This window comes from Desmodus rotundus, chromosome 2, assembly GCF_022682495.2.
Source record: "Desmodus rotundus isolate HL8 chromosome 2, HLdesRot8A.1, whole genome shotgun sequence".
NCBI lineage: Eukaryota > Metazoa > Chordata > Mammalia > Chiroptera > Phyllostomidae > Desmodus > Desmodus rotundus.
In genome coordinates, this window is record NC_071388.1 from 21,490,456 (window position 1) to 21,612,351 (window position 121,896).

Below are 121,896 nucleotides of genomic sequence, written 5' to 3' on the forward strand. Positions count from 1 at the left end.
AGACTGTGGGTCACATTATAATCCTCTGGAGAAATCAATATGATTTAAACTGTAAGTTTTGTCTCGTTTCTGTGAGCAGTAATTCAAATCTCAGTTCAGTTTTCTAAGCCTTTGCAAATATCTTTTAGGTCTGGCTCATCAATTTATAGTTCATGGGTTGGTATGAGAAATTTTTAAGTACTCCATTTCAGTTCAATTCTTTTTGTATCTTTATTGAGTCTTTCCTGCATAAGCATTATTCCCCGGATGGAGGGACATTATTCCTGGGTTAAAGTTGAGACTTGTGTGTATGGTTCAAAACTCAGTTCCATTTTGAAGACCTTGCCAAACATTGGTGAAGGTCAGAACTGTGCTGCGTAGATCAGGAGTCGGGCTGAGACCGGTGCAAGGTCACGTAGAGAATTACAAATCCTCTTCTCTGGTTTTCTCCTTTCCAGGATCACCCCTTAACACAGTCTTCAGCTGGTGAAGGCCCCTTTTCCTGATTTCTGCAGGCCCTTCTCTTAGAGCAGATCCACAATGGAAAAATAAATTCATAAATAAATGGAAAACTTACCCCATGTGAATATTTCACTCAGTTTTTGCTCTCCTACCTATGGTCAAATCTATTTGTTTTTGTTACCTTCCAGAGTCCTTGAGTTCCGAACATTTTTGATGTTGGTAAGCTGTTTGGAGTTTTTTCATTGTAATCAGAAGGGATGGGCTGTAGTGGGATTATTTCCTGCGATTTTTGCATTTGCTTAAAGATGCCCTCTCATGGTGAATTTAGGGGGCATTATGCTAAGTGAAATAAGTCAGCCAGAGAAAGATAAATAGCGTATAATTTCACTTGTGTGAGGAATCTAAAAACAATAGAAACAAACAAAACAGAAACAGACTCATAGATAGAGAGAACAGACTGACGGCTGCCAAAGGGCAGGAGGGTTGAGGGCCTGGGTGCAAAAGGTGAAGAGATTGAGAAGTACAGATTCTTAGTTACAAAATCGTCATGGGGATGAAAGCACAGCACAGAGAATAGAATCAATGATATTTTAACAAGTATGCACGGTGCCGGGCGGGTGCTGAAAATATCGGGGCACACTTTGTAAAGCATATGTCTGTCTAACCACTAAGCTGCACACCTGAAACCAATGCAAAATAATAGTGAATGTAAACTGTAATTGAAAAAAAAACTTTTTAATTTAAAAGGACAATTAAAAATAATTAAATGGACAACCCAAATACAAAATGGTCAAAAACCTGGACACCTCACCAAAGAAGACATGCAAATGACAAGTTATGAAAAGATGATTAGCATTGTATGTCCATATGAAATTGCAAATTAAAACAACGAGGTACCACTGCACACCTATTGGAACGGCCAAAATCCAAAACACCGATAACTGTGAGGATATGGAGCCACAGGAATTTGCACTCATTGCTGGGGGGGTGCCAAGTAGTACAGCCACTTGGAAAACAGTTAGGCAGTGTCTTAGAAACCTGCACGTACGTACCCTATCAGACAATCCAGCGATCAGGCTTTTTGGTAACTATCGAAAGGAACTGAAACACATCTACACAAAAACCTGCACATGGATGTTTATAGCAGCTTTATTTATAATTCCTAATACAAGGAAAACCCAGATTTTTTTCAATAGGTGAATGAATAAATGAACTCTGGCACATCCAGACAATGTAATATTTTAAGCAATAAAGAGAAATGGCCTATCAAGCCATGAAAACCCATAAACCTATATTATTATGTGAAGGATGCCAATCTGAGAAGGCCACATAGTGTATGATTCCAATGATATGACATTCTGTAAGAGGTAAAAAAAAAAAAAAGGGAGACATTAGAAATATCAAAGGTTAGAGGGGAACGAGGAATGAATAGGTGGAGTGTATGGGGATCTTTAAGGCAATAAATTGTTAGTTACAGTTTAAAAAATTTTTTTAAGGTTTTATTTATTTATTTTTAGAGAGAGAGGAAGGAAGGGAGAAAGATAGGGAGAGAAACATCAGTGAGTGGTTGTCTCTCACACACCCCCTACTGGGGACCTGGCCCACAACCCAGGCATGTGTTTTGACAAGGAATCAAACCAGCAACCATTTGGTTTGCAGGCTGGTGCTCAATCCACTGAGCCACACCAGCCAGGGCTATAGTTTAAAATTAAAAAAATAAGGATACCCTCTTACATGACAGCAAAGCTTGTATAAAATGTTTCATTACCTCTCCCCTCAGAGCTCAGTAGAGAGTGACTCCTTATAAAGTCAGAGGAAGTTCGAAGTTTGTAAGACATAGCCTTTTTTACACCTACATCCTTGCAGAAATTTTGTCCTTGAAATTCAGTACATTCTTCAGAATATCCCCAATAATGAGCACCCTGCATCATTGTTTTCCTAGAACATGATGGGCCTTTTAATCTGCAGTTTCAGTTATTACTCCTTATAAAAATATTCGTCCTTCTATTTTTGAATACTTTTTTCCATTCCAGTGTTTCATTTGTCTTATTCGTAGATACTGAAGATCTCTGTGTAGAATTGTTTTTTGTTCTCTGTATCCACTACATGCCCTCTAAACGCTTTAATCTGTTTGTCTCTTTCATATCAAACCGCTGTGATCGTCCCAAACCTTTCCTCCACTTCAGAAACTCTGTGTGTAACAAGTCTGTTCTATCCCCACTAATTCTAGTGTATTTATTAGTTCTGTATTAAACACATTCAGTTTTTGTTCTTAGACCTCAAGTCTCCCATTTTACCTCTTTCTGCTACTTTGTTTTATTTTTTATCTTTGTTAAATCTCTTCTTAATTTTTCTATGGTCAAATATTTCATGGTGTGTGTAACGGGTTGAAGAGTGTCCCTTAAAAATCTAGGTCCACCTGCAACATCAGAATATAACCTTATTTGGAGATACGGTTTTGGCTGATGTAATTGAGCTAAGAATTGAGATACATTCATGCTGGATTCGAGTATGCCTTAATTCCCATGAGAGCGCCCTCATAAGAGACAGACAAGGACAAACGGAGAGACACAGAGAGGGACTGGAAAGGTGGATGCAGAGGTTGGAGTAATGTGTCTGTCGGCCAAGGAATGCCAAGGAATTCTGGCAACGCTAGCTAGGAGAGAGGCATGGGCGAGTTTCTCCTTCACCCTCCAGAAAGCATCGACCTTGCTGATACTTGAGTTTGCATTCCTGGCTTCCCGATCTGTGAGAGAATAAATTTATTTTTTCAAAACTACTTAGTTTGTGGTATTTTGTTATGGCAGCACCAGGAAACTAATACAGATTTTGTACTGGAAAGAGGGGTGCCACTGTAACAAATATCCAAACATGTAGAAGTGGCTTTGGAATTGAGAAATGAATAGATGCTGGAAGAATTTGGGGGCACTTTATAGAAAAAATCTAGATTGCCTTGAAGAGATGGCTGGTAGAAGTATGAGTGTTACAGGTGTTCGGGGCGGGGGGCGGGCTCAGAGGGGAGCGAGGAGCACGGTAGAGAAGCTGTCTGTCATCGAGAATACATACATCACCGCGAACAGAACGTTGGTAGAAATACGGAGACGAAAGGTGCTTCCAGTGAGGTGTGGGAAGTTTATTTATTTGTTTGATTGTTTGTTTTTATTTGCCTTTGGAAGAGAAAAGAACAGAGTGGTCAATTCTGCTCTATTTATATGTCTACCTGAGCACAAATATTGGTTATATGTGTGTCTTTTCTTGTGCTGGTTTTTAAAAGAAATGAGAAGAAAAAGAAAAAAATTCCTCCTCCCTTTTTCTGGCTCTTGCCACGCTTCTTCCATCCTTTGACAACCCCTCCCCCTACCATTTTTGTTCTATTTTTTGTTTGTTTTGCTAAAAGTCCACATTCCTGTTTATAATCATTGGTTTGCCCTTTTTCTTTTTCAGTAAAGTCTCATTACACACACACATACAAGCAGCACTTATTTGTAAGTGGTGGACTTGGGTATTTAGCTCAGGATACTTCCAAGCAAAGTAGTGAAGGTTCACTCTGGTTTCTCCTTGCTAACTACAGCAAAGTGTGAATGGGGAAAAAAATAATAAATTGAGGAAGGAAGTATTAAACAAAAAGGAAACAGAACCTGATGATTTGCAAAATTTTCAGCCTTCTTTAGAGACAAAACCAAGGATTCTGGACCATTGATCAAATCAACCATCATGAGGGAAGCCAAGGATAGAGATGGAGTTATCAAGGAATGATCTGTGGTGGACTTGCTTGTCTGATGGCATCACGTGCTAGGAATTGCATGGGAGACCAACAATGCTTTTGAGAATGTTGTGCCTTATTGCCAGTCTGGACTGAAAGAGCCAGAGATAGGACGAAATGAAGAAAGGCTGTCAGACTTCAGGGGTTCCAAAAGCAAAAAAAAAAAAAAAAAAAGGCTAACAAATTTGCTTGGCTATAAATATGTGCTAACCTTTAAGAAAAAAGAAGAGTCACCCCAAGGCAGAGCCACAGATGCAAAGACAGAAGCCAGAGGCCAGGCCCCTGTCGCAGGTCCAGAGGGCAAAGCACCAACCCTCAAAGGATTGCTCCCAGGCCCGGAGCCCAGTGGAACGTGTCCTGGAGGGGTTTGGACTTGCTTGGACTCCTTTATTTCTTCTTATTTTTTCCCTACGGGAATGAGAACGTCTATGCTATGTCTGCCTTACCATTTTATTTTAGAAGCAGGTAACTCGTGCTTGTATTTCACATGTCCACATAGAGGAAAGATCGCCAAAGATTTCCAGAAATCACCAAAAGCTTTCCTCCAGAACTGTGAGAGAATACATTTCTGTTGTTGTAAGTCACCCAATTTGTGGGAATTTGTCAAGGCAGCCCCAGGACACTAATACAGTGTGGAATTTACTTTTGTTCTTTTATATAATAGATTTCATCTGTTGGAGTTTTTTTAGTACTATGCTCCTTTCTTCAGTGATTTTATTGTAGTGCTTTTTAAAGTAGCTTTTATGCCATTTCTTTTTGTCTTAACTATTATTCATTTGAATTGTTCTATCAAAACCTTTTTTTGGATCCTAAGTAATTGTGGTACCTTCTTCTTGTCTTCCTTCCATGTTTCCTAGTTTTTTATTCCTCAGAGTTTTGGTGTGAATACCTTCCTTTCCCTAATTATGCATGAATGAGAAGGACTAACTCCAGCTAGGGACACCACAGATGGAAGACCTTCCCTATGTGCTTTTTCATATCATTTTGTCAGAAATCCTCTATATAAGAAAGTAGGCTAAAGATTTCAATGAATCCCTCCCAAAAGAAGATATCCAAATGGTCCATAAACATATGGCTAAAATAAAAAAAGACTGAATTGACAAGGATCCGAAATAATTAAAAATCTCATAGATTGCTAATAGACCTTAGTTCAACCATCTTGCAAAATTGCTTGGCAACATCTGTCACCTAAACCTAATCACCTGTATACTCCATGACCCAGCAATTCAACTTCTAAATATATACCCAATAGAAATGTATCCATGTATTCACAAAAGACATATAGAACATGGTCCTGGCTGGTGTGGCTCAGTGGACTGAGCACCAGCCTGCAAACCAAAAGGTTGCCAGTTTAAGTCCGGGTCAGGGCACATGCCTGGGTTGCGGGCCAAGTTCCCACTTGGGGGCGTGCGAGAGGCAACCAATCGATGTTTCTTTTCACACATTGATATTTCTCTCCTCTTTCTCTCTCTTCCCCCCCACCTCTAAAAATAAATAAATAAAATGTTTTTTTAAAAGGTATATAAAATATGTTCATAGCATTTCCAAACTGGAAACTGCTCCAATACCTCAACAATAAAATGGGGAAAATATATGTGATATGCTCACACAATGGAATACTATACAGTAGTAGTTTGGTTTGTTTGGAATTAACAAACCAAAAATACACACAATAATAAGGATGATTCTCCTAAACATAAGGTTAGCTGAAAAGAGGATCTGTTCTAGACTGAGTGTTTATGTCCACCCAAAGTTCACATGTTGTAACTATTGTGACTACATCTGAAGATAATTAAGGTTACATGAGGTCATAAGAGTGGGACCACAATCCAGTACGATAAGTGTCTTTATAAGAAAAAAAACCAGAGAGGTAATTCATATTCTCTCTCTCTCCCCCCCACCATCTCTCGTAAAGGCGCATGAAAAAAAAAAAAGATGGTCATCTGCAAACCAGGATAATAGCTCTTACCAGATATGAAATTAGCTGGAAACTTGATCTTGGATTTCTAGCCCCCAATACTGCAAGAAACTGAAGTTCTGTTATTAAAGCCACCTCTTCTTTGGGATTGTTTTTTATGACAGCCCAAGCAGCCCAATACAAATCTATTGCAAATTCCTCCATTGATATATAGTTCAAAACAGACAAAAAACTAATCTATGGAATTAGAAGTTATAACTGAAGTGGATAATGACTAAAAGGGAGTCCAAGAAGACAGAGAGGCACTAGAAAATGTTCTGGTTTTTGATGTAATTGCACGGATGTCTTAACTTTGTGAAAATCTGTGATTTATTCACTTTTTCTAAATGTACGTTATACAAAAAATATTGTCTTTTTTAAGGTTCCATCTCTTAGTGCACCCCTCCTAGTCAAGCCGTAATTGGGGGGAGGGGTACTTCTGTTCTTATTTTCTAACATGAGGCTACTCTTAGGATGCAGCTCATTCTCCGTGATTCAGTGATTTCAAACAGAGAATCCCGCATCTTCAGTTCCATTACTATCTTCCACCAGCTGCCATCTACAACCTCTTCCCACTCAGATTTTTTGTTTGTTTGTTTTTAACTATAAAACATTGGTAGATAGAAAAAAATGATTGAATTTCACCTGCAGTTCTCCAAGTGCCTCTTCCCTCCGATGATTTTATCTTATTTTCTCATTTGACATCCTTTATACTAGGTCCCTCTGCACAAAAGACATTTAACTGCTGCAGTTTTTCTTCTGGAAGGCAGCTGCTCCGTCCTATTTACTGTGCACTGCCCGGCCCCTATCACCAGCACCCTGGAAATGTCCGGTTCTAAATAAATGTTTGTGAATGAATACATAAATTAATGAATGGGAATGTAACCATCGCAAGTAAACATAGTATGCTAATGTTAGAAACAGGGAGAGAAGAATCATCTCTTAGCCCTTTCTTTCCTCTTTTAAGGCACTTTGCCAGCATTGGACCAAAGCACAAACAAAGCATTTAACTTACTAAGTTAGAAAAATTAAAACCCAAAAAGAGAAAGAGAAATTTTTTAAATGACACCAGAATTGAATGAAAAGTGAAGAATAAGTTGATAAACAAAACTGTAACCTGACTCTGAAAATGCCACACCATGAACACATATCTTTTAAGACTCATCAGAAAAAGAGATCGAAAACAATTTCATATTGCTGCATTTGAAAAATCTAAATATTTACAAATAGTACATGTATTTTCTAGTAAAACACCTACTTCCAAAACTGCTCCAAGATGAGGAAGAAAATGTGAACACGCCAATGCACTGGCCCCGCCCCCACCAAAGAATACACGTTCCAGAGGATTTTACAACTCGGTTATTTCAGATCCTCCAGGAATAAATCATTCTTTGCTTTCTAAGTGTTTTAAGATAATAGAAAAAGAAACATCACTTCCAAGTATACGTTATAAGGTCGGTATATTGATACCAACACCTGGCCAGAATGACATTAAAATAGCTAATACTTCCAAAGAACTTTTTGTATAACAAGTGCTATTTTAAGTGTGCTAAGAATACAAATCCATTTAATTCTTACAAAATGCCTATGAGATAGATATTACTGCTATCACCCTTTACAGATAAGTAAACTTAGACACCAAGAGGTTAAGTAGCCTCTCTAAGATCCCACAATTAGTAAACAGTGGAACTGAGACAGAATCCAGGTAACCTGGTTCTAGAAAACAAGCAATTAACTATTGGACTGCCTGCTTCACATAAAAAACAGAAACTACAGGCCTAACTCGTTTATGTAATTTTTAATTTTTTTTATCCTCACCCAGAGAAATTTTTTTTATTGCCTTTAGAGAGAGAGGAAGGGAGGGAGAGAGAAACAGAAAGAGAGAGAGAGAAAGAGACATTGATGTAAGAGAGAAACATCAATCAGTTGCCTTCCTGTATGCGCCCAATTGGGGATCGAATATGCAACCTTGATATGTGCCCAGACCAGGAATCAAACCCATGACCTTTCAGTGTACAGGACAATGCTCCAACTGAGGGCCTAACTCGTTATGAGTGAAGATGCCAGCATCTGAGATAAATTACCAACAAGTTTAACTCAAAAGTGTATTAAACAATACGAGAAAAAAATAAATGTACATCTGACCAAAATAGGGTTTATTCAAGAAAATCAAAGATAAATAGTATAAGAGCTATTTATATAATTTTTAAATTCTTAGTAAGTTAAAATTTGCATGTGATTTCAATTAGAAAAAAGAACAAAATAGATCATATATATGTACATATATATATGAAAGAGGCAAAAATTATCACGCATAGTATACTAAGTACAAAAAATAAATTTTAATAATATGAGAATTCAGTAAAGAAATTGTTGAATAGATCTGGGCAACTAGACTCAGAGTGTCAAAGCAAAAGTTGTTAATCAGTTGATCAGTTAATCACTCCCCTGTGTAGTAAAGATGAGGATAGAAGGTGGCCACAAATATATGCCACCTAATATAACTTTGGCCACTAGGTCATAGTGTTACCTGACAGAGGCCTGGCCCTGCATGGGTCTGCCCAGGGCCAGCTGTAGTGTGTAGGTTCTTGACTTCGTGTAGAAAAGATTTCACAATGTTAGTCCAGGTGACTATGAGGATACATTTATTAAAGCTGGGATAGTAAAACAAGGAAGGTCTTAGCATAGAAGAAGCAACAGGAGAGCCTAGGCTGGGCTGCCTTAGCTCACTGAGAAGTGAGAGAAAAGGGGGCTTTGGGGACAAGTTCTGGTAATTAGCCTGGGACAAGCTGGCCACTGCCCATTTCCTGCAGGGGTGTCCAAACTTTTGGTGTTTCCGGGACACGCTGGAAGAAGAAAAGTTGTCTTGGGTCACACATTAAATACACAAACACTAATGAAAACAAAAAAAATCTCATATTATTTTAAGTGAATTTATGATTTTGTGTTGGGCCACATTCATAGTCATTCGGGGCCGCATGAGGCCTGCAGGCTACAGGTTGGACACCCCTGCTTAGAGTTTAGGAGAAGCGTGTTTATAGGGAAAGAAGTGGAAGAAGAAGAGGGAAAGGGAATGGCAAGGGCTGTTCTCCAGAAGCAGAGAGTGTGTGCTGGGGCCTTTGTCTTGAGGCTTTTATGTTTTTCTTGCAGGTGGGAATTTATGGGAGGAATGAGGGGAAGGTTTCAGTAGAATATTCATCAGTTCTCCGGGTGTGTCCTTTCAGGGTCCTGGTCTCCACTGATTGCTCAGCGACAGGGCAGGGGGTCATTAGTCATTGCAGTTAACTCTGGCCTCACCCACCTGGTTTTGCTGCTTTTCTGTGCCTGGAGCTGAAATGCAACTGAGGCCTAGATTTTCTCTTTGGAGAGGTGAACTTCTGTATCTGGCTGTAAATTGCTCGGCCAGTGTGTTCAGCTATTTGTCTCAGTTTCCTTATTCCACTTGCCAAGGAATTTTCCTAGCTTCTTACTATCCTGTCTCAATAGGTTACAGACGCCAAAAATAGACCATCACACCTGCCCTTTGGAGATAAGAATGATGTTCTGAGAGGTTGCAGCAAAATTATATAATTTCTTATATGTAAGACTGTCTCTTTAATCTGCAAATGTCTCTTTGGGCTGGCTGAGAGCTAAAACCTCATTGTTAAAGATACTGCTCTTTAGCTGGAAGCTTCCTTATGTGTTAAGTAAAATATTTATGGTTATATCATTTACTAACTTTCAACAGGCATCTCTACTTTAGTGCAGGTAAATTAGGGCAAGTATGTTGTCCTCTCAGGTCCTTTGTTTACTTATTTGTAAAATCGGGGGTTTGAACAAGATAATCTAAGATTTTCCCCCAGCTCTAACATTCCATGGTTCTAGGATCCTCAGATCCTGACCAGAGAGCAGCAGGTACAATAGCTATAGTGGAGGGACAGTCCCGACGTCCCGATGACATTAAGAAGGAGCAAAACGGGGGTGGGATGGGAGGGGACTTGATGCAATGGGGACAGGGGGCTAAAAGCAAACTCCAAATCTTTCAGGACTGGGTCTAGGATATGCCTTATAAACAATATTTTTGCATGTAAATATGTAAAACAGATGTCCGAAGTTAAAAACAGCTGTACAAATAAAAAGTATCAGGCATTCTTCATTCAGCTTTGTTTGGGGATATGAAGTCATGAAGGAAAGTCAATTACTATGACAACCATTTACTGCTAAGATTCTGACAGCAATTCTGATGTGTGGGGTTTTCCCCCCACACCAATCAATTCTATACTTCAACTCAATTCTCACACTACCTACCTGGAGGTTGCATCAGATTCCACAAGTTAAGAGCTCAGGCCCATAAGTCTGCCCCCACTGCAGATGCCAACAGCAAGTCCAGGTGTGCTTATAACTAACTGACTATAAATCTGAGGATTGGGATAAAGAAAAGATGATATTGTGTTTTTGTAAAAGATATGCATTAAAACGTTAGTATAATAATCCAGGAAAAATAGGAAAATAGGGTTCATTCTGGCTAATATTGGCTTTGGGAATGTAGGGGGAAGATTCTAGAGATCCTATGGCAATAAAACCTTTAGGACTTGGAAACTTCCTGCTGTATGGGAAGTAAGAAAGAAATCATTAAAGACCACTTTGAAGCCTGGCCAGGTAACTCAGTTTGTTAGAGTGTCATCCCCAATATACCAAGGTTGTGGGTTCAACCCCCAGCCAGGGCACATACAAGAATCAACCAATGAATGCAGCAATGAAAGCAACAGCAGATCCATTTCTCTCTATTCATCTCTCTCTCTCTCTCTTTTTCTTTTCCTCTCTCTAAAATCAATAAATACAAATTTAAAAATAAATAAATAAACAAATAAAGACGACTTGGATGTGTCCATCCTAGATGAACTAGCACATGCTGATTTCATAAAGTTTATGGGTTCTCAGAGGCACAAGCATGTGAAGTGTTCTGCAAATGGGAGGAAAAGTAGGTCTATTATTCAGGAAATCCATTGGACTTGTTGATAGAGGTTTGGTAGCTGTCAGCCATGAGATCATAGCTGAAATAATGAGACTGGATAAAAACAATCAAGGAAGCAATGGTAGAGAGATGAAAGAAGAGGAAAAGATGCTTTATTTATGTTGACATAAGAAGGCCCAAACCTGTAGAGAATTTTTATAAAAATTTATTTGAATCAAACAGAGGGTATGTCTGAAAGCAAGACCTCAACAAACTGAGAAAAATGCTTTGGAGAATAACAATTTGCAGTTTCTTTTATGTATTTGATATTGAAGAGGGAAGGTAAGGAGGATTACATGAAAGTGGGAGAAAGCAGGGCAGGAATGGGATTACAGGATAGTTAAGATTATGTGCTCCCGGGAGGGTGGTCACACTTGAGAAGGAAGGGTCTGAGAGCGGCATTTCTCAGCTATGTTAACCCAGATGCACAGAAACAACGGACAAGGCTTGCTTCAGGCAAAGATAAGCCTTTTGTTTAAAACAAAACAAAACAAAACAAAACTATAAACCTGGGGCATGACTAGGCACCATGAGCTGCCCAGTAAGGTATTTTTATCAGATCACCCTGTGAGGTTACTTTTCATGGAACCCCTTTTTTGTCTACATTTAGTAGGCACATGATGGAAACAGGACAGCAGAGGCCAGTGTTAGCACAGTGATAACAGTGTTCTGCAGCTGAGAACTGAAAATTCAAGAAATATATATTTAAAACTTTTAAAAGATCACAGGGCTAGAAATGAAACTGGAGAAGTTGGCATTCGTGCTGTCTGTAACTACCAGAACCAATAAGTAGAGACAAGGATTGAATCTTTGTGGGAGTTTCATTCAGATGCTGGCAATATAAGAAGACAGCAGGTTATGTATCCCCAAAAACTGTCTTAACATTTCATCTCAAGCCAGCCTTTTTATGAGGACAAGGAAGAATAGTCAACGGGTGTGGAGAAAAGTTTAATCTGGTAAGAGTTCCAGTCTGGGGGTGATTTTTCTAGTACTTCTTTATCTGTTGATCAACAACTCAGATACCATCTCCACTGCTTGCAGACCCCCTGGGGCACAAAGGTTGAATTGCTTGTCAACCTCCTGGAGTCCTGTAGGTCAGGCATTCCAGTTCTTGAAATAACAGCTTCCCACCTGCATTAATCACTTAAACCTATCAAATAGGGCTCAAATCTTTAATTCTACAGTTTCCCTATCAGAAATAATAGAAAAAGTTAAAAGAGGTTTTGAAAAAGAGGGGTGAGAGGATTAGACAGAGTGGGCAACTCCCAGATAAGAGAAGTTTCTCTGGGTGCAAGATAATCTGAGCCCCAAAGTTGCTGATATGGAGGGAAGATGGGCATCCTTATCATTGAAGAGTACTAATCAGACCCTTTTTTCCTTTGAGACACCTTCGAATGATATTAATCATTCTGTGCCTTACTGACTTATTGAGGATATTAGAGAAGGAGAAAGATTATACTTTGTGGAAAAATCTTTTTTATACCTGCTTCAAAGAGTTACTGAAGAAATTAATCTGACCCTAAATTTCTTAGCAGAAAGAAACTCAGTGAGTTTTATATGAGAAAAATCTCAGGGTGCCAAACAAGATGAGCTCAAAGAGGCCTACATCAAAACACATAATAATTAAAATGACAAAATTTAAAGACAAAGAAGGAATCTTAAAAGCAGCAAAAGAATGACAGTTATCTAAAAAGGAGTCCCCATAAGACTTCCACACATTTTTCAAAAGAAAGTTTTCAGGTAAGAAGGGGTTGGCATGAAATATTCAAAGTGATGAAAAGCAAGGGCTTACTACCAAGACTACTGTACCCAGCAAGGCTATTATTTAAAATTGAAGAAGAAATGAAGAGTTTCACAGACAAGAGAAAGCTAAAGGAGTTTGTTACAAAAAAAACACTATTATAAGAAATGTTATAGGGATTTCTAAAAAGGAAGAGAGAAATAAAAACAAGAGGAACATAGTTACAAAGAAAAATGGCAAGAACTGATACATAAATTAAGTAAAGTAGTAAAATTCAAAATTAATATTCAGAAATTGATTGTATTTTTATATACAAATAAAAACTATCAGAAAGAGAAACTAAGAAAAGAATTCCATGTACAATTGCATTAAAAAATACCAGGGAATAAATCTAACCAAAGAGGTAAAAGACCTGTACTCAAAAAATAATAAAACTTTGGAGAAAGAAATGCAGAAAGAAACAAACAAATGGAAGCATACATCATGCTCATGGACTGGAAGAATTAACATTATTAAAATGTTCATACTATGCAAAACAATCAACAGATTCAATTCAATTCCCATAAAATATCAATGGAATTTCTCACAGAACTAGAACAAATAATCCTAAAATTTGTATGAGATCACAAAAGACCCTGAATTTCTACAGCAACCTCAAAAAAACAAAGTTAAAGATATCATGCTAACTGATATCAAACAATACTACAAGGCTAGTTATTAAAACAGCATGACACTGGCATAAATACAGACACACAGATGAATGGAACAGATTAGAGAGACCGGAAATAAGCCCATGCTTATGTGGTTAATTAATGTATGACAAAAGTGTCAAAATAGCTCTGGCTGGTGTGGCTCAGTGGATTGAGTGCCGGCCTGCGAGCCAAGGGGTCGCTGGTTCAATTCCCAATGCAGGGCACATGCCCAGGTTGTGGGCTGGGTCCCCAGTGGGGGGCATGTGAGAGGCAACCACACATTAATATCTCTCTCCTTCTCTTTCTCTCTTCCTTCCCCTCTCTAAAAATAAATAAATAAAATGTTTTTTAAAAAAGTGTCAAGAATATACAATGGGGTATAGACAATATATTGAATAAATAGTGTTGGAAAATTGGGTAGATACATGTAAAAAATAAAACTAGACCATCTTCTTTCACCATATATAATATATACTATATTTAAGTCAAAATGTATCAAAGAACTAAAGATAAGACTTTACTGTAAAACTCCTAGAAAAAAAACATAGGCAGTAAACTCTCTGACATTCCCCTTAGCAATATTTTTTCTTGGTATATCTCCTTGGGCAAGGGAAACAAAAGAAAAAATAAACATATGGGACTATATCAAATTTAAATGATTTTGCACAGCAAAGAAAATCATCAACAAAACAAAATGAAAACTTATTGAATGGAAAAATATTTTCACCAACAATACCTCTGATAAGGGGTTAATATCCAGAACTTATGAGGAACTCATACAAGCCAACACCACCCCCACCCCAAAAAAAATCCAATACAAAATAGGCAGAGAACCTGAATAGACATTTCTCCAAAGAGGACATACAGATGGCCAAAAGACACATGAAAAAATGTACAACATCATTAATCATCAGAGAAAAGCAAATTAAAACTACAATGAGATATCACCTCACACCTGTCAGAATGGCTATCATCAATAAATCAACAAAGAAGTGTTGGTGAGGAAGTGGAGAAAGGGGAACCCATGTACACTGTCCGTGGGAATGCAGACTGGTGCTGCCACCATGGAAAACTGCGGAAGTTCCTCAAAAAATTAAAAATGGAATGACCCTATAACCCAGCAATTCCACTTCTGAGTATATATTCAAAGAAACTCAAGACACTAATTCAAAAAAATATATGCATCCCTATGTTTACTGTAGCATTATTTACTATAGCCAAGATTTGGAAGCAACCCAAGCACCCATCAATAAACAAGTGGATAAAAAAGTGGTGGTACAAATATACAAGGAAATATTACTTGGCTATACAAAAGAGAAAAAATCTTACCACTTGCAACATAATGGATAGACCTAGAGGGAATTATGCTAAGAGAATAAGTTATACAAAGAACGACGAATATCATATGATTTCACTTATATGTGGAATATAAAGAACAAAAGAAATGAACAAACAGAACAGAAACGGACTTCAATATACAAAGAAAAAACTGATGGATGCCAGAGGGGAGGGAGGTTGGAAAACTGAGTGAAAAGGGGGAAGGCTTTAATAAGTACTAATTGGTAGTTATAAAATAGGGGATTGTAAAGTAAAACATAGGAAATATAGCTAACAATATTGCAATAGTTATGTATGTTGCCAGGTAGGATTTGAAATATCAGGGGGACACTATGTAAAGTACATGCTTGTCTAACAGCTATGCTGTACACCTGAAACTAATACAAAATAATGTTGAATGTATACTGTAACTGAAAAATAAAACTAAAAGAAGAATGATAGGTGAATGATAAGTTTTATCACTGTAAGGTAATTATTATGGTACAAAACAAACAAACAAAATTCTCAAGTTAAGATACTTCTATTTACTCGGCACTTTTCTTGGACGTACTACAGATCCAAGAGGAGCTGGGAATCGATTACACTTAGAGTATGGTTATATCAAGGTAAGATGCAAACTTTCTTATTCACAGGTTCCTTAGAAGCCACATTTCTTTATTTTGCTTATCCTAGTTTTGATTATTTGTAAGAAGCACCCCTCTTAAGGTCAGAGTCAGGAAAAAAAAATAACAGATTTAAAGGCAACTTGTGCCAAGGCTGAGCAGCCGTCCCTGGTCTGGGTTCTCCCTGTGGCTGCTGTTACGTAGAGCTCAAAGCCCTGCTCTTACCCCAGAGTCAGGGTCACAGATGTACACAGGAAATGCATCAGGCAGACCTGATGGAAGTGAATCAGAGGCACATGTTCCTTGCTATGCAGTGATGGGCATCCTCAAAGTAACCTGCCGCTGGCAGCTCTCCCTCCAGGCCAGAATTGGTTCCAGGCTTGTGAATGCTACATGTCCTAAAGTCTTGCTGTAAAACCACGTCTCCTTCCCCTTTTTCTATATATTGCCAATGAAGGAATTTGAGTGCTGCTGGGATGAAACACGCAATCTTCTTGGGGGTGGGAGGGGATGAGCACAACTCTGTAACTGCCACTCGTCTTCGTGGGGGCCGGGGGGAGGAATGCAGCCCGTCTCCTAGGGACTTTCCTGCCCTGCAACACCAGAGCACATGGAACAGTTTAGGCAGAGAATAGGCTCAATTCCATGTGCTGAAATTTAATTTTCAGTTAGTCCATCAGTGATAATCAATTAAAAAATTCCTTGGTGAGTGAAACTTGAACTCAAAATGTTTCTGAGTCTCATTTGTCCCATCATCACAGTTAATTATTGCATTTGGCACATAACAAATATTTAGATGTTTTACCAGATTGTCAGAGGCAACAAGCCTCTCATTGTTGTGTTTTGTTATAGACAGAAATGTTACAATTTCAGTAAGATGTCCAACATCCTATCCACAACTTACCACCCCCACCCCCACCCCCACCCCCACATTATTTCCTACCTCAGCAAAGAGACACACGCCTTGTTGCCCTGAACTGTAGAAGTCATTCTCAAGTTCTTCCTTTCCTTTAGCTTCAAAATTTTTAAAAAATCACTAAGTCCTGACCTCAAATAATTCTACTTTAATGGCCTTAGAGGATTTATTTATTTTTAGAATATCTTTTTGTAATAGGTTTTTTAAAATTATTTTATTGTTGTTCAATTACAGTTGTCTGCATTTTCTTCTTTTTGTAATAGTTTGAACAATTTTTTTAATTACCAAAAAATAAAAAGCCAAAACAAAAACATTGGGTTGGCCAAAGTTTCATTTGGTTTTGAAGTAAAAATAAAAGACACGCTTTTCATAGTTTGCTCATGTGCTAAACACATGGTGAGCAAATGGTCCTTTTTAGATCAGCTACTTAATTTGTTATAAAATTAAACTATTTAATCTGAATATAAATTATTGCTGACAACTGTTAAAGGGGAAAGAGAAATTCAGTGGGTAATTTATTTTCAAATCGTGCTGATCATTAGAAAGTTCTTCCTCTTGGCCAAAAAAAGTAATCACAATAGAGAAGAGTGCTGGGTACCACGTCCCAGCTGAAAACAGCCATTTCATATTTTTAAGATCATCCACTTTTCAATATTGGACTGGTTGGCAGAGTTCATCACTGGCCCCAGCCCTTGTTGACGGTCGCCATCAAGAGCACTGTGATGAAAGGATTCTGACGTCAACAAACAATAGTTTTTTTAAGAGATCGCTCCATCTACATTTTTGCCTTCTCTGTATATGCTTCCCATTGCCGTCAGCGCAGCGCAGGAATCCTCAGGTAAGCCTCTGACCTTCTTGCTCCCTTGCACAAATTCCAGCATGACTTTCTGTTGCACGCAGCAAAGTGTAAACAGTTTGCAGGACGTGCAGATTGCTTTATCACCTGGCCCCTATCTTTGCAGTCTCAAGAAACAACTCCTCATTGCTTCTCAGTCCCCAAGCTATTTACACTTCAGCAATTCCAAACTAATTGAAGTCATCAAAATATTGCAGTGTATCTCACACAGTATTTAATGTTCACTATGTTTTGCCTTCTTGAATGCTTTTAACCTCTCTTTTATTTTGCAAATTCTTGAAATCAAATAAAAATGAATTAGAAATGAACTTTCCAGATGTGCCCAATTATAAAGTTTTGCCCTGTCATGCAGATCATATGGTACTATAAGAAGAACCCTAAAGAGTTCATTTCTCGTTATGGTTTTAATTTGCTTTTCTCTGATGATTTGTGATCATCATACATTTTTTCATATGTCTCTTGGCCACCTGTAAGTACTCTTTGGAGAAATGCCTATTCAGGTTCTCTGCTTATTTTTTTAACTGGATTTTGTTTATTTTTGCTGTTTAGGTGCATGAGTTCTTTATACATTTTGGATAGTAACCACTTATTGGATGCATCATTGGTGGATATCCCCTCTCAGTCTAGAGGTTTTCTTTGTTTTGTTGATGGTTTCCTCTTGTGTGCAAAAACATTTTAGTTTGATGTGGTCCTATTTGTTAATTTTTCTTTTGTTTCTCTTGCCCAAGAAGATATGTCAAAAAATATTACTGAGAGTAATGTCAGAGAGTTTACTGCCTATGTTTTTTTTTTTTTCTAGTTTTATGGCTTAAAGTCTTACATTTAGGTTTTTAATGGATCTTGAGTTTATTCTTGTATATAGTGTAAGAAGGTGGTCTGGTTTTATTTTTTGGGTATATCTGTCCTGTTTTCCCAACACCATTTATTGAAGAAACTGTATACATTCTTGCTTTCTTTGTCATAGATTAATTGACCATATAGGTGTGGGTTTACTTCTGGTCTCTCTATTCTGTTTCACTGACCTCTGTGTCTGTTGTTAAGCCAGTACCATGCTGTTCTGATTACTATAGGGTTGTAACATAGTTTGATATCAGGTAGCATGATACCTCTGAATTTGTTCTCTCTGAAGATTGCTGTGGCTGTTCGGAGTCTTGTGTGGTTCTATATCTATATTTTAGGATTATTTGTTCTTCTGTGAGAAATGCCATTGGTAATTTGATTGGGGAGGACTGCCTTGAATCTATAGATTGCTTTGGGTAGTATGGACATTTAACACATATTAATTCTTCCTGTCCGTGAGTACAATATATGCTTCCATTTGTTTGTGTCTTCTTCAATTTCTTTCTTCAGTGTCTTGTAATTTTCCAAATACGGGTCTTTTACCTCCTTGGTTATACTTATTTCTAGGAATTTTTTTATACAATTGTAAACAGGATTGTTTTCTTAGTTTCTCTTTCTGTTAGTTCATTATTGCTATATAAAAATGCTATTAATGCACACTTGCCAGAATGGCTATCATCAGTAGATCAACAAACAAGTGTTGGTGAGAATATGGAGAAAAGGGATCACTCACGCATTGTTGGTGGGAATGCAGACTGGTGCAGCCACTGTGGAAAACAGTGTGGAGGTTCCTCAAAAAATTAAAAATGAAAACACCTTATGACCCAGCTAACCATATATGGAGGGAACTCAAGGGCCCATCTATAGATGAATGGGTAAAAAAGTGGTGGTATATATATATAAAATGGAATATTACTCAGCCACAAAAAAAGAATGAAACCTTACTATTTGTGACAACATGGAGGGACCTAGAGGTTATTATGCGACACGAAGTAAGTTGGACAGAGAAAGATAATTATCATATGATTTCACTTATTGTGTGCAATCTAAAGAACAAGATAAACAAATAGAAATTCATTCACAGATACAGAAAACAAACTGATGGTTGCCAGTTGGAAGGGTGATGGTGTCTGAATGAAAAAGGTGAAAGAAGTACAATTAGTAGTTACAAAATAGTCATGAGGATGTAAAGTACAACAGAGGGGAATATAGTCAATAATTGTGATAACTATATACAGTGCCAGGTGGGTACTAGACTTACGGGGGGGAGGGGATCACTTTGTAAATTACATAAATGTCTAAGCACTGTGTCATATACCTGAAACTAATATAAAATACTATTAAATGACCCTGGCCAGTGTGGCTCAGTTGGTTGGGTGTCATCTCATAAACCAAAAGGTCATGGGTTTGAATCCTGGTCAGGGCACATGACTGACCAAGTTGAGAGCTCAGTCCCCAGGTGGGGCACAAATGAGAAGCAACTGATGGATGCTTCTCCCTGTCATTGGTATTTTTCTCCCTCTCTTCCTCCCTCCCTTACCCTCTCTCTAAAGTCAGTAAGTATGTCCTCAGGTGTGGATAAAAATAATAATAATTTTAAAAATGCCCTGGTGGGTGTGGCTCAGTGGACTGAGTACCAGCCTGTGAACCAAAGGGCCACTGGTTCTATTTCTAACCAGGGCACATGCCTGGGTTGCTGGCCAGGTCCCCAGTGTGGGGAGCATGAGAGGCAACCACACATTGATGTTTCTCTCACTCTCTTTCCCCCTCCCTTCCCCTCTGTCTAAAAATAAATAAATAAAACCTTTTAAAAAATAGAATAATATTAAATGTCAACTGTAATTGAAAAAGGAGTTTCCCTGTCACTTATTTTAAATGAACTTTGGATACAACTCAATTATGAAAATTACCACGTTCTATTGAAAATGCTTGTTTGCCTTTCGATTACCCACTAAATTAAGCCTTCCCTGAATCCATAATCATTTTATCTTTTGTTTTCTTTGTATCTATTCAGTTCTGCACAGGATTTGCTTGCTTTTTCATTCAACGTTATTTTTGAATGATCCATACTGATTTGTTAAGCTTCAGTTCGTTATTATACATTATGTGTAGTATTCTAGTATTCCATTTTATAAATGTATTACAATATTTTAGCCATTGTTTTATCAATGAACTTTTTGTGTTATTTACAGCTTTTTAATTATTATTAGAGAGAATGCTGCTATGAAGTCTTGCACATATTTCCTTGGACACACACGTAGGCTTTTTTCTAGAGTACTTATCTGAAGTACTCTTGGTTGAATTGCTGGATTGGATTTTACATGCTTCAATTTTTCTAGATAATGCAAATGTTTTCTAAAACCTTTGGCTCAAGGGTAGTAGGCCTGTCAAAACTTGTATTGGCCTAGAACAATAAAATATAATGTATGGGGTTATCTTTTCAATGGTATTACTACCAGCAAAATTTCTACCTTTTCAGAGTTTAAAACAGTGTGGGCAATAGAAAGTCAGCCCAAGATGAACACCCTAGCAAACTACTGCCGGATGGTCAAATCCAAGAGTGGTCTGAAGTCTGTTTTTTGTAGAGCCCTCAAGCTAAGGTTTTCTCTTTTTTTTTTACTTTTTTTTTGGGGGGGGGGTAAAAAAGAAAAAAAATTCAACAGAAACGTGTGGACAAAGCCTAAAACATTAAATACCTGGCCCTTTACAGATCAAGTTTTTCTACCTTTGTGCTAGCAAACGCCCAAAATTTCATTGAACGGATAGCCAATAATCTCTTTTGCCTCGTGTAAGGGCATTGTTTCCTTCTGGCAGACCGGACAATTCGATACTCTTACCAATGATGTGTAAGAAGTCGGGTGACTGAAACTTGATTATATCTTGGAGTTTTAATTGGCACTTACCTATTTATTAATGAGATGGTGTATCTTCTCATATGCTATGGTCATTCCTATTCAGTCTTCATTGTAATGTCTGTCTATGTGTTTTTCATTTGGGGGAATTATTTGGCTTTTATTTGAAGGTTTTTATATATTCAAATAATTTTCCACTTTTATGTGTTGGCAATATCTTTCCCTAGTGCGTTGATTGTCTTCTCTTCTTTTGTTTTTTTGACAAATAGAAATACAATTGAATTTGTAATTAAATTTATCAATCTCTTTATGTTTGAACTTTGGGGGTTTTCAAATCATTCCTTATCACAAAGTCATAAAGATATCCACTTCCCTATACTTCTAACATTTTTGACACTATAAAAAAGTTCTGCCTATTACATTTAAATCCTTAATTCATGTAGAACTAAATTTCTTGGTATTGAGTCGTTATGCATGTTTTTCATCTAAAGTTCTCATCACTATTTTAAAAATTGTTAATTCCTTCCCTATCTACCCGTATTGTCAATTCTGCATATATCAAGTTTTCTTTTATGTATGAGTCCGCTTTTGGTATCCTTATTATATTCCATGGATCTATTTTCTTTGAGTCAATAAAAAAATTACTAATTAGTAAATTACCATTAAAATTGCTTCATGTCTTCTTATCTAGTAGGTTAAATCCATACTACATTTTTTAAAAGAAAAGAATTTTCTGCTTATAATTTTCCCTTTGCTCTTCCATCAACATTTTATAATCAACTTATCATATTTCTAAAAAATAATCTGTTGGCATTGGATTGACATTGCACTTAATCTATAGATTAAAAAGAACTGCTATTTTTATTATGTTGAATATTCAGCCCCGGGTACCTGATTTAATCCTCAGTTTACCTGGTCTTTTCAGTAACCTTCAGTTAAGACTTACAACTTCCACATTTCTTACAGGATTTCTTTCTAAGCAATATCTTTCTATATCTATATTTGTGTTTATACAATTATCAATACATATATATTTGTAACTATATACAGGTCTTATTAAGATTATGTCTTCTAACTTTTGGTTTGTGCTCTATAAATATGCAATTAACTTTTTAAAATTACCTTATATCCAATGAATAGTACTCTCTTATAAATACTAGTAAGTTCTTAATAGATTACTTGGGTTTTCCAGTATCGGTGGTCACACTATTTTTAAACAATGATAGTTTTTCCATTATTTGCTTAATTCTTTCCTTCATTTTTCTTTTCTTTCCCCTGACTGTCTCCCTGTTGTCCCTCCTCCCTTTCTCTATTTCTTTCTTTCTTTGTTTCTTTTCTAAATGTATCATCTAGGCCCTCCAAATATAATATTTAATGCTTAACCAAACTTGTATTCCTAGTTTTTTGAGCAATTTTTTATACATTGCCTGCATTCAGTTAGCAAACATATTTTTTTAGCATTTTTGCTTCAAAATTCATGAGTGAGTTTGATCTTAATTTTCCCTTCAGATACCATTCGGTTATTAGTGTGGTTATACTAACCTCATAAAATGAATTGGGAAATATTCCCCCTTATTCTATAGAAAGTTATATGAGAATAAAATTGTCCATTCCCTTGATTTAAGGTAGAATATGCCTTTGAAAAAATGTGTGGCCCTGTTTCTTTGTTCTCCCTTTATGAGAAGATTTGTACTGTTAGCTAGATTTACTTAATGATTAGAAGATTATTTAGGGTCTCTGTTTCTTCTTGAGCCAGCTTTTGTGATTTGTATTTTTCTAGGAATCCATTTCATCTCAGTTTTAAAATATATTGGATCTAGCAGCCTACAACATTCTCATCATCTAATTTCTGTTTTATCTGCGGTTTCTTCTTTTACAAATGTAAGTAGTAAATTTTAAAGATCTTATCTGAGGTTTTGCTTTTCATGGTTTCAGTTGCCCACAGTCAACTGTGGTCTGACAAAATTAAATGGAAAACTCCATAAATAAATAAATATTTTTAAATTTAAATCATCCTGCTGAATGGATTATTCTCTTCATAGGTAAAATTTAAGTCAATTTTTTTCCAAATCCAATATTTTTGCACCAGCTCTCTATTGGTTAATATTTATTTGATGTATCTTTTTCTATCATTTTGCTTTTAACTAGTTTATAGTCTTATGTTTTAGATATGTCTCTTAAACAGAAGATAATAGCTGAATTTTGCTTATGTATTGTAATACAAATCTTTATTTCCTAACTGGAGAATTAGGTTTAATTATATTTATTGTAATTAATATATTTGGATTTATTTCTACCACCTTATTTTGTACTTTATATCCTTTTCCAATATTTCACTTTTTCTCTTTCTCTTTCTTTGTCCTTCATTAGATTGACTTTTATTTAATTCTAGTTTTTTTTCTGTCTGCAATGTTTGACCTTATGCACTCTACTTCTCTTAGTGAGCACACTAGTAGTTTTTGCATGTGTAAGTAATAAAGTCTAAAATGGATCAGTTTCAATAACCTCCTTTCCAATGTAGAGGACGAAGAAACTTGCCTCTACCCTTCTATGTTCTTCCAACTGGTTTAATAATCATATCAACATGAGACATATTAACAAAAAATAAACCAAATTTACTTATATACATATGTATGGGAACCCCACATCTATGACTGAGTGAGAAACCCCACATACACGAGAAGTTCAGAGACAGAAAGGGAAAGTGAGGTATTGATAAGGAAACATTCATAAGAACTGCCTCTCCGAGCTGCAGACACTAAAGAATTATAAGAAACAGGGCAGGGCGGTTACTGGTTCTGAAGGGTGACCTGTCCCAGCCAGATAAGAAAAAAATGCCTTACATGCTTGCCTGGGACAGAACATCTGCCTGTTCTAAGAACTGGCATGTCAGGAGCTATAGGTGAGGGGTTGATCAGATAAACTGAAGGGGATTTATGGGAAGCAATCTCCAGGGTCTGGCTCCAATTTAGCTCGAGGGTCTGGCAGCAGTTACGTCACAGAATAGTCTCTCCTCCACAGGTATACGTGACATTCCGAGTTAAGGATGAAGCAAGACACCTTGGGGCTTCAGAGAGAAGGAAGGTCATTGGTAGGACAAAAGGAAGAGCAGATGTTCAGTAATTAGATGTTTGCCCTGCCCTGTAAATAGGGCATAAAAAGTTATCTCTGGTAATAACTCTTATTATGAACAAGGCTCCAAAGTTAAACTCTTTAAGGGAGAGGTGAAATTTTCCCATGAGCCTGAAGGGTTTCAATTGCCTTCAGCTCAAACTAATTCACACGCCAAAGTGGCTCATCTTGGGGAAGCCTGTTCAGAATCCCTTTACCAACAACAGAAGTAGGCATGTCAGAGTGTCTTAACTCTAATTAATACTATCTTAAGTTACACGCTACCTTTATCCAGTACTTTTTATCTTCATACATTTTTTAGTCAATGTTTATTTAGATTTACGCATGTTGTTAGCATATTCTTGGCTTATCATTTCTTCTTTTACATCAGGTGTTCTATCTACTCTCATTTTGTTTTATAAATTCATTCTCAAGAAGTTCCTTTACTGAGAATTAGGTGGTAATAACTCTCTCAGTTTTTGGCATAGTCTAGCTAGGACCACTTAACCATAAATCTTTTCATTGGGGATTTTCAGGCCACACAATTGGTATAAATTCTAACGTTACACCCTACCACAAATGATCTGATTTCTGGCTTGACCATGAATTTGTACCTTTTTGATGTAAACTGCCTAAATCAGTAGAAAAGCAAATATGTTTATAGTTGGGGCAATAGGGAGGAGTGGGAATGGGGTTTCAGTTTTATTCTTTTTTCTAGTTCACCTCTTCACTGCAGATGTTTCTTCTCAGTCGTCTCAGCTTTAGGTAGAAATCTCTGGTCTGACTTTTCTTCTGTCTGTGCTAGGCTTTGAGCGCCGTCCCTGGCCTTTACAGAGCCTGTGAGAGCTGAAGTTCTAGGTTGGGTGAGGCATCCTCAGACAGATAAATGCCCAACAGCAACACCTTACTCAGCATTCAACACCTTTTTTGGGCTCCTGGCTCCCCATATTTTTGGCTTCTGAAGTTTTCCTTCACTTTCTTGTTGGCTCAATGGTGCACTTAAAGAACCTTTAAAAAATACTTTATCAAGTGTTTGTGTTGTAGACAAAGACAGCTTTTAAGAACCTACTCTACATCTCGCCAGAACCAATGCATTCCATGCTTAATAACTTATGCACGACAGCCAAGAGGGCTATTTTCTCCTCTGTTCTTGTAACTCAAAAAACTGCATGGCCTTAGACAACTCTGTAAATCTCAGTTTTTTGAGTTTCCTTACTGGAGACTCTACTTGATACCTTTTAAAAATATTTTTTCAAACTTCCATTAGCATTTTTGATAAAACCCTGAAATTTCTGGTGAACTTTATTGAGATTAAGACTTCAGCTGAAAGTCAGAGCCTGAAAATAACTTTATGCATTTTTCTTTGCTATATACTCTATTTTTTTTCTCCCTAAAATACCGCTACCAAGAGTGAATCTTTAAATTGACTTCCTGCAGGGGTTTCCCCCTCCCCTTGCAACAAGTTAAAACTGTAAACTAAAATTAATTTTAGGCTTCAGTAAGGAAGGAAAGCATTTATTTGAACAAAAGAAAAAAGAAAAAAAAAAAAGCTGCAGACTGGGAGACACAGATTCAGGTAGTAACCTAAATTGTACTCCCAAGAGACATAGACAAAGTAACCTTTTAGAGGGAATTTTCCTGCTCACAGTTCCCATTTTAGTGAGTTTCAGGTAAATGAGGTTTCCAATTGTACCATTCTGATTAGTCTCAATTGTGCAGGTCTGATTGTTCAATTGATTGGTCTAGATGCAAATGAGACTATAATGTGTGTAATTCTGATTGGACAGAGCAGGTATCAGTCCATTGGTCAAAAGACAAACCAGGGCTTCCTTGCAGTGGTTGACTTGGGGTAACCAGGCAGGACGTCGTAGTGGGGGAAAGTTCGGTCTCAGGTTCTTCTTGTTATACAGAGTATGTGAGGAGCCCCTGTCAGCAAATAGCCACTAGGCTCTTATTTTTCATAAAATGTGGGCCCTCAGTTGAGCATGAGGAGTCTATCTCAACAGATAAATTTTTTTCAGGGTTTACATCAAGTGAATTTTTCTTCTCTGGGATCCACAGTACTCATTACTAAATAATCCACAAAGTTTTCATTAGCAAGTCTTTAGTTTAAAAAAAAATGAATTATCTTTGTTTTCAACTTTCAGGCCTAAGTTTAGAGGTACTATAAACAAAGCAAACCATCTCATTTTCCACTGGTGATAAGGTATTCCTGAACTGCAAGGATATATTATTATGTTCCAAAGGAACGTTTCTTGCTTAAAACTTTTGTGAAAATTACAAAACAGAAACTAGAGTGAGAAGTTCAAATTGAAATGTTAAGACTAGGCATATGAGTTTATGGAATTTCCTGTTCAAATGCAAATTTAGGGATTCCCAAGACATTTCTCTCCCCACCAACATTCATTATTGTGTTAATTGGAAGAAATACATTTAATTTTTAATGCACATGGCTCCTTATGAAGGAACTGAGGAACTTAATACATGGAAAAAAATGAAAGACTTCTGTAACTCATTCTAATTCCTTGTTGATTATGTAAGGCTGAAATAACATTTTGGTAATTTAGCTGAAGCGTAATGAAAAGGAAGCACTGGAGTGTTAGAAGATCTAGCTTTCTCACAGAATGTATCTTAGCGAATCGCCTGTCTATGCTTCTACGCTATCTATCTACCCATGCCCCAAGGTCTCTGTAAAGTGTGGACACCACTAACTCAACATTTGAGTCAAAATGAATTGGGTTCAAATTCCTGTTCAGACACTTCCCAATGGTGTTAACTTAGCCGAGCTCCTTAGAATCATTTGTGGGGTAATTACACCCCTATTTTCAGATTGCTGGGAGGATTACGTATTGTCCGGAACTGTGCACCAAGAAAGAGTAAAACACAGAAAATACTTTTGACATCTATGCATCAGATCTCTCTATATTAATCTAATTTAATGATTGTTGTGACTTCTTTTAACGACTGTCCGCTGTATTCCATTTGCTGTTTCAATGGGGAGTGTCACTTTTTCTTCCTGCTGTTCAGCTTTCTCTACTACGAAAAGTACGTAAAACTTATCAGTGCAGAAGGTCTGTCAGGCAGTGAGTTATTTTGATATTAAAAACAGATATGGCTGCTTTTTGGGGTGAAATGCTCTGAACATATCAATTAAAAAAAACAGATATTGCCGAGTTTAGGAAAATCCACCTGTATTTCAGTACAAATTTCCCAAGCGGTGTGTGGGTGAGTGTGAGTGTTTGCAATTATATGTGATTCAAACGAGGAAAAGGATCAATGTTAAAGCTGCTCATATACATGAATAATTGAATAATTGAACTAAAAATTAAGGAAGCAAAAAATTTTTTTAAAATAGAGGATGTTCACTTTTTCTGAGCTCCTTGATATTTATAGCTGACAGAGGCAGCTTTTATAAAGAAACAGCTCTCTTGGAAAAAGTATTTTGTTGGTTTATTTTTTACCCCCTAGAGAAGGAACCACAGGTCTTAAATGACGTGCTGTTTGGCTGCATTTAACTGACAAGGGCCCCAGACACATTACATGTAATTTTAGAACATAGTACAGACACACTGTAGCTTATTTTTCTCCGACTCTCTCACTCTTCGTCTCCCAGCCCTCAGGTACACTCATTACAAGATTCCCGAGTCAGGAAGCAGGAGTGGAGTTGCAGTACAGAGTGTGGCTCTTGACATCATGTTGGTCTGAGCAAGAAAAAGAAAGAGGGGGAAGAAAAGCAAAGGAGAAAAGAAAGGAAGGAGAGAAGGAAAAGGGGAGACTGAGGCAAAGAAAAGAAAGAAACAAGAAGGAAGGAGGGAGAGAAATAAAGGAAAATGAGAAAGGAAGTAAACCTGGGTGAAGGGAGGAAAGGGATCAAATGAGAACGTGAGAAAACGAGAAGAGCTCCAGTAGGGAGGAAGATAGGATCTTCATCAGCACTTCACAGATCTCGAAGAGGCAACGTATTGTTTTCTAGAAAGCCCCAGGCTAAGCAATTCCAAGAATGTTTGACATAGCCCTTTTGGGGAGGGTGAGGTGGGGCACGGGGTGGGGGTGGGGGGTTCTTACACACACTCACACGCACAGGCAGGCACACCCGGCCCCCACGCGTGATGTGACAGGATTGGGGAGACCTAGCGGAAACCTTCAGGTCACCCAGGGAACTGCTCCTCTCGCTGGTCCTGCAGCGGCGAGGAGGGGGGTGGTGAGAGCGCCGAGACGCGCGGGGCGCAGAGATGAGCAAGTGGCGAAGCCGGACCGAGCGCAGGCGGGAGCAGCCGCCCAACTCCCGGCGCGGGATCTGCTGAGAGGCCACGGTGAGTCCTTCCGGGTGCGGGCCCGAGGGATGCCCGGGGCCCCGGCCGCGGCGGGCCGGTAACCTCCCCGGCGCCCGGCCTCCGCTCGGCGCGGCCGGGGGCCCCGCGCCGCTCCAGTCGCTCCCGGGCTGACTTGCGGTCGGACCGGCGCTCGGCGGGGCGCCTGGCCCCGCGCGCTCATTGGTCGGGATGTGTCTGCTCAGCAGCCTTCAACTTCTCCCGAATCCCACTGGCGAGTCCCGGGAGAGCGAGCGGGCACCTGGGAGCGCCAGGAGAGGGGTCCGAAGGGCGCGAGAGCCCGGCCGGTGGGAGCCGCTGGCATGCGCGCGGGGAGGTCGGGGCCGGCTGGAGGGAGCGGCTGCCCTCGAAGCGCGCGGAGCGGGGCCACGGCTCGGGTCCGGCGCGATCTCGGCGCCCGGGACCCCGCGGCCACCGACAAGGGAGGCGTGTCCGGAGAAGGAGCCGCACTGGGACCTGAAGAGCAAGGGCAGGGGGCCGAGGTGACCTGGAGGAGGGCTCTCGAGTGAGTCCGGTAGCCTCTCCGGGTTCATTGCCATAGCTCCCTGCGGCCGCTGACACCGGGAGTTGAGTGCGGTTACCGAGATCACGCTGCCTCTTTGCGGCGGGGCTGGTTTGGGGGCTGGGAATTTGCCGTTCCGCTCTACAGACACTGGTTTTATTATTATTTTTTAAGCAAGGTTTGTTTTCATTTTGATTTCTGTCCGATTTTCTCCTTATTTGCAACTCACTTTTCTATTCTTACTTTTCCTAACCTGAACATCTTTTCATTATCTCTCCTCTTCATTTTGCTTAGAACCTTAGTTTCCTATTATGTAATTTGTGCAGTATAGCGTACTTAAATCACACAGAGGTTGGTTGGCAGGGGTGGGAGGCACTTCTTTCGTAGATGAAAGTTTCCTTACTTAGTCGATCTCAGTCTATATGTAATTTGAAAATAAGGATTTTGCAACCTAACATTCATCTTTAGCCACTCGGTCAAGCCTATTCCTCTCCCATATATGATGCAAATGGTAATTTAAACTGAAAAGTGGTACCTGGTTTACAGCGTCAGCGTTTGGGAGCTCCTCATGGGCAAATCAGTTATGAAGGCGTGTAACTTCTCTCTGCTGCATTATTGCTGGGTTCCAGCACTCCACAATTGTCCGACAGTTTCTTGGACTCAGTGCAGTGACTTTCGTTGAGTAGCGTATGGGAGTAATGTGGATGGCACTTTGTGTCCAGAACTCCATCTTCCTGGCCCGGCAAACACCTACAAATTAACGCCCAGGGAAAACAAGATGATTTCTCTTGCGTACCTGCCTCCTCCGCTTCTGAAGCTACAGTTAACTCTGGAACTTGTTTCTCCAGCTTCCTGTGCCTCAGTTTCCAGAATACAAACTTTAATTGCATAGTGTACCTTCAGGCACTTGCTGAAATATTAATGTAGTAATGTGCTGTGAAGACGAAAATTGCTTAAGTTTATAGACTTCCTTTTAACAAACCAATTATGCTGTGAGTTCTTTGATTTGACTACGTGACTATCCACAACTGGTATAAGCATTTCTGCTATATACTGCTTTGAAATTCAGCTTTCACTTAAGCAAAATAATCATTTATTTGGATGATGTTCTCAAGTTGGTAGGCTTCTTTTGGGTTAGATCTCTTAATTCTCTATTCTCTCCCGTGAAAGCGTCTACTTTTCTGTTTACGCTTTCTAGCATATTTCTGGTAAAGGTGAAATATGTTTTGGTATATCTTGTTTTATTTGGAGACTGCAAGTATCAACTTTTATGTATGTGTTTTTCTTTTGTGTAATTGCTGTCCTTTCCAAACCCTCTCTCAAATGGTGTTGGGTGTGGTAGAGTTGAGTACTCAAGTATCTGGGACTTGATAATATGTTTCATCCTGAGGTCCAAGATTCTGACCTCTATTTCTTTAAAAGAAGGTACTGAATCCACCAGAATTACCTGAAAATGAGTAACAAAGTTAATTAGGAGGTTAAACTTGGGTCATTTCTGCTGTTGCTCGGTGCTATTATTGACCAGTACTACTTAGGAACAAAAAGACTGAAATTTGCAGAGGATTTACAAAAAGGGCAGATGGAGAGCTTGCAGGTGATTCAAAGCTGGTGTTCTTTGACTTAGGTAAAAGGACTAAACAGCTTCAGTCCCTGCCTTCAGTTCCTTATAATGATTTCTGCTGCCTTGGGTGCAGAACCACTAAGAGCCCAGAAGTTTTCCTGCAGAAGCCTGGTGGCGCTGGAGAGCACCTTTCATTTAACCCCTAGCTGCACTGATTCTTAAGTTTTTCTGGGGAAACTGTTGTTTCAGAGAAAGAACTAAAAAGAGAAGTGGGTCATATTATGTTTCTTTAGATTGTCTTTTGAGATATTATTAGAGCAGGGAGAGAAATACTCAAGAAAGGGAAATACTTCTGCAAATGTGACTCACATTCATATGTTCTTTAGGTCAGTGTTGGTTTATTCTGAGGCAACTGGCAAAGTTTTGATTGTTTATCTCCCTGTATGGTGTAAGTGTTAAATTTGTTTTCATCTTTTCTTTCCCCAACCACCCCTATTAAAACTACAAGGACTACGATCAATGTAATTCCATATCATAACCCCAGGGGCTGAGACCAAGACAACATGAGTTACATAACCATTAAGAAAGACATTTTAACATTCAGGTACATTACATTCCACTTTTATTGAGCAGACACGGTTTTCATGGTCTAATAAAATATTTTTATTTGAAAGTCTGTCCTTGGTTATAGCCTCATGTAATCAAGGGGAGAGGATGCTTAAGACTCTGCGTCCAGAACTTTCAAGTTTAGTTATCGTGGTTTACTTACTAATAATTCACCAGGGAGATTAAATTTCTAGTTATCTGCTGGGTCTGCCAGACCACACTTCAAATGTAGACTCTGTTTCTACTTTATTCTGGGCCTCAGTTTCCACAAAACACACCCTCAGGGAACTGTGTATGTTCGAGAAAGATCTTTACCTAAAAGAGCAATTCTGAGCAGTTGCTTCATCTAGGAACTAAATTATATGCTTAATTTTCATCAAGCTATAAAAAGTTAATCTGTTAGTTCACAATGCTCTTTTCTACATTACAGCCCTGCAGGAAAATTGAAGTTATCTGGGCTTTCGTAGATGGCCCATAGAGAATCAATAGGCCTCTAAAAGAAACATAATGAAATCAGATGTTTAGGCTTAATATCCCTTAAATTTCTGCCCGAAACTTAGGCAGTATGATCTACAGTAGCTTTTATTATACGATGACACAATTTTATGTCAAACAGTGACCAAATGTGTTCTTTATGAAAAACATGTACTAATGTGTAGCCTTGGGCAAATTACCTGACATTTCTGTGCCTCCGTTTCCTGATGTACAGGGTTGTCAATATCCCTGATGTACAGAATGTCAATATCCGCCTTACAAAGATTACAGGCATTAGTACATGTAAAGCATGAACAGCTACGCCTGACACATGAAAGTTCTCAATAAATGTCTGCTATTGTTAGAAGTATTAATATTAAAATAGATATGAGTTAAATAAACATCTTGACCACTGTTACCCTTACCTACAAGGTAGGATTTTTAAAATCATATTTTTTTCTTCTTCACTCGCACAAAGAAATTATGGTTAACACCTTTCATCCCTGGAGGTGAACCACTGACTTTTGGTCCAGCGAGTGACCATTTTCAAATGTTGTCTTACCAGTTAATAGCTGCCCTTATCAGCAGTAGTCATAATTTTGAGCTGTAAATTCAAAAGTTGTTTTTATGACTCAGAAGAAACTATCATATGTTTGTTTTTAATCTGCACTTCTATTTCAAATTATTGCTTAGTCAAAATCGCAAAGTGTTAGTTATTGATTTCCAAGCTTATAAAGGAAACCCCTGGAACACAACATAAAATTCACCTTTGACATCGTCCAAAGTTCAGAACGCTGGTTTAAAACTTTCCTTAATGATAGTGCAGCAATTATTTGCTTAGGAACTGCTGAAGGAATCCTATGTGCATATTTAACTGAATCTCTCATCTAGTTTTGCTTGGATCTTCTGTGAACATATTCAAAATAAAAACCAAAAACACAAGGTTGCGACAGTGACCTGTCACATTCATTGGGCTCTGTATTCTTCTGTTGGAATCAAAATCTTTACTTTTTTATTTTAATTTATTTATTTTTAGAGAGAGGGAGAGAGGGAAACATCAATGTGTGGTTGCCTCCCACGCACCCCCCCAAACTAAGGACCCAGCCACAACCCAGGCCTGTGCCCTGACTGGGAATCCAACCCGTGGCCCCCTGGTTTGCAGCAGGCACTCAATCCACGGAGCCACATCAGCTAGGTCAAAAAAATTTTCACTTTCAACCAAAAAACTTTTATTTCTTACTTAAAATAAGTTAACCTTAACTTTATTCATCTACATTAAGCATTTGGAATATTGTATATATATACCTCCTCTTCTTTTTGATCTGTTTACTAATGTATTAGAAACATTTACAAAAAATTTTTAAACTCTTTGCAGACTTTAGGTGATGGGCAGATCAGAAAGTCAGATGGATATAACTGATAACAACACTCCAAAGCCAAAGAAGAAACAGCGATGGACCCCACTGGAGATCAGTCTCTCTGTCCTGGTCCTGCTCCTCGCCATCATCGCAGTGACGATGATAGCGCTCTACGCAAACTACGACGGTGAGTTCCTCCCACGCTGCCGCACTTGTAAATGCCGAGGAGAGCGAAATCTCCATCTGATGCGTTCCCCATCTGCTAATGTGTTAAGGAGAAAGACAATTAAATTAAAGGTAGTGCTATAAAGGTGCATTTATAAAATGTAACATCAATATGTCAAGACAATTAACTTTGACTAAAGTACAATGTCTTTAATGTTTGAGCTAAATTATTCCTTGCCAAGTATATTTAATGCACTCATGCTGATTTTATGAGGATTCTAATGTATAGTTTTATTTGATTAAAGTATACACAGTTTTGTGGCCAACTTCAATTAGTCAATTTTGTTGTGTCATTGAAATTCTAAAGGGCTGCACAGGAATGTGAGAGGTCTAAATTGAGTCTTAGAAGTGTTTCACAATAAGGATTAGAAAAGATTGGTTCCTTAATGACCAAAATAACAAACAAACCATGATTACCAGACTAAAACAACTGATTATTTCAATTTAAAAGACCTAGAGCTTAGTGGGTAGAAATGATGTAACAAATACATTTTTCTTTATAATGAAAATTTTTAATTTAGGATTTTCCCACTTTATTCCTCCATATTTTTAAACTACTAACAATGATATGTAATATTAAGGTTTAGTTCTTGCTTTACAGAATTGGTTATATAATTGGCAGTTTTTAGAAGAACAAAAGATAGGGAGAAATTAGAAGATGTGGATTGCAAATATTTATGTGTATACCCTTCTTTTTCTAGATGGTATTTGCAAGTCAGCAGAATGCATAAAATCAGGTAAGAAGATGGCTTTTAAATGTAGTAGTGTTGTAATTAATGTATAACATTTAAAAATCAAATGCTAATAGATATATCTCTAAATTTGCTTTGTTTATGATTTTATTCATTATGGATCACTTATAGTCAAGAAAAATAAAAATGTATTTAAATAGTAGATTAATTGACATGTTTATTCTAAAAAAAAGAACTTCGGAAGGGAGTGACACGTAGTCACTTAAGTTACTTGGAGCAGTTGAGATTTGGGAGGGGCCCTGAAGCAGGGCTAGGATTGGAAGAGGCGATACAGTAGAGGGAATTCCCGACAAGGAGAAAGAATGGCAGGAATAAATCACATTGCTGAGAAGCAGTGAAAATGTAGACACGATAGATAAGGGCGCATTATTGAGAGCTTTGAAAATCTATGTTTAGCCTTGATGTTGTAATAACAGAGAAATGGATATTTTCCTGAACAGGTCACTTGATAAGGCAAAAATTGAAAGATGATTCTGGGAATGCTAGTCTATGCGGATTAAGTGAGAAGTGATAAACCAGGAAGAGTGGGTAGATGGGATTGTTGCTGTAATTCTGGTGTGAGTTGGAGAGGTTGACCTGTGGTGGGATGAGACAGCTATGGGGCAAAGTAAAGGGAGAATTGGATGGCTTGATAGATCTGACTGGCTAAATGAAGGATTTGAATAATTTGGAAATGATGCCAAGTTTGAAAACCTAAGGGACTCAGGAGAATGGTACGAGTGCACACAGAAATAGAAAAGTTAGGAGGTAAGTCTGTTTGGGGGAGGGGTGTGATTAATACGGATGTGTACGTGTTGAGTCTAAGCCAGAGGTGACATCCCAGTGGGGACAGACAGCAGGTAGGCAGAGATGGAGAATCCTTTGTGGGGCAGATGCAGGATCTGTCAGCCCAGGGGTGATAGCTGAGCCATGGGAGTGTTGAAGTTCCCAAAAGGAGAAGAGAAGAGATGTAACGGCAGAACTTGAGAGGACATCAAAATCTAGAGTAGAAGGAAAAGTCAGAGAGGTGTAAGGAACTGCAGAAGTCACATCCATCAGACTGTGGTGAAAAAGACATTTTGACAAGGAGAAGAAAGGTGTAGCTGGGCACAGCACCCTGGATATAAACATAACATGAATGCCCTTTAACAAGAGATTCTAAACTTCCTTCCAAGAAATAACCTGCCCCAAAAGATCTGTAACCGTTTGCTGTTGTATATTCTTATCTGGGTTTTTGTTTCACTGACCTTCGCAAAATAATGATGGGAAGATATCTTAGGATGAAAGATTGTAGTCTAATATTTTGAATGTGTGCTCCTTTGCATTTCTTTATTGCTTTTTGATTTATTGTTGTTGCTGTTGTTGTTGTTATTTCTTTTGCTCTGGATCTTAACTGCATTAGCTGTACACTTAGCTGAGACAAGATGGGGGTAGCTTGAGGAAGACTTGATTGGGGCCACATCCATTTGCTCCTCAACATAACAGGCAATTTCCCGTCCAGTCATTCTGGTTTCCCAGATATCAGATAAGTTCCTTTTATCCCCAGAGAAATGGCTGTACAGGTGCCTTGACTGGGAGATATATCCAGGGTCCCTGTGCCAGAGTTAATAATGTGCCCAAGTTGTCAAAGTTACCATTTGCTCTCTCCCCACTCCTCCCCCTCCCTTCCCTCTGCCAGCTGCCCTAGTATATGTTCGTGCCGTGCTGCTTTGAGAAACTTCCACTTATGTATTGCCCTCTAATTATCTCTAAATTTCTCAGTCCTTAGAACACCTCACGTGTCTCTTAAGTCTCTTTCACACAGTCTCTTCTCTTCTCCCTCACACTTTTTTTCCCTCTTTCTTTTTTCTTACATTTTGTTTTTGAAGAAACTGGATCCTTTGACTAGTAGGTAGGCAAGGAGACCTTGGCAGTTTTTTCTATTGGTACCCACACCAAGAAAAATGTGATATTTGAAATTTGGAATCTTAGATGTGACTTAGTGTTTGGAGGTATGGATTTGGCTTTTTAAATAGTATTTGACAAGTCTCAACTCATTAAAATGTATTTAACCTATGTCCTTTTATTGTAGCTTAGAAGTCATACCAAATGTAAAACACCTTGTAGAACCGTATCTTGGCAGAGAAATGTATACAATGGAAATAGCTTCAGTGGTAAACAAGGTTGCTGAACAGCATTGTGTTTTTCTTCATTCTGCTCTGTTAGTTCACAATCTGTTAGAACACTTTCATATCCATGGTTATTATTCTTCCTGGGTGGAAAAAAATGAAATTCAAATTAACCCTTATGGATACAATTTCACACCCATGCACATACACAGTCCTCTGCTAGTTAAGAAATCTGTTCTGCCATAGAGAATATAACTATTGCTTTAGAAGTTGCTGCAAATTAAGAAAACTCTAAAGGAAACCTTGAACAGGAAAAAAAAAAGTAATGAAGAAAGGGAGAGAATGAGAAGAGTGGAGTGGATGGAAAGGAAAATGAAGACGAAAAAAAAATGTTGAAAAACATATAAAGTCTCCTACTAGCAATTCTATACCTTACTTTTTAAAAAGCTAGGAAAATCCAAACCAGAGTACAGAAATTCTTGAGAAATGAAAATTAAGTATCAATACCCACGGTGCTTAGTTTGAGCGGAAGTTGATTCTAACTTAAATCTTTCTGCCAGTGGCTGGGAAGCGCACCTCCCTCCTTGATCCTGAGAGGTGAAGGGGCCATCTCAAGGCAAAAGAAAAATATTGCAGAAGGCTGTGGGTCGCCTTGAAATCTGTTTATTGTTAGGTACTTAAATCTGAGCATCTATGAATTTAAATATTCATAATATACATAAAATGATGTTTATGGTAAACACTTTAAATTAACTTGTCTATATATGGAATGCAGCAGTGTGAAAGATTACACCAGACCTAAAATAAAACAAACTACTTAACAAATAACCAGGTAAGGCAGTGCTTAAAACCCTGCTATTAAAGTATGAGTAATATTTTTCATCTCTTATTTGCCACATAAGATTGTCAAAGACATGGAGTTATAGAGCTTGTATGTGATTTCTCAAACTTCTCCATATAAATCTAAATCCTGTAACTGGTTCCCACTACATTGCAACCTTACTAACTTGCAAGATTTCACAGAATCATGCGCTTTCAATCAGGGGTTCTTAGCTTTGTCACTGATGGCATTTGGGGCTGGATAATTCTTCGTTGGGGGAGGAGGCTGTCCTGTACATTATAGGCTGTTTCAGTGTCCCTGAATTCTGTGGGTAGTGTCCCTGGATTCTCCCCATGAGGTGCCTCGTAACGCCCTACCCCCCAGTTGTGACAACCAAATACATCTCCTGTCACTGCCGATTGTCACTGGAGGCAGCATAGTCACCTCTGGTTGGATACCACTGGCTTACGTGATCTCAAGAGATCATCCAGTGCTTTCCCCTTGGTGGTAGGCAGAATGATGCCTCTCTAAAGGTGCCTGCATCCTACCCCTGGATCCTGTGAATGTGTTACTTTATATGGCAAGAGACTTTGCAGATATGATTGAGTTAAGGATCTTGAAATGGGGAGGTTATCCAGAATTAACTGGATAGTGTTATGTAGTCACGGGGTTCTTACAAGCGATGAGGGAGCAGGAGGGTCAGAATCAGAGAAGGAGATATGGCACCAGAAGCAGAGGCTGCAGTGATGTGGCCACAAGCCAAGAAATGTATGCAGCCTCTAGAAGCTGGAAAGGGGAAGGAATGTCTCTTCCCCAGACCATTCCAAAAGAATGCGGCCCTGCCAACCCTTTTTGGAATTCTGACCTTCAGAGCCGTAAAATAATAAACTTGTGCTGTCTTAAGCCACTCAGTTTATGCTGATTTTTATAGCAGCAATAGAGAACTAATACCACACCTTCCATAGTTCCTTTAGTTTAAAACTATCTTTGAAGAATTAAAATGCACATGTGTGTGTGTGTGTTTTACCAAACTGCTGTTTTATTTCTACGTTGAGTAATGTAATACAGGTATAAGGAAGGCATGTTAAATGGGTTAATAGAGGAGTAGAATAATAGCATGCAGGAGAATAATAACAGAAAATAGAGTCAAACAAAATAAAAATGGAAGATAATGAAACAGAATAAGAAGAGCTCACGCTTACTGAAGGTTTGTGTGTCTGGCACTATTGTAAGCAGTTCACATGTCTTAACACATTGGATCCTCCTAATGACCCTGTGAGGCAGCTGCCATTCTCTTTTCTTTTTGCAGATGGCAAAGCTTGCATTAGGGTTCTAACCCAGGACGTGGCCTGGCTCCAGAGCCTGTATTTATGGCCACTTCTCCATGGTACTTCAAAGGAGACCAGGAGTCTGTCAAACTTCTAACAGCCTAGGCCTGTGCATACAGTGTATGAGAGGTGCTTCCCCTCCTGCTGAAAGACATAAGGTGACACTCAGAGCCTCAAAATAGGTAAATCCAGACTTAGAAGGAGAGTATCTCTTAGACCCAGAGGCCAAATATTTCCCCCAAAACAGTGAGCAGCTTCATCAGTGGTTGTAGCACATCAAATACAGTGTGGAGTAGAGGGGTCTAAAGAAGCGAATATTGGCAGTGTAGTCCTGAAACCTGCAGGGGGTAGAGAAGCCACAGTGCATGTGCAGTACCCTCGCGAGGGAGGCCATAGGCTGCACGGCCGCGGCAGCTGACAGACAGGCTCCTGGAGCATCAAGACACGGATGCAGCCGCTCAGAACCATCCATTCCCTTCCATTCTCTACTAACCAAGCAAACTTTTCATGAGCGCTCAATTATTCATACAAGAAAAGGAGGCACCGTGTTCTCCTGAAAGATGCATGATGACTACACTCACGTTCTGATTTATTACCACTTTTGTGTGGCTTGAGCTATCATCTTTAAAGTAAATGAAAATTCCAAACTCTGGTCCTTCTGCAAGGGCTGGATCCTGGTTAATCCCCGAGGCAAAGTATCCTGGCACCAGCTGGCCTTTTCCTCATAGCAACAGGGAATCTCTGCTTCTCTGTGGACCATGGTCTCTCCTTTCTTGCCCATTAACACCCAAAAAACCTTCGTAAAGAAAAATGGCACTAGATAAGTATGGCAGCCTGACTCCTGAGGCCTGCCAGCTGGGTTACAACCTTTCACAGTAGGAGATGAGGTCATTTTATGACGCAATTCACAATTAAGCTTGAAAAAAAATCCCCCCAGGCAATAGGAACTCAGCAGGTATCTTAGTGGGAAGACTGCTGAAGCACACCTTCGTTAATTTAAATGTGGCGTGTGGCAATTTGCTTTGGGTGGCTTCCCTGACACCATTCTCCTGACAAGTGTGTAGCAGTATTTGCTTTTAAAATTCTCCGGTCAAAATTTACATTTGTCAATCAAATTCTTTCCAGGAAAAAAAAAACCCAACTATAGGATAAGTGCACACATACATAACATATAGTTTTTCTTACCTTCTGAGTAGTTTTCAAGCAGTAGTACCCCATCATTTTTTAAAAATTCATGGTCAAGATATGAAAAACAGAGATAAGTTGAATTAAGCGGTTAAAGGGAAAGAAAATTAACAATGCCTTGTCAGCTTATTTTGAATCCAAAGGCTTGTTTTACAACTGCAGAAATTACCTATATTTGAAAAGGAGTGGGTGTAAAATGGAGGGTAGGCCAGGATGAGGACCCTGGCTTTACTCAATACGTCAGTGTAAGGGAAATGGGAAGGCCCCTCTGTAGTGGAAGGGTCTTGCTTTGTCCTGGTTACCACCAACTCCAAGGTGCTTTTTGCTAAGCCTTTGATATAACATGAAACTCAAATTGATAGCATTTTTCAGATTATTTGGGGGAAATTGAAAATCAGGGAATTAAAAAGATAATAGAGGGAAAGTTTAATAGCCTTAAAATCCTAAAAAATTATATTTTCTGAGGCTATTCAGAGGGAGAGGTACAGGGAGCATGGAATGAATGGGGTAAGAGGAATTTTGATCCTATTTCTAACTGACTAAAAATTGGAATAAGTTCTTTCTATTTAAAATCTCCTAAACCCGTATTAACTAAAAGAGCTACCCCCCAAAAGATAGACTACACTAAGTGTTGAGGATGTGGAAAAACTGAAGCCACTGTGTATTGTTAGTGGACTGTAACATACTTCACTGTATCCCAGCCGAAAGTGTAAAAACCACTTTGGAAAAGTTTGACAATTTTTATGGAAATTAAACATATGCCTTTCATACAGCCCAGCAATTCCACTCCTAAGTACGTACCTAAGAGAAATGAAAACACACGTTCTTACAAGGACACTTATGCCGTTGTCCATCACAGCATTATTCAGAATAGACAAAACACAGAAACAGCTCTGATGCCCGCCAACCACAGGTGAGTAGCAAAGTGTGGTGCAGCCGTAAAGAGGAGCACTACCCAACGATAAAAAACCATTGTTACGATCCAGGCAGCGACGTGGATGAACCCCAGAAACACCACACTAAGTAAAATAAGCGGAACACAAAACACTGCATATTATTTAATTCTATTCGTGTGAAATTTCCGGAAAAGGCAAACTTGGAGAGGCAGAAAGCACAATAGCTGCTGCTTAGGGCTGGGAGTGGGGAAGGGTTGCTGTAGCTGGGCACCAGGGAGCTTTCTGGGGTAATGGGAGTGTTCTAAAATTGGATTACGGTGCTGGTGGCACAACTGTATATGTTTATTTAAAATAATTGGTTTAATTTATGATATGCAAATTATAACTCAGTAAGATTGTTAAAAAACCTCTCTCATCCTTTTTTCCATCTCTAATATCCATTTATAAGTAATTATCTTATATTTTGATCTTACGCTTGCTGTTAAATGTTGAGTGCATTGATTTCTATTTTTACAAATCAAAATGAGTATGTGTAGTTTTTCATATGTACCAAATCTTTGCTAAATAACTCAAGCTTGGCAATTTGAGTACTTATTCATTGATTAGGGTTATATTGATGAAAACTCTATGGAAAAGAGGAAATCAACTAGCAAGTTCAATTATTTTTGAGTTAGACATTGGGAGCATTGTTGGCGTGCCCTGGGGTTTCCCTTTCAGAAGAAGTCGGAGTTGTGTGTGGGACGGAAGGGCCTGGTGGACCAGCCATCTGCTGGGTCTGCCAGAGAGCCATTCCCAGGGATAATCCTGCTCCTGGAAAAATGCATTCGCTTTTCACAGGGGTTCTGTGACGGGTTTCCCTTTTCACCTTGACTGCTAGTGAGCAAAGGGTCAAATTCGTTTGTAACTTGTAGTTACAGGGCCTCTGCATACATTTGATTCACTGGCATTACTCCCTTTTTCTTTCTCGTCCAACGCATATGAATTAATTTATTTTACGTATTCCTGTAAGGCCACTTTGAATTCTTTCCCAAGCAGTGTAAGTTAATGATTAGATGACTAGAATATAAATAAATTCCAGCGATAGATATGTGCGGGAGAAAGGCTGTTAAATTGTAAACTTTGCTTCAAAGAGTTGCAAGTGTTATGAATAATTACAGCACGGTCTTTTGAAAGATGACTGTTTCTTTTTCCACTAAGCCCACTTAGCCTGGGAAAGCTAAGATACCAGTTCTGGCCATGTCCTCTGTTTGTTAGTATGTGATCTTAATTAGGTCAGTTTAGTTTTTGGCATTTCATTTTCCTAATCTGCAAAATTGGAATTAAAAGTGTCTCATTTTACAGAGGAACAGCAAAGACTAATGACAGCCCATTTCACGTTACAGTTCCTTCAGAGAGATGCACCATAAGTACAGATACATTCCATTTAAGGGGTTCTTTCATGAATGTTACAAATGCTCTATTTAAAACTATTTATTGAGAATCAAAAAACAATTAGGATATTTTCAAAGAGAATGACGTAGCTAAAAGAGAGAGGGAGAGGAGGAGAGAGGGAGAATAGTACATTTTAGATACTCTCAGGTAACGTTTTCTTTGACCATTGTGCTCCAGCTTAGCACAGGGGGTGACAGGTTAGCCTGTGGTTCAGTGGAGAGGAGCGTAATCAGAACTGGACACTTGGATCCATGTTTCCTGCAAAGCAAAACCTACTAGCAGACACACCTGGATTTGAACATGCAGCTACTCTGTGTGCCCTTGCAGACCCTCTCTGTTAGCCCTTTCCTCACCACGGATTAACTCCTAAAAAAAAAAAAAAAGCCAGAGGCCTGCAGCAAGAGGAGAATAACTGGATCTTTGCTATTCAAAGTGTGGTCCATGACCCGCAGCATCAGCGTCAGCAAATACAAATTGCCAGGCCTCACCTAAGCCGTACTGAGTCGGCAGCTGTCCTTTCTAAAGTCCCCAGGAGACCAGTGTGCATGATAAAGTTCGGGAAGTGCTGAAGAATAGTGATTCTCATCTATGTCTGCTTTTTAGAGTAATTTGGGAGGCTTTTAAAATGTCCCCATGCCAGACCTTCTCTCCTCCCTGAGATACGAAGTTCCTGTTCATTCGGTGAGGTGGGCTTTGTTAGGTGTCAGGAGAAAAAGCAATTTAGGTAAATAAATTCGCATTAAGGTATGTAGGAATTACCTGGACATCTGCATTTTCAGAAGGAGGTATATGTTAACCAACTACTTTCTTGAACAGAAGCAATTTCAGACTGTGCTACTCAGGGGAAACTAACTCTGAGTGAGGTACGAGGCCTGCTTTTCTGCTAACAATGAAGAAGCTGAACCTGGGATGTCCTCCTGAGATGTTTCCCAGGGTCATGTGGGCGTGAATGCTTTCATAGGGACTTCAGAACAATGTCTCGCCTCATCCATTCATGAATTTATTTATTCTCCTATTTATTTATTCTTCTTTTTTTTTTTTTTTACTAATAACATTGATTGGACACCTTATAAATGTTGAAGACTTTTCTAGAAACTGAAAATAAGATACTCTTTCCCCTCAGGAAGATGATAGTCTGGTCAGCATAACGGACCAATAAACAAGTTACCTTATGATTTTTTAAAGTGCTGTGACGGATCCGCAGAGTGTGCTACCGGCACTCTGAGAAAGGAACACCCGAACTAGATCAGTCACGGGAGTGGGCAAGTAGCGATGGCAAGGGGACCGGGGGGCTTGGGGGGGATTCTCAAGAGGAAACATCACCCACTGAGTTCTGAGGGACAGTCAGAGATGCCAGACCAGTGGGGCAGAGGACAGCCTGTGCACACAGGCTGGCTGCTAGATGCAGGCAAAGGCGTGGTGAGTTCAGGGCCTGCAGGTGGTTCCTGATGGCTGGAATGTACTGTGGAGCGTCCCAGGCTAGCAAGACAGGACACCGGAAAAGTAAACGGAGGCTAGGTCATATGCTACCCAAGTTGTAATTCCTCCTAAAGTCTATAGAAAATGAGTAAGTATGTTACAGGGATCATCAAGGATTGTAAGCAGAGGTGTAGCATTCTCAGGCTCTCCTGCCCATCTAGCTCAGACCTGGCGAAGTGCAGGCAAAGATTTACTCATACAAATACAACACTTCTGCGTCCTAGGTGCTAGGAGAGCTTGGCAAGACCGAAGAACTGAAAGAATAGTGATAGGGCTAAGTCGTAGAGGGTGTGTATGAGGGTGTGAGTGCAGGAGTGAGAAGGGGAAGTGTGGAGCATGTGCACACGTATGAGCAAGAGCCGGATCTTGTAGTCCACGTTAGAGAGCATGGACCTTCTACTAACAGAACTGGAAGTTACAGAAGGAAGGGTTTTATTTTTTTTTAATTTTTTAGATTATTTATTTATTTTTAGAGAGAAGAGAAAGGAGGGAGAAAGAGAGAAACATTGATTGGTTGTCCCCTCGAACACGCCACAGCCAGGGAGAGAACTGGCAACCAAGGCCTGTGCTGTGACCGGGAATCAAACCAGTGAACTTTCGCCTTGCAGGATGACACCCAACCAGTTGAGCCACAGCAGTCAGGGCCAGAAGGAAGGGTTTTAAACGAAGCATGACTTGGTCAGAATTACTGAGAAGGACCAGTGACTATAACTGAAAGAATGGCTGCAGGAAGGAAATTAGACTGCTATCCATGGCAGCTCGAGGTTGCTTCTGTTTGAATGGTAACAGAACAAAGACAAAGATGGATTTCAGAATATTTAGCAGGTATAATTCATAAGACATGACATTCATATAAATATGTGAGGTAGTGAGAAGGGAGTAAAGTATAAATCCAAGTTTCTGGCTTGGGACACTGGGTGATGTGTGCCCTTTCACTGAGCCAGGGAACACAGAGGAAGAGCTGTGTGGTTGATAGGCTGGGGCCGGTGCACGAAAAGTTCCCTTTGAGACAGTGTAGATCTGAGATGCTGGCAGGTCTTCCACGTGTTGAAGTTCAGGAAAGTCAGGGAGAAGTCAGTCCTTGGAGATAAGGACTTGGGAGTCATCAGCAAATGGATCATGTGGTTGGAATGTCCCAGGAAGAAAATGGAGATTTCCAAAAGAGACTGAGAGAAGGGGTCAGGGAGGTAGGAGGAAAATCAGTAAAGTGCAGTAAAATGCAGCTGAGAGGTTAGGAAGAGAAAGCAGAGAGAGAGAGAGAGAGAGAGAGAGAGAGAGAGAAGTGGAAGAGCAGACAATGTGTAGATCTTGTTCCTGGGGATGTGGGAAAGGACGTATCCGGAGAAAAGATAATGGGACTGGGGAAAGAGGCAGTGGTGGTTTGGTGGCTGGGAAGGATAGGAAGCCATGTGACTCATCGTTCAGTTGCTTCAGTTTTTTCTGGAAGGTAAGAGGCAAAATCTGCCCCTGGGAAAGAGCAGACAGAGAAACTAGGAGAGTATTGGAAGCTGAAGAGGGGCAGTATGAGGAGCAGAAGGGGAGGGCCATGTAGAAAGGCTGTGCCCAGAACTGATGACCCTGTTGAAGTTGGAGGCCATAATCAGACATGGCATTAAACCACACAGTTAGGGGATTTTCCTGGCATTGTGAATAATATCTTCAACAGATATTTATTCAGCTCCGCTCTAGTTCCTGCAAATACAGAAATGAAAAACACAGTGTCTCTACTCACATGGAGCTTACAGTTAAAAATGAGAAAGACAATAAACAAGTTAATCACAAAATATTTAAAATACATGATTAAATATCTTAGCCTAGAATTGGGAAGGAAAAGGAAGGCAGCTGGATCGGTTTGGGACAGGGTCATTCACAGGGGGCAAAGGAATGAAATACTTAAGAGAGATGATGACTTAAACGATGGCATCACAGGACATAGGTTAGAAAGTACAAGAAAGGCAAAGGAAAGGTAGAGTGGGCACAGGGAGAGAATTTTCAGTGCAGTTGAAGCGCAGGTGTGGAGAGACTAAAGAAAAAACTTATAAGGATTGTGTGTGGCCGGAGCATAGGTCACTCAAGTTGAGGATTTCAAGGGTAAAACTGCTCTGGGTGTTAACAGCAGGAATTACCATGAAAATGCACGTAAGGATGTGAAATGGAGGCGAAGGTCATGAGAGTTTAGAAAGTAAGAAGTTCTTAAGCTAGAGGGTAACAGAGGTGATTTGTGTGTGTGTCCACATAGCCCCTGCTGTTAGCTGGGAAGATGGTAGAACTTTCAGGAAGGGAAGACCATGAGCGAGGTAGCAGTCTTTAACAAACAAAGGTGAATGTCTAGGAAGTTAGCAGATGACAGAGATAAAAGAGTTGAGGCTGAGATGGTCAGCTGGTGGAAGTCTAAAATCAGCATCGTGGGGAATAATGATTTGGATGCTGCAGAGGGATAATAGGCGGCCAGTTTTGCCTTTCAGTGTTGCAGAGTGCTAGAGGTAGAGAGAGCTTCAGGGGAAGGAGATTCAGTTAAACCAGAGAGCCGGAAGGAGCCTTCTCTGATAGACTTAGGGCTAATTGCAGTCCTCTCTTCTTGCCCAAGGGAGTTCCAGAAATGCTCTTCTAATTCTATTTCCTCTCACAACCCAAACCCTTTTCTTTCCTTCTCTAGGGAGATGTTTTCAGGACATACTCTTCTGAGTGGAGATAAATGTTTGCTGACAAAAGTAAGATTCTAGAATCATCCAATGTGCCACCTGATCTAGAAATTAGCTCAGGCAGGTTAGGGTTTTTGGCTCGTGTGTTGTCCTGTGTGATCATATCACTCAAGTGGGTAAAAGCAATCAGCAAGAGGAGATGTTGGCCTCGTAAGTTACATAAGTGTCTAACCACTATGCTGTACACCTGAAGCTAATATAATACATCAACTAACATTAAACTTTTTTTAAATTTTTCTTTAGAAAAAAGGAGGTGTTAGAAGGCCACCTGTCTGGCATAGTACTGTAGACTTCCATTTGGTAGAATTGGAATTACTCATGAACTCATTTTTTTATCTTTTCACTAGCCTAGATAAAAACTCAAAAGTGGATCAGTGAGTTCTTTCCTTGAAACAAAATGTTTGTTAAACATTTCTTAGAGGTAACATCTTCCTTAAAAATTAAAAAATAAAAACCAGAATTGTTACATTTCAGATATCAAAATGTCTTTGCAAAGAACTCTTCAATCCAGAGGAATCTGACAGGAGCAGTGGAGGTAATAAAAAGAGAGGGCTGGTTCACAGCCCGCACTAGATGACTGGGGAGTCAAACTGAAGTCCACTAGGAGGTAGCCAATAGCAAGCACTGGCTCTGGATGGCTTAAAGCAAAAACAAGCAAGCCAACTACGACATGGTGGATATGGCCCAGCCATAACTTTTATGTAGTTTCTTTTGTTAATCAAGGTTTTCTGAACTGCAGAGAAATTCTTATTTAAAGAACTCCCACATCATTAAAGATTTGTGCCAAATCATTAGACCATATCATTATCTAAGACAAATCATAAAGACAAATCTTTAAAGCATATTTAAAATATGCTTCAGGATCCTGTACCGACTTATAAACACTTCAAGAAAGACAGCTTTTGTTTAATCCATTGGCTTAATTTTCTGGTATAATTAAATTAGCTGAATAAAATTAGGATGTTTTTGACACCTCTGCCAGGCTCAAACCAAAATGAATTCATTGTCCTGTATATGGCAAGTAATGACGTCACTGTCTTAGAAGCCAAGAAGCAAAATATTAATAATTGTATTTATTCAGAGAAATAAATTAATTATATTTGAGTGAGTTAAATAAAGGAAACTTTATAAAAAGGCCATTAACTGAACAGAAAATGTCTCAAAGCACTGTATATAATGTTCTGTAGCAAGGATATGACAATATGTTGGGAAGCAATGGCACAAGCGAGACTGTAAGTCCTCTCAAACACGTATCCATGCAAATATGAATCTTTTAAGAGACCATAATACAGTAGCAATAAGTGTTACAAAACTTTACATATTATATTTCAACTACAGTAGTAAAATTAAAACAAAGAAAAGAAGTGGGATGATTTGAGAAGCTGACAAACTGGTTGAGTTCCATGCAAGGCCCCTTCTGCAGGATCAGCCCATCGCAGGCCCTGGCACTCACTAAGGCCAAGGTCAGTGGCTCTGGCTCCACATGTAGTCAGTTTCTTGCCTCTGACCTTAGCTCTAGTAAATGGTTCCTACCTTGTATCTTGGAATCTCATGTCTTACTCATTCCCCAGTTCTTGAAACTGAGCTTCTGCTTTTCTTCCATATTCTGGGATGAAATGGAACCTAGCTCTTAACCTCATCACGTTTTGCCAGGGCCTTGACCCTGAACTTTCTTGGATCACCACACATCGTCTGCTGGTTTCAGCTTCTTCATTACAGCTGTCTGCTGGTCTTCATCCTGTGTAGCTTCTTTCCATGGCTCTTAGATGGAACTTTCCTCTCTTTCTGATCCCTTGTAGTCTACCAAAATAAGACTTACTCTCATCGGACTAGCTCAGACTACTATCTGAGCCCAGTTTATGCAAATGACAAATGTTTTGTATGGAAAAAAATGTGTCTTTATTTATGAAGGAAGGAAAAGTTCACTAAATTTGTATGCCAACAAAGAAAGCCAAGGATCCTGCTTTTTCCTCAGCCATCAGCCACCACACATACTAATTTTAAAAACTTAGGAGGCAGGAATCTATTATCCTGTTTTATTTAATACAATAAAATTTAATTATGTGAGAAAATTCCAAACTTTTCAGATATGTCCTATCTAACTGCAAGTCATTTTAAAATTCAAGTGTAGCAACAGGAAAAAGAAACCAGTATCAAAATATTTTAAGATTCTGATATAGAACATGTGTGGTTTTTAAAGCTTTTAAGTAACAGATGGTGATCATTTACTATAAGAATACTTTTCTTAACTGAGAATAAAGGATTCTTTTGGAACGTCTGTTATGGACTCGTCATTGTGCAAAATGCTGGAATTAGAATCCTTGCTTTCAGTGATGGGGTACAATTATCATTGCTTTTATTGTCTGTGGGTTACCTGGAAATGTACTTTGAGTGACTTCTCAGACATCGCACGCCTCATACTGATCATTCATTGCATTTTGATGGTCTGAGGCTCCATCCCCCACCAAGCCATATGTTCATACAAATGATGCCGTGATGTATGAACCTCCCAGAAGAGGTCGGCAGCAGCTTAACATGTGCAGTCCGTAAGAACTGTCTCGGTTCACGGGAAGAACTAGTCCAAGCTAGGGCTCATGAAAACTGCAGTTGACTTGACAGGTCGTGTGTTAAAGAGGTGATTTACAACTTCGTGACCAGCCATAAAGATGGATTGGCAGTAAAAGAGACCTATTTTCATTAAAGGGCCATGATAAGGACTTCTAGGACATGCTAGCTGTTTCCTTCACCCTCAGCAAGAGTAAGTCCTCTTTCCAATGATCAGACCCCTCCACTTCAATGGTTGGGGTGGCAAAGGCCAAACCCCTGCTTATTAGTTCCCACGTACCTGCTGTCACCAATCAAAGACAGGCGGTGCTTCTCCTCGGGTGCTGAAGCCTGGAGAACGTAGCTCTTCATCCTTTATCTGCCCTGCATCCTTCTTTTAGAGGATGGCCTACTTCTCCACACCCAGCCACTCCACACTCTCGTCTTCTTTCGGTTGCCTCTCTTGTCAAGGCCATCACCCACCTTCTCAGCCTAGAACACAACTTGGTATCGGACTCAAACATTTGTTGAATGAGTGATGGATGAATGAATGAGTGAATGAATGAAAGAATGAAATGCTCCCTGTCTTCTCCACCTTTGCCTAGCTAATTTCTCCTTCGCTTCCAGCACAGCGTGACCACTGCACACAGAACTCACAACTCAGTTGTAGTTTCCAGTGTCTAGGTTTGCCCACCATAATGTAAGTGTTGACTGTATCTTAGTCACCATCCTGTTTCCAACAATTAGCAAGGTGCATGGCACAAAGCAAGTTGTCGGTGAATATTGGTTGAATGAATGAATATTTTATTCATTTTTTTGATATTTATTCTCAGGTTCTTTATCTTGAGGTCACGAAACCATTGTTATCAAAATGAAGTGATTTGTTGGGGCACCTGGCACACAAATACAGCAGCAAAGAAGTGTTTTCAGTCTGGTTTTGTTCCATTTATGTAAGTCAGGTTTCTCAGTTCTGTATTTTTTGTCAGGCTCCTAAGTTTAGCCCTTTTCTGTCTGATCTATCGCCTTTGCTAGAAGTCAATTGTTCCCTTCTCAGTTTAATTAGCTTGCGAATTCTACCTTCTTAAGCTAGAAGTAGGTCAGCAAGGTAACGGTTTCTAAATGTGTTTTTCTTTCCCACTATTTTCCTGTTTCCAGGGATTATTTTCAACTGATCTCCTACTTAGGTGAGCATTCCCAGCTCTCCAGCGCTAATATATCCACCAGTCTGGCCTTTCTTTTCCACCCAGTTCTTTCAGAGCTTCTCCCTTCTCAGTGACTCATTTCTGCTCCCCTTCAATGAAGCCCCCATGCTCTGCTTCCCTTGGATGCGAGGAGGAGAGGCAACACTATTTAGCGAAGTGTTACCGCTTTTCAACTATCAATGTCTAAGACTCCTCCATCCCTGGTTGCTTCATGCATAGCATGCGCATTCAAATTCCTGGTCAGCTCACACGTACCAGCATAAGCTAGTTCATAGAAGCCTGCTGCAAATGGTTCCTTACCTCCAGGTGATACATAAAGTAGGAGTTTTACATGTCAGCTGAATACTGGGTATGTTTAGGAGGTGAAATGTGAACTGAGTATTGACAACCCCTCACATCTAGATACAGTTGCATTAGAGGAGCTCATGTGCATTATGAATGAAACAGCCTTCTTTCCAAGGAAAACCTGCAAGCTCTGTGAGGGCAAGTATTACATCTGTTTGTTCGCCATGCTACACTCAGTTCTGAATAATATTGCACACACAGAGGTACTCAAAAATATTGGTCACAATGATATGAAAAGTTGCAGTCTTTTCATGTTCCAAAAGGAAAAACTCTTTTGGGGAGGAGGCAAATAATTTCACATAATCCTTTGGGCTTTCTATAATAGAAAAGAGCTATTTATTCATTGAAAAACATAAACATGTGGAGCCAGACATTTGTGTGAACTAAATGCTTAGTGTGTCAATAAGTGCTAAATTTAAAAATGCTCACTGGGAAAGAGCCCCTTTTACAATGTGGACTTCATTTTAGGCAGCCTTCAAAAAGCACCAGAGGCCTGGCTCGGGCTCCCGCTGTGCTCTTTTTGCCCCACTCCCCAACCACACCAGAGGCAAAGGCAGAACGAAGTTTTGGGTTACTCTCAATAATTACATATAATTGACGTTGACACGATTAGTCTTGTTCAATAGCATCATCCAAAGTAACAAAATGTTCTAATGGGAGAAACGTGGACGTGTAATCTCATTGCACCCTCTGCAGATGCAGCCACCAGTGTCCAGGGAGCTGGGTGGGGATCTACCTGCGAGAGTTGCTAAAGACGCAGTGTAGCCTTTTCCTAACCTTCCATAAATGTCCTTTAAAAACCCAGATTATTCATTAACATTATAATCAACACATGGCCCTGATAACTAATTTTAAGTGATACATTGCATTTAAATTGCAGTTTAACTTCTAATAGCTTTTTGCTAGCAAAGAATCTTTTAGAATTCAAAATGCAAATTGGACCTGAAAAAGAGAAATTATTTTTAGACTTATGGCACCTCAACTTAACTGCAACACAGTTTCAGGGCTTTCATTCACTAGCAGTATTCTGTTTTGGGTTGTGAAAGTTGGAGGAACCCCTACTGGAAAAATGTTGACTGTCCTCTCTTGGCTGTGAGTCATTCATTTCAATAGACTATGAGATAATGCTGAAAAATTTCACTAGTTTGGAGAAAACCAACTAAGGATCATTACTGTGGGTCCATTAGACTTGGTATTTCTGTGATTATCTCAAGAAATTCTAAAATCCAGGGCCAAATGAGGTGGAAAAAATTCAGGTAGCTATATTCATGTTATGGAGCAATTAAAATTTTAATTGGGCATCAAAAAATACATTGGTTTTTGCATAATTTAATTTGGATTCTTGCCCTCTTGTTGTTATTTAGAGTTATGGTAGAATGACATTGTAGAAAAGACATCAGCTAAAATTAGACCTGGGCACAGTCTAAATTCATATTGGTGACCTTGGGCATGTAAGTACTCTGTAACTACATACATTTCCTTTAAGTAGAGGTAATATGTTTTACTTTGCAGAGCAGTTATAAGGAGGAAAAAGAATGAAAACCAACATCACAGTTAAGAGCTCAGATTCTGGCCACCAGGCTGCTTACAGTCAAACTTCAGCTTTGTTACTTAATAACTATGTGACCGTGGGTACAGATTCCTTACCTTCAGTTCCTACATCTCTAAAACGGCCACAAAAATAGAGTTACCAGACAGAGTTAAATGTTAAAGAACTTAGAAAAGTGCCTCTCATTACTGACACATGTCAAGCATTGACTTCACCATTATTACCATTATTACATAAGTTTCTTTGGCTGAACCCAAATGAAAAATGATTTAGTTAACATTCTATATGTAAATCTGATTGTTCATCTGTAAATCTGATAGTGAATGGATTCTTAATGAACTATGTACAGGCTTGTGCCTGTGTGTGTGTGTCTATGCATTTAAGAGAAATTGGTCCCATGCATATAAGAAATTTAATTATAAACTAATTATTTCTCAGACTAGAGCACACAAAAAATAGCTTTCCTTTGTTGAGATTTGAAGCTCTGCAGAATAAATTCACTGTGTGCTTTAAAACTTCCCTCAAACTTACTTGTGTAAATCCACAGACAGTTTTGAACACTTGCACAGTGATGGCATTTCCTGATGCTGACAAATGAGAGAGAAGAGAGAGATCTAAGACTTGACCTTGCCTTAGCTGGAACTTAACCGGAGGTTGACAGAGAATATATTAAATCAACTCACAGTCCGTTACATTCAGAATCAGGTATTGTCCCACCTCACCTCCAACCTTTCCTTCCACAAGATACCACAGAAACAATCAGGGCAGGGAGATGTCATTTAAAAGTGAGGAGTGGATTGTGGAAGAGTCCAGAATGTTTGTAAGAAAACCATTTGGTTTTTCTTAGCATTGGTCTGTGTGCTTGCTAATTTTCAGTCATTTTCTGTTTAGTAATGGTCCCTCAGATTCTAGTTCCCCATATTACTGCCTTTTGAATGGATTCCTTTGTCGCCCATTGTGATTACATTGCATTTTCTTTGTGTTCTTTTAAAATGTCCTGACTTTGCCTTAATTTTAGTTGGGGCGTGGTAGGGGGGGAGGGTGCAGCAGGGATATGAGGTCAGCGATATTTTCAAAATGTTGTCAAAGGAGGTTTTTAAATTATAAAAAATTGCCTAGTAAGAAATATCAGGCTTAGTATCTACTAATAAAGCAAACATTTAGGACAGAAGATTGGATTGGAAATGGGTGTCCTAAGGTCTTCACAAGAAGATTTGCTCCTGGTGCCTCAACATTTATCTGACCTCTCCTAGACACTTCCAGAACAGCCATAAGCCAGACTGATTAGAGTGATTTTAAAAGAGTGGAATGAAAATGTTGTGTGGTTGAGGTCAAAAAGCCAAGTGCTTCAGTCGAGTTGGAGAGAACAAGCTGAAAACAGTTTTGCTCTATACCATTCCCTAAAGCGTACTACTCCAATGCAGAGCAGGCACAGTCAGGGAAGGTCTGCCGTGGGTCCAGATACAGGGTGCATGTGTTGTAAGTACAAGCCTAATTTATGTAACATGTTCGACACTAAAATACATTGTGGCCAGGGGTTTTTAAAATACAGTAGAAATTGAGAAAGAAATTATTTGCATCCCATTTCCATTTAACTTCGTTGCCTGTTTTGTACATTGTCTTGACTATTTCAAAAAGCCTCAAACCAAAAATGGACAAAAGCATAAAAGATCCTAATTATTAGTGAATTTGCTAATTTGCCTCCTGGCTAAAATGGCCTGGGATCCCAATTCTGTCTTTGCAGTGCAGACGCGACCAGACTGGGCAGGTCAAAGGTCTGAGTTGCCATGTACACGTGTACCAGCCAAGGTCCAGCGTGAAGACTGTCAACATGGGTTCTGCTCTGGGTCTATGTCGTGTCACATTCGTATGCTTTTTTTGGTTGTTTCCCTGCTTAAAACGCCCCCCAAGCATAGTGCTGAGTGATGTCTGATGTTCCTAAGCACAGGAAAGCTGTGATGTTCCTTGCAGAGAAAAGACAAGTGTTAGATAAGTTTGTTTAGGTATCACTTGTAGGGCTATGTGTTGTAAGTTCAATGTTAATTAATTAATGACATGTGTTAAATAAGATGTCTTTAAATTAAACAGAAACGCATAAAACATGATTATGTATTGATTGACAGATGAAGGTGTATGATCAGACGCTCATAGGAAGGTGTGTTTCCCCAAAGATTCATTATTTGCTAACTTAGTGTTAGTGGTGACTTTAGAACAAAATTCCAGTGAATAATGAGAATCGGCCATCTGTGTTTTGTAATCCCCGTGAATTACATTGCATTCTCACTGGAAAATAGCAGTGACCTGCTAAGGCGGAACTAACATCAAAGCAAGTTTAACCTACAGAAAAAAGCTCTACAGCACAAAGCTTTCTGCTATCCAGGTGCTGTGCTGTACTGACAATGTCCCCAGAAGTGCTTCACACATGCAGAACTCGCTTTAAAACGTACACACACATGCAGGACCAGAGACCAGCCTCCAGGGAATACACACATATAAGCATTGAAATATGTGTTGTATACCTGTGTGTACACACAGGCCCGGGAGAAGCCCTGAGACTGAAAAGCTACCTCTGTAAGCAGAGGGCAGGAAAAGACCTAAGAAAGAGGCTGACGACTCCAATGTTACATCAAGAGTGTAGTAAGGGGCCCTGGCTGGTGTGGCTCAGTGGATTGAGTGCCAGACTGTGAACCAAAGGGTCATCAGTTCAATTCCCAATCAGGGTACCTGCCTGGGTTGTGGACCAGGTCCCCAGTTGGGGGCACGTGAGAGGCAACCACACATTGCTGTTTCTCTCCCTCTCTTTCTCTCTCCCTTTCCCTCTAAAAAAGTAAAATCTTAAAAAAAAAAAAGTGTAGTAAAGGAACTTACATTTGAAGTACATTTAACTTACATATGAAGTGTATTTGGAGGCGGCAAGACAAAGTGGATATCTTCTGTGCTCCGTGGTAGGCGCTGAAGAATTATACAGAACGGCAGAATGGATAGGGGGACCAGTGCATGGCCTGCCCCAGATAAGGAGAAACTGCCTTACGTGCTTGCCCGCTACAGGGCACGGGCCTGACCCAGGAACCAGCACACTGTGGGGCGTAGAGAAAGGGTCAATCAGACCATCTCTGAGGATATTTATGGAAAGCAGTCTCTGTTCTGGACTGAATCTAGCTTTGGATCTCAGCAGTGGTCACGTCATGGAACAGTCTCTCCTTCACAGTATAGCACCCAAAATCCCATTTTCCCTTAACATCCTATTGATGTGATGGGAAAGCAGTGCATAGAGATAGGAAAGGGGAGAACCTTGCAGAGAGAGCCATGGATTGGCAGGCTAAGCATTGTCTCCTCTTGCAGTAGACATGCAGCGGGTTCCAGAGTAGCTGGAATTGCACCCTCTCTAATCATGTTCTGACAATTTGCAGAGGGGTCGTGCCTCATGTCTGTTGCTCCCGAGTCTCTTGAGATAGAGAGACCTCATCTTCAAGGAACAGAAAGTCAAGCTCCACAAAAATGTTCCTTGAACCAAGTCTTGACCAAGTCAGAATCAATCAGAGAAGCGATTCTGAACATAGTGCAGTGTTTGGCTATAGTCATCTTCCCCCACAAACCAGATCCACTGGTCCTTGTGGCTTTGGGGAGAGGAGGACATGGAGGTAAAATCTAAAAGACCTCTTCGCCTTTAGGTGCCAGGAGCCCTCCTCGGGACTCCTCTAAGACCGTGGAAGATGGAAGAGACGCATTTTCCAGGCACCAAACAGCTCCAGCACCGGAGGGAACCAGATCATGGTTGAGATCTGGGGCAGGAGGCTGTGCAGCAAAGTCAGTGTAGCAGAGTGGAGGCCTGAGGGAAGTGGGCTGGTGCAGGTCACAGGTGTGACTCTGGTAATGCTGTGCTGGGGGCCCGTGGAGACGGAAGTGCACTTACACTGTGACTTGTCATGACGTGAGCCCATTCACACTTACAGGCTGGAAAGGCAAGAAGAAATGTGCCTGATTCATCTAACTGGGACCATCTTTCTGATACTGGGTTTATTGTCCTCATTTTCCTTGTTTCTCTCTTGTCTGAGCTGATTGTTCTCCCCTGACTGCTCACTGGAGCCTACTCAGGAGGCCTTAAAAAAATACCTGGACCACCTCTAAGTTGTGATTTAATTGACCAGGGGTGGATCCTGGGCATCTGTATATTTAAAAGGCCTCTAAAATGATTCCCAAGGTTAACGAGGGTTGAAAAAGTAGGTCTAATAACATCACTGAGATTTTTCACTCTCCCTAATCTGGTGTATTCTATGCAAGAAGGGATTAGGCAGAAACTGCTCACATGGCCACATCAGGAAGATGTACTCCCGGATGTGCCTCTGAGTAGGAATGGCCTGCATACAACTTTCCTGCCTGCTTACCCGAGGTGAAGAATTCATTCGCTCTTTTCCCTTTCCTTCCTCCTGGTCACTACAGCCCCTCCACATCCTGAAGCTTTCTCCTGCCTTCAGCCCAGCACTAGTGGCTGGTGACAAGGTTGGCATTGGGAAGGATGGGGGCTGCGGCTATGAGTGTATGCAGGGAGAAGAGGAGGTAAAGAGGAGGGCAAGGCAGTGAAAGGGGGATAATTGGGAAGGGATGGAAAAGAAGAAAGCACGAGTTACTGCCTCTCATATGTTCTCATCTGCTGTGTCCACACTATGATGGGAAGGGGATGAGCTCAGCCACAGATACCTAAGTGCAAGCCCTGGTGCACCATCACTTACTAGCTGCTTAATTTTAGGGACGTTACTTAATCTTGAATAGTTGTCCCCCACCCCCACCTCCTTATCTATGGGGAAGACGTCCCAAGACTCCCAATGAATAACTGAAACTGCAGATGAGTATCAGACCTTATAGATACTATGTTTTTCATTACACACACACACACACACACTTTTTACTTAAAGGAAGAACTTTATGGCTTCTCTTTGGCATATCTGAATGCCAGCATCACTATTCTTGCTTTGGGGCCATTGTTCAGCTAAACCAGGGTGACCTGAACAAAGCACTGTGATACCCGGACAGTCAATCTGATAACTGACAAGGCCACTGACGGCCATGGGCCGACTAACGGGCGGGGAACATATGTGGCATAGATATCATGGACTAAGGGGGATGCTCTGGGAGAGGTGGAGCAGGATGATGCAAGATTTCATCATGCCACTCAGAACAGTGTGCAACTCAAAACTTACAATCTGTTTATTTCTGGAATTTTCTATTTAAGATCTATGGACTATGGTTGATGGCAGGTAACTGAACCCATGGAAAGCAAAACCACAGGTGAGGGGGACTACTGTACAGCTAAAAAGGGCTGATCCTCAAGGATTCAAATCAGGTCTGCCTGATTTAAGCACCCCACACATTTCCCAGCTTCTACAGCATCCCCTAATCTATGCCCACACGATAGACCCTTGGTAATGAATACAGTAATTAATAACTTCCCAGATGCAGGGTGAGCTGGTTTTTTAAATCCCCATAGTCAAATAAGTTTGGAGAATGTTACAAGAAGATTAGTTTGGAAAATAATGGTGTGTCATTTATTATCAGCCTAGAACATTCAGAATTGTCAATCACAAGAAATAAGCTCATTATTAATAGATTACTTGTCTTCTCTTTATGTGACTATTTTCTTAAGTTAAAAATAAACTGTTTCCTATTGCAAAAGCAGGACATGTTCATCTAATACAAATTGGAAAATAAAGATAAGCAAATAATATGAAATTGAACACACTCATAATCCCTCCACTCAGATGTAACTGCTGTAAATGCCCTTTTGACTTTCTGGGCTTTATACATACTTTTAAAAACCATGATATACTCTCTCTTTCACCCTACAAACATCTGGTCAACAGCACTCTTTTTTTTTTGTCTTTACTACATCCATTTTTATATCTACTTATTGAGGTGAATAATTTTGTTTTTAAGCCACATTTATTTACTCAGAAACCACAGACTCACAGATAAGGAAACATCTGAAGAGCCCAGGTGTGGCTACATAGAGAGGTTGAGCAATTCAAAACAAAGTGCAAAATATAAAAACAATCACAACCAGTTTGACAGTTGCACGTCTGTTTCCTACGGGCCCTTCTACCCACAAGTCTACAGCGGACTTCAAAGAAAAGTCAGCACAGAGGAGGTCCGGAGGATAAGGTGCAAAACCAGAATCAGACCCATGATAAGAGATTAAAGGAAGGTTGATCAAAGACCCAGCATAAAAGTGCTAGCCCATGACTCGCCTTGGCCCATGGCCCCAAAATATTCATCAGAACGGAGAGCTCTCTTTGAAGTGATTGGAAGCGCCCCTGCCCAGATGAGCATTCTGGCCAAAGGGAAATTTAAAAAGGGGGCACAGGAAGGAGTTTGCAAAGTTGCTTCTTCCTATCTCTCGTCTGCATATCCCTCACAAATTGTTTGAATGCTGCCTCTTTGATTTGCTGTCCAGATGTAAGTAGTTTAACTGTGCTGGGTGTAGAGTGAGGAATTCAGCCTCAGAAGGGAAGGATCAGCTTTTTTCCTTGTGGGAGATGCAGGAAGAACAGAAGATCTGCAACCACCACTCCTCCTTTCTGTTCGGTGTTCAAAAGGGCATGTGGCATTTCCAAAGAGGCAGTAAGACTGGCTCATTCTACTAATTCATTGCTAGTTCACTGCTCTCCCGACTGCGAATGTATTGCTCTTTGAGGTGTTAGAACATAAACCATTCATTTCCCCAGAGAAGGAAAGAAAATAGAAGCGCTTCCCAAATGGTGGGAGCATTTACAACATTCAGGTTAAATTTGTAGAAGCGTTTTGAAAGACAAAGTTACATAAAATTGCTTGAAATGTATGCTTAGAATATCTTTAGTTAGCACTTCTTTCAGGCGCCAGTTTTCTGGTTTTTCACTTTAAATGATCATCTTCTATGTATTCAGGATCTTTATTTTCACTTCCCCTGTTATCATATCTTCATTTGCTTCCAAGTTCGAGGAAATCACTTTTTCTCTCCACCTTGTTAAGATCAATTTCCTAATCTTTACCTGATGTTTCGGGTTAAAGCTTTCACCGGCAGGGCTGGGTGGAGCACCGCGACAGGGCTCAGTGACAGAACTGGGATGTGCGTTTCCTTCTTTACCAGAACCACGGTCCAGGGGAGGAGATGATGGATTTTCCAGCAGCAAATGGTGAACATCAAGTTTCTAAGTGTGAAAAACATAAAGAAAGGATATTGTAGTAGGAGTTGAGGTCACATGGTGAAGGGGTAGAAGCCTTTCTACAACCAGCTGAGAAGGTGTTTCACAGCAGAAACTCAGTACATTCATTTAATTGGGGCAGTGGGCTCCTGTGAGAAAGGAATGATAGAGAAACTTCACTAGAAATATTAAGGTTAGAGTATGTGGAATCTGGATTTTATTATGAATGGAAAAGGATTATATTAAAAACCTGGGAGTGGAAAATTGCATGCTGAGTTGACAGTTCATCTGACAGGTCACAGGATGGGTGGGGCAGAGAGAAGCTGGGGGCCTCTCCGAACTGGAAGGAGGGAAGGACTCTGGAGAGCCTGAAATGAGAACTGGTCTGATGTGCAGGCGTGGGGGAGGGGAGTGTGGGCAAGGAAGGAGTTACAGGACTCATAGATGGCTGAGGAACGTCGTCACACAAACATGCTTGCACAACTTCTACTGAGGTGCTAGGTGATGGGAACACAAGGAGGTTAGGTTAAGTTCATTAGCAGAGTGGTTGTGAACACAGACTAGGTATCCACAACGAGAAACCCAAAGTAACTTCAGCTGAGCATTAAAGACTGAGTGAGGCCATGAGCTCTGAGGGAAAGAAAAGTACCCTGAAGTTTGGAGTAATGGAAGCTTCAAGGAAGAGGTGAGACAGAGCTGAACCTTGGATAGTGGGGAGACTTTGGGGAGAATGGGAGGGGGAGTTAAAAGGGTAAGGTGGGTGGGGGTGGGGGAGAAGCAAAGGCACCAGGTAGGGAAACCCAGGTTTTTCCCTTTTGCACCAGCAAGTCCATCAGGTTGGAGGAGGAGCGTGTATAGAATGTGAGAGGGAAGAGGGGCAGGTGGAGACTTTTGATTGGTCCAGTAAAGATTTAGAGGCCAGGCTAAGGAGTTGCAATTTAATATAGGCAATGTCAAGCCATTGACATTCAAGCAAGGGAGTGACTGGTGCAAAAGGGTATTTCGGGAAGTTTAACCTGTGAAGGGTGTGTGAAAGTATAAATGTAGGGAGGTAAGACTAGCAAGGTGAGTAGTTGGGTGACTCTAGACAGAAGAGAATGAAGATGTAAACTAGGTTGACATTGATCATGGAAAAATTATAGAAGAGAGACAAAGTTGTTACCAATAAACCCAAAGGCAAGGGAGTAATAGAGTTTGACCCAAGGTTTCAGACCTGGGAGAGTGTGAAACAATTGTCCTGTATATCAACATATAAAAGTCCAGGGAGAATGGGTCTGGAGGCAACCCGGAGAGATGGAGCCTGAGACAGCAGCCAAGCTAAGGGGTCCAGAAGGTGGTTAGAAGTGGGGGCTTGAGGCTCAGCTGGAAAACAGACTTACCACTCCAAGGGGAAAACTTCCACATAGCACAGCAATTGTGTGAGGTTTTAATTAAATAATTTATTTAGTCAGGGAAGTATTTTCAAAATCTCATTTGAGAACCTATGCTCTCTTGACACAGATGAATTCTCAATCGCTCTTTTGTTTTCCTTGCAAAACAGTTCACCTGGTCTGAGAAAGAGCGTGGGGAGAGCAGGGGAAAGGTTTCTCTCACTAGTCCAGGTGTAGAAATTATGGGCAGTGGGCCTCCTATACGTCATATTCTTCCCTTCAGTGGTAATAATTCATATTTTATGTGTCCCTCCCTCAATTGCAGCACCTAGCACAGTCAGTGTTTTGTATATTGTAAGCACTCGGGGTTGGCTGATTTGCATTTTCATCACAGTTCTCAAAGATAAAAGAGTGGACATAAGAAAAACTAACAAGAGTACAGCCAATTTTATAATGATGGAGTCTATAAACATGCAAATAAACATGCAATAAACATGCAAATTTGATGTCAAATTTAAATTGCAAAACTTTTGTAAGCAAGGTTCAAAAAGTAATAAATGTAGCTTCCGATCTGTACTAAAATGACAAAAACCCATTAACGATCCTTCATCCCTTGGAGTTTGAAAGACATTCAAAAGTCACAACACCTTGAAGAGCAGAGTGGGCAGCTAAAATTGTCACAATGAAGTGACCTTGTGTTAATCCCAAGCCCAGCACATCCACAACAGATATGTATGTGTGTGTATATATATCAAATCTGAAGTAGGAACTCCCAAGAACCTAACTAAGTTACTTGGGAAAGAGGGTGAGATGGAGAATGGAAGGCCCAGAGCTTTCAGGAATAAAACCAATAAACTATAATAAAAGGGGACTATACTTAGATAATATCCGTCGTCCTACCCTGAATTGACAGTTACAGGTAAGAAAAAGAAGCAACAGGCCAATTGACTTGCTGTTAACCGGGAACTAAAGGGGAAGCAGCATGCTTTTTCACCCCCTTCCAAACTACTCAAGAAATACCCTCCTTGTTTCATCTCATTCTTTGTCTGGTCTTTCAGCTGCTCGACTCATCCAGAACATGGACACCACCGTTGAGCCATGTTCAAACTTTTTCAAATACGCCTGTGGAGGCTGGTTGAAACGCAACATTATTCCCGAGACCAGCTCCCGTTACAGTAACTTTGACATCTTAAGAGATGAACTAGAAGTTGTTTTGAAAGGTTAGTGAAATATGTGTCTGTGCATCAAAGATTTCTCTCAATCTAGGGTTTGAGAATCAACCCTTGGCTGTTGTGGGTAGCACTGCACAGGATGAGAGTCAGTAATCCCTCCAAATTGCGCGGGCCACCATCCAGTCCCGTTGAGGCTGGTAGCCACTGAATTGGAGATGCTGGCATCTCTTCGCGCTCCTGCTTTCATGTGTAGGTACACAAACCATAAGCCCTATTATCCCTAAAGATGGCATTTTTACGCCATTATACAGAAAAAAAAGGAAGTGATTTCCACTAAACACTACCTCCCTAGTCTTCCCACCCGCGGCCCTGTGCTGAAGTTGCTCAAAGACATTCCTAAGACTTGCCTTCCCAGAGCGGTATGTTTGTTCCGACCCAGCTAAGACATTCTCCCTGGGAATTTGAGAAAGTCGTGTCTAGTCCCCTACTGTCCCCCATCCTTTGTTCTTCTCCTCTGGAAGTTACTTTGAGAAAACAAGTTTTGCTATTTTCTAACATCCAAACAAGTAAAACAATTCATTTAATTTGGAACATGAACAGTACAATCACACAAAGAGAATTATTTTTCAGCCATCAAGAGGAGTATCATATTAAATTCCAAATTCCTCTGTATTCTTATTTGTTTGCTTTTTAATCTCAATTTGAAACCAAAGTAACTTATCTGTGGCAGAGCAGTACACATCACTGTTCAAAAAAAAAAAAAAGAAAAAAGATAATCTAGTCAAAAACACTTTCATGTAACTTGGCTGATGAAAGTAACTCCCAGTTCTACACTAGGAATGGTGATTAGGTAAGGGGTTTGGTTTTTCCTGTAGGGTCTGGGCACGGGAAGGGAATGATCATACATACAAAGAAGCAAGTTTGTTACCGAACCTATGTTGAAAATGTTAATTACTGCTGCAAATCAGCAATTATATTAATGCATTTTCTTAAATGCTCCATTTCAGATGTCCTTCAGGACCCCAAACCTGAAGATATAGTGGCAGTGCAGAAAGCAAAAACATTGTACAGATCTTGTATAAATGAATGTAAGTGTTCCTCATTATATTTCACTAAGAGCGTGCTAAAACATGCATAGACTTCTTAATACATTTATTTTCATTGCTTTCAAAAGCTGCTATCGATAGCAGAGGTGGAATGCCTCTACTCCAAGTGTTACCAGATATATACGATTGGCCAGTAGCCACAGAAAACTGGGAGCAAACACATGGTAAGGCAGTTTTCCTTCTTTTTTTAAAAAAAATAATAATTTCCAATAAAATCTATGTTATTATATTATGGTATCATATTATTCACTAAAGCTTCTAAAGATGGACTTTACCCTTCATTGCTTTAGGTGCTTCTTGGACAGCTGAGAAAGCTATTGCACAACTGAATTCTAAATATGGGAAAAAAGTCATTATTAACTTTTTTGTTGGCACTGATGATAAGAACTCTGTGAACCATATAATTCACGTAAGTTTGTGTGGCTGTCAGCAGCCAAAGTTACCTTTAAATTGTAATAAAACTTCCATACACGTTGTTGTTGTTGATATTGAGAAATAATGCACGTTCTCATTTGAATTGCATGGGAAGGTGCCAATAAATTAATGCTCTGTCCCTGATATCTAGATTCTCAATTTTGAAAATATATTCTTAATGCTGTATTTTAGACATTCATCTCTCCTTTATAGTTCCTTTATTTTAGATACTTCTCCTTTCATAAAACAAATAAGAAATGAAAGACATCGGGCCCCTCCTATTTAGAAAGAGCGCCTGATGTCTCTGTATGTTTCTGAAAGGAGAGTGGGCTGGTTTACATAGTAATGCAGTCTGGAAACCAGAAATTCCTAATTGCTTCCAAAGAGAACATAGAGAAGGGATTTTTGAACACAGTTTTGGTTCTTGCTAAAGAATGTCTGTACTTTTTTCTCAATTAAGGTAAATAAGATGCCATTCTTTTCAAATGGCTTTGTCAGATTTTTTTTTTTAATGTAAGCCATTCATTTAGGTTTATCTAAGGTGTCACCTAAAACAAGATTTATGCTTAAGGAGTATGTTTGGAACAGACTAAAAAAATGTATAAAGCTTTTATTCACTCCCTTGTTAAAGAAACTAAACCAAAAGTTGCAGGTCACAGAATCACATTTACGTCACTATCGCATAAATCTTCATGGTCATTTATTTAAAATTATGAAAAACATGGAACCCAGCTCTCTTCTACAGTGGACCCTTTCCTCCCTTCCTGGTTTCTCTCCCTGGGCTCTCAAGTGCCAGCATCCTGCGGGATCATCATGAGGGACTGTGTTTTTAAAGGAGGAGCAGAGCTCTGCTCGTGGAGATGCCTGCTGGCTTTCCCACGCCAGTCCTCTGCGTGATGCTTCTTTTGTCCTGACCTGGTTCTTCCTGCTAGGAGTCTCGCTTCCACCCACAAATGCTCAGGTTTGGCCCTGGGCCCATCTTCTTTTTTTCTTCAAGAGCTCAAAATATTTTATCATTAAATAATAAACCAAGAAATATTTATCCATGATTGACTATATCAAACTATTTAGTTGAACATCAAAGACATTGTACTTAAAAGTTTCCCCTGTAGCCCTGACTGGTGTGACTCAGTGGTTTGGGCATCATCCAGCAGTGCGAAAGGTCACCTGATTGATTCCCAGTCTGACCACATGTCTGGGTTGAGGGATCAGCCCCTGGTCAGGGCGCGTACAAGAGGCAACCCATCTATTGTTTCTCTTTCACATTGATGTGTCTCTCCCTGTCGTTCTTCCTCCCTTCCCCTCTTTCTAAAAATAAATAAATAAATAAATGTTTTAAAGTTTCCCCTGTGCCCACCTTCTTACTATGCAGTGCATAGGAAGCAACCTCACAGGGCTGCGAGCGCATCCAGGTAGCTCTCTCTGGGTGTGGAGTGGCCTAGACAGCGCTGAGCAGACCTGAGTTTCGTCTTTCCCGTGCTCAGTTCGCAGCGGAGTCTGCTGAGGTCCAGAGCAGAGCAGCTTTGGAGAGAACCAATGAGGCGTCTCCTTTATCCCCCTAGGTTAGGGGGTCTCAAAAAACTCTCTGGCAAGATTCCACTAGCTAAAAATTCTACACTTACCACAGAGGTTTTCCACCTTTTATTTTTATTGTATCCCAGTTAAGGGAGTGAGTAGAAGAGAATGTCCCCCAGGGGGACATATTATAGAATCTCAGGAAGCAGGATGTCTTGTAAATGTGTAATGTGGAACCACCTCAGTCCTAGATTCTCACATGGTTTTGTTCGCCTGCACCTTCTGTTCTGCATTAAAATCCTTCCCAGTATATTTCCTGTTCAAGTTTTCTTTGGTTTTTCTCGAGTATCTGCGGCACAGTCTCCCAGATTATCTAACTACCCATCAGTTTAATACTTGGAATTAGTGTGAAAACCATTTCCTAATTATATGTCCACTCAGTGTGTGATTGTTGCCCTTAAAAACAGCAAGAGAGCACTTGCTGTTTATAAGATCGTGGCTCACGCGTAGACAGGCATGCTGGCGTTTTGTAAACTGTTCTATATCAACCGGTTTATTTTCTTCTTTTATGTATTTTTCATAGATTGACCAACCTCGACTTGGCCTCCCCTCCAGAGACTATTATGTATGCACTGGAATATATAAAGAGGTAAAAAATAAAAATCTTAACAAAAGGAAACTACAGAATCATCTGGTGTAAACTTATAATTAATGAAAAAGACTGAGACCAAATATGTATTCTTTATGTTCTTTATTCTGGACAGATACTTAAAATCACACACAATAGTGAGCTCCCTTCGGTAGAATGAATATTCTCAACAGAATGAATGAAGGAATTTTAAGGAAACTTGCAATTCTTTATTTGTATCTTTACTTTTAGTATCTGTCTATGACCCATTTTGAAAAGTCAATTTTAAATGCTTTATTCCCCTATAAATTGGATCATTTGAAAAATGAACAGATTAATCATGGTCTAGGGCAATACTAGTGAGGACCCAAGAATAGTCCAGTATGAGACGCATCATACGCTGTGGCACCAGAGCCTTCTGATTTGACTTTCAGAGGACTACCTAGAGCATCAGGTTCAGACAAACCTTTGCAGCCACCTTCTGACCTCACCATTGGTTAGCTAGCCAAGGGGTGTCATGCCCCACAGAATTGCTGGATGGTCGGCAGTGAGTGCTTCTTTCCATCCCCTCAGCTTACCTTCCTCAGGCTGACGTTTACATGCTCTTGCTCATTGACATAAAGGAACAACAGAAGACAACTTGGCAATGTGATACATTACTAGACATTTGGGGAAGGTGTTGGTTCTATGACTGTTGTCTTCATAAGTCAGTTAAGTTTATCTTCGATGATCCTAATGGGTCACAGTATAGTGGTGTGGCTGAAATCAGTCCCTGGTTAAAATTATTAGCTAAATATGTTTATGCTGAGTATGTATTTTGTGTAATTAAATTTAAATACCACGGAATAAATTCACTGCAAACTAACTTTTTTGAGTGGCTACAAAATAGTGAAATGAAGATAAATGTATATTATAGAAGGTCACAACAGCACAGTCACGTGGGTGTGGGATTTGAGTTCACTGCAGTCCAGTTACTGTGCGGGTTGCAGCTAGTGGCTTTCTAAGCTGTCCAGCTGCCTCCTATTGCAGAGTTGAGGGTGATTGAGGAATTTTGGCTCATTATACTACACTTTTATCATCATCTTCTGGAATCTTTTTCATATTTAGAATTATGCCCTAAAACCAAATCAAATTTTTTCAATCCTAAAAATATACCATAGGTTTTTTTATCTCCACATTTCTGATACCTGGCCGTTGGTGTACACATTTGATGTGCTAAGTGTTCTTATTTGTTGTTGTTTTTCCAGAAAGCTGTTGTTAGGATGATGGTGTGTTTGTTGCATTTTATATTCAATGCTGTCTCATAATTGAGAACAGGTTACAAATTGGTAATCATAAGCTTGGGTCTGATATAAAGGCATTTTTGCGTAACTTGCAGCTTTTTGTTGTTTGTTTTTTAATCAGGATTAGTTTCCAATATTTTAAAATGTTGGAAGATTTCACTTGAGAATCCAGATTTCTTGAAAATGGGGTGGCATTGGGGACCCCTAGGCCGCATTGCCACGTGGCAGCAGTTAGACCTAGACCGAGGTGCCCCCTGCGGCCCCCTTTAGGTAGGTCACCTGTTCCCTAGGTTTGAGCGGCTCTTGTCTACATGAGTCACTGATTTATGTTTACTTCCTGGTCCCTCAGGCATTTGAGTTCGTAAATTAGTTGGGTCCTGGCTAAGCTTCAGTAACAAAGAGACCTGAAAACACTGTAGCTCAAACAAGAGAGAAGTTTATTTCTATTTCCTGGTATAGTCCAAAGGTAGGCAGGAAGTTCAGATGAGGTAGGAAGCTCTGTTCCGGGAGAATGACCAGGACCACAGCTTTCTTTGATGTTTGACCTTAATATTTTTTATATGAGTCTAACTGGGCGAAGTTGGTTCATCAGTGCCTTACTCACATTCCAGGCCACAGGGGAAAGAGGGGAAATTGGCAGACAAACCACTTCTTTTTCTGCAAGCAATGAAGTAGTTGTGTACATTTCATCGGTTAAAACATTCTCATGTGGCCACACCTAAATTTTAAGGAGGCTGAGAAATGTAGTCTTAAGCTGGGTAGTCATGTATTTGCTTTGTTAAAATTCAGTTTGGGGGCGGAAGGTTCTATCAGCAAAAGGAGAAGGGGAGCTTCAATGGCAACAACATGTAGCAGTCTCTGCCGCAGTTGGCATCCGCTGGTCAGGGAAATACTACATTTGTTGTCAAATAACAAAGTAGGTTCGGTAATATATTGTGTTTATAGAGCTTATTGTCCCAGAACACTCAGCAAAATAGTAATAGAACCCCAGGTAGAACTTGTCTATTGCTCCTTCCATTACAAATCTTTCCAACTTCATGAGTAGTCCTTCATATGAGAGGTTTTTTAGATGAGAAAATGATTCAGAAGCACTTACAACTTTGGAAGTTTTTATCAGTCAGATTACGTGCCATCTGATGATCTGGATTAGACTAGCAAACACACAGCACCTGCTTCCATGACAGCATTCCAAAGCGGTGGCTATTTGGTCATCACAGTTTCCTGTGGCCTCAGACCACAGCATGGGTCATCACTGATGGGGTCAGACCACAGACCACAGAACTTCTCAACCCAGTGCTCCAATTCCCGGCAACCTCCTTCCAGTTAAAGAGAGTTGGCCTATGAGAAAAAATCTAATTGTCGTCTTGGAAATGAGTAATTACTAGACTATTTCTGTACTCTTTCCCTCTTTTAAAATCCATTCTTTTGGGGAGTGTTAGAGGTAAGAGGAGTGAATTTGTTTAGGCATGGGAAAAAATCCAATTTTTTCCTTATTTCCCTCATGATATTCACTACTCTCCCCCAGGCATTACCACCTGGAATTCCTCACATAGTTTCCTCTGCAGCCCCAGACAGCTTTCAAATAAAAGCTAATTCTAGTTTGTCAGCTACCTTACTACCTTGTGTATTTTTTTCTGTTTTACTGCTTCACAGAGAAAAATGGTGAAAAGTTTAGGATGGCAAGATAATATCTAGTGGAGAAGTTATGTGGTAGAGAAGTTAAAAGCAGGAAGAAATCTTAATATCAGTGTATTCCTGGTCTTCATTGATTGTCTCACTTACTAGCTTTTACATCTGCTGCTCCCTCTGCCTGGAACTTTCCACCCACACACATGCCACCTGTCTGGCTCTCTTCCTCTTCTCCTTACCCTTTCAATCCAATTTCAAATTGTGCTTCCTCCTGAAGGCCTTTCTCGGAACTTTTGACTAGATACCTCTGTGTTCCTATAGTATATGGGTTTCTATATACTTTTTACATTAATGTTATTTTTTTTTTTCTAGAACACTGTAAACTTGGTGGGAGCAGTGCTGTATCTCACTTATCCTTTGCTTTGCTCCCAGTACCCAGCTCAGTGTCTGGCCCTTAGTAATTACCAAGTAAATATTGTAGAATCATTGGATGAATGGATGAGGGGGAAGATGGCAGGGAAGAGAGAAAAAGAAGAGAATAACCCAGTTTTGTTCGGGGTCCCTCCTAGTTCTCACCTGGATTCTTGAGCCAGTGTGAGCTCCAGTACATCCATAGCTAAGGGAGTACACTTCCTGAGCGTCTTATAAGCCATGTATTCTTTTTCTGCTTTTCAATCTTGGCTATAGTCAAGTTGCCTGAAATATTTACATTCAGTGATTCTCATACTTTTGCAGTCCACTTTATCTTACTGAAAATAACCAAGGGATGTTTTGAAAACTGATGTGAGGTCAGCAACTTTATTTTTACCAAGAAAGATGCCGTCTTTGATTAGAGAAGCCTAGCTTCTTTGCCTTCTAGGCAATGATTTTCACACTGTAGTGTGGAGTCTGGCTCTGCACATATGCCTCAAGGGCTGGAGATAAGGGAGGGTCACACCCCCTCTTTGATCAAAAGCACCTTAATCTGTCCTGACTGATGTGGCTCAGTGGGTTGGGTATCATCCCACAAAGCCAAAGGTCACCAGTTCAATTCCTGGTCTGGGCACAGTTGGGATGCATACAAGAGGCAACTGATTGAAGTTTCTCTCCATCTCTTTCTCGCTCTCTAAAAATGAATAAGTAAAATCTTTTTTTTAAGCACCCTAACCATAGATCTCTTTGATAAAATCATTGCCTAAGCTCATTTCTCCAGGTTCTTTCTGATCCCTCCTTCTGGGGTGTACAGCTCCTCCACGGAATCATCTTCCGTAATTCTGAAACTTCATGTGACCAAGAAAGCCCATTCCACTTCACATGAGCATTTTTTTCCCTTCTGGTACCTTAAGAATGGGATTTTCGTGTTATGATGTGGCAATGACCTGGTACAATACTTTGTTTCATGACACCACTAAATAATGAAAATAGATAATGCATTTTTTTCAAGAACTATTTTGCACCTTCTTCCTTTAAGACAAAACCTACTTTACTCTTGTTAAAAGCCCTTTCAAACTTATTATGTGCTTTTATTCTGGTAGTTTTAAATGTTATATTTTGAGAAATGCATGTTGTATTCCTCTGGTTATTGTTCTAAACTTAAATACATCAGTTCCTTTTTGTTTTCAGTACTTTACCTCTCACTTAAAGAGATGGAACACGTCCTAAGGAAATAGAAACCCAAAGATTTATATTCTTATATTTTTTACATGACAGTGTTGTATGTTTGCTTTAATACTTAAGTTTACTTGTACACAGACTTTAAAAGCTAAATGTGACATTAGAGGATTTAGTCCAGCCTCTCATTTTACAGTGAAGGAACAAGGACCCAAAGAAGTAAAATGACTTGCTTACAAGCCATAGATTAGAAGATTTATGTGCTAGCTAGAAACATTAATTGTAAGTAGTAGAAACCTACTCTGATTAGCTCAAATTTTGTAAAAAAATGCTTTGGTTTGTCTCACTTAACCATGAAGTTCTAGAGACAGACCAGGCATGGGTGGTCCCAGGGGTTCCGTCGAGTTGTCTCGCCCTTTCTCATTCTCTAGGTTCCGCTTGCTTTTGTGTTGGCTTCCTTCTTTAGCACTCCATCTTCATGTGGCATCAAAGATAACCATTTGTAGCTTCACGGTCTAGAAAAAAGACACTCCATCCCTCCTAACACTTATCGATTTCTAAGAAGGATCTTGATTGGCCTATTTGAGACATCTGCTCTTCCTTCAAACAACCACTGTGTCCAGGAAACTGGGTCTTCTGATGAACTAGTTGGTAGTGCCAACTCGTCTTTATGACCCAGGAAGGGAGACCCCCTTGATTGACAGTTCTACTGACAGGAAACAAAATAGAGGTTTCTGTCATAAGATACAGGAGAAATAGTTACTATAGCCCACTTTGCTATTTTTCTGTCTCTTAGTTTTCAATCTAGCTTTCCTTCCAGAAGGAAACCTTCTTTCCTTCCAGAAACACCTTCTCAGGTATTTCTACAAAACACCTGAGAGCAAATCTCATTTAAAAGTATTAATTAAGCCAGCTCCTGTGTATGACACAAGTTGCCAAACAGGACTAGAAAAACACCATCTTATTCCAGGGACTTACAATGTGATGTTGTTAATTCGATGTTGTGTGGGCCAAATACGTGTATTAGGCAGAAGGCCATAAAGACGTCTGTGGGGATACTGTACAAACGCAAACACTAAAATATCGACAGTCTTGCCAGTTTGGATTTACCTGCGTGGTTCTTGTGGTGTGAAGCTTCCCTTCCCAGGAGATAAGTAGAACTTCCTAAATGTCGTGGTCCGGGAGCTGATCTCAAAATGGGTTCATCAGTGAGTTTCTCATGCTGGATCACTCTTGTTAAAGAAAGAAAACCCGACTTCTGAGGTGCTCCGATTATCTGGACATGGCTTATGACACCCTGCTACCTTACGAGATCTAAGCAGTGAGATTTGAAACAGTTCTGTCCCTTACAAAGGTATACATTTCTATGCCAGGAAAATAATATAAAAGAAATTTTATATTATATATTCCCATAAAAATAATCAGCCCATTTATGAAATGTTAAAATGAAACCAGTGAACAGCCTCACGTGAGGCAGTACTTGTATGCTGATTCACTGAAAGGAGTGATGACCATAAGATTCCTTGCAAAATCAACCACTTTCAGGAAAATCTCTGAACTCAGCATTGGGGTGAATTGGAATTGGTCTCAAACCTTCCTTTTTTTTAACCTCTTTGGCTCATCAGGCCTGTTATCTTGTCCTCCTTCAAGGGAAACTGTAGGTTGGGAACCCAAAATGTTTGATTCTGATTGAGTTATAGATCTATTGTGTTTATGCTCTGTGTTTGTCTGAGGAGGTAGAATAAGCCAGGGTAGAGATTTCCCAACCTGAAGGCCACCTTGTGTGGGCCAGCGACCGGCTCTGTGTAGCCATACCTAATGTACACATCCACACTACAAGAAAGTCCATCACAATTTGTTTTACTTGTGGACACATCAACAAAATATCTGTTTGAGCAGATCATTTCTGGGCTAAAAGAAACATGAGAAAACCAGTGGTCCAACAGATGAGAGCCTGAGGAGGTGAGGCCAGAGTCGGAGCATAAAAGCTGTGGGATGTAATGCCGTGGAGACTGGAAGGCAAGAATGATACAGAGTTGTGAAGAAGTGTGCTCTTAGAAAAAGTGGGGGTCACAAAAAGTGAAAATGTTTTAGAAGTGAGGATAAAAGACTTGCAACATGGCCAGGATGATCAGAGACCAGAACGAGATGACCAGGAGTGTTCTCTAAGCTGGGCCTGCGCGGGAAAGAGCACAAGCTGAGGTCGCAGTCCTGTAGGTAACCGGGTACAAGCTGGAACTCAGTTAAACCTAGGAAGGATTTCGTTTGCCCACTTACCCAAAATACAACTGAAAGAAACTGCTCGGGGCCTGGGCTGAGAGTAAGAGTCTGATGCCATAGGAAGGGAGTGACACTTACGTAATATACCTAAAAATTAACTTCATTTTTAAAAATTTAACAGATATCTGCTGAGCTTCTACTATGTGACAGTTACTGTTCTACGCAATAGGGGTGTCAGAGAAGGAAGGCAGAAAATGTTCTCGTGCATATGGGACTTGTGTTCTACTGGGAAGTGACAGACAATAAAGAAACAAGTAAATTGTTTAAGGAAATAAGATAGATGGAGATAGTAGTTTTATGAAGGAAATAAAACAAGGTAATATGATACAAGGTGAATGACTGCAGTAGGCGTAGGTAGATAATTTAGATATCATTTTATTTGGTTTTAAAAAATCACTCTGACTGCTTGGTTGACTTGAGAAAACAGATCCTACAGGGGAAACTGCTGACCTCATTTTGTCCTTTCTGGGAACCAGGTGACTAATAGTCAGTAGGTTTCACCCAGTCCAGGTATCTGTGTGAACAGAACATAAAGAAGCTTTTTAACTTGGGACTTAGTGATTATGACAAGATAATTTTTTGAGATTGACTCAACCAAGTTTGTAAAGAAGAACTGCATGCAGCTTCCAAAACATAGGCAACAAACCTTAGAAGTTAAATAATTTCTCATGAATCTGCAGGTTCTCCAAACAGTCCCCATGACAGTCCACAGTGGATCCTTTTCACTCCTGCTTCTCCATCTCTGTGTCCTCTGTGTGTTCCTCCAGAAAATTTCTTGTGTAACACTATTAAATATCCTCCAGCATCACTGGCTAGGAATAGTAGAGTTCTGGGACTTCTCAGTTACGTCATGCTTCGCATTATGTCAGTTGTCTCCCTGAAAAGGGGGAGGTAGAAAATTGGTGACAGCTGGGTGTCCTGCAGTAGAATCTTTGGAAGTAACACCCTGGCCCACAGGTCGTTGGCACACTTGGGTATCCAAATATCAGCCGATCTGACAGGAGGGCTATCTGTTCTTCCCTTGGTCTTGCTGTTACCTTAACAAAGCATCTGAAGTTTGAAGGGCAACAGTCAAATGGTGTTGCTTCCTTCCTCTTTGGCAGCTCCAACAAACATCAGCTTTTGTACAGAAGCAGGAGGAGCCAACTTCTCAACAGAACTAATGAATACATATCATTCCTTGGTCCTGCAAAATGAAGATAGTTCTAACTAGAGTAATAATTCATGGTGTTGGGGATGTTGCTAAATATCACCTCACTGATAATGTGTAATTTAAAAACTAACAAAACTGCTATTACAGATTTAATCCAACTGTTGTCATCTCTGAGCCTGCTAGTATAAGCACTGGGATTTAAAATGTTTTATCTTTAAAAGAAGGCTACACAGATATTTAGGTGGGTTTCTTTCTCACAGGATTCTCTATATCGAGGCTTGAACTAAGTTGTCTTACAATTCAAAGAAGACAGCTGACTCTGGCACTTGTCCTAATAACTAACTGCTGTCTTGCTAACACACACACAGACACAAAACTGAGTTTCAATTTTAAAAATATTCTGCCAATGTACTATTTAAATGTTAAAATATGTGTTGATTAGTTTTTCCCCCAATTATGACAATTACAGTCATTTGGCATTTTATACATTTAAAAGTAGCTCAAGGATGGAAGTTAAAACCTTAAAGTCGAATCATATCTTGTAGAAAGGATTTAAAAGCAACAGTAAGCCTGTGTGTTCTGACAGCTGCTATATAAATTTGGAAGCTGGGAAAGATAATCAAGATATTAAGACATGATTTAATCAGTCACATTGGAATACTTGCCAGGTAATGAAGCTCATTAACGGAAGTCGTGTATTCCAAGTAGCTGTATTAAATACCCAAGCATCCCAGAAGCTAGTGCTTCCAGTTTTCTGGGCAACTTGACCAGTGCAGCAGACTAGAAGCACCATCCATCATCCATGCTCACCTTATGCCGGGTCCCACAGTCTTTAGATACCTCTATAAGGATGAAGATATTGGAGTAGAATCAGTTTGCAGAATCAGCAAAGTGCAAGAGAGCATTCTTGTTATTGTTTGAGAAAACAATATGATTCACAAAAAGCATCCCTTATAGAGTAAAAAAAATCTCAGTAGGTTGATACTGAAAAATTCAAATTACCATTTTCTTCATAGTCAGTCATAATTCCCTGATGAATGTCGATGAACTTACATGATTTGAAATCGTTCATTCAAAAGCACTGCATGCTTGTATTTTGGAATACTTGGTCCCATGAAGTATGAACTCAAGCATATTTGTTTACTTCAAAGTGAAACAAGAATTCTGATTACCTTTGAGTAGGAAAAGTTTAATTCAAAAACACTGCATGCTTATATTTTGGAATAGTTGGTCCCATGAGGTATGAACCAGGCATATTTGTTTACTTCAAAGTGAAACAAGAATTCTGATTACCTTTGAGTAGAAAAAGAATAGAGTTGACATGAATATACATAAAAAACATTCTATTATCCTGTACCTTCGTGATTAGGTTTTCATATAGGCTCATGGCTGAAAAATAGTTTGTTTTATTGAGCATCAAATCTATAGATAGAGATGCTAGCTGGACAGCCCCTGTATCACAGAGTATCCGTGGAAGAGGGAGCCCTCTCCCCAGGGAAATTGCTTACTTAGTATTTAGTAAAGATCGGGGAATACCAGTATCCAAACCTTATGTAAAGGTGTCCTCTGGACTTTCAAATTGGTAGCTGTACATTTTGCTGTTCTTGCCTGATAAAACATTTTCATTTCCATATGAGTTTTATGTTTGTTTAACCCCTTTAATGAGTCACTGTAAGTTCAGATGTGATTTTGTACTCACAGTGAATGCAGCACACCCCTGTCGTTGGTAATCGATTAGCAGAGCTGTAAAACTCTCCTGCAGCTGTGACAGTGTTAAGCACTGGATAGCCTTCCATTGTGTTTACCCTGCAACCAGGTCCTGGAAGCATAGACGCGCCCATCCATCCCAGACTGGTGTGGCGTACCTCTTGTGATCATGTTGTCTATCATCAAGCTGGGGCTGGGAACTTGAGTTTTGAGTCAATTTTAATGAGGTGGGATCATGATGTATCATAATTGTTGATAGATAATAATGGCTAAATGACAATGCGTTGAGATTTATGAAAGTGGCATTCAATTTCCTGGAGTTGATGCCACTCTGAACTTAAATAAGGTGTTTATATATTCTGTAAAAGTTTGATTAATATAACCCGTTTATAGCTTACCTTCACAAAGTTAAAATGTATGTGAAGATAAAATGGAAAAAATTGGGAGTCCTAGAAGAAAGCTGATATCCAAATCTATGGTATCTTAGAAATTTTACACTCATGGAAAAAAAAAAAGAAATTTTACAGTAATGGGAGCCAACTATGGAATTAACTAAACGCCACAGGTTTGTCTCGGAGAAGCTCATAAGAACGCAGTCTCATTAAAAAAAGAATACTGGTTGGCCAGAGGAGACAAATAGAAAGGGGTCCTGATAATATTAATACAAGTTTGTGGCCGTCTCATCGTGAATGTGTGTGTGTATATACATAAATATATGCAGAGAAAGGCTAAGAAAAGGAAATTTGGTAAAGGAATAAATTACTACTTAAGAAAAATACTAGGTTAATGTTTATCAAGTGTTTTATAACTGAAGTCTTATTAAGGTAATTTAAAAGAACTTGACTAAAAGTTGAAAATTACGAAATATTCACACCCAGACAGTTATGAATCGCTTAGTACTTTCAAAGTGATGCCGTATTGTTCTGTGCTAATTCAGACTCGTTGACTTTCTAAGAATCCATGTAGGTCGTTTCTTTCAGGATTTAGGAAAGGGTAACTATTTTATTGTGCTTTATCTGTTAGCAGAAATTAATATGGGATTGAAAATAAAATTTTAAGGTAGAGCCCTGTGATGAACATTTAGAAGGTTTGCCAGCAACTTACTGTTACTTATTTCTCGCAGGCTTGTGCGGCCTATGTGGATTTTATGATTTCTGTGGCTAAACTGATTCGTCAGGAGAGAGGACTGCCCATAGATGAAAACCAGCTCTCCCTGGAAATGAATAAAGTTATGGAATTGGAAAAAGAAATTGCCAACGTAAACCACATTATCTCTGATACACCGAATAATGCCAACCGCTTCTTTTTTTTCTTTTTTCTCTCTATCGTATTTTAAGTAAAAGGTGCAACTCCTTAACCAAGTGATAAAAATGCCTAGCTTAGTAAAGGATCATTAACTTAAGAGAACCTTTGGAACTGTAGCATTTTATAATAAATTGGGTCCCTGAGATCTGAGAGACATGTTAAACTTAATAAATATTCACTAGATATTTTAGTAAATATGTGTATTAAATATTAACTAATAAATATTCCTTGTTAAATATTAATAAATTAATATTTATTAAGTTGATGTCTATTAATAAATATTAAATATAAACTAGATACTCTTGATTAATAGCTAATAATTACCTATTATAAGTGGATTACATCATAATTCTAACTACAACCTGTTGGTTGCGATGTCCTTAAGACTCAGGATTATTTGATTGCTAAACTATTCAGCAAAGCTGTTTTTGTTTTGATAGGTGCAATTTTACTTTTTTAAAAAGAAGTTTATACTGATTACAGAGATTACCTGTATCCCTTTGCTGAGAAATATTAGCTCCTGAACGTGGTCACGTGACTGTGTGGTGTCACTGAGTTCAGTCTGCCAGTGGCTCAGCTCAGGGGAGGTCTTACAGGAAGAGTCCACCAGCAGAGCCCGAAGGGGATATTCGTGAATTGTCTCTAGCTCCAGGTGAACTCTTGGAGTCTGAGTCAGCATTCTCTTGTCTGAATGGGTCTACAGCCTCAAGGGAGAAACTCTGCTGAAGCAGCATCCAGGTTATTGACTGAGCCCATGGTCAGGTTTGGTCTAGCCCCACAGAGCTCTCTCTGACATTGCAAATAACAACCCATACTCCTAAGTTCCATCTGCTTGCCACTGCCATCAGAATCTTGAAGACTGAACATTTTTAAAGACAATTTTAGCTTTCCTAGGACTAATGAAACCAAAAATCTCTGATCAGAATCAGGCTTTGCCTGCAGTTGCAGTGGGATGAATGGAAGTTTGATGGGTTACATGTGGCTCTGGGTGGAAAACAGAATTATTAGAGGAGAGCAGTTTATTGTCCTGGGGTTTTACCACTTGCACTTCCCAGACCATGTTCCCCTTCGATCAGCCTCAGCTTTCCAGTAGTTGTATCTCAGAATTATCTGTGCCCATATTTTCTCTCTTTTAGACTCTGAGATTGGGCTGCTACCTTAGTCATCTTTGAATCACCTATGTATCTCTCACAGTGTCCAGCTTAGTGTTGCATGGAGGAGATGTTCAATAAGTAATTTTTAAAGTAAAGGCATAAATAAGTGACGTAAAGGGGAGATTGGAGCAACTGTCACTGAAAAACAATTCCTATTTTAAACTTTGACCTTTTGTCTCTTCTCACGTAAAATTGCTTTTACTCATTTCGGCCACTAGTTGGGAAGTTGTTTCTACAATTTTTTTCTTTTTATTCAGTGAAAAAAATAAAATAAAACTGGATACACTTAAGCACAGAGCACTCAACTGGTTAGGCACAGGACAGTCACAAAAAGTACATGGTGCTAGCACTGTCCTCGGATAACCTGCAACCTAACTAGGAGTTCTCTCTGCTTTAGTTGCCCTAAATTCTTGCAGAAACCACTGTGGGTTTTTTTTTTCCTGTCTGAATTTTAACTGGGATACTGATTGGTAGTGGTGGATGGTGGGAGACAGGATTTGAGCAATAAATTGGAGGTGACTATATCCAAAAAAGTTATTATAATATGAAACAGACACAACTGGGCTGTCCCTCAACCATAGAAGGACGCAGGCCTACAAATATGGCTTATGTGGTTTGGCCATTTTCAAAAATATAAAAAGATTTTGAGAAATTTTATATACAATACTGCAGCCAAATCTTGATAATCGTTACTTAATATACTTAAAATATCTTAAATTTCACTTCTGTTTTTGATATGACACAATAAATTACAAAACAAGCACAGAACTTAAAGTATATTTACCTATCTCATATTTCTTTTTTCCTCAAATACAGTTGTATTTTCCTAAAGAATTCTTAGTTCTAAACTAATTAACAAAAATTAAATCCACAGGCTACAGATCAACCTGAAAATCGAAATGATCCAATGCTTCTTTATAACAAAATGACCTTAGCCCAGATCCAAAATAACTTTTCCCTAGAGATCAATGGGAAGGTAAGTAGCAAGTTTTATGTACTCTCTTATCGTGCCATTTCTAAAATATAACACCAAAATGTTAAAATGATTTCTTATTTATTGCAAAAATTGAATATCAAATGAATTTAGATTATACCAACCATTTGACTTCACAACAGGACCTGAAAAAAAAAAAAGATTGGAAACTATTATATTTATATTTATATTTAGTTAGAGAGAACTTTAAAGGTAAAAGTCCTTTAAAGCCAACTCTGCAATAATGGTAGGAAGGATCATAGAAAAGGGTTTGGAAAATATTAAAACTGAAAATCCTTTTGAAAGACCATTATATAGCCATCAGAGTTGGATAGGCAGATAATAAAAGCACTCAAGTTCCTTTTAACTCCTAAAAACACTAATTTATTCATAGAACTTGCTATGTTCTCATCAAGGCATGTATGGAGGTGTTCAGAGCCATAATGGAGAAATAGAACGCAAGAAATGAGAGAACTGTCTTACAGATTCCATTTGTAAACAGAAATTGACATCCTTTTGCTTAGTTGTAATTCATTAGCTAGTATGTAATTACCTCTTTTGGGGACTACTCATGTGTACTTGTGTACCAGTTGGGGCACACAATTGAGAAATAAAGCGACAACCACAGGAAAATCTACAAACTCCACTTTAAAAAGGCAAGATTCCAACTTTTGGCAACTCCAAGCCTAGCTTCTGAACTGTAAACATTGCAAGCCTACAGACCCTGTGTCGACAGCGTTTTGTTTGGCTTCACCGACCCGCTCTGATGGCGCTGTTGAACGCAACCTCCCCGTGCCCCCTGCCTCCGCTCTGGCTGTAACGTGCTTTCCTTCCCAGCAGGTAGCCGCTGACATACATCACTGTTTGAGCGGTTGTTTATTCACATCCACTTCTAAAAGATAAACACTTTATACCCACTTACGTTTTTGCATAAACCAAGGAAGTTTTATTTTTAAAGCTAAATTTTTCTTTTTTTTAATATTGATTAGACCAAGAAAATGACATCGAGCCTAATTTCTAGCTCAGAGGCTTTGCTTTTGTTCGTAAATGGTTAGTTTAATTCTGTTACAAAAATAATCATATTGCAAAACTAGTTTTTATTCAAAACCAATCGAAGCAATTGACGGAAAATCCCAAGCAAGTATCTGACGGACAATCGTGATAATGATGTTGTGAGACAGCTGACACCCTAACCCTGGCTGACCCCTGGCCATAATTGAGTTTGGGAATCAAGAAGAGAAATTCATAATTACTGAATGTTTTGTGCCTGCTTTTTTCCAGCCATTCAGCTGGTCAAATTTCACAAATGAAATTATGTCAACTGTGAATATTAATATTGCAAATGAGGAAGAAGTGGTTGTTTATGCTCCAGAATATTTAACCAAACTTAAGCTCATTCTTACCAAATATTCTGCCAGGTAGGTATATCAGAGTGCCCCTGTCCTCAGAGTTTACATTTAATATCACTCTTTAGAAGCTTTGCAGCCTCATCTTTTCTGTTGCTGGGTGGTGGGTTTTTTTATACAGAGATCTTCAAAATTTAATGTCCTGGCGGTTCATAATGGATCTTGTAAGCAGCCTCAGCAGAACCTACAAGGAGTCCAGAAATGCTTTCCGCAAGGTGAAGAAACAATCTCTCTTTTCTTAAGACTTAAAACGTAAAGAGGTGCATGGTTGTGAAGGAGCCATGTACACTGCTAGAATGTGGAGACTTTGCCAAAAGACAAAATGCCAAACATTGGTCGTTTTGCTCCTATTTAGGCTATGATGTCTAGAAAAGCCAGTTTTTATGGGTTTTGCCATCCTATGTCTGTCTACTGTGGCACCATGATTGAAATTCCCTGAAAGGATATGCACTTGGTTATGTGAGCATTTCATGAAACATACTGGCTTGGTTTCTTTCCCGTGTTAAAAGATCACAAGGGTGTCTCAGTTAACTCGAATTTTTAGGTGTTCATGGCACACTAGATATACACACAGATGGACTACATTGACGTGGACAATCCCCTGAGAGCATACCTGCCTGGAGACAACCTTAACGCCTTTTGTTAGGCTGTACCTGCATTTGAACAATCATCACTTTAGTCCTGTTGTGCGGGGCGAGGGCGGAAGGGATTGAGCGAAGAGAAATCCTAGCAAACAGTTGGTGTCCAGTACTGAATGGCGTCATGGAAAGGAAATAATTCTCCGATTGATTGAAATTTTCTTGTTTTTACCTTTAAAAAATATATACACATTTTTTAAATTATAGAATGTAAAAATGGTGTTTTGCTACATCTCTCTTACCTAAGTTAGTGCCCTAAGTGGTACTTAAATTTATACACATTAAGTTCTTCTAAGTACTGAAAGTTCAGCTAAAACATTAAAAAAAAAAAAAAGAACAGGGGTTTTTTTTGTATAACAGATTTCTCCCCCAATGTGTTTATTGAACATCATTTCACATTTATAATTATACAGTGATAACAGTGTTATTTTTTGTTTATTTTGGAAGAGTATTTTTGTTGTTGCTTTTTTCTAAAGCTGTCTAGAAGCATATTAACGTGTAGTAACCAAAAGTTCCATGGGAACAGGTACTATAAGTATACTTTATTTTCAGATCATATATAAGTAAACAATCCAATCAGATTGCATTTTATCATAAGCAAGAACCTGCCTTGTGAGGAGAAGCAATGAGTATTGCAAGAACTTAGGAGACATAAAGAATAGAGTCCTGAGAAATCTGTGCTTTTTCCATGCTCCAGCCGTCTTACTCCTGACCAAACCATTTCCTTTCTCTCTCCCATAGGCCCTTTATGGCACAACATCAGAAACAGCGACTTGGAGACGCTGTGCGAACTACGTCAATGGGAACATGGAAAATGCTGTGGGAAGGCTTTATGTAAATGCAGCATTTGCTGGAGAGAGTAAACATGTGGTAATGCTTTCAGCCCAGCACATTATCAGTTATTTGTTTGCATTGATGGGCAGTTACACCTGTCCATAATTTGGCCAACACTTTATGAATTGCCAGGGAACTTCTGAATCATAATGTGCCATTATTTCACAGTAAATCTCATTCTTCCTCTCCCAAGGGTCTGGTTCTGTTTCTGACCCTAATGTTGTTTAGTCCACAACCAGCTGTCCTTTCTCCAGGAGCAGTAGATTGTGAAAATAGTCACATAATCTAGTGGCATAGTCATTTATAAACTCTCCTGTTAGCAAAATTAAATGGGAATTAGTGTTTTCCTTTTTATTGTTGTTCAGTTACAGTTGTCCCCATTTTTGCCCCTATTGAGTTAGAGTTTTCTTAAAAACCTAAAAGGTAAACCCACATTTCCTGGAAGTGTAAGAAATGCACTCCATTTTTCATCGCTATTGAAATGAAAACAAAGGAACTTGAAGGGATGGTGAATCTATTGAAATGCTACTTCATGTTTTACTAGAACTGCACATGGTAATGACAGCTAATATTTTATGTTCTGCTTTTATGATAATGCAAATCATTACCTTCTAAACATGATTTTTATTAATGTATGTATTAAGACCTATTTAATCATAAGTATTGATAATAGCAATGTTGCTTTAAAAACATAATTATCAACATATATCCATTTGTTCAGGTCATAGTTTGTCTATATATTTACATTTATTAATATATTATTGACTCATATGAAGACAGATTATAGCTCTATTTTTTTAAATTTGTGCTACAAAAAATAGACAAATGGCCTAAATTTGCCTTCCACTCTTTTGGTTTGAGGTTGAGGATTTGATTGCACAGATCCGGGAAGTTTTCATTCAGACATTAGATGACCTCACCTGGATGGATGCTGAGACCAAAAAAAAAGCTGAAGAAAAGGTAAAAAGCATGACAGAGCTAACCAGCAAAGAAAAAAATTCCTTTATAATGTCAACTTTAAGAAAATTCAGGAAATACATAATCAAGAATTAGATAAAATTTTTAATAAAAATCTGATCAAAGGCAGTGATAAAAAAAAAAGAATTGCACAAAATAAAAGCAGGTTCTGTCAGGATATAATGTCACCAAGAACGGTTTTCATGGATACAGATTTTTTTCTATGATTTTTATTTTTTATTATTTCTTTGCAACCAGCTCCTACTCTCCATGTTCAGCTCAAAACTTTGAAGGACCTCCAACTTTCTTTTTCTTTAAAAAGAAAGTCTTCAGAAAACAAGAGGAAAGTCTTATGGGAACAAGTGAAGAATGAAATAATACTATCTCTAGTTAGATCTTTAGTTAGAAAGAAGTAAAGGCCTCTAACAATGTCAAAAAATATGAGCTTAATTTTTAATGCAAATTTCTAGCTAAATTTTTAAAAATATACCCCATCTAGCTTTTTATAGGATGTAGGGATAAAAAAAAATACTATATTTTTATTCAAGCAAATGTAAGGTGGTGCAATATTTGAGTTGTATAAGGTGATCTGGAGTCCCTTTTGTTGGGAGTTGTAATATCTTGCAGAAGGAGAAAGGTGAAATTTCTAAGGAAATTTTAGGTTTAAATTTCCTACGATCATTTGTCTTGATAACAGTGTAAAACTAGAAGGAGCAGCATGTCCAGTGAAAACTGTATGTGCTCCATGAGCCATATTCACATGCAACCTGGTTATTTCTCCTAGTTAAGGTGACAGGAAGAACAGACCACTTTGAGCTGGTAACAGGAGTTCAGAAACCTATTATAATAAGAAAATCAAAGCTGTAGTCTAGTTCTCTTTCCGGAATAAATCACAGGGAAGGACTATCATTTTCAGCTTCAGAGCCCTGGCTGCATTAGGTCTAGAATTTAAGCCCCCCTATATTTTCATCATCCTGACAAAGTCCTCAGAAATTTAGTCTGCATTTGCCTTATTCATGGTCTAGCTATCCGTGACATGGTTTCTGTCTGGTGGAGCCAGCTGCATTGTTCTACATCATCATTTCCCAAGGTGGTATCACCAAACGTGGGACCTGGCAAATTGTTCCACAAAAGAGTTCCGTGGTCAAAGATTCTCGGAAACACTTCCTGCAGGAAGGCTTCCCTGATCCCATCCTAGTCTAGGTTATGTGCTCCTAGGGTGTGATTCTATGACACCATACATCACACTTGACAGTGAATTCTCATTTTATTGCCTGTCATTGATCTTTACACTAACCTCTCTGGGGGGAGGAATTTTTGCCTGGCATTGAAGCCTCAACCCCATACAAAGTACCTGGCTCATCCTAGACCCTGCAACATGTATTGAATGAATAAATGGACAAATTAATTCCTCTTCTTGGACACTTAGAATAACCTAATTTTGACTCCAAGAAGTCCTGCTTAATGTTATCATCACAGTATTTACCCAAAGTATTTGACAATAGATCCTTTTTATGTAGTAACTTTGATTTCAGTCAAGTTTGTGTCTCTCAGAACACTCATAGGGGAAATGCCTTCTAGAAAATGAAGTGCTAACGACAAGGGGCTGATTTGTCTTGGGAGCTGATGGTGTGGAAACCTGTAAGAAAATGGGGCGGGCCTAACTGAGTTAGTGACGCACATCCTGTCCCGGCCGCAGTGGAAGTCCTGGGCCAGTGAAACAGATCTGTAACAAAACCCCATCTGTCGGATGGCCTAACTCCCCAGAACAAAATTTAATTAGTTATTTAAGAGCAATGTGAAATGATAGAATTGAAAGTCAGGTATCTTTGAGAAAATTTAAAAAATAGAAAGAGCAGTTAGTAAACAAGTGGTAATCATAAAAAATAAGTGAGCAATTTAAAAATAATAAACACAAAACCATAAATGGCAATTAGCAAGTGGCAACTATGAACTGGCATAAAAAGGAAATCTCTTGCTTTTCACTTGTGTAATTAACATCATTCATTTAACTTTGAGAAGATAGTACACAACTTTGGAGACCAAAGGAGAACATAAAAACTCCATGAATCAATATTCAGAAAGAATATTATTAGCACAGAATGGATATAAGCCCATATCCATTTTCTCAGCCAAATCAGTAAAGTGGAAAGATAATTATAAGCTGCTAGAATGGAAGCTCTAAATATTAACCCTCCTGTAAATTGAAGAAAAAGCCCTTCAGAGAAAAAGTTCATGAAGGTACAATACCTGTGGCATATTGAATTGTCAGATTTCACCTTGGTTTTCTTGGGAGAGCTGTAGCCTATGAGGATGGGGCATTAGAAGCTAAATTTCAGACCAAATTTTTGTTTGTTTTGAGCCCCAGGAAGAAGCCACTTGGAAGATCTCTTTGTGTTGTCAGATACTCCTTTTTGTAAACAGTGTGAGATCAAGTTGTTCAGCTGATATTCATGAGCGAATTACAATGTTTGCATTTGAAAGTTATGCAATCTTCCTCACCTTCCATGCTATCATTTTCATAGGCCTTAGCCATTAAAGAAAGAATCGGCTATCCTGATGACATCATCTCAGATGATAACAAACTGAATAAAGAGTACCAGGAGGTAAGTCTCTATAAAAACTCTGGGCTAACGTCACCTGGGGCTGGGGGCGGTGTCATTTCTAGCTTTGGAGTGGCAGCAATTATGTGAAGTAGCCAAAAACCATAGGTTTTAAATATTATATAAAGCCTTTAACACTGAAGACAGATATATGTTTGTTTTAGTTTTAGCCTTTTGTTTCATGGGCCTGGTTTGTATCTGTTTTTTGGTTTCCATATATTCCACTTTAAGAAGTAAGAAAAATCTGGGGTCCTTCAAGAGCATCAAGGGCAGACATCAAAGTGCTGAACCACAGGCAGAGCTCAGACTCCTGTCTCATCCTCTACAGGCCTGAAAAGTCAGATCTTCAGGTTTCTGTCCACTTTCTAATTTTTCCTCCACTGGATAAGCTAGGTCATGCATTCTCTATTTAAAAAGAAAACAAAAAATGATAGTACTTGAGAACCAGAGGCTACTGTATTCTCCTTTGGCAATGTAACAATGGTAAGAGAAGAGAGATGATTGAAGTCCCTGCAGAACTGATTTCAGACTCAGCTGAGGATCTTGTTGCTAACCTTGTGGTCACCACAGCTCCTTGAAACTCGGGTGACAACAAGGTAATTCCTGTGCAAATCAGAGATGACGATGATTCCTAATCCACTGACTACTAGCCTCACAAGGGGGCTTGCAAGCCACAGTGCCCTCTCCTCCTTTTCTATTTGCAGAAAGGCTTGGCTCTTTCTTTTAAATGAGATGGCTGCAGCATGTGAGTACTGACGGGCCCTCATAGCAGGAGCCCAGTGACTAAGACCATAGACTCAGAGGTGAGCTGTGTGGGTTCAAATCCCGGCTCCACCATTCAGTAACTTGCTGAGCATAGAATCGAAGTCAAACTCACTGGTTCAAATACCCGCTCTTACACTCAGTAACTTGGGCAAGTGTGCTTGTCTGTGTCTCAGTTTCCACAACTTTTAGATGGTGGATAGCAGCCTATTTTTATAAGATTATTAAGAGGATTAAAAGAGTGTTACCTATATTTAAAATTCTTAGAATATTGCCTGGCATATAGTAGGCACTACTAAGAATATGCTAGTATCCTATCTGGTATGTAAAGATTAATATCAATATAGTAACGCTTGCCGGACACATGGTTTTATCTGATTAATTACAAAAGAATAGACTGAAGTGGTCCTTTGGCTAGAGCAGCAGTGACCTGTCATAGAGAACTAGTCTAATTAGAACTAAATCCTTCTTTGGTAAGCTTGAATGCTCTCTGTTAACTTTATTAACAGAATTTGAAAAAAAATCCTCTATTTTTTTAGCAAAAGTTTTGAAGGTACTGGTATTAATGTTTTCCCCCTAAATCTTTTATATAATATAGTTGAACTACAAGGAAGATGAATACTTTGAGAACATAATTCAAAATTTGAAGTTAATCCAAAATAAACAACTGAAGAAACTTCGAGAAAAGGTGGACAAGGATGAGTATGTATATTCCAGTCTCTCATATGTTTATTCAGGAAAGGGTCGTTTCCCCTCCTTTTGGTTGGATTAAGAGAAAGAACCTGACTTAGAATATTGATAATAAGTATAATTGTCCTCCTTCTATAAAGTATGAATACTTTTAAGATCATCCAAGAATATTATACTAAAGATGGGTCAGGGATTTAGCCAAATTTAAATTTTTTATTAAGGTGTGCTCCCAGGCAACCCAATTTCTTTGGTTTCTTTTCATTTTATTGCCTCTCCCTCTGCATTTTTCGTGGACCTGATTCTCCAGAACACTTGATCTAAGTAACCCATAGCTTCTTCAAGCCTTCTCTGAGGCTTTACTTCTATACTCAGAATTTTCTTCTAGCTACAGCCCCTTTTATTTCATTGGTAGGTCTGTATGCATTATTTTGGTTTCCATATATTCTACTTTAAGAAGTAAGAAAAATCTGGGGTCCTTCAAGAGCATCAAGGGCAGACATCAAAGTGCAGAACCACAGGCAGAGCTCAGACTCCTGTCTCATCCTCTACAGGCCTGAAAAGTCAAGTCTTCAGGTGTCTGTGCACTTTCTCATGTTTCCTCTATTGGGTAAGCTAGGTCATGCATCCTCTATTTAAAACACAAAACAATCTAATATTTGAGAACCAGAGACTGTTGTATTCTCCTTTGGTAATGTAACAAGGGTAAGAGAAAAGAGATGATTAAAGTCCCCGTAGTACTGATTTCAGACTTAGCTGGGGGTCTGGTTGCTAACCTTTCCATCAGTGAGTCATCGGCATTACACAAGTCCACCCCTCCCCGGAATGCGAGGTGTAAACACTTCTCTCACCCTAGTGGTGGCCAAACATAAGATACCAGCATCACTCCCATTCATAGCCTTCACATGCTCTTTATCTCTGTTTATTAGTGGCATTAGTAGTTCCTGTTAACTATTGGTTTAGTGTTTATTTATCGAGTAAATGGATGTTTCTAACATATTTATCAACCTATGTGTTTGTGCACTTCAATCCCTAGAATTGCTTGTGTTGACATCTCACTATGTTCTTAGCTGCTGGGAATAAGGGCTATTCCTTTGCCCATTTAGCACAGGGCTGAATACATAGGAGATTTTCAGTTAAAACAATTATTGAATGATGAGCAAGTTAAAAATAAATAGACTAACTTGATTTGTATGTAAGTCATACAACAGCAAAACAGTGAGGTGCATGGTTCATGTATGCATTCATTTATTCATTCGTGTATTTATTTATTAAACCAATATTTTGGAATACTAAGTCTCGGTGTTATTGGGTTCTGGGAGAATCAAAGATGAACTTTGACTATATTACGTTATAGTACAAAAGCACAAAGTGGAGTTGAGGAGGGAAAATTCCCCCCTTTACCCCTTGGAGTTCTTATGGCTGGACTAATAATAAAATTGAACTGAGATCTGATTAACAGAAGAAAAAGCAATTTAATACTTTTTACTACAGGAGATCAGAAATGACAGTCTGAGAAATGATGACCCAGCCAGCTTTTTACGCCTTCTAGACAAAGAAATGGTATATTTGTGAAGAATTGACAGGATAAAGAAACTTCAGTTTGTGTACTCATTAATGGAAAATCTAGACACAGTTTGGACTTGGCCAGTAAATTAGTAAAGAAATAACAAGTTTTGTTGATACAGCTTTCTGGCCCTGAATTCCTTAACTCTGAGGATAAGGGTGTCTCTCTCACCTCCCTGGAGGAAGAAGGGCACCTGTCACAGGGGAGATTTATTTCCTGCATTCAAGGAGAGAAGGGAGGGTCAGTGCGCCCTTCTTGCATTGGCTGCCTGTCAAATAACTTTAATTCAAAGTAATAGATATGCCATCGTGGGATATTTTTAGGGTGGCCTGGTCTGGGCCCCGGCAGTAGGAAAGACATGATGTAATAAGCTGGTCCACCAGGAGGGAGATGTTGTGTCAGGAAAGGCACAGAGAGCAGTGGGGCTGCTTGATGACTAGAGCGTCCTCTCCTTGGTACACCAATACATTTCAGTCCTTCCCCAACGTTCTGACCCACTCAGTTATCCTGAAAGGGAGCCTGATTTCCTATGCTGACCTCTGCGTTTATACTGGAGCAAATGTTGTGTTGTCTGGGGCCAAAAACGGGGCTGCAGATGCCAGAGAGCATTTAGTGTCCCAGCTGACAGAGAAGGAAGGAAAATGGTCACATAGGGTTGGTGTTGTAATAGATTAATAAACATTTTCTCTAGAAGCCCACACAAAGTCATCAGAAAGAGTACTCTGTGGGTTAAATTTATAATCTGAGAGATTTCTTACAAGTCCGAATATTTTTTATTTCTTTAAAATACATATATTTACATTTAATCATTGTGAACACTGTAAATTATCTACTGACAAATAGTGTCAAATATTCTTTAGGAGAACAGTTAATATAACCTGCATCCATGTGACACAAGAAGATTTACTTATTTATTTATTTATGTTTTAAAGGGAAAGGCTGTTTTAATTCTTTTCCTTTTTATGGGATTTATTGGGGTGACACTGGTTAACAAAATTCTACAGGTTTCACATGCACAGTTCCACAACACGTCATTTGCACACTGTGTTGTGTATTCACCAGCCCAAGTCAAGTCTCCATGCATCACCTTATCCCCCCTACCCTCCCCCACCATCCAATAGCCCCCTCCCTCTGGGAATCACCACACTGTATCCATGTTCACGAGTTTTCTCGCTCTTTTCTCTTTTTTCCTTTTTGCTCAATCCCTCCAGCCACCCTCTTCCCCAGACAGCTGGCAGCCTGCTCTCCATCTATGAGTCTGTCTCCATTTTCCTTGTTAGTTCTGTTTGTTCATTAGATTCCATATATGAGCGAAATCATATGGTACTTGTCTTTCCCTAATTTTAAAAATAGTTGTTGAAACATTGCTCGATGTTTTCTTTTGATGTTGATGTAGTCTCTGCGCCGAAATCATTTTGTGATGTAGTTTGCTCTTTTCACGCCCTGTCATCACATGCATTGCATTTATCTGAGTCCTCTTCTCTTTACAATAGAGGATCAAAAACCAAACTTGTATATAATATTGTAATGAATGTTTGTTCAGAAGCAGGATAGCTCAGTAGTACTCTTTGAATATTTCCCATGAGCTTCTGAGAGTCAATCACAAGGGAAATATGGCTTCCAAGGGCTTCTCTGCCATGCCAGGCTGGTCCTTCCTTTTCCTTCCTATCTAATGCCTGTACGCTGAACACAAGGTTTCAAAACTCTGACTGCACAGTGGAGTCATCTGGGGAGCATTAGAAATGGTACTGATTACCCAACTCCACCACCCTAGATTTTGATGTACTTGCCTGTGGGCAGGGACCCAGGTACAGCAAGTTCCTGAATAATGTTGTTTTGTTCAACGTTATTTTCTTTTAATGTTGATGAGATGCTTAAGTAGGAACTTTTAACTCTTGTTTATATTAACAACAAGCCTATGGTGAAATTTGCTTCATTACGCATCATTTCGCCACAATTCTAAGAGCTAAAGGATATCGTTCAATGAGGACTACTGTACTGGTATTCTTTTTAAGTACAGCATGTGACTGTACAAAACAACACAAGATAAAAATCAACCACAAAGGAAATGATGCAATCGAGAGACATAGTAAACATGAAATATAGGAGGTTGTTGTGGGTGTGATAGAGCATACTGTTGCAGCGAGCCTTTTCTGCTTGTGAAGCAGAAAGAATATACTCTAAAATGACCATCAAAAGTAGAGTAAAGACATAAATCAGTAACATAATCCATTATTATTATTATCAAGTATTATGTACTCTACATAATTGTACGTGCTACATTTTTATACTGCTGGCAACATAGAAGGTTTTTTTGGACCAGCATCACCACAAACACATGAGTAACGCGTTCTGCTGTGGCATTGCCGGGCTGAGATGTCACTAGGCAACAGGCTGAGGTGTCACTAGGCAATAGGCTGAGGTGTCACTAGGCAATAGGAACTTTTCAGCTCTATGGTAATCTTATGGGACCATCATATATGGTGGCATTGACCGAAATGTTATGCATGGCATGACTGTACAGAAAATGGTTTACTTTCTGTAGCATGATTATTTTCTTATAGTCCATAAAGAAAACGTAAACCTGTAGAAAGGAAAAGATGTACCAGAACAAAACAAAATTAATTTTTTCTCTTGTTTTTAAACTTGATGCTGTTTTGTTCGTTTCTTGGGACAAAACTTTCTATAATATAATTGGAACGTGTAGTGCCAGGGTTTATGAGTCATGGCTGTTGTGCCGTGGAGTTACTTTTTATAACCTAAAGAGACGTCTTTCATTGCTGAATCTTTCTCGCTGTTGTCCATCCACATAAAAACACTGAGTGGCTGCAGAGTGTGCAGCATACTGGGCTAGTTATCGGTGTAGAGGGCAAAGCCATGAACGGGATGTGGCCCTTGCCTGCGGAACTCACAGTCCAGTGAAAACAGGCAGGTGAGTAACAACTGATTCTGATGAAAGGCGGGATTGGTTGGTGGCAGCCCTTTTTTTAAGGCCACAATTAAATCTTTACTTATTAATAAAACATTCCCTGGAAATATGTCAGCATTTCAATTAATAGTGAAGTGAACAGAGGCTTCACTAAAAACAAAACAAAACAAAATGCTTGGCTTCTTTCTGCCTTCCCCTTCATAGCATCGAGCCTGCTGTTTTTCTGATTGGATGGTGGGGAGCCCCTGAACTAAGTGGCACCCCTGAGGCGGACAGCCCAACATCGGTGGCTCTAGGTGGTTCTTCCTGAAAGGCCAACTCCACCAGCAATGGCGGGGAGGTGGGCACCCTGTGAAGTGACATCGTTTTGCTACTGCTTTGAGTCAGTACCACCCTTTTGTGTCCCAGTTCCGCCTGTTACTACTCGTGACCTTTTAAAAGCCATGCAGTGGCCTTATTTATAAAATGCACAGATTGATTTAGACTGTGTGGCATCTCTAAGGTCCTTTGTAGCATTAAAATTCTATGGCCCTGACTGTGAAGCTTTGACAGGAGCCGGGATGTTTTCCTCCTTGGCTTCTCCACGTTAAGTGAGCCAAGAAGGAAAGAACATACTCTGGAGAGGTAGGGAAGTGCCCCACCTCTTTCTAAAATACTCCTTCTGATTTTCCCCCTCACAGATGTTTCTAGAATCGCTTTTCTTTCTAAGTAAGTCCTGTGCCAGTGAACTTGATTATCAAAAACATACATAGTCGTGTGGGACTTACATGGCAAATGAGAGGGCACAGAGGTGGGCACTAGAAGGACCTGTCCAGGGTGGGCGTGCAGAGTGCTGGAGACTTGGGGTGCAGGTGACTCTCCATGAGCATAGACGTATGGGGAAGATTGGTGGAAAAGTTATTTGGCTCATCAAGTACTACTCGGCGAGAAAGATGCAATAGCGTGTAGACTACACTTGGACAAACCACTGACTCCACAAGGCAGCATCTGCCGTGCTGTGCGCGCGCTCTGCCTATGTGTCATAGCGAGAAAGTGCAATCTTTCGTACTTCTTTAAACCAACCAACTTTGCAATCTTCTCCTGTGTTTTGGAGTCATAAACAAAACACATTTTATCAGCACAAATATTTCTGTTTTTTAATTAGCACCCAAAGAGGGTTTTGTTTTGTTTTGTTTTCTGTTAGGGAAGGAGAAGTAGGGAGGGAAGATAAATAATTTATAGGGTGAAATGTTAAACGGGGAGACCTTTGCGAAAGACTCCTGGAACTTGCATCGCAGTGTGCCTCCTGATAGGGAGCCATCTGGATGGCCCCCGGCTGCCTTCCAGCTGCGTGCAGAAATCACTGTCTCTCTGAGGCCCGGGCCCTCCACCCTCCCCACCCCCGCCCTCCTCGGGTCCCCCTTACTTAACACTTAAATGGGTTAAGAAGATACAGCTTATGGAGGTGTTCTTAAAATAATTTTTAAAAAGAACAAAACCTAAAACATTCCTGCCTTCCTAGAGTCCCAATCTAATGAGCTGGACAGACAATAGACTTAAAATGTTCTGTCATTGCTAAGTGTTACACGAGATGGAAATGGTTCCCATTCTTTTCTAAAAGATTCCAGGATTATTCTAAATCGGGAGAAAAAGTCACCGAAAGGAAATTCTGAGAGAAATGATCCACCCACCCCTAAGTCCCGAATTGAGACTTTCTCCGTATTTGGCACATGGGGGGGCACACGTGTGCCTGTACACACACATAAAGCCATTGAAGACTAAAAAGAGCGTGCTTGTTGCCCAACTCAGACCCACACACAACCAACGGCCGACTTCCAGGAGGAAAATCAGAGAAGTGATTTCCATTGCCTTTTGTTGAAGGAGAAGTGGATGCTCTCCGTTTAATGTCAGAATAGGGGCTCTCAGCCCTCAGACAGTGAGATGACTCACGGAGCACTTCAGTTATGTTAACAACTCTTATGTGACAATGACCCGTTTAATGAGGCTCTTTGGTCCTCCCATGCTTTTGCCATTGGAGGAAGAACGGCACCTTACAGAACAGTGGGAAGACTTGGCGCTGTGGAGCCCGGACCTGTGGCAGTGGGCGTGGGGGGGGGGGGTTAGGGGGGGGTGGCGTAGGCGGCCCTGAGTTAAGGTTTCTGCTCTGACACTTACTCTCTGTGTGGATTTCAAGGACCTACATAATACCACTGCGCCTCGATGATTCCTTGATGAACTAGGATAACAACATCGACTTTTGCCCGTGGGATTGCTGTGTTGTGTGATGTGCCCGCTGCATAACGTAGATGCTCATTAAACAGTGGCTGTCTTTGTCATTGTCTGCTTGTGGTAGGGCTTCAGGGTGGTGTGGAGGCCAGCCTTCTAAAGCCTATTTATTAGGCTCAGAGGGAGCCCTGTGGAGCTAAGGGGTTCAGAACGAGCCTCCCCAGAATGAAATATCACAGCACTCCCGTCAGGATGGGCCACTTTGATGCGGATTATCTTGAGCTGAAGACAAGGCCCAAAATACTCAGAGAAAGCTTTTTACCTCCCCCTTAAGTGCATAAAAAAAAAAAAACCTTCGATGAAGGCTACTACTAGAGATAACTAGAGTGTGGACTGGCTGTGGGGAACTCAGCAGGGACTGTTTAAATTTCTCTGGGTCCCCTTGTCTCCAGGTGGCATGGAAAGCATTTGTTTACCAGACATTTGCTCTTCCCATCTTCCTGTGAACTGACTGCCTTCCCTTCGGAGCCCTCCTGCTCAGCTTGGGGTGCCCTGTGAGTCTCGGTTGCCTGACTGGCTTTGGTCTTCTCATGCTTAGGTCAGGCTCCTGTACATATGTGATTAAATTTACTTTTGTTTTCGTGTTAATTTGCTTTATGTTAATTATTAGATTAGCTGAAAGTACCTGGAAAGGTAGAAGAACAAAATCTTCCTCCCCCCCCCCCCCCCCCCCCCCCCCGCTACAGAAGCAATTTAAAAATGAGCACTTCCACTTTTAGAGAGGTTGGCAAGAAAATGGCATTCATCATTGTAATGAAATTTTGATCAACAGCTTAGAGAAGGGATTTGACTGGAGGGTGATAGGGTCCTCTTTCTCCTTAGTCTACATGCTTTTTCCCAGTTGTATTTAGTTTATAAGTATCAGAAAAAAGAGTTTGATAACCATACTGTGCCTCAGTTTCTACGCCTGAACATTGAATGTTTCATTGCTCTTAGATGGATGGTTTGAAAGATAAATGGAGGTACATAGAAAGCTTGGAAGTCTGAAAGAGCTAATATTAATAGATGTAAAGAATTACAGTGGTTACAGTGATTACAAAATGAGAATTCTCCTTTCAGCAGCACTTGAGAAGGACAGAGAAAACCACTGTATGGCATTGATGATTTCAAAAAAGTTCCTTTACGACCATGAGATGCTGAGAAATTGAACACTTTTTGTTCAGTTAACAGTTCTGTGGTTTTACGTTTTAAAGTTACACATGAGTGGTTGAAGAAGTTTTATTCCAAGTGTTTTTGCAGCCCAGTGGGGTTTATTATGTCCGAAGAGCTATAGAATCATGCCGTCGACGTCTGCTTTTCTTCCCTGCTATAAAAACGATGTTTGTGTGCTTTCAGTGTATCACCACTTAGGCTCTTCAGGGTAATGAGGGCTCGAAGAGAAACACCTGGTCCCCCTCTCAAGCGTGTTGCAGTTATATTTCCCATCCACATTGTTAGCTCAGCTTTAAGGTGCGTGCTGCCTATAGCAGCCCTTTGTTCCACCGCTGAAAGCCCCAAAGGACAAGTTTACCTGGCAAAATTGTGTCTCAGAAATTAAAAATAAGGTTTTCTTCCTTCTTGCTTTCCCACTCTTTGCCTTGTCCGTACCACACACATTTTTACTCTTACATAAAGACCACAGGAGGCAGGAAGAAAAATAAAAGAACAGGGTGGGACTCGACTCACGTCTCAGGTTTGACACCTGCTCAAGAGGCTGCCAGTTGTGACCTTCACACTCTAGCGTTATCCTTAGGTAGCCTGCACTACCCATTAGCATAGGGGAAGAATCACCACCTTTTGGTTTTCTCTTCTGCTATGCATTGTCTCTTTACTGTACCTTCTCTTCAGGGTCGATTGGTCTGTGTCACATAAATGGAAGCTTCTCCTGAAACTTTGAGGCTACATCCAAATCAAAAGAAGATATCGTTTTGTTACATCACCATTTAATTTGAAAAATATTGTCTTTGCACTGTTTTTATTTTTTCATTGTTTGAAATCTTATTTTTTAATTACAGTTTACATTCCATAATATTTTGTATCAGTTTCAGGTGTACAATGTAGTGGTTAGACAATCATGTACTTCATAGAGTGTCCCCCCTGATTTTTCCAGGACCCACCTGGCACCGTGTATGTGTACAGTTACTACAACACTATTGATACATTCCCTGTGCTGCACGTCACATCCCCGTGACCACTTTGTAACTGCCAATTTGTACCTTGCAATCCCTTCACTGTTACTGACCACTGTGTGTTCTTGACCACAAATTTGTGACATTAAGCCTCTAGGTGTTATCTTCACTTTATTTACAATGTAACGATCGAATCACAGTACTTCTCATTCCGATCATTCCCAGGGACAGTTTGTCTCGGGGAAAGGAATCTGGGTAAATTCCGCAGGGGTGATCTGAGGGCACGTGGTGAGATACCTTGGGGAAGAAAAGGTAAGCACTGAACACTAGTCCTCTCTGGCCCTAACCACCATAATTCTGATTTTCTGGAAGTATTCGGTGGCCATGCATAGCTATCTATTGAAGGGACAATTCACAGTGGACGTTTTAATATGTAAAACCCTCCCTGCTGCAAAGCTGCAAATATTAATCAAAATGCAGCCTTAAGCCCTTTGAAGTAATGTAACAGAAGAGCAGAAAAGCACCAGAACGAAAGGTATGACATTTATTTTTACAAAAGCAATAAACACGAGATGGGTAATATTCATTCATCTATGTCCTACTTTTGAGATCTGTTGCTGTCTAAAACATTAGTTTCAGATGTCTAGTTCCTTACCTCTGTAATGTACCTATTTTGTTTTAAATGTTTGGGTGGGCACCTTTCCTATTTCAATATTAGCTTTGTGCCTGAATCCACACCCAACACTTTGCATATTATTTGTGATTACCCATAAAAGCCCATGCAGACTATACTATCGCTGCATTAGAAGTTCGTAACCGAGAAACTGAAACTTAGAACGACTGAGACCTGGAAACATGTTGAATTAACTTTTATAACAATCGAAATAATTATAAGCTGTTTCTGCATAAAATCTCCTGCCATGTTTTTGGTCACGTAAACAAAATCGGCTTGTGTTCTGTCGTTTCTGATCTCTCCATTTCAGGCTAGCACTCCTGGGTTTACAAATACGTAGCGTTGTCGTGAGTCACCACAAATCATGTGGGAAGCAAGCAGAGTTTAATTAAAATAAATAAAATTACGTGCTTGTCGTCTTCAACCTTCAAGAAATTAAAATAGTGATGACTCAGCTGTAATTAAACTAGGGAGGACTGATGCATCAGTCACACCGTCCTGCTGGAAATGATTTTCCCCATTTGAAACAACCTCAAACTAAACAAGAAACACATTGGTCAACCGTCCTCCCTCCCACACCCTCTATCTTCAAACTCATCTTCTTCCTAAAGAAAAATTCACAGAAATGTTATCTGGATTTTGTTTAAAGTCCCACATCCTTTATATAAATGTCTTTGTCATGTTATTGGAGATAAAACCCATTCTTAATTAGAATTTATTAGACACATTATATACAGCTCTTCCTCAACTACTTTTAAGAGAGGAGTAGAACTCACATCTGACCTCCCACAATAGTTACTGTAGTTGTAGCTCATTGGTGATTTGGGCCGCTGACTTTGTACTGCTTACCTCACAAAGCAGGGTCTGGAAACAGTTCTGTCTTAACCTCATTGTACTAATTACCGTAAGCTCCTTCTGTGAGTAGGATAATGATGGCCACACTAATCGTTGCTCTGAAAGTGGAATAACCAGAGTGAAGTGGTCTTTAAGTGTATGCATGCATGCTGACATTTAAGAGATTAATCTGAAGTTAAAGTGTCTATTTTTCAATTAGTGTATAAGGGTGCATATTAGTCTATTATTAGACTAATATGTCAAACTAATATATACTAGTCTGTTAAGATGGGAATAATACTTCTGGTGCAGAAAAGTGCTTAATTATGCATGCAGTCTTTATAACATCTGAGTAGAAGGACAAGGGAACATTGGCAGGTATCCTTTTGCTTAATACTACCCTTGAATTACTGTCTTGGAGCTTCTTTTTCTATTTTGTAATTCAGTCTTAATAGTTATTCTCATTTCCTGAACTAAACGACAGTCCTCTGACTTCAGAAGTTGTGTTTGATAAAAGCTATAGGTTCTATACAGAGCCTAAGTCACGCTTGCACCTATAGACAAATCTATTTAAGAACCACCTGGTTTTCATTTTACAGTCATCAAACAAAAGTAAACCTTTGCTCTATCAGCTGGGATGTCTCTTTTTAAAAATATTTTTAAACAGCAGTAATCAGAAGTACATTACCTTTTTAATACACTGTCAACTGATCCAGAATTGTTGGCCGTACATAGTTACCTAGCGTCAGGAACACGAAATTAAACACCTTTCAGTATAATGATAATCCACTGCAATTTCTAAAGAGACACATTTCAATGGGTTTTGTACTATCAGATGCCTCCATAAAAATTCACGCCAATCAAATAACAGATTACTGACCTGGATATGTTCTGATTTTTCAAGAAGTGGAAATACTTTTAAATGCACTTCCTCACCTAGTGAGCTGATTTTAACTTTTTAATCATATTTCAAACAGAAAGGTAACATTCATCTAGGAATAGTAACAATGCTTCTATTGTGTTGAGTAGCTTGCATCAGGTAGCGCAGTATCATTAATAATGAGTTTTTATGTTTCCTGTAGGTGGATAAGCGGAGCAGCTGTAGTCAACGCATTTTATTCTTCCGGCAGAAATCAGATAGGTAAGGTCTGTTCCTAAATAATTCTTTATTATCCCTTTACTGTTTTCAGCCTGCAGTGAATTGCATGACCAATTTATGGTACTCCCCAGAAAAGCATAGCTGATGCTGAGTTACTGATTTATTGAATACACTCTTTGAAAGTGAATTTATTTCTGTGTCTCTTTTCACTATAATTGCAAATTTTAAACTAGTACAAATCACATTAAGTGGCTTTTTAAAACATTCTCATTTTTAGCTAAATGATTTATTTCTAAGTACTTTTTTAATTTCTAAATATTTTTTAAAGTCCCTTATATTGCTATAAAGTTATGTTGATTGTAAGACTTCCTAAGTATCAACAACTTAAAGTGGTTGAAGTTTCCAGGAACCAACTTTTCAGAGGTTTAATTTTCCTGACAATTCTGTATTTTGGCTTTGGTGGAAATGGTCCTGTTCAGTATCATCTTTATTTCTAGAAGATGACATGGGGCTCAGAAAGTTGAAAAGTCAATTATATTAGATTGAACCATAGGAAATTACATTTACTTAACCACTTTTGACCAAAAGAGAAAAAATCTCATGTGTTCACTAATAATAACACAGCAAAAATACACATAGAAAGTAATATATGAGTCAATGATATATATATAATAATTAAATGCCTTAATATAACATATTTTTCTCTTGGAAGACCTTGACATCTTTAACTTTCTCTTAAGTATCACATAAATAGGTTTGTTATTGGTGGAAAACCAGTTCTTGTGGTATCATGAGGAAAAGAATTTCCTGAGACCCACACGGGAGGACGGGGCTCTGTGGTATGGCTTACTGATGATACAAAATTAAGGGGGTTCCCCTCCTGACTTCCCAATGTCCCATCTCCATCTGTCACACCATGGAAGAAGCCCAGTCTTGTCTTCAGTAGGCTACTGCCCAGAGTTCTGCTCCACATTGAAGAACGGCCCAGTCCAGCACCCGACTAGCTTAGTGTGCGCTTCCAGCTGCAGTCCGTAGCTGTGCTGTGGTGTTCAGGCTCCTCCTGGGGCCTGTGGGGAGAGGCCAGATGTCCAGGGGCATGTGGCTGCTAGAACCCCATGGCCAGAGAGAGAACAGAGGAGTGCTCTCTGTGAGTGTGGGTCATCGGGAGAGAGAGAGAGAGGGAGGGAGAGAGAGAGAGGGAGAGTGTGTGTGTGTGTGTGTGTGTGTGTGTGTGTGTGTGTCTTTGTTCCCCTGGGAATATATTAGCTTAGATTTGGGATGGACCAGGTATCATTTGCAAAGAACCAATCAATTTTCCAAGCTGACCCCGGCTTTGCATGGGTTTACACCCTCTGGTTAGACTGCCAGGCCTCTTTGATCCAGCACCTCACCCTACGCCCCCAGCAGTCCAGTACTGGAGGGGGAAGGGAGGAGTGTTAATCCCCTTGGTGAAGCAATGCTGGGATCCCTGGGGTGTAACTTCCTGGCTCATCAAGCAGGCTTATTCTCCCCAGTTTACTAAACTCAGTGTCTGAATCCCTCTGTTCCCCTTTCTTAATAATTAATAGCTATATAAATGCCGATGGTAACAACTCCATATTCGCCTAAGGGTTTTTAGTATATACAAAGGCACCTAACTGATTCAATACTAGCAGAGGTATTCTAAACAGTACCGTCCTTTATTTCTAAGTATGGTCAAGAATCAAGAGGGGTGATAATTTCAGCATTATTCTAAACTACTCTCTTTGTATCCCAGAGTCTTCCCTAAGCATCATTTTTCTTGAATTTTGTTACTAATTAAATTAAAAATGATGAAAAATCCTGCAAGATTTTTACCATTTGTTCCAAAACAAACTTTAAAAGATATTGAAAATCTTATTTTATTTTAAAATTAGATTATACCTTTCCTTATTACTTTTAAACCTATGAAGAGTTAAAGAAGTTATCTATGCCCTGGCTGGTGTGGCTCAGTGGACTGAGCCTGTAGGCAGGCAAACCAAAGGTTGCTGGTTTGATTACCCTCCAGGGCACATGCCTGGTTGACAGCCAGGTCGTGCGAAAGGCAACTAATCCATGTTTCTCTCCCTCTCTTTCTTGGTCCCTTCCCCTCTTTCTAAAAGTAAAAAACAAATAAAATCTTTTTTAAAAAGATGTTAACTACATTTTCTTTTGTAGTTTTATGGTTTTTATTTTTTGAGTAAATCTGTAATCCAGCTGGAATTTATTTTGGTATGTGACATGAAAATGAATTATAATCAGAAAAGTAGATAATAAGTAAGGCAACTTCCCCAGGTTAAAATCAATTGGCGCAAAGTATTTTCTAGGCTAAAACATTTCCCAGCTAGTGAAATGGTTACCTGAACTCAGACCAGAGTCCATTTAATGATCAACTCAGGACCCTGCAGTCTGTCCCTGGAAATGTAGTCCTAGAAACCATTGAAACCTTTTCTTAGAAGTGCTGTTATCCCTAGAGAGAGAGTGTACTTTGAAGACCTCTCTTTGATATTCAGTAATTCTGTCAGTGTCACATCTAGTTCATTCTAGACTTGGACTTAAATGAGATAATTAACCTTTAATGGAATCCCAAGGCAAAGAAAGCAAGGCAACTTGGATTGGGGTTCTTCATCAGGGCAGACTAAGGGATAGAGCATCATTTTAACCCCTCTCAGGGAGAGCCCTGGATCCCATCAAACCTAGTGCTGACTTGTCCCAACAAGAAGAGCCAGGCACAGACAAAGGCTCCATAAGACCACCCTGTTTATCCCCTCAGCTGTCCTCTAGAGCAGGTCCACAGAGTTCAGGTCAAGGCAGAACCCTGTTTGGCTCTGAATCACCCTCTATTCCTGGAGCTAGCTCAAAAGTGGTCCACATCAGAGATCCCCTTATCAGAGGAGACCTGGGAATGTTCCCATTTTGTGTTTAATACCCTCAAACCAAATAAGCACACAGCAGAAAGAAAAGGAAGGTGCAAGTGGCCCAACGGTTCATGAGGTAGACCGTTACCCCGGAATTCTTAATCAAGAATTGGCTGTAACAAGCATTCATAATACACAAGAAAGGCCTTTTAAAGATTCTGAAGATAAATTCACCTGAAGGAAATATGAAATTTAAAAAATTGTTAACTTCTCTTCATATGCTTTGTCTGCTAATAATAGCAGTTCAGAGAAAGGGAAAGTGTCACGGGAGAGGAAAACTCCTTGACGTGTGACGTTTTCTCTTTGACAATTCATTTAAATCTTCAAAGTGGGGATTGTCTTAACTAAAAAGTTAAAGATTCTGATCTCCCTCTTACTTCTTGATAAAAGTGTGTATGTGTGTGTATGTGTACATACATAAACATATAACCTTTGCAACATTGTTTTAACACTGTCTTAATGGCATGCATATTGCGTGCATCACAGAATTAGAATTGGTATAAAATCTCATAAAGGACCCTCCCACCCTCACACAAACACCCTAAATAAAATTGCATAAAATTTCTCATGGGATTGGTTTTGTTATGTTGTGGTAAAAAAATAACTTGTTTTATTATCATATAGAGAGCTATATTAATAATTTCTACTTTTCAATTCAATTGCCACCTTTTGTCATAACTCACACAGGTAGGCTATATTCCAATTTTTATGCACTTCCACCACTTCACATCAATTAAACATTAGTCAACTTCTGGAACAGTTTCAAAGTACACCAAAGGTGTGTAATGCCCACACTGGTTCCCAAACCTTCCTTGCACACTTGCTCCATGAAGCTCTAGAAACCTTTCATGCCGTCAGGAGAGCTGCACGCGAATGTTTTGTCAAATGTTCCTCTCTGAGTTCCAGGCACTATTCAATAACCTTAAACCGTAAAATCTCATCCAAGGAATCAAGTTAGAAGGGAAGACACTACTGCCTTATTGTCCTTTTCCATTAACAATCAAAAACTTTTTCAATTTTAGGAGATCTATGGATTATTTATATTTAGTTAATCCACCTTGGGTGGTCTGTGGCTGTCTTGAGATAATAAAATATTCTAAAATTGTCTTATTTATTCCTAAGAGTCTTATTTTCAGACTTGAAAATTAAGAGTAAATATTTCCAAACATTTAATATAAAAAGAATTGTTTTATTTTTTCTACCAAAAATTGATTTTACCTAGTTGTGCTCTTGAGTTTTATAACAAAGATTCTAAAATCATACTTCTTATAACCTTAAAAATATAAACCAGAGAATGAGGGGGAGGGAGCAGAGAGAAACAGCCCTTGTTTCATGGACTAATGACTTATTTAATTAACTAACTTGTTGACATCCAGGAACATAAAAAATGCGCAACTAAGCAGTTGGTTATTTTGAAGAGTTATGAAGTCTACTAGTAACAGCAGTAAAGCTAATGGGGAAAATCCTCATCATAAAGATTTAGCTGACAGAGTGAAAGGAGACATCATAATTTGCAAAGTTGAACTTGAAGACTGGTATTTAAAATGAGCCATAAAAATCTTATCACTTGCCTGAAGAATGGCATATCAGGGTATAATTAAAGGAGCAAGATCTTTACAGTTAATGTTTAGTCTTGCTAGCACGTTTTACAAGAACATTTATATAATGGGTGGATTTTAATCAGAGTACATAGTGTGGGAGATAATGTTCACTTTAAGTTAATAAAGTACTGCACGTAATTTTTATAGTTTAAGCTAAAAATTAGTTCTTGTCACTGTTGCTAGCACAGGCAGCCACATGTGGGTATAACTTCCATCAAAATTCACCAAGGACAAAACTATTTATTGTTTTATTATTCCATCATTTCGAATCTTATAGCAATGTTGCAGGTTTTTTTTCAAAGTCTGAAGAGCACTTAAATTGCCCAGTGTATTTTTAAAGTCTTCTGTGTAAATAACGAATATTCATCCCTGAAACACATGCAAGGCTATGTCATATTCACCCTACCTGAAAGATGAAGAAACAACATTTGCTACTCGGTGTTAACTAGATATTAAAAATTTTAAGGTCAGGGACCTTCTCTTGTATTCCTGGTATCCCACAGAGCAATGATGGCCCAGGGCTTTGCCAGTAATAGATGTCATACTGATGATATTTTTTGTTACAGAACATACTGTTTCAGGTATTCAGTGGATACTAGAGTTTTGAAGCATGAAAGATAAAATCACTACATTATGTGCATTTTGAATGAAAGGGAGGGCCTGAGGGAAGCGTATGAGTAGGAGAGAACCACGGAACCAGGCCGGGCAGAAGATTCTGTGTTTAGTTAGAGAGCAAGGCTTTTTAGCAGGGAAGTGGTAGTGAGCTGCAGGATATCTGGCTACGGGATAGATTAGATTTAGGATACATTATACTGAATACAATAGGTGGTGAGACAGGAAGTGGGAAGGCCAATTAAGAAATTAATTCTGAGGCAAGGAGTGTGAGTGTGAATGAGGATGGTGTCGGTCAGACTGGTCAGAGGAGGAAAGAGATGGTCCTGGAAGGGAAGTGCGTGACCTGGTCTTTTCCTAAGCAGACTGTGTAAGACTTTGCTACAGAAAGGAGGCATCTGAGATAAGTGGAAAATGTTCACGTTGGGTGAATTGAGACCCTTTAAATGCTGTTAACAGAAATAATAAGGTCAAGAGAGTGATGGCTTAGAGGGGAAAATGAGGAATTTGATGTTTGACATGTGAAGTTTAAAGAGTCCATTAAGACATGGAAGTGTAGAAAGTTAGCAAGTTAATGTAGATATCAGGGTAAATATAAAAATTGTTATTTACTAAAGTCTTTAGGACACCATAGTAAATTTATTCATTCATTCATTTATCATTGGTTAGTTATTTATTCAACCCACTTTCTAAGCACCTAGAATGTTCCAGGCACTATGCTAGTTTTAGGTGCTGGAGATAAACTGAAAAAAAATGAATTCAAAAAGACAAACAAACATAGGTACAGACACACAAGTAGTAGAGGTGCAAGGGGTGGGACAGTAAAAAGAACAATTATATAAGGAAATAAACAGTCATAGGTTTCTTGATGAAAATAAAATATGATTATGCAACTGGGGATACCTTTGATTGAGTGGCTTTACTTAATAAACTATGGTAAATGGATAAAATGTTAGAGATAACATTAAAATTAATGCCTGTGTTATTAAGTAACTATTTCTCCTAAATATGTACAATGGGGAAAAGACCTTCTGCATGAGAATGATAATTTCTGCCTTCCTTTAAACTCCTTATAGAAAAAAACAGTCTTACTAGAGATTGTCAAGTGAACTGTGTTTATAAATTACAGATGAATGGTGTCGCTCCGGGGTAAACTCTTTGTTGTTGCCAATAATAAAAGGCCTGCATTTGTTTCTGTCACAAAAGATTTTTGTGTGTAAATAAGGGAAATGGATATACAGGAAAACAGCTTAGCAGGCAAAAAGCCAGCCCCAGGCCTGCTGTCCCAAAATAATGCCACAAGTAATCCTTAATCACCTTTTCTTGTAGTCTTCCCGGCTGGCATTCTGCAGCCCCCCTTCTTCAGCGCCAAGCAGTCTAAATCACTGAACTACGGGGGCATCGGCATGGTCATAGGACACGAAATTACCCATGGCTTCGATGACAACGGTAAAGTGCACTTGACATTGCTTTGACTAGGATATAGCCTAATAAGAGTTATTATAACTTATCAATACACAAATACATTATCCATCCATGTATCATTAGCCTAATAACCACAAGTTTAGTGTTTCTTTTAAATCGTTGCTTAAAGAGATCAGAACTTTCTAGTACTGAGGTAAGCAGTGTGCACTTCACTCTCTGATGAAATAAAGCAAACATTCACATTGAGAAAACACCAAGATAATATTTGGTCTTATTTCATGATTTGTTATGTCATAGTTCTGTAGCCTTTTACAGGGCAGGGTCCATGTCTGAAAATCAGATATAAAAAATGAAATAGTAAGATGCCCATAAGCCATAACAGTCTTAAATTGCTTGTGGTGTGTGACTTCTTCCTTTTTTCCCCCAAGTTTAAGGCCTTGCCAATAGTGGGCACTTAAAATCTATCAGTTTATATACTGAAAAACAGATTTTTGATTGGTAAAATAGAGTTCAAGCTTCGATGAAATTGAGAGGGAAAGAAATAAAGGCAGGAGATAGCAAAGAGCTGATAGTTGAAGCTGTGGCAAAGACGGGTTTCCCAGGGGAAGGAAAACAGGAAGAGAACAATAGAGAGGAAATAATTCAGCCTTCACTTGACCTTCAGAGATCCAGAGAAAGAAAGGGAAGCAGGAAGGGCACAACTTTGGAAAGGACTTACTCAGTGTCTGTTAACCCCATTAACTTAGAACTTTCAGTTGTATAGTCTTCACAGGTGGGTACTAATACTGCTTCCACTTTTTCAATGAAAAAGAAGTAGACACACAGAAAAGACACAAGTTACAAAGCTCGGGATTGATGGAACCAGAATGTGCGTTCAGGTAGTTTGTCTTCACGGCCCTTTTCATACTCACTACATCATAGATGACTATTAAAAAGATGGTAAAATTCAGTGTCAAAACATATGACATATATAAAGGCTACTATAGCTCAAAAAAGGAAAAGATCAATGTGTTGGGTTGGCCAAAAAGTCCATCATGTTTTTTCCGTATGATGGCTCTAGTAGTGCTTAGTTGTCTTTAACTTCATTTGAAACAATTTTATTAGATTTTATTGTGACAGCTGTCATATCAGCATGCATTTAAAAAATTGGTAAATTTTTGTGCAGCCATTTTAACATTGAAAGTGGGAGAAAACATACAACATTTTTGGTGTATTATGCTTTATTATTTCAAGAAAGGTAAAAACATAACGGAAACACGAAAGAGTTGTGCAGTGTATGGAGAAGGTGCTGTGACTAATCCAATGTGTCACAAGTGGTGTGTGAAGTTTCTTGGTACTATTAACATTTTGGCCAAATAATCTTTGCTGTGGGGCTGTCTTACACACTGGAAGATGTTTAGCAGCACCCCTGGTCTCTACCCACTAGAAGCCTATAGCAAGAGATAGCAGACATACTCAAAATACTTAAATCAATGATGTTATTGGTGAAAATGAAAAATGTGTATTTTATTTTACAGAAAAAAGTGTAATGAACTTTTTGGCGAACCCAATATTTAGCATCAGCAGGAGAGCTCCAGGAGGAAGGGGCACTTTTTCTTCATGCGTGAAGCAGAGGGAAATTGAGTCCCCAACATGCCATGCGGGTTTGAGATATGAAACGAATGCCAGAACAAAAAATATTGACCTTTTAAAATCCTAAAATGTCCAGTTAAACAGACTTGGTTCAGGCAAAAACCAACAGAAATGAGGCATTACTTCAGGCGTGTTTATCTGGTGGCCGCAGGTGAGATCGTAGGAGCCAAGTAGGTGAACTGTCTGAATGAGCACCAAGGCCCACCAGCGAGGAAAACCCTGGCAGTCCAGGTTCCAGCAGCTCTGCGTGAGAAAGGATAACAGTTCCTCTCGTTATCTGTTGAACTTCATGTTCTCTCACACCGTGGTATTTCAGTTCCTGCACTCTGAAATAAAATATCTTATTGTAATCCTTGATGTAATAATGAGTTCTCATCTTACTGGAATAAATGTATTACAGGCAGGAATTTTAACAAAGATGGAGATCTCGTTGACTGGTGGTCACAACAGTCCGCAAACAACTTTAAAGAGCAATCCCAGTGCATGGTGTACCAGTACGGAAACTTCTCCTGGGACCTGGCAGGCGGGCAGCACGTACGTCATCGGCATTCGCTTGAAAAGTTTCCGGTGTGTCCAATCCATAGTGAATTATTGAGGCTTTCTTAACCATCAGAATGCAGTTAAGGGTCTTTTTTTTTTTTTTAACAGCTCAATGGAATTAACACACTGGGAGAAAACATTGCTGATAACGGAGGTATTGGCCAGGCATACAGAGTGAGTGATAATGTTTTCTTCCCATTTTAGTGGTTGGAGTGTTGAAATTTATCATATGTCATCATTCATGTAAAGCCGTCTGCAAAACACACAAATAAACAGGTAAACAACAAAAGATGAAAATGGGAAAAACCAGGAGAAAGGGAATCGCACATACGCTAACCAACGGGGCAATACAGTTGTGACTGAGCTGAACGCAAGAAGCTGAGGAGAAGAGACACAAAACATTGTATCAGCAGAAATAAGTGGATATATGCAAGTCTACAGAGGAGGCAACCTTTTTCTAAGAAATTCTGAAATAAATTTATTATGAAAGAGGCCTCATAAAAAGAATTATATCAGAATCATCGATCCAAGTACTGAACAAAGCCTTCAGTTTCACAGCAGGTGAAGTAGTATCTGGGGACTATAATCGGTATAAACCACAAGTAAACTATTAAACTGCAGACCAGTTACAGTGATACATTGAAGGACTAGATGATCTGGTTTCAGCATGTGGCCCGTTAGTCACCCACACTGGTATAGCCGGAGGGGTTTACTGTGCAGCATTCCCTAGATTCTCACTTAGCCTGCCATTAATTTGTGCCTTCAACAAATGCTTGTTCAGGACTTAGCTCTGTGTTTGGCACCGTTCTCAGAGATGCCATGCGCACAGGAAAGTATGGGTTTTCACAGTGAGTGAACGAATACTGGTCTTGGAAGCAACAATGTGGAGTGCGGATAATGTTGAGGCTTCTTCCAACCCTGAAGTAGCCAGGTGTGGGACAATGAGCAGAGTCTACTTGAGAGGACACAGGGGACAAGGTGTCCCCATAACGAGATGAATTGAATATTCCACAGAGCGGATGAGGACGTAGGGTTATTTGTTCATCACAGAGATCTTTGGGTTAAAGGGGAGGGAGAGGTCCCATAGTTGGATCAGGAAAAGGGAAGCATCAGAGCCACGTGGGAGAGATGCCCCGGGAGGCCTGAGATTTGGCAGTGAACGTGGACAGATGAATAGAGTGTGAGACCTGGGAGATGAAGCTGACTTCAAAGTTTCCAAAAGAATGAATCCCTGCCAAGTCCTGCAAGACGGTAAATTGCTGCTTCTTGGAAAGCTTTGTAACTTCTTTTTTTACTGGATGCCAGATGTTGTGCCTTTTACCTCTTTGGGTGTTGGATATTTTTGTTTTCCTATAAATATTTTCGGGCTTTACTGTAAGACACAGTAAAATTCCTCAGCAATGGTTTGGTCCTTTTGGGTCGTGCTTTTACAGCTTGATGGGTGGGACTAGGTAAGTGCTCAGGGTGAAGACAGTCATTCTCCACGGCTGAGGCAAGACCCTACTGCATGAACCTTGAGGTCTGGCATTGTTGCCGGGTGTACGTACCAGACGTTTTTATCTCTGGTCCTTGGCTGAGGTTCCTTCGCGGGCCTTGGGTAGCTTGCTGGCATGCACACTCACATGCTCAGCTGAATATTGGAGTGTGCCGTCCGATCTCTTGAGATCCTCTATCTATGCAGCTTTCTTTTCTTCAGTGCCCTGACCTCGGTGTCCCCGAACTTTTGGTCCCCAACTCTAAGAGTTCCTGGGACTCCAACTGAGTTTCCCTTCTCTACAGTGTGGCCTGCAAAAGCCCAAGGCAGTAAGCTGGGGCAAGCATGGGGCTCATCTTTCTTCTTTACCACCTCACAGAGCTCACTCTCCTTTTTCCCAGTGTCCAGTGTCAGGCAAGCCATTTTTTCATACATGTTGTTAGTCATTTGGCTCTTTTAGTGGGATGGTTATTTAACCAGTCTCTGTCACTTTGTCTTACCTGGAAGAGGAAGACATTGGCACTCTTAAAACTCCCCTGGTTATTCTAACATACTGCCCTGTTAAACATCACTGCTTTGAAACTCCAGCCAAAATCTGGGATGATGGTATTTCCTTGGAGATCCTCATCTAGAATAAGTATAGAAGTATAATGAAGCAAATTATATTTGTGCAAGTCTTTTATTACATATGAAATCATAATATCTAATGTCCTGTCTCCTACTAGATTGTGAACTCCCTAAGAGGGAATTTCCCCAGAATCTTTTTAGAAAATAAATCTATGGTCATGGCAAGTAGAAAGAAATGAAATATAACTTCTACTTATCTAATCACTTTCCTTTGTATTAAATTGGAAGTGGCATCTCAGAATATTTGTCATCAGTCCTTTTTTAAGTATATTTAGGTAGAGAAAACCTGTATTTTTCAATAGTGTCCATGAATCCTTAAGACTTGAAAACATTTTTTTGACATTCGAATAACCTAAATTTCTTTTTCCTAATGTAACTACGGTTCGCTTTATTTTGCCCTGTCTTCAGGGCGCCAAAATAATTGCTCATCCTTATTTTCAGAATCATGGGATATGAAGCCTATAAGGGATCTTAAGAGATGTTTGGCAAAAGTCACTCAAAGTCTGGTATGAGTGTGTTTTGCTAAGAGTAGTAACTAAGCAAATACAGCAATTACAGACTCCCTTGGCAATCCATTCTTCCAACTACTTGAACTTATCCTTCTATCAATAGAAAACCATTTACATAAGTTTTTCATTACTCATTTAAGTCATTCATTCATTTAACTGGCATTTATTGCTCATTTGACATGTGCTGGGTTCTTGTCATTTTTAATCAGTATGCTGTTCTTTTCAAAACATTTGTAAGTAAATTCTAGATTGCCATATAGAAGTATATTATTATGGTGATTCCGATACAAAAAGTTAATTATTTAGTTCAGTGGTCTTTTGTATAATTTATACATAAATTTGGAAGTTATAAGCATCATATTTCTGTTTCATTAAATGCCTAGGCCTATCAAAATTATGTTAAAAAGAATGGTGAAGAAAAATTACTTCCTGGACTTGACCTAAATCACAAACAACTATTCTTCTTGAATTTTGCTCAGGTATGGTATCTTTCTTGACTGAACAATGTGAAAATCATTTTGATTTATAATTTTGTAGTAAATTAGATAACCCATGCTGAGGTTTCTTATTTTAATTAATTGTGGCAGATCATTTGACTTGACTACATTTGTTGTGTATAACAGACTATCAGATTATATTAATGATATTTATGCTCCTGGTAGCCAATCATTGAACATTATTTGAAGAGTAAATGGTGGAAGAATTCAGAATGCCAATTTCACTGTCAGAGTAGGAAGTTTGCTTCCCCCTCAGCCTGCCCAAATAGGTACTATCCTTGATTAAAAAGCACGAGGTTTCCTTTCTCTACCTCTATCCCTAGGTGTGGTGTGGGACCTACCGGCCAGAGTATGCAGTCAACTCCATCAAAACAGATGTCCACAGTCCAGGCAACTTCAGGTGCGTGGGTCCAAACTGCAGCCAAGGCGCTCCAATATTGGCTCCAATACTTCCAATTTTGGAAATTGGCCGTTTCTAACTGATTTTATAACATTTGGAAATCCGGTGTTTAGTTTTTGTTTCTTTTGAGGGTTGCAGATTGGATCAACAGAACACATCAGGGTAAAATGTCATGTTTACACAGGCATAGCCTTCCCTGCCCTCATCCTCAGAATAAGTGTGAGCTAGACTCAGTGCTTGATGGAGTCCAACAAATAGGCCACCTCCGAACAGTGGCTCTATTTAAAGGTAGCACATGGACATTTCTGAGGGGCTGTGAAAGGTTTAGGCCTAGGACCAATGAGTGGCTATCCCAAAGATTGATTTCCATTCAACATAAAGGGAAACTTTCTAGCAATTGGAGGTTGTCTGACATGGAATAAAGTTATGCCCAAAGCTCCAGGAGAGAGTACTCTGAAGCAAAGGCCCACGAACAACCCATCAAGGATGCTCTGCACGGTGGAAGGTCAAGTTAGATTTCTAAAACCCTTCCCAAATCAGAAGATCTAAGAAAACATTGGATTGGAGGAGAATCACTCTAACCAGCATTTGAATGTTAAATCCTAGATCTCTGTGTATCTATTTTAGGACTAATTTCCTAACATGACCTCTTCCCCAGGTACTATAACACTTCTTGTCAACAACAACTTTTCTCAGGCAAGACTATCTAAAAAACAAATTGAAAATTTTGTAAGGTGGTTGGAAAACAGAGTTTGAAACAAGAGAGAATTAATGGGCTGAATTTTAAAAGCCCTTTCCAAGTAAGCGTGAAGCCCATGTCATTCACTCCTAGGGAACAACCACATTCAATTATGAAACAATAAAATAGCACATTTAAAAACTAAAGAATTTACTGATCTTGTCCTAGTATCATCATTATTATCACCATCATTTAGTATTTACCTTAACATTTCTTTCATAATTCATTCACTCAACAACTGTTTATTGTATGTCTGCTTTGTATATAATCCAAGCTAAATTTAGTCTTGCTAAGATTATCCAAATTAATTGGTTTTTAAGTGATAAGCAACAAAAGTCACTAGATCAATTGACATTATGGTTTATCCAAGTAACTTCTAGTTTCAGGGTTTTTTAAAATATTTATTTATTTTTAGAGGGGGAAAGGAAGGAGAAAGAGAGGAAGGGAAACATCAATGTGTGGTTGCCTCTCTTGCATGCTCCCCCCTACTGGGGACCTGGACTACAACCAGGCATGTGCTCTGACCGGGAATCGAACTGGCAACCATTTGGTTCACAGGTCAGTACTCAGTCCACTGAGCCACACTAGCCAGGACAAGTTTCAGTCTTTAAAAAGATTTTTAAAGATTATTTAAAAGATTATTTTTAGAGAGAGCAGATGAGAGGGAGAAAGAAAGGGAGAGAAACATCAATGTGTGAGAGAAACATCAATCAGTTTGCATGCCCCCAACCTGGGACCTGGCCAGCCACCCAGGCATGTGCCCTGACTGGGAATTGAACTGGCGACCTTTAGGTTTGTAGGATGACACCCAACCCACTGAGCCACACCAGTCATGCCTAGTTTCAATTTTTAAAAGTTGTCTTTTTTTCTTACTGAAGTCTGTGGAAGATGTAAGAATCCAGTTCTAAAGATAACAGAGAACAATTATAAGCTCACACATACTACCAACCACCATAACAATTGAATTTGTCAAAGCTCTGGCCTGCATATCCCCATGAACGAAAGCATGTGTGCATGAAAAACCTGAGTGAATGTAAGTAATATGATTGTAATACCTGGTGCCTCTGGTGTCCTCAGAGAATGGGGGTTGCAAATTAATTAATTTCTTGATAACTTAAATTTGTCTCTTTAGAATTAGCATTTTTATCTTAACCACTGGATTTAAAAATGTGTTTTTCAAGCACATTTCATACCTTTCGACCTTATTAATAGGATATCCTGAACAAAACCTAAGCTTTTTTCTCTTTTTTTTTTTGGACTATTGTTATGACTAATAGTTATAGTGTTAACTGTTTATTAGTTTAGTGAAATCCTCAAAAGCTAGAGTATGGGGAGCTATTTATTTCTACACTAAAAATAAAGAGTCACTAATGGTGATGCTTTTTGACTTTCGATTCTGGCTTTTTGTTAGAGTTTTTCTGTCTGTTTGTTTCTTCCCTAATTCTCTTTCCTGTTACTCCACCGCCTGCTTTTGGCTGTCCCCTTCCCCACTTCCGATTAGTTCAGAAAACATATCCTTACACTTGTATGGTAAGAAATGACCACAAGCTTTCAAGTAAAAAAATACTTGAATTCAATAAAAAGAGGAGGAAAGCAAACAAAAAAGAAAAAGAAATAAATAAACCCCAAATTCCTTTCCCCAAAAACAAACACTTGGAGTCCAACCATGGCCCTGCCTTTTACTGATTGTTACTTAACCTCTGCATCTCAATTTCTTGATATATAAAATGAGGATTAAGTTATTATGTTAGTTTATAGAAGGACTAATGTTAGTGTTTCTGAAGTGCCTACGCCATATTTGTGTTTTAAAATCAGTACTAGGATTGGTTTTAAATAAGGAAGGCATGAACAGAATACGGATTTCTGTGAATAAGGTGTATGGACTTTGCAACAGCGCGTGTTAGCTGACGGTCAGGGGCTTTTTGGTGTTCATTCTTGTGTCTGGGTAGTTCAGAATGCTAATAACTGGTGGCCGGTTAAGTGACATGTAGGCAAATATACAGCTTTTTTCCACCACCAATTTATAAACCGACAATAATTTTATTATACTTAATTGTAATATTTTGTATTTGTAAAAATATTTATTTACTATAAATATGTAAAATTATTTGCAACTTTTATTTTCTTTGTTCTGGCCAAAAAAAATGTCTCTCTAATTTTCATTCATAATAAGAGGAGTATGTGTTGTTGATGTTTTTCAAAGGGTAAATGGAATGCCAACCTTTTGTTAAGGAAATTATTTTCTCTGGAGGTAAAGGGATTTCCTTGGCAAAAGGTTGAGGTTGGGTTTAGTTTTGGAAACAGGCTATTTCCTGGCTGTACAAAGTAAAACATTTTTTAAAGAACCTTGAAAACTAAGAGACATTGAGTTGCTATTGAAAAATTGTGTACAGTGGTTTATGTAGAAATTTCTGAAATAGAAGCAGTTTTTGTATTTTTATGCTTACATAGCCGCAGTATGAAAAACAAAAGGCAAATTATGCTTGATATAAAACTGAATACATAAAACCATTTGTGAGATCTAAGCTACTTAAGTCTTATGTACTTTAAAATGAGCTTCTAAAATATTAGTATTTAAAACAAAAACATTTCCCTTTGATAGTCTAGAAATTGAATTTGCAATGTAATGACTTCTTTCAGTTACTTCGGGGACTGGTTGTTTTGATAATATTTACTATATAATCTATAAAAGTGTTTATAAGGTTATTTAGATGTAATATTTCTACATAATATAGAAGGGTCTGGTAACTTTTTAAAGCAAATACAAATAGACAAAATGATACCTGTGTGTATACTACCTAAATAGTAATGGTGCTAATTTAGATGCTTAAATTGTTTGATATTATTTTTCCAGTCAGAAAAAAAGGGCACTTTCCAAGGCTTAATTTCTAATTCTTTTGAAAGAATATCCTTTCTAGTGTTTTATGCAGACATTTTCAAGTAATATAGCTATTTTCCCTTATAATTCCATGATTTAGCGTGTTTAAGTTAAACCCTCTGAAATACTGATGTTTTCTCCATTATAAATATTAACATTGGTTTCTTATATTTTATAAATATCAGTGTGTGAGCTTGTAGAATTCCCGTCAGTACTTCTTAAAACTTTGACCCTTACCTAGAACTCTATTTAGGCATTTCTTTGTTCATCAATTTATAGTAAAACATACTCTGATCAATGTGACCTTACTTTAAAAGAATCATGGACACTAGTTAATGGTAAAGACTGGATAGTTTACTCATTAGTTAATCTTGTAGCCAAGTTATTCATTTGAAAGAAGTAACCAAAGATCACTTCTTTGTAAAAGGTTCCATTCATTGCAAACAGTTCATTCAGTAATTTAAAAATCCAGTTAATTACAGACAGTAGTCAGATAAGTTACAGGATTAAAAAGTCCATTCTTGGTCACATGAAGTTCAACCCCAGAACTCTTATAATTTTTTTTGGTTTTATGTTTTCCAGTTTTATTGGGAAATAACTGACATACCTCACTATATAAGTGTAAGGCATACAGCATGATTGATTGATTTACATATATTATGAAATGATTACCACAATAGGTTCAGCTAACATCCATAATTGTTTGTACCTTCTCGACTGCCTTCTTCCAATTCCACCTCCCCCCCGCCCTCCACCTATCGATGTTTTTAATATAACTGATTGTTTGTCATGGAAATAAACAGCAGCAGTTCAATAAAATAGTTTATGTAATGAAGGAAAAATTTCAATAAATCACTTCAAGAAATAATATTAATGAAATATGATTCCACTCATCCCATTCTTAAAGAAGGGATTCACTTTTTTTTATTAATAATGTATCCACTTTTGGAAATAGAATACTTATGTCATCCATCCAAAGATTTGATGTTATAAACAGCCGAGCCATAACTGGACTCCTAGGAAAGTAAATAAAGCCCAGGTACGTTGTTGACCTCATTATGCAAAATCAAACTAAGTGAAGCCTTTGGCTGGAAAGAGAGGAGGTGGGCTGGAGATGGAGTGCGGAGTGTGCGTTAGGTTGGGAGCTGTTGCATGGCTAACTCCTAGTGATGTTTTGTGAAGACTTTCTTGTTTTGAGGTGTGGCTTTTTCTTTTTAATTTCCTTACTGTCTTTAAGAGAAATGTAGACTAAGTCATGGGCTTGGACATTTTTACTGAAGTACTTGCCCATATGATTATAACTAAAGTGCAATCCTTTGATATAGTGACCCTAAATTGCTTTGTCTGTCAGTCCGTCCGGGGGCTTGCCTCCTCAGTTGGAGGGGCGGTCAGGCCACTGTGATGGCCGTCCCTCAGCCAGTGTACAGGACTTTCTGAAGGGGGGAAGGGGTTGGATTAAATGAGTCAAAGCTCTCTAGACAGAGTCCCTGAGCCTAGAACCCAAAACACTAAAGACCTATACAAATCCCTCATATCTAAAGCTTTTTATTCCTACATACGTAGTCACTCTAAACCATCTATCAAGTGAATTTGTTCTGAACTTCCAGATGAAAGAAATGACACATTTTTATTATTACTTTTATATCAAATTAATTCAAGCTCTAAGCTCCCACCCTAAGCAGGTGAGAAATGTAATTTCAGTAGTTTTCAGTGTGCTCCTTTCCAGGGTCCTTCAGGAGTCCAAAGGCATCACGTGAGCTGAGAAACTAGGGGACAGGCTCTGCATCTCCACCCCACGGTGGTCACTGTAGACATTCTTGCAGTGAGGGCTCCATCAGAAGTCAGGTGGCTCCATTTCCTCCGTGGTCACGGGCAAGGGCCACAGGAGCCACTGCTGTCAATGCTCGGGCCCCCGACAGCCACAGCCCACCCTGTCGGAGGTTCTCTCGGGGCCTTGCTTAGAGTGGAGTTGGCCCTGTCCCTCACACGGCCTGCCGTTTCTGGGCCCCTCTGCAGGCCCGGGGGAGCGGGCCAGGCCTCTCCCTCTCAAGCACACTGATAGAGGTAAACGCTTCAGCTCCGACTTCCCTCCCTCCTCAACCTCCAACCCCGGGCCCATACCAGAAAGAGTCCTGTTCCTTTTCATCTTTAGGACTCCTAGAGGAAACCCCAAAAGCAAAACGTTTGCCTCCTCCCTGAAGGATAGGCGAGTTGCGGTGGGGGGATTTAGAGGTGGTTGACGTGGTACTGGGAAGTCAGACTTTGAGAAATGCAATGTGGAGAGTGGGGATAGGAACTGCTTTCCTTCCATCCTACCTGGTCCACAGTAGCCAATAAACAACGAAAATCCTAAACAGTGCTTTTCTTCATAATGCTCTGTTACTCCTAGACGTGTAAGCACCAGGACTGGGGGACAGGCTCATTCATCTGGTGTGCACGGAGTCCTGCAGTTTGCAAAGCCCTTCGCCAGGACCAGGCTTTGGGGTGCAGCAGGAGCAAGGGAGACGTAGAGCCTGGCCTCCTAGAGACTACAGTGCAGTGCGGACATCAGGAAGTAAAGCAGAACAAATCACTGTAAACTGTGACAGGGCTGGCACAGCTGGGAGGAAAAATTTGGACAGTATTTGAGGAAAGCCTCTGAGGTGTTCAAGCACAGGCTCCGGACACTGGAGGGGGTTAGCCATGTAGCCGCTGGGGGCACTTTTTCAGCAGGTGCAGGAGCGGCAGGCCCTGGACAGGGAAGGAGCTTGGCCATTCTGAGGAGTGGAAAGTAGGTCAGTATCTTCTGAGCCGAAGGAGGAAGGGGAAAAGACACGCACCACAAGGAAGACACCGGGAGGGCAGGCTGGAGCCATCAGGACGTTGGAGACCCTAGTGAGGAGTCTGGACTTTAGGCTCCTGGAAGATTTTAAGTAAGGGAATGAAGGAGTTTGATCTAAATTTTAAAGATCGCTCTGTCTGCCAAGTAGAGGATGAGCTCAAGCAGGGAGACGTGCTCAGATTTATACGAGTTAGCACATCTGCTGTGTGTGGACATCTCAGTACTCCACTCGCCTCCTCCCAGCCCAAGGGGGGCGTGGTGGTGTGGGAAGAGAAGGGCAGGAGCCGGGTCAGGGTTGACGGGAAAGCGTCCCCTCTGCCTCACGACACTGACCCACCTCTCCCCTCAGATGCTACTCGGTGCCAACAGTGGGTCGGACACTGTTGTTCTGGCCCCGTGGGGTCAGAAATAAGAAGAAATTGGCATTTTGCCAGCCCTTTCCAGTTATTCAGGTTGGATCCAGCTTCTGATATTTATGGAATTCTTTTGGGAAAAAAAGAAAATATTTGTTGTCTTCTCTATTAAATCAAATCAACAACTATCTATTTAAACTCTATTATATTTAAGTTACTGTGTAAGCTCTTTCAGGATATCATGAAATTTCATAATTTTATTCTTTGACCAAACTCTACTTATATTAACTGCAATTCCAAACATGAATTATGCATTTATTTTACAAATGTGTATAGAATGTTTATAAACTAACTGCCCATAATCACCTTAAGATGCAGGTACTATTATTATGTGCATTTTACAGAAAAGGGAACTGAGGCACAGAGAGGCTAAATAAATACAATTCATAACCAGGATTTAAACCATACCAATGGTCTTTAAAATCTGTTGTGCTAAGTCCTCTACTTTGTTACCTTTTCATTTAAAAAATCTATTAATTAGCCCTGCCTGGTGTGGCTCAGTAGATTGAGTGCCAGATTGCAAACCAAAGGGTTGCTGGTTCAATTCCCAGTCAGGGCACATGCCTGGGTTGCAGGCCAGGTCCCCAGTAGGGGGCGCACAAGAGGCAACCACACATTGATGTTTCCCTCCCTCTCTTTCTCCCTCCCTTCCCTTCTCTCTAAAAATAAATAAATAAAATCTTTAAAAACAAATCAATAAAAATAAAACATCTGTCAATGAGAAGAATGGACTCATTCCACCAGTTCTTTTTTTTTTTAACTGTAAATTCCAGATTCATTCACTTGGCCTACAGAGAGAAATGCTACAGCACTCCCACATGCTGTGGACGTGAGTACCAAATGCTGATGGTGACTTTTGTTTGTTTCACAGGATTATTGGGACTTTGCAGAACTCCCCTGAGTTTTCAGAAGCTTTTCATTGCCCCAAGAATACATACATGAATCCCGAAAAGAAATGCCGAGTTTGGTGATCTTCAGGTGAAGTGGTGCAGCCCTCGGCCACACTTGTCCACACCACAGCACTGGGGACTCCCTGTCCAAGAGAGTGGGCCACAGAGGTCACTGCTATTACACGGGCGTAGTTAACAGAGACGAGAGCATCACAATAAAAATGAGGTTAGGTTATTGGAAAAAGGAGTGGAGGGAGGAGGGCGTCTACTGTCTGTCAAGTCAGTCACTTCTCACTGTATAAGTAATGCTTAATCTCTCAAGATGGAATCACCGTTCACTTCTGTTTCTCATACTATCTGCCAGTTTGACGTTGTCTCTTGAAAACAGTGTTAACCATTATATACAGCAGGATTTCTAATCCGAGGGAGAAGGAACAGGTCGAAGAAGACAGTTGGCAGCCAAAGCACATCAACAACATGAGCTAAAAACACATTGCCAAAGTACGTACTTGTACTTTTATTTGCAACATTTATGCTCCTTCAAATCTCTTCCAAAGAATTCTTATCCATTTTAGGGCCTTGGGACTTACATAGTTTCAAACTAATGTTTCCAGTCGTCAGTTATTCATTCTGAGGTCATTTTATTTTGATCCCCTAAGGCTAAAATCGATGTCTAAAACTCTTTTGTTGTACCTGTTTGGACTGATACTGAGATTCTTAAGGCTCCCTGCAATTTTATAAGCGATTTCTTGTTCTCTCTCTCTCTCTCTCTCTCTCAAAACTTGGTCTTTTTAAGAGATTTGTAGTAATGTATAAATAATAATTTTTATATTTAACTGTGAACTACATTTATGACTAAGTAATTGTTATTATAATTAATCACTGAGTATTGAAGTTTCAGGCTGAGATAAATAATTATGAACCAAGGTCTGTAAAGTGATGTACAGATGAACATTTGAGACTTTTTAAACTTATAAATCATATTGATGACAAGCTTTAAGTACAAACTCTGGGTTAAAATTGCCATTGGACAGTTGTCTAAAGATACACAAGACCTGTGGTTTACAAGCAGGGTTTCCAGAACAGATCTGTCCCTAAGGTGGCTGGGATAAAAGGGCGAACTGCATCTGTCGCTCTGCACCTCCTTATCTTTTCAGATTTGTCATATGATGGAAATATTTTGATAATAAATTAAAATTGTGAGCCCATTACTCACTAAGGTGGTTGTGCCAGCCTTCTAGCTTTGGAAAGTGCATTTTCGAATAGGCATTTGCGCCTCCGTCTCCGATAGACCTGCTCCTAAAATTCTAACTTGCATAGAGTTCTGGAAGGGGACTGTTTAGTCCCTGATAGGAACACAACTTTTGAGGCTTTTACGTTCTTCTCTTTTCCTGTCCTGTTCACTGCTTTAGTTCATTTCATTACTTAATAATTTACAGAAGAGATGCACTTCCCAAATCTTTACTTCTCCTAACAAAACATGAAAGTGACGATGTCGTGTTTTGCCTGCTCGTTGGTTTTCCTGCATCTTGAAAAATGCCCATTTACCTTTTTAAACAAATGTTATTGAAATACAACATATATACAAACATTTTATAAAGCATAAGTGTACAGTTCAGTGAACTTTCTCCAACTGAACGCAGCCCTGTAACCAGCACCTGTAAGAAACAAAACATCACCAGCTTCCTAGAAACCCCTTCTCCCAACCATCACTTAACTCCTCTGGGACAATGACTGCCCTCACTTCTAGCATCACACATAAGTTTTGCCTGTCTTTGTCCTTTATGTAAATAGAATCAATCAGCATTTATTCCTTTGCATCTGGCTTCTCTCACTCAGCATTACGTTTGTGAGATTCATCTGTACTTTTGCATTTGACTGTGGATCCTACATTCTCATTGCTGAATGATATTCTAGTGTGTGACCACACGACAATTCATCCGTGCCATTGTTGATAGCACTCGCGAAGTTTCCAGTTTGGGACTGTTAGGAACATGAATGCATATTACTTGAGATTTTGATGGGCTCATTTCCACAAGTCCTTCCTAAAGTTATTATGAATATTGAACACATAATTTCAAACTAACTGTGGATATGCTTATGCCTTTTTCTTTTATCACTACCACCATTATCACGGATAATTTAAAATACACTTATGTAGATATTTTCTTAAGCTGAAAACATTCCTAAATAATAGTAGCTGGAGCAACAGGAGCATCCAGCTCTGAATAACTATCTTTGAATCATTTCATGTCTATCTTGTCCGAGCGACTGAAGAACCAGAAATGAAGAGTGATTAGTACAAATAATGAAAAAGATAATCCCTGGCTGGTGTAGCTCAGTGGATTGAGTGTGGGCCTGTGAACCGAAGGGTTGCCGGTTTGATTCCCAGTCAAGGTAGGTTGCGGGCCAGGTCCCCAGTAGGGGGCGTGTGAGAGGAAACCACACCTGGATGTTTCTCTCCCTGTCTTTCTCCCTCCCTTCCCTTCCCTCTAAAAGTAAATAAATAAAATCTTTTTTCTTTTTTAAAAGACATTACACTTGCCACTGCTAGCTCTTTAAAATGTAAGCCTGCTATCTATATGGAGGGATTTGAGTGACATTTTCAGTGGGGGACAGGCATCTCTCCAGTTCCTCTAGAAATATCAGATTTTCTGAGGCTAAGGGACAGACCAAAGTCAGAAGACCAATACCTCCTTATCCCCCATCACTAACTGTTGTGTTGTATGGGGACTTACGGTTTCTCTCGGCCTCCCCCAATCATCTGCAATCGTCCCATCAGATAAAACCCATCTGTAATCTCACACATAAGTCCAACTGCACCACGGCTAACTCCTGGTCAAAGACAGAGTCTAAAAGCTGAGACACTGGGGTCAGAGGCCTGTGTAATTCAGGGATGAGGACAGGAAGCTCTCGGGCACCATGGTACGGAGTCTGTCTCTATGCTGCCATGCCAGCGTGGACTCTAGGTGCAAGGCGGGAAAGAGGCTATCCTGGGAGGAGATTCCTTTCTTATTCTAATCCTATTTTGCCTCTAATAACAAGGGGACCATGGACATTAGATCTGTTTGCTTGGGCCTTTGCTTTTCCTACCTGAAATAAAAGAGAATTAGATTCTATCAGCAGTTCCCAGCAAGAGATGGAGAATGTCTCCGATGCTGCCTTACTTGTAATCTCTCCCTCAGTTAAGAACCACTGGGTAAGATAATCCCAAAACTCCTATGTAGACGCCTGAGTCTCAATAGACCGTATGCTAGTCCAAAGCAAAGGGTCAAAGCTTCATTGAGTTAGGGCCTGTGTAGTTCTTACAGTTCTCTCAGAAGCCTTAATCCTTTCTGTTGTCTCAGGTGGAGTTCTCCAAGTAGAAGATAATCTAGAAATAAGACTCCACCCCACTAAAGATGGAAAATCAGAAAGTTTTATCAGGTTCCATCCAATCTCAACAATACAAAATTGAAAACAAACATTTTTCATACTACGCTTTTAGACCTAGTCAGTCCTATTCTGGCTGCTCCCTCACCCCCATGGAAGCCTCCTTAGCAGTTATGTCTTAAAAACTGTTGAGACCAAATGGAGCTTTTGTCTAAGAAATATTACATATCCTGCTAGCTTGGAGTCAAATATTTTTAACTTGAATGATATTAACTATTTGTTCAATATTTTCTCATTTTACCAACCCATTTTTCCAAAGATACCATAGTTTTCTGATCTGATTTCTTTTCAAAAGTTCAATGAAAGGCTGCCAAATGCTGTGGGGGAGTCACAGGCATAATCGGATAACTTGGGCAGACACCAAAAGTGATTTTGTGCACTGCCCCTGGATGGAGGAGCTTGCCCTTTGGTTGATCAGGTGAAGAGAGGGGCCACCTGTGACTGGCGTCAAAGTGGCCCATGTTTATTGCATTCTAATCTTGTCTTCGATAGCGCTGTCTTCATTTCAGCACCTTTGTATTTCACATCTCCTCGAAAACAGCGAGAGATACTACTGTCATTTTCAATCTTGTAGCCCAACTATCATGCTTCTATTTTTCACGTGACAAAGCGGGAAAATGAGCGGTGGCTCCACAGAAAACGATGGGCTCTCGGCTTGGGCCCCATAGAAAGACTGGGCAGTCCAGCCATTGTGACTATTTCTTTACATTTCTGGATTCTCTTTCTACCCAGAAGCCAACAATAATTTTTTCAGGCATCATCCATCTTAACATCTGATTCTACTTCCTTAAACGTGCTTGGTGTCATCTCCAATCTGATCATCTCGGTTATAATGCATCTTAAAAGTTTGCTCTATATCCAAGAAGACAAAAATGGGGCCCGATACTGGATTAGCATTACCCTGGTGTACATCTCTCAGCGCACGTGCTGTCAATGTCCTGTCCCCGAAATACAGCATCCACCACGGAGTGCTAGAATATCACAGAAATGGGGAGGAAAGACTAACTAGCCGAAGACACATTGTTCAAAGAAAATATGAAAGGAATGCAATGTTGGATATACATTATGATTTGAATTATGTTAAAATAATGTCATATAGAAAAAGAGTTGGAAAATATATGCCAAAAATTAATAGGGAATATCTTTGAGTGGTGGTATGTAGGTGATTCTTATTCCTTTCTTTCCTCTGCATTTTA

The 121,896-nt window shown here is 39.5% G+C and overlaps 1 protein-coding gene across 4 annotated transcripts; it reads left to right on the plus strand.

Moving 5' to 3' along the window:
* The first annotated feature begins 28,177 nt into the window (after positions 1 to 28,177).
* On the plus strand, positions 28,178 to 118,487 carry MME (membrane metalloendopeptidase). Of its 4 annotated transcripts, none has more exons than XM_024562908.4 (23): positions 28,178 to 28,415; positions 32,952 to 33,121; positions 33,861 to 33,896; positions 61,083 to 61,244; positions 62,204 to 62,284; positions 62,371 to 62,466; positions 62,593 to 62,711; positions 64,815 to 64,880; positions 75,625 to 75,759; positions 77,835 to 77,936; positions 79,215 to 79,351; positions 79,461 to 79,554; positions 80,719 to 80,847; positions 81,673 to 81,771; positions 84,294 to 84,374; positions 85,732 to 85,835; positions 97,279 to 97,337; positions 103,753 to 103,872; positions 105,881 to 106,014; positions 106,129 to 106,194; positions 109,014 to 109,109; positions 109,451 to 109,527; positions 117,250 to 118,487. In XM_024562908.4, exons 2-23 carry the CDS (start codon positions 32,962 to 32,964, stop codon positions 117,347 to 117,349), a joined length of 2,253 nt encoding a protein of 750 aa, XP_024418676.1. In that variant the 5' UTR covers positions 28,178 to 28,415; positions 32,952 to 32,961; the 3' UTR covers positions 117,350 to 118,487. The 4 variants fall into 4 exon arrangements, with proteins under 4 accessions (XP_024418676.1, XP_045053058.1, XP_045053053.1 ...); XM_045197123.3 differs by lacking the exon at positions 28,178 to 28,415 and adding an exon at positions 28,563 to 28,938; XM_045197118.2 differs by lacking the exon at positions 28,178 to 28,415 and adding an exon at positions 28,960 to 29,113.
* The last annotated feature ends 3,409 nt before the right edge of the window (positions 118,488 to 121,896 follow it).

What these genes read in the sequence shown, in the direction of transcription:
- MME (XM_024562908.4), top strand. Translation starts at nt 32,962, where the DNA reads ATGGGCAGATCAGAAAGTCAGATGGATATAACTGATAACAACACTCCA. An exon ending in AAACTGGGAGCAAACACATG is followed by an intron (nt 62,467 to 62,592) that starts GTAAGGCAGTTT and finishes TCATTGCTTTAG; the next exon opens with GTGCTTCTTGGACAGCTGAG. An exon ending in TCTTCTTGAATTTTGCTCAG is followed by an intron (nt 109,110 to 109,450) that starts GTATGGTATCTT and finishes CTCTATCCCTAG; the next exon opens with GTGTGGTGTGGGACCTACCG.